Genomic DNA, 144,179 nt, shown 5'->3' with positions numbered 1-144,179 from the left:
AAATTCCAAACCTCATAAAATCAAAAAATTCAATCGGGACCTTAAAAAAATTCACCGAAATAATATACAGGGTGTCCCAAAAGTAATGGATCAAACGAAATATGGTGATAGGGGATCTTAAGGGCTCTCAGAATTTGGTAACTTGTTCATCCCAAATCCTAACGGTTTTCGACTTAATGCAATTCTTGTGAAATTTCAAAAAATCCCTACTTTGCAACTGTATTTTGCTTCCTGCGCCCATTATTGATTTTTGTTTTTTTTAAATTCTTTTACAAAAAAAATTGCCAAATAATTAGGAATAATTAATTAATCAAAATATTTTTTATTCAATAAAACCCTGTTTTGTTGAATTCAAATTGTAATATTATGCGATATAACTGCAACTTTGAAAACTTTTATACTTTTTTGAAAACTACAATAACAGGGCAACTTTTTAAAATAATAAACCATTCTCACACCGTACACATTTTTTTTGCGGTGTTGCTCTCAAATGAAAGTTAGAAATTGATTTTTTATAAAACTTGAAACTGTTAGTTTATTTGCAGCGAAATGGCGTATTGAATAAAAAATATTTTGATTAATTAATTATTCCTAATTATTGGCTGTTTTTGTAAAAGAATTTTAAAAAACAAAAATCAATAATGGGCGCAGGAAGCAAAATACAGTTGCAAAGTAGGGATTTTTTGAAATTTCACAAGAATTACATTAAGTCGAAAACCGTAAGGATTTGGGATGAACAAGTTACCAAATTCTGAGAGCCCTTAAGATCCCCTATCACCATATTTCGTTTGATCCATTACTTTTGGGACACCCTGTATATGTAGGTACTATGTTTTCGGAAAAACAACGATTTCTCAGTTAATATGCTTCTTTTTGGGGTCAAAACTTTGCGAAATTCCAAACCTCATTAAATAAAAAGATCAATCGGGACCTTAAAAAAAAATTCACACATAAAAAATAAACTCTGTTTTCATAGAAACGACGCGAGGATTACTCAGTCGTCTTTTTGGGGTCAAAATTTGAATTTTTCAAAAAAAAAAAAAAAATCAAAAAAAAAAATAAACTTTGTTTTCGGAGAAACTACGATTACAAACTTAATAAGGGTATTTTTGGAGTCAAACTTTGCAGAATTCCAAGCCCCATAATATCAAAAAAATCAATCGGGACCTTAAAAAAAATTCACTCAAATAAATAAACTGGTGTTTTTGGAGAAACGACGATTATTCAGTTAATGTACGTCTGGATCGAACTTTGCTAAACTCTTAACCCTGAAAAGTCATAATCAAAAATATCAATTGAGACCTTAAAATAATTCACCCAGTTCAACAAATGAATAATTAGTTTTAGAATCTGCCACATTGCATTGGCTCAGAAGATGTAAACTTCTTTATTTCTTGTCTTGATTCCTTTTCGTAAAAAGCTTTTACGTCACTTTTCAAAATTCTCACGAAACCATTACTAATCAATATTTTCAAATTTAACTCGCAATTTCTTTTTTTTCAATCGCATTCTGTCTGTACAAATATCTTTTAACTTTTTCATGTTTTTTTTTTTATAACCACAAATAAAGAAGCCAAAAAACAACACCTTCAAGCAAAAATCCAAACAAAAGAAGAAAATACTATACATGTTTTCATTTAAAAACTAATAACTTTTGGTTACCTTTATTCAACATTTTTTATGCTTTTTTCTTTTCATTTGCAGCATTCAGCAGCGTTACAAAGAAAAACCCAAAATGAAAACTGTTGATTTTAATTTAGCAACACACACATGTACCTACCTACCTTTTGTGTCTCACATCCAAGATCCAAACCACATCACACCCACCAACCATTACCAACCATATAGCTCGTATATAGTTCGTTTTCTGTTGTTTCTTCCAAATTGTGCAAACCCAAAGAACTCTCGAGCATTTCGTACACGTATTGTAATTTCAGAATGCACTGGTAATTGCAGTACAATTACAACCCTTTCCGACAACATGTTGTGCCCCTTGAGCCCTCTGGTGTAAAGCTATAAAACATAAATCTATATAGTAGGTATACGAACGACGACGTGCTTCAAAGCATCAGGTGTATCCGCATTGAGGTGCACCATGCCACCAAGAGAAAGTATAGTGGCAGAGGGTGTAGAGGGTATAGAAAGCAAGGTCAGCAACACCAGAGGGGCTGTGATGTGCTGTGTTATTAGACTTTTGCCGCATATATAGAAGCTGTGTGGCACCTTAACGTGCGGTGCAATAGACAATAACAATTATAATCTGCAACCACCTGCAGAAATACAAAAGTAAAGTAAGCGCATTGGTTGGAGGATGTGCGAGGATACAAGAGTTAGGTTTTTATATAGGTTCTTCCTTTGAATTGTGTCGAGAAAATTAAAAAAAAAGCAAACTAAAAGTTCGAAATAGAACTTCATTAACAAACATGTTACACGCAGAGACAGAATTCGGAATTATTTTCAAAGTGTTTATTTTTATTTTTTTGATAATTGGTTTGTGGATAATAATCTGAAATGACAGTATACAGTTTATATCCGTTTTGACACATTTAATATTTTAAGAGAGATAAATCAATTCGGATATGACAGCGTGACTCAATCGAGCGATTAATATGGTTGTCCTCGACATCGGAATTGACAAATGTAACAAATTGTATTTACAAATTGTTTCAACCCACACACAACTCTTGTGGACTGCTGCTGAGCGAGCAATGAGTGATGACTGATGAAAATCATTATCAGCATCATCGAATTCGACAAGAATATGTTTATTTTTGGTTAGTCGCGAAACAGACCTTATACGACTATTTATTAAAATTTAGTGATATATGAAAGATTAGTGAAGACAGAAGATTCAAACATGAAGTTTCTACTTTGAAGATTAAGGATTAAATATGGTAACTCTATTTAAACAAATCAATTATTACACTGGTTTACAAGGGTTTTGTTGCCGAAACAAAAATATACTTTTCTAAAGGTTTTCGATGTGCTGAGCTCGAATCCGAAGTCAGAAAAAACTTATCAGCTCCCGTTTTTGAAATATTAGAAAATGCAAAAAAACGTTTTTTTGAGTACTTCGGACCTTATTCTTTTATATAAGGAAAATTGTTATAGCATATTTAGTAAAAGAACTGTTTTTCATCTTTCAAAACCTGTTTAAATCTTCTCAATATCTTTATTATTGCCCGAGATATCTTAAAATGAAGTAAGTGGGTTTGGCTTCATATATAATAAAGGAGATAATGGCGTTATAAAATTTCTAAGGTAGATATAAAACGCCAAACAACTGAGGATCAGTGTTGCCAGGACCGGCTATTTATAGCCAAACCGGTGGCTCCTTCAAGTTTTCTCCGGCTACTTCAAATTCTGATTTCCGATTTATCAAAATTTGGCTCCTTAAGTTTTCATTTTGGCGATTTTTGGCTCTTTTAAAATTTAAAACTTTTATAATAAAAGAACTTGATTTATTTATATTTTATTATGATCGCACCTTAAAAGTCTTCGAAGTTTAACTAAACTTCTTCGAAGTAGAATCTGACATCTTGCTGAATAGCGCAATTATGAATTTACCTTCTTCCATATTATTCATATGTTTCTGATCTGGATCACGAGGAAAATTAAACACAGCTAGTATTCTAGATATTATTGATCATGATGAGACAAATGCGTTTATTCCATTAAACCTTATAGTTTTTGTTTATATTATCATAAATCTAATTTAATTTAAAGTTTGAAAAAAAAAATTGAAAACAAAATTTAAAAAATGATACAAAATACATATTATGAGTTTTTAAGAACAATTTTTGAAATTGGCAATTTTTGGCTCCAAGACTTCTTAAATTCGGCTCCTTGCCTCTAAAATTCGCTGGCAACACTGCTGAGGATATCTCGGGGAGTAAAAAAGATATCGAAAAGATTTAAACAGGTCTTGAAAGATAGAAAATAGTTCTTACAGAAACCGTAGCTAAATATGCTGAAAAAATGTTCCTTATTTAAAAAAAATAAGGTCTGAAGTTCAGCTTTTTCTAACGGTAATGTTGATTCGAGTTCAGCACACCGAAAACCTTCAGAAAAGTATATTTTTGTTTCGGCAACAGTTAAATTGTGTTAACCAGTGTTATCAATTGATGTCATGTAATCTAGAGGTATGCGACTTAACATTAATGAATCAAAGTTATTTAGCACTATTAGAAACCTCTCAAATAGAATAAGTCTTTTTCCATAAAAGTCCTGAAAAAGACTGCCCAAGCATGTCCCCACTGCTGAAAATGTTTAACATCTTTTTCGAGGAAGAAGGCTTTCCCAATAGCTGGAAGAACGGTTGGTGTTCATCAGCAAATCTTAAAGAGATCCGGATTACTCATTGGAATATAGACTTCTATGCATGCTAGACACCGTGGGGAAGCTCTTGGAAAATCTATTGAAATAATGGCTTATGGCAGCAGTACAAGCGTTGGGCGATCTATTAGAGAGGCAGTATACGGTTTCCGGAGAGACCGTTCTATGATGTATGATCGAATCAATAGAAGAAGTAGTGCGCGCCACAAAAAATGCCCAACAAAGAAACCATTACTTTAGGAGGAAGACCTACCAAATGCGATCAACTTGGCAAGGTGGAAAATATACTAAATAATTCCAAATACCAGCACGGATGGTGAAGGACTATATCGAGAGTTGCAGAAGTCACATCTGGCCCAGCGTAGGGATCAATCTTAGAACCAGACCTCTGATCCTACGACGATATCTTTCGCATGGAGATGTCTGACGATGCATTTCTGGTCGGGTACGTTGATTAAAGTTGGACAAAACGACTTCCACATAGGGCATAAAGTTATAAGAAGCAGTGCCAGTGGCGGTGAAGCACTTGGGATTTGAACTTGATACTTAGCTAATCTACTGGTAACATATACAGCCAAACAACAGCATCACAGAGCACTGAGCAGCCTGATGACAAACGTGGGGGACCAACGCCCAGTAAGCGAAGACCACCGATGGCGAAAACACATTTCTGTATACGTTAGTGAAAACTGGGCGTACGCACTTATGCAAGAGAAATACCGGTAACAGATGGCGACATCTGCTGGAGTGACCCCAATCGATTTACTAATGGCGCAAAGGAAAAAATGGAAGTGGAAGCGTCAGAAGGAACAGAAGTGGGAAGAGCGTTGAAGCTCATAAAGCAGAGGATGACGAACGGCGGAGCTGATCAGAATTGTGGCTGAGTGAAAGGACTTGAAACGGAGTGAGGTTAACTATTACGTCACTCCAGTTACTCACCGGACACGGATACTCAACGTATTTCTCTACAGGTTAGGAAAAACGATTACCCGTCTACTTTAACGGAGACTTTGAAGAAAAAGACGCGCAGCATTCCTTTTTCGCCTGCAGCAGAAGGAAAACCGGAAGAGAAGAACTGGAGACATACCTATATCGGCATTATCACTGCAGAAAACATTGTCGAAAATATGATATCCAACGAACAGAACTGGAAGAAGATTTGCAGGGGTAACCGGTATGCTATTACAAGGTTGAAATCAATTGGAGAGTTTGGCACACGGGGAAGAAGAAATACGTGCAGCGGGCCGCAGCTCCATCTTTGGCATTTTCCCTTTCAAAAATGTACAGACGGTGCAGAAAAAGAAGTCGTCGTTAATGCTTCTGATACGATTCCACTCGCTGATTTATTATTAAAGCTTATTCTATCTTAGAATCCTGATGTCATTGGTGGATTTGCATTTAGTTTGCAAATCCTTTGGAGCTGTCATCGTTTGATATTACCTCAATGTCAATCGTAGTGGTTTTAGACATTTTCTGGTGAAGCTTTTAACTTTCCTAAATGTGTCTGCTCCTTGTTTGTTCCATTTAGTTCTTGACGTTATTAAAGTCCTTTACAGACAAAATGTTATGAATTTATTCAAAATTATGCCCATTTTCCATTTTGCCTCAATAAATACAAACACTTTATGGAAATACATACTTTAATTTTAAAAAAATTGATATCATAAAATTGAATAAGTAAATAAATATTCATTAAAATATTAATTATTCCAAAGACTAAAAATACCTGAAATACCCAACCTCTATATCCTCTAACACACATCAAGAATTTCCCCCACCCCAACCAAAAACAAATTTTATAGGAAGTCATTAATTTATGTATAATATTTCCGTTGAATTGAACATTATATCGCTCGAATAATCTATACGAGGCGAGTAGATGAATGTTTGTAAAATTGTAAAACAAAAGTATAAACTTAATCGTCATTAATTGTTTAATGCAAATTGAATGACACCCAGGAGGTATTAATTGGCATTATTGTATTAGTTCATCCTGAAATTTAATTCAGCAAATTATATTGTACATTGACTGCGCAAAAATTAATCACGCCATTGCGAACTTTTGTGCACATTCACTGCACACGGTCTTACCTTTCCCCCACGCAAGTTTATTCGCCGCCGTCGCTGCTCGTATAACACAACTTTATTAGGCAAAATTTGATTACCTACCAACATTTATAAAATAAAATAAAAAATAAAAAAAAACAAATAAAATTACAAAAAATAAATGAAAAATAATAAAAAAAAAAAGAATCCTCTTAACTGATAATACCCACCTATCCACCGAGCCTTACACGAAGCTTTTTCCTATATGAATTCATTAATTGACAAATACTAAAATGAAATCGAGTGTATAACGCGAATACATTATTATTCAAACAATAGAAAACTGTTTCATTGTTGAATTTTTAATTCGTCCTGATTCCCCGGCAAGCAATGAAGCACCATGATAATGCGGCTATGTTTGCCCGTAAATACAATTTTCAGATTGGTTGAGGTTTTTTGTTTTTCCCTCAAATAAAAAAAAAAAAATTAAATAATGCCTACAAAATAAAAAAAAAATGCAAATAAAAATAAAATAAATTTCATGTTTAATACGATCTATCTCCTTCCTGGCGCCGGTTATCCATCAGAGAGAGGATGTGCTCAAATAGAGTGGGTGATATGAGGGTGCGTGATGCTCCTATTTTCAGTCAAACTAAGGGAGTACTCGTTAGGGTTTCCGTGGTTTGAGTCGCAGTTCATATTTTAAACATTTTTGCACTTCTTTTATTACACATTGTATATTTTTTACGATTATGCAAAACCCACTTGTAATGGAAGATTTTTGAAACCTGAACTTGTAAATATGGGATGTTTTAAGGTAAATTGCGTTTGAGTGCTTTATTGATTTATCGCCTATGTTTGTTCCTATTGAAAGTTTGATTTGTTTATGTTGGTCATTTCGAAGAACTGTTCTTCAGCTCAAACACAAATACTGCATAAGCTATTCAATCTTACTAAACTTTTATTTGAAAGAATAGGTATAAATTTTGATTTGCGGAAAATGTTTGAGGGATTTTTTTTTTCCAAACTAAAAATTTTGAAAATATTTCTATGTCCTAAAATATTAAAAATTATTCGCAGTCCAAAAATATAAAAAGTTATTCTAAGTCCTAATAGGTATGTGAAAAATTTTATTGAGTCGTGAAATATGAAATAGAAATTTTGTTCATATTTTTGGACTAAGAAATTTTTTTTCGGGACTTTTATTTAAATGCAAACTAAGGCTAGGCGCACACATGCGATTTCAGTCGCGCGATTATTTAGTCGCAAAAATGGATCACACGGATTTCAATGCCGGTGAACACACATGCTTCTAAAAAATAGCCGCGATTTAAAAATTGAAAATTGTCCCATTTTTTTTGGCGACTCGACTGTCGTAAATTAAAATGGAACAAATGGACCAGTATAGTTGTGCACACACTTGCGACTAAACCGAAAACGACTAAAAAGTAGCAGTCGCAAAGAGGCCAAATCATGCGCACACATGCGATTTTCAACCACTCGATTTTTCAGACGCAAGAAATGAAACACATTATTTTAAATGAGAGCGCACAGACTTGCGATTTTAAAATCGCAAAGTTTAAAAAAATGGATCCGGTTCTATTTTTTGCGATTTTTTTTTTTGCTGTACATAAGGATATATTATACTGAATATAATGCACCTGCCCGCACGTGCGACCATAGCCGTATTTAGGGGGGGGTTTTGGGTGTTTAACCCCCCCCCCGAAATTTTTTTTCAGAAAATCAAAAGATACCTATATTATAAACATATACAAGTCTAATATGTGCAGCACTAAATGATTTGTTTTTGTATTTTAGTGATTTGATTACCTATATGAAAATCTCCCTTAAAATCATTACCAATTTTGCATCGTTGCAGAAGCTGTCGATGAAGTTTGTATAAAGGAAAACAAAAATTGTTTGGTCCATTACAAAGAGTTTTTATCTCTTTGACCATTTCCTTAAGCACTATGTTAACACCTTAAAATGCTCTTTTGAAAACCCTTTAAATACCACAAGTACTTATGCAGGGTTTTTGGTGCCGAGACTAAACTATGCTTTTTCAAAGGGTTTCGGTGCTAGAACTCGAATCCAAAGACGGACTTATTCGATCACATCTCGTTTTTGAAATATTACCCTTAAATCTATTTAAATCTTTCAGACATCTTTTCTACTGTCCGAGATATCTTCAGTTGCTTATAACCCACTTTTGTTCTATGTTAACCTTAAATCCAGTATGTAAGCGAAAATAAATGTATCGATTTATTCAGAGACTGTAGTACCTACCAACGCTAAGAAATAACCTCGAAAACTGGCAAAAAGCGGGATCTTCGATTTTCTAATGGGAATATCTCAAAAACGCGATGTGATAGAATTTTTCTGAGTTCGGATTCGAGCTCAGCACATAAAAAACCTTTAGAAAAGTATATCTTGGTTTGTGTAACAAAAACCTTGTTGGCCATACTCAAAATATAAAAAAATGCGATTATACTTTTACAATGGAAGAAAAACTTGTTTTTATTTCTAAAAATTATAAGAGAAAGTAACGGGACATTTTGTTCTTCTCAATATTCTTGTTTTTTGATCCCCTTTAATAAAAAAAATAGTAGGGTGTCGCTGCAATACTCGGTTTTATATATATGGTGCGATTATACTTTTGCAAAGCACTGTATTTACAACATTTCGTTATTCTTTTGTTTCAAATTATAAAATTAAACAATTTCAGTTTATTGTTAAATTTCAAAGTGAAGTATAACACTGGTCAACAAAATTAAACTTCTTTTTTGTTACAGAAACCAGGGTATACTCTTCTATAGGTTTTTTGTGTGCTGAGCTCGAAACCCAAGTCAGAAAAATTCGATCACATCACGTTTTTGAGATATTCCCGTTAAAAAATCGAAAATGCCGCTTTTTACCAGTTTTCAGGGTTATTTTTTAGCGTTTACCTACTTATTTTTTTTAAATTGAATTTGTAACAGTTTTTAAAAGAATTAAGTTTTGTCTCTCTAAATCCGTTTAAATCTTTTAAATGTCTATTTTCTTCCTCGAGAAATCATAACTTGAAATCAAAGTGTTTGGGGCATCTCATATTTATTTGCTTTTAATAGCAAATATCGCTTTCAAATTTTGGCATAATTCTTTTAGAAACTGTTACAAATTTAATTTCAAAAAAAAAATAAGTAAACGCTAAAAAATAACTTTGAAAACTGGTAAAAATCGGCATTTTCGATTTTCTAACGGGAATATCTCCAAAACTTGATGTGATAGAATTTTTCTGACTTCGGATTCGAGCTCAGCCTATAGAAAATTATACCCTGGTTTCTGTTACAAAAACCTTGTTGACCAGTGTAATTAGCTCATGTCAAACAACTTGGATTATTTAAAATTTTGGTTTTTAAGTATTGCTAATTTCATTTAGAACTCAATAGATAGAATGTACCTGTCAATTTTCTGCTACAAAATTTCTGTGCAAGAAAAAGTCCATTTTTCAATGTTTTATATATTATTAGGATGGTTAAAATTTGTTTCTTAAAAAAAATTTTCTTGCTCGCTAACGCTTGCAATTTATATCAACCAACTTATCACTCTTTGTACCTACAAAACTAGAGATGCCGCTGAATATTCGGCCATTTTTAAATTCGTTTACCGTAAGCAGGGCTTTTTTAAACTTTTAACTACGAATTCCTCTCCTAAAAAATACTTAAAAATGATATTGGCAAATTTTTCGCTTCTACACAGTTCAAATGACTATTTGATTTAGGGGGATTTAGTATCGATTGCAGTTACATATAGTTGATACAAAGTATTGTGATTTCTAAAAAAAAAATTTTTGTTTGGTCTGAGGAATTGTCATTCGAAGAAAATGCATCCAAACTCACCGTAAAATACAAGGAAATGAACACTAAATCAACAACGTAAAACAAATAATTAAGTGTTTTCTTAGAAAAAAGTTGTTTTTTTTTTTTTTTATTAATTTCTCGGAAACGACAAGATATTTTTGCATCGGGTTTTCTTTGTTTCTTTAAAAAAAATGTCAAAATTTATCTTTCAAAACAAAATTAGCTTTTAATTACATAAAATTTTGAAAAAAAAGGAGTTTGAAATTTTTGTTTTAGTTTTTTTTTTTTCAAAATTTTGTGTTTGCAAAAAAAAATTGGAAAAAAGATTCAATAAAACGTTTTTATTTAAATGCAAAATTAGAGTAAAAGTTACTAGCTTTACAAAAAGATATGGCACGACATTGTGGTGACAACCTATGATTTTTAATAATTTATTCGATGAATTTGTCATTTTATGAATTGTTATTCGATAAATTGTTTTCGACGAATTGTAATTTGATAAATTTTCCGGTGACCATTAATACCATTTACCCTAGTCATAAGCAATAATCAGACGAATTGACCATTTCATGACCTTTGAAACAATTTAACTGAATATGTGAAGCGTTCGAAATAGTATGTTAATGTAACCAACAAAAAATCATCTTCGAGTAATTGCAAATTTCTGGAAAAGATTTCTGATATACTAAAAAAAAAGAGTGGGTGTTGGGTGTACACATGTACACGCGACTGAAGTTATACTTCTCACTCAGTATATTAAATGAATTTCATTTCATATTTTTATTTTTTATTATTTTTGTTTTATATTATTATTCGAATAGTCAAACAGCGTATTTTTTCAACGATCTCAGCTTATGGTGATCTTAGGAAATTTGTTGATACTATCTCCGTACCTTAAACCAGGACTTCCCTGAATATAGTTATGCATGAAAAAACTTTATAATTGGAAATTAAGAATCTTCATACCAATTTCCGGGGCTAATTTTTTCAAAAAAAAAAACTAAATTTTATCTACGATTGATGGCCTTTATATCAATACAGGTTTAGTTTTAGTCTATATTGCTTTCTTTTCCTTTTATTTTTGAGTACCTATTTACATTTTGGTTTTTTTTTTTGAAGCAAGCCACACACAACTTGTCACATGCAACTTGCCACATGCATTTTGCACATGCAACTTGCCACATGCAACTTGCCACATGCTACTTGCCACACGCAACTTGCCACACACAACTTGCCACATTTTGCATACTGAATGCAACATGCCTCGTGCTACTTGCCTCATGCACTTGCACCATGTTTCATGCCACATGGTATTTGCCACATGCCACATGCAACTTGCGACATGAAACATGCAACTTGCCACGTGTTGTCTGTTTTTTTTTTATTACCGTACTGCGGCGTACTGCATTTTTAAATACTAAAGTACTACCAACTCAAAAGGTGAAGCGACAGCCCTGGCTGCCCAATTATCTCGGAGAGTGCGATCGCGTCATAATCCCTTTGACATTCTTGTCAAAAAACAAATTTTCATACCCACCGTCCCATAAGAAGTATAACTTCAAAAAAAAATTTATTTTTAACTTATTTGCTCAAAAGTAAATCTCGCTCACGGCTTGTCTAATTTTATACAACAAAATTTTTTTTATTAGCAGATAGACCTTGTCTTTAAACTTACATTTGAATTTTTTAAACAAAATCGTTAGAGCCGTTTTTGAGCAATTTTAATTTTACTAAAATCGGTATGTGACAAGTACCGTTATTTTTGGTCCAAAAAAATTAATTCCAAAAACACCTATGGAGAGTCCCCAAATAATGCTACATACCAAGTTTGACATCAATCGGTCCATCCGTTTAGGCTGTAGCCTGGTTTACAGACAGACAGACCGACAGACTGACAGACGGACAGACAGACGGACTTCCGGGACCCACTTTTTTGGCATTCTCTACCATCGTTATGTTATTGAAAAATGCTATCTCAACTTTTTTTTTTTGTACGAATGCATAACTTGATATATAGTACCTATACCTATATCGCAAGTAAAAATGCACTCTCTTATGCAAAGATTTCGTTAATAAAATTTTTTGAGTCTAATTATACTACAAAAATTACGATCGAAATCATAAAAGCAATTTTCGAGAATAAAAAGCATTTGTTTTTTGTTAAAAAGGTTAATCAGAAACCCACCTCGTTGATTTTAAAAATTTTTGACGGCAACACTATGACATCCTTCACTTTTTATTAAAGAGGGCACAGTATATGGATATAGGATATGGGTAAGCATAATATTTTGTGCCAACACCGAAAGGCAGGTACACCTTAGCAGAGCAAAGTTATTGATTTTCAATAGCTTTCGATTTATCGCACCTCGGGGACTACTCGGACAAATTGAGTTAACTGTTGCAATCAGAAACATTAATTGGAGCCCTGATATTAATAAATAACCCACTCTATAGTTTGAGTGCATTCAGCGGTGGCCAACCAGTTGTTGTTGTAGTAGTGGCAGGCAGTCAGTCGCAGCAGCACGATGACGACAACAAAAAACGCGAGTTGTTGATTATGATGATGAGCATGTTGAAGCACTCTACGGCCAACCAAACTAACCAACACACACAAACATACACGAGTATATAATATACCCGGCAATCCCAATTAGGATATAGCCATGTTAAAGCTATAAAGATACTTTGCAGCATCCCCAGCATCGTTTAATTAAGAACCGATGATGCGTTTTTTATTTCATCTTCACCTCATCCCCCGCGCGCGCGCGAGTATAGGATGATGATGAGGACGATGATGATTTTATATGATCGGAAATGAATCACAGTTTATACTCTACAAGTCCTAGGAGTGAAAATATATGAGTAGGTTTGCTATATATATCATGGCGAGGGTGGTGGACATTATTATTGCGGATGAATCAATTCATCACATTTTGATTGAAATATTTATTTTTGTACGCCCGAGCGTTTTGTTTATACGAGTCGGTGGTTTTTCGTTAAGGGAATTGAAATTATCGACGAGGAAAGTAGTTTTTTTTTTTTTGGATATGGGTATTGTGCGAGAGTTAAAAGATGGATGTGAGATGGGAGCTCCAAGGATGTTTTTTTTTTTTTTAATTTTTACTTGTCATTTCGCTTCTATAAGGGAAACGTATGCAATCATAAAAATAAATATGTTCAAATTAAATTCAAGATTACTAAAAAGTTTTCTTTCCCCTGAAAGGCAAACGAAAGATCCTTTTTCGTAAAAAGTAAGCAAATTTAGCTTTTCATAGTTTCATTGTGTATCTAATAATTTTATATTATTCGAGTAAGTAAGCGCGACCTTACCGAGGACTTCATTAATATCAGATTAACGTTGAAGCTTCATAAAAGAACACACTCGAAACGAACTTAAGTATAAAGCAAATAAGGAAATATTCTCACAGAGTTACCAAAAAACATAAAAGAAAAAAAAAATACATTCTGTCCATGATACAATTTTTATTTTAAAAGACATTTCAGAATAAAAAGAAAAAAAAAAAAAATGGTAAAAAAATAAATTATTACGAAAAAGATTGTCAATGTAAAATGCGGAAACGAAAACTCAAAGAAAGGATTATACTTAACAGGATTTTCATCATGCTTGGCATGGTTTGACTTTTTATCATTTTCCCTTTTTTGAGGCACTGGCTGGACAGTTTTTGTTTAAAAATATACTTTCTTTTTTTTTAAGTATTTTTTATTCGTAGACAAATATTTCAATTAAAAAATTAAATACAGAAAAAAAATATGATTAAATTAAAAAAGGATTTTAAAAACCGTTGTAAATTATAAAATTGCTCTGCAATTTGCATGAGACATTTTTTTGGGAAATAATAATTTGGTCTTTTTATTTTATTGGAAATCAATCAATTGGTATGGTTTAAGTTCGTGTGAAGTTTTTTCTCTCCTGTATTTGTTTTTGAAGTGAAAACTTCTTTAGTATCGTAGTGATTTGAAACAAGATGAAACGAAAAAGCGACAGGAAAAATCAATTGATTATAACTTTTTTCTTTTAACAGATAGATCAATGAAATTTATACGGTAGATGGGTAGTTAAATAAAATACAATTGTCGAAAATTTTAATTAATTTCATATTCAAAATTCTGAGATAACGGTGAAAAGATGTTCTTTTTCTAGACACGTTATATCTTTAGATTTAGAGCATATTATAAAAAATGTAATATTGTAAAATTGTAATACGCATGCTGATAATATTAACTTTCATTTGATACATCACACATAACGGTACGTGCTCTACAAGTTACACAATCTTAAATTGAAAAACTTGAAAAATACCTCAAAACACCTGTTGAGATCTGTTGCCTATGACCAGCCACCAGTGTAGAAAGAACAGTAATCTCAGTTTGAAATTTCGACATGGTTGGCTTTAAAAAATTCTTATACTTTTTTTGTAGGCATGGTAGAAATATGATTGAAGTGTCATATAAAAGGTGACGCTTTCAGATGCTTTTTTTTTTGCTTTTTCGGTGAAAAGTGATTGGGTTCAAAAAATTCTAGCTCTTTTTGTAGATGTTGTATAGACATGATCGATATAAATATTTTGAGCTGAAAAAATAAGCTTTCAGATGATATTAAATTTATTATAGGTTGTTATATAAAAAATATGGATTTAAAGGTGATGGAATAAAAAAAGGTAGATTTTTTCGATTTTTTTTTTGCACGAAAAATGATTTTTTAAGGTTTCACTTCTACCACGTGTAAATTGCATGATTTTTCTTATTTATAAACATCTAAAAAAATGATTTTTTAAGGTTTCACTTCTACCACGTGTAAATTGCATGATTTTTCTTATTTATAAACATCTAACCATTTATTGGAGTGAGTTTTTCTCTTGAAAATTTGACTCTTGTTTTGAACAAGTGTTATTGCTACCAAATTTTCTTCATGGCCGCATTTCACGATCATCTATCTATCCACAATGGATGGCTGCAGGGTTGTAAAAAACATTTTTTTTAAGTTAAAGTTTTTTATTAAGAAAAAAAAAAATATTTTAGTAAATAAAAAAATTTTGCAGAAAATTTTTTATTTGCAATAAAAATATTATTTTCAATGCAAATACATAGTTCCATACATATACATATATTTTTTCAAGCGAATTTTTAGGTTGCCTAATAACACTCCTAATTATGCTATCCACCTAGAGTCAGGCTTACCTCAAATTTTCTTGAAAAACTTAAAGGCTAACGCCGATTTTATGATCAAAGTTATGAAGCGGTCAGACCAAAACTTGCAAAAAAGGCTCCTTAAAATTTGTTTTAGTTGTGGATATAGTCCGGTCAAAAACTGGTATGATCTTGCTGTAGCACATAACCTTTCAATATCATTGCCAGTGGACAATGTGGAAGCATTAAAAAATTCATTATATGAATGTATCTCTGTCATAGATGACTCGTTGTATAGGCTTTGTGTTGCACGAGGAACTACATCAACATCCAGGAATATATACAGACAACTTAATCTGAAACTTGGTGAAGGAAACTATTTTAGAGAAGAGTTTACAGTTTCTGAAATGAGCTTGATCTTCAAGATCAGAACGGAAATGGTCGATTTGAATTATAGACCACATAGAACAGACTTAAACCCTGTATGTTCCCTTTGCAACCTTGGTCAAAACGAAGATGTTTTGCATTTTTTAGCACTCTGTCCAATATTACAGGAAATCCGAAGGCTCTATTTTTGTTCTAGTTTTTCTTTCCCAAGAGGAATGTGTCGGTGTACTAAACGGAGATCGTGGCTGGAAGCCTCTTATACGCTATGTCTCACACGCAAGAAAGTATCGAAACGAGTGTTTGAATTTGTTTTGAGTTGTAACAAGATGTTAAAGTAATTGTATCATCTCCTTTTTTTTTCGTTTTAGCCAAACTAAAAGCCCTTTAAATTAGAAAAAAAAAAAAAAAAATGAGAAATATGCAGTTCTTCTTCCTATTTTTTTTTGCTTTTTTTTCTCACTTATAAATTATTATCTGTTTTAGCTAAACTAAAAGCCCACCACCAATATATTTCTTTTTTCTTAATTTTTTTGTTTTGACTAAACTAAAAGTTACACTTTAAATTGAACATGAACATACAACTACCTGTTATTGCTTTTGTATACTATATATATATCAAAATGTACTTTTATGATGGGCATTATTCCGTATGGTTCAAAGTTTCTTTTTTTTTGTTTTGACTAAACTAAAAGTCACATTATGATGAAAATAATAATTAAAAAAAAAAAATTTTTTTTTTTCTTTTCTTTAATATTTATATTTACATATTTTTAACTATGAAACTTTATTTTGTGAAATATTATCTCTTTTTACTCAAATATTGTATTTTTTTTGTTTAATTAGTTTTTTTTTTCCGGCAGACGGCTTATAAAGCCATGCTTTGTATTTCTTTTATTATGAAATATTGTACTTATAAGAAAATTTGAAAAAATAAAGAACTTATCTATCTATCTATCTATCTATCTACATATGTATTTTGCAGTTGCAATAAAGCAAAATTTTTTGTTTGCAATAAATATTTTGTTTTTAATGCAAATATTTTTTCAGTTGCAATACACTTTTTTTGTAATGCAATTTTGTTTCAGTTGCAATAATATTTTATTGTTTTTATTTGCATTTTTATCAATTAGTTAATTAGTATACGTAAGACCATAACCGCGATATGTCCGTTAAGACTAGCACTTCATATGTAAAATTTCAAATGACCACTCTATAAATGTTTCGAAGTTCGAAAATGGTCAAAAAAAAGTCAACTGGTACGATTTTTTGGTAAATAAAAAAATATTGTTATGTTTACCAAGAATATTAAAAAAAATGTTCCACATACGCCACAGTGACCGTTAACTGGTGGAACAGAATGATGTAGCTGTGGCTATGTCTTGTGGCGCTGTCAAAGTTAAAAAGTATGACATTTGTATATTAATGTCACAATACATAGCTGTGGCAAGGAAATTCGCTGTGGTACAAGTCGAGTCAACTTTTACTTCAAGCTACAAGCGCAATGACTTTTGACGTTTCTAATGTGGTTTCTCATTCAAAATTATTTTTTTTTTTCAAGGCAATGGACATTTTAGTGCGCCACATATGTATTCTGTTCATCTTTTCAACATTTTTAGCTATTTTATTAGACATCTTGTGCTACCGCGTTTTTCTTTGCTACAACCGAATTTGCATTCTGTTCAACCAGTAAAGTTTTGTGACAGAGCTTCAGTGTTCAAAAATTTTCAATTCATTTGGTCTTATCGTTAAGTATTCAGCCAATATCCTTAGAAAGCAATAACGATTCCCAGAGGCCGCCAGTTTTGCTTTTTTTCAAATTCAGAAAAATAGTTAAATGCGAGTGGTTTTCATTAATTTTAAGTTTTTTTTCCCTCAGTGTAGCACTAACTTTTACTACGGTATAAGGATTACAGCTATGTACCTAAAATTAATAGATTTAAATTTGAAGAAAAAGTTAACACTTTTCTAACCAAAACAAGTTCACTGCCAGATGTATGTAAACCTTTCATTTATATAACAACCGTACCTAAAGTAAAAAGAAAATTACATTTCTTCAAACCTAAGTTACAAGGATCTCACAACATTTCATTTTGACATATGAATTTTCCTTTGTTTTGTCTTTTGTGCACAACACATGTAGGTACCTATGATTGCTTCTTTAATGTTTCAATCTTTTTGTTCTGAAAATATTTTTTGGTAATGGTTTGTGAAAATAATAATAATTTAAATGTTATATATATTTCATGTGTAGGAAGTTAAAGTAGACGAAAACATGTGTACTTCTAAGGTATAAGTATAACTATAATGTAATGTATAACCGTTACTAAAAGTTTCAATGTCCTTTTCATTTTAAATCCATCAAAACCAAAATAAATATTTTCAACAGTGCGACTGGAAAGTAACAAAGGGCTATGTACATTTTTAAACTGAAATGATTTTCTCTGAAATTACTTTTATTGTTCGCAAAACCACAAACAGAAAATATCATACGAATGAATATTTCCTAGTAATTCGTTTATAGAAGAATATTGATAAAGACTAAATTTTGTTTTTCAATTTTAAGGCAAAAACGACCTGAAAGTATAAGTCCTGTGTCTCTTGAAGGATCTTAAGGGAATAGATAACTAAGCTTCGTTATTATTTTTGTTCAAGTGTCCTTTAAAGACAACTTATGTCTTCTTATAAAAGTTCCTATATATTTATATCCCTAAACTAGTCTTTAAACTTAAGATCCTTCAATCGCTTCTTAATACAAGGTGATTCTCAAGCCACACACACATTAGAATACATTATCATAAAAAGCTTTACCTTATAATAATTCCAACTCTATTAAATAATGTTTCACTCATTAGCCTTTTTTCTTCATAAAATGGAATATAACCAAATTAACAAACACTGTTTTCTTGCCACTTTTGAGCAATATGTATTGTCTTTGTAATTCGCTAACTAAAATCAGCTTACCACATTAACATATTCTAAAAACCATATCAGAATTCTATCCGAATCTGTTGCGACCTCATTGTGGGTATCCACACCCTACCAACTATTACGTATTTACCCTTTCCCCTTCCCAAAAAAAAATAACAACTAAATTCCAGACTCCTTTGCCTTTACTAAGCATAATAATACAAACATGTACTATAACATTCTTACTCTACCATTTACTATTATTATATACTCCGTGTACCTATACTATACATTCCGTTTTTGCCAGATTTACAAATGTTTCCATCCTGCAGACGAGACGTCTAACATTATGATAGTGTGTATGTATAATAAAGTTGTTTTGCTGCTTCTGCTGTTACCCTACCCTCAAGGATTTTATCCTCACTGAAAATTTTCCATCTTTCTTGGAAAATTGTGAAATATTCATGCACAAGGCAAAGGTTAAACACGAATAGTCGTCCTTTTTGAACACCTTTTAGTCAGCGGAAAATCACGGGTGTAATACGGTTATAAACCTACCTCAATGAAGCTAGCACCGAACCATATTACCATTATTTCCTATGCATATATAGTAGCAACCATAGTCAGTTTCAGCGAAGCTGTCAGATTTTCCGCGTTCCATGTGCATCGCCCATAAGTCCAAAATTTAGAGTTCATACCTAACCTTGTTGTTGGCGGGAGTATTGCATGATTAATTCAATTAAAATAACAGTCGCACAGTCGAAATGTGTACAAATGTACATACAACGTTGTAAAATGGGTTTCATACTTCCACACCAACCCTGTGTGCAACATCATTAGATAAAGACAAGCACAGAATCAAGAGTTTCTTGTGTTTGTTGTATTTCTTGAACATTGTTAAAGTGACCAGGGGCCTATTTTCTGTCGAGCTTTATCAACGACCCTACAAATTAATAATCAAACTCCATTGAATCTTTATCTATTGTTTGTGGTCGAAATAAATCAGTAATACTAATATTTTATACGTGAGGTTCGATGGGTCGGAAATATTGAAGTTTAAAGTCGCTCATGTAGCTGATGTACTAAGATACAATTTTAAAGCTGAGTATTAATTTTATACATATTATTAATTTTTAGATCTATTTTTTCTTAGAGTCATGAAAAAGCGTGCAACCACACGGCGAAACGTCAACGAAAAGAAAATTATCAAATTAAGACTTTAGTTTTGCTTTTGTTTACTATTGTGATTTTTGCAATTTAATTTGTACTGTATAAAGTCGTTTTTTTTTGTTTAAGATATTATGCGTTCACAAGCTAAAAAGTTCGCTATTTTCCTTACTTTTAAGCCAAATAATTACTGAGTAAAAGAAAAACTTAAAAATATTTTTTGATCGTTATTAAGGGAGCGGGTCAAAATTCTGACTTCAAAGTTCTGGTTTTCAAAATTCTGCTTTATTTACGAAAATTCTGTTTGTCAAAATTCTACTTTTTTTTCTATTCTATCTTTCAAAAATCTGCTTTTTTAAATTCTGCTTCTCAAAATTCTGGCTACATACACTCCTTTTCATCAGAATAGGTACACAACTTTTCAAATGTTCAGTATTCGTTTTTTTCTCACAGTGTAGGAAAAATAATAATTTTTTGATGTCAAGTCATTGTTTAGATGTTAGCAGAATCAGCAAAAAAAATTATTCAAAACGTGTGGTTATTTTTCTTGTTTCTCTATGGAAAAGCATTTCACTTCGAAAAATTGCTTGGGTTCGACATATATGTATATTCGAACAAAACAATCCTGCTAATTCTTTTATTTTTTCATAGCATCACTTAATAAACAAAAATACCTACACCTCATTAATGTAATCCAAGATCAGAACTTACAAAACTTTCTTGCAACTGACATCTATATTGCGTTATAAACTGATAACTGATTTAACAATAAAACCATCTTGTCAAACTTATTTTGAAAAGCAGAATTTTGAAATAAGAATTTTGACCTCGGCAGAATTTTGACCCCAATCCCGTTATTAACCATACCTAACTGTCATAGAACCGTTTTCGAAATTTCTGACTTTCTTGTTAACCATTTATTCGAAACTCAGAAAAGTTAATTTTGGATTTTTAAAAATATTAAAAATTTAGTTGAAAATTTGTATGAATATGTACATAAATGTATTTGAAAAAATATTTCTTTTCAAAATGGATTTTTTTTTAATTTTTAAAAATTAAAAAAAAAATTATTTAAAAAAAAAAACGGCTCCAACAATTTTCAAAAAAAAAAAAAAAGAACTCCAAAAATTGTTTGTTAGGTACATATGAAAACAAATGGCATCCCGTAAATCGAGGTTACTTTGCTTATTTTTGTTTGAGTTTTTTGAAGTGAAAACTTCTTTAGAATCGTAGTGATTTGTAACAAGATGAAACGAAAAAGCGAAACGAAAAATCAATTGATCATAACTTTTTTGTTTTAATAGATAGATGAATAAATTTTATACAGTAGATAAGTAATTAAATAAATTATGATTGTGCAAAATTTCAATTAATTTCATATTCAAAATTCTGAGATAACAGTGAAAAGATATTCTTTTTCTAAACACGTTATATATCTTTTGATCTAGAGCACATAACAAATTTATTTAACTTTAATACGCATGCTGATAATATTTCCTTTCATTAATATATCACACATAACGGTACGTGCTCTACAAGTTATACAGGGTGTCCCACAGTCACCGCCCCAAATGAAAACCATGGATTCCTGAGGTCATTTGAAGTCGAAAAACTTAAGAGGTAATTTTCTCGTTTTCGTCCCGTTTTCGAGTTACCACGGTTTTTATGATTTTTGCTCTCTTGTCCTTTAACTGGCCTTATCTTTGCCAAACTAAGTTTGATTTGAAAGATTTTTTTTACAACCAATCAAGAATTTATTACAGTTTAAGTTTGTCTCAAAACTTTTTTTTCTGCGGACAACCGTTTTTCCACAATTTTGCATCAAACACAATTTTCTTCGTTTTTTAAGTTGTTTTTTACACTTTCATATCATTTAAGTCAAAAAAACACGTTAATGAGTATTAATTTTTTGTCCTTTTTCTTAAAGCCCAGTTTATTTTCATAAAAAAAATAAGTTTTATTTCATAAAAAAGGCTACTGAAAGTAATTAAAAAAAAATAAACAAACTGAGTGAATTAAAAAAAAAATAATTTTTAAATACAAAATTGATTTAAATAAATTAAATTTTTTTCTGAGCTTTATCTATTTGTTCTTTTCTTAATCACAATAGCTCAGAAAAAGTTTTTAATTCATTTAAATCAATTTTTTATTTAAAAATTATTTTTTTTTTAATTCACTCAGTTTGTTTATTTTTTTTTTAATTACTTTCAGTAGCCTTTTTTATGAAATAAAACTTATTTTTTTTATGAAAATAAACTGGGCTTTAAGAAAAAGGACAAAAAATTAATACTCATTAACGTGTTTTTTTGACTTAAATGATATGAAAGTGTAAAAAACAACTTAAAAAACGAAGAAAATTGTGTTTGATGCAAAATTGTGGAAAAACGGTTGTCCGCAGAAAAAAAAGTTTTGAGACAAACTTAAACTGTAATAAATTCTTGATTGGTTGTAAAAAAAATCTTTCAAATCAAACTTAGTTTGGCAAAGATAAGGCCAGTTAAAGGACAAGAGAGCAAAAATCATAAAAACCGTGGTAACTCGAAAACGGGACGAAAACGAGAAAATTACCTCTTAAGTTTTTCGACTTCAAATGACCTCAGGAATCCATGGTTTTCATTTGGGGCGGTGACTGTGGGACACCCTGTATAATCTTTAGTTGAAAAACTTGAAAAACACCTCAAAACACCTGTGAAGATTTGTTGCCGATGACCAGCTAGCAGTAGAGGAAGTACCGTAATCTCAGTTTGAAATTTCGACATGGTTGGGTTTAAAAAATTCTTTCTTTTTTTTTTTGGAGGCATGGTAGAAATATGATTGAAGCGTCATATAAAAGGTGATATAATATTGATATAAAATTTATTATAGGTTGTCTTTTAAATAAAATGCACGACTGGGTCGCACGTACTTGCTCTTGTAGTTCACAGTATCTTTATCTTAAATGTCTATTGGAAATTTAAGATTTTATTTAGTGTCGAGAAAAAAAAATAAAAAAAAAATCGAAAGTTTAAAAATTATATTAATTTTTTTTTTTTTCAAAAATGTTTTTAAAAATATTTTTTTTACATTTTATGCTTCAAAATGATGTCTGTAAATTTTTAATAAAATTAACTTATGCTTTTATGAAATATATGAACTTAAAAACATGTCAATTTTTGAAAAACGGCAACGCCATATTTCCGTTCTCCGCATTTTTTGACAAACTAAAAACGCAGTTTTGTTAGAATCTATAAGTCTATTACGTATACCAAATTTAATCAAAATCGTTAGAGGCGTTTTCGAGAAAGTTGCAATACCTCGAAAACGTTATATGGGAGATATGCGTTATAAAAGAGATATTAAAAAAATAAAAAAAAAAAACGGTCCTTGGAAATAACCTAAAAGGCATCTGTACCAAGTTTCAAGCAAATCCATCCATCCGTTTAGGCCCTAGCTCGATGTACAGATGGACGCACAGACGCACAGACCGACGGACGGCATGACGAAAACACGAAAACCACTTTTTTTATCTTCTCCATCATCGTAATGTTGGTTTTGATTAAAACCTCAAATTTTTTTTTCTACACGAAACCAATACTTGCCCTATAGAGCAAGTAAAAATGGATTTAATGGTGTTAGAAGAGAAAAGAGATTGATTGTTTTGCTTTTTTTATGAAAACTAATTGGGTTAAAAAAATTCTAGCTCTTTTTGTAGATGTTGTATAGACATGGTCGATATAAATATTTTGAGCTGAAACAATAAGCTTTCAGATGGTATAAAATTTATTGTAGGTTGTCATATAAAAAAAGTGATGGAATAAAAAAAAGTTATATTTTTTCGATTTTTTTTAATGATTTTTAAGGTTTCACTTCAAACACGTGTGAATTGCACACATGATTTTTTTTTTAAACAACTGATTTAAATCTTAATTTATTTTTTTTTCTTAGCCTCTTAAAAACAACGTACAAGAGTACACATTCATGATGTGATTAGTATTTTATTCACAACAAAAAATGCTTTCTCATTTAATTGAAAAGTAGGGGAAACGCGGTTACGTTTTACGTGTTTTCTTAATTTTAAAACCATTTTTTAATACTTTTTACTTGCTCTATAGGGCAAGTATTGGTTTCGTGTCGAAAAAAAAATTGAGGTTTTAATCAAAATCAACATTACGATGATGGAGAATTCCGAAAAAGTGGGTCCCGCAATTCCGTCCGTCCGTCTGTGCGTCCATCTGTACACATTTCCACAGCCTAAACGGGTGGATGGATTTTCTTCAAATTTGGTACAGATGATTTTTATGGAATTCTGAAAGTTTATTTTTTTTTTTGTTTTTTTATATCTCGTTTAGAACGTATACATCCCATACGAAAAAATACGATATTACGAATTCATCGAAAACGGCTCTAACGATTTTGATTAAACTTTGTATACGTAATATTTAAAGCAGTGGCAATAAAACTGCATTTTTATTTTTTCTCAAAAAAGTCAAATAACAAAAAAATTTTTTTTTCATTTAACAAAATTTTGCCCTAAATGTCGGCTCTTCCCCAATATCAATTTTTTTTAAATTTAGATCCAGCTTTTTAAATCTACAAGTAGACTTACTTGCTTTGAACTGCAAGAGCAAGTACGTGCGACCCCAGTCTTGCATTTTAATTATATTCCTTCTAAAATTAATTATAAAATTAAATTAAAATTATTCTTTTATGACGGTTATAAGAATCTTTAACATTTTAAGCAACTTTAACCACAAGAGCAATTTCGTGCAATCCAGTCGTACATATCTACATGTAATTTTTATTGTACGTAGGTTATGAAAATACACAATAATACTTTAACACTTCTTATCGGACATGTCTCATGGGATAGCTAACTGGTTAAAGGTTACTGGTGATAGCTTACTTTGGAAACTTTACTGGCAATGTCTTACAAGGCATAATTTACTGGCGATACCTTATTTGCGATAATTAACTGGCGATACCTTGCTGGCAATAGTTTATTCACGATATTTTACAGGAGATTTATTATTTAATGGCGATAGTTTACTTCACTGCTGTTCGGAGTCGGCGGTAAATTGTTGGTCTTTTCTATTCTTGCAAATCATAGTCGTGAGATATGGCTATACTTACTTTAATTAGTTCAATTTAATTTTTTTCTAACCGTTAAACATTATTCCAGTGTCTATCGGTGTGAAAAACAAGATGCAACCACGACAAGATGAAATTTCGACCTGGTCTGAAAAAAAACAGCGGCTAAGATTGCTGAGAGTTACGTTGAGGCTATGCAAATCGCCAGGCCGATATCCAATCCTGAAGATTCGAGGATTCTTAAAATTCCCTTAAATGTGAGAAGTATAAAATTTTAACGAATTTAAAGAAAAGTACAAACAGAAAGGTCACACTATCTTATTATGTCTTAAAACTAAGTAAAAAGCTGCAAATGATAAATACAATTTTCCATTTCATTAAGTCTGCCTTGAAAATAATGATAACGCTGATGGTTATTCTTATGATTATACAACAATGATGCAGATGTTGCATATTTATTTATTTTTTTGTCTCTAAAAGTCAGCTAAAAATGCATTTTTGTCCTTTTTTTATTATAATTATTTATTTATTTTTTAGTTTTATCTTATTTTTCAAAAAAAAAAAAAAATTGTGGTTGAACTTCATCTTTATATAAAAATAAAATTCAAACAAAAATGAGAGAATATTTGTCAATGGAAAAGTTAGAAATAGAACTTATTTTTTACTCCTTCAAAAGTGACAGCCATATAGAGGGCTAGACTGGAAGACATTAAATAGAAAAGTTTTTGTGTGCGGAGGGGGGATTCTCGTTCGTCTAAAACTTGAAAGAAAATTTATATAGAAAACGACATTAAGTAGAGACGCATATAACCAACAAAAAAAAAATAGAAAAAAAGAAAAGAAAATCTGAATGAAAGTTTTTTTTCGCACAAAACGACACGAGGACGACGAAGACGATGGCACTGGGAAACACACATCCCAGTTATATTTTTTTTTCCTCCTGTCCTATCAAAATAACATTATTTGAAAACTTTTAAGCGGTAAGAAATTGTTCTATGGTTATTGAAATTGTAAGTCTGGCGGTTGGAGTTTTTTTTTTTTTTTTGTTCGTTTGGTTTGGTCTTGTTTTTTGAAACCACACAATTTCATGGGGTGGTGGGTTTTGAGGTTATTTTTTTTTTTTCTTTTATTGAAGTCCCTGGCGCGATGAGGTCCCCGTAGATATGACCTCAGGATGTAACAGGTTTTTTTTTATGTGCGAAGTTAATGCAACTAAAGAAGAAAAAAAACCACAGTGCTAACACCAAATCGGCGGAAGCGGAACTAAGAACCATACCAACCAACAACAAAGTTGTTCCTCTTAGATAGCCCAGGTGAAAGTAGGTGTTCGAGCTCCCGTGGAGCAATAAAAGGTTTTTTATGTTTTACTTGAAGGTCGTGTATCATAAGGGATGGAAGGTTTCTACAAGATATTTAGTACAAAATGAAAAAAAAAAAAAAAAATACTATGAAGGCTTTTATTTTTCAATGTGGCCCTTCTTAAACGGTATAGGTAAGCTATATGATTTGTATCTATTTTCATTTAAAAAAAAAGTTGTTTTCAAGTTTAAGAAAGTATCTTAATTGCTGAGGTTGGTTGGTTGGTGTTGTTGTTGTTGTGTTTTATTGAATATGCAAAAGGTCAAAAAAAAAAAAAAATAACAACCTCAACCTGAACCTCATTTATGTGCGGTCAAAGATAATTTAATTTGTCGACACAGCTGTTGATCATTAATTTTTAATAGAGACAAATTTTATATGAGTTTAGAAAAGTTAAGATAATTTTATGAACATTTAAAACCATTTGACATTTTGAAATAGGACAAGTTAAAGTTAGTTAAAAAAATGTATAGAGTGAAGAAGTTAATAGGGAAGTAGACAGATGAGGAAGGCAAAAAAAGTTTGTAGAAAATTTAATTAAAATAATTTTTTTTAATAAACACAAAGTTAATCTGAATTCAAGATTTATTAAGTTGTTTCAACTAAATTATGTTGGGTTACATTATTTAAACTATGTGATTTATTCTTAGATGTGAATACATGATTTTTAATGACTGTCTTTTTGGAAAGATAGTCAAGGTTAGTGTAGAATCTGATATATTCTTCGTCATTGATGGGATCGCCATGTCTTGGGCTGCTAGTTATACTTCCTTTCATTGAATTTGGATGGTTCAATGGATTCTAGAGAAGTCTTTACGAATAAGAGGAGATTACTCCGATTTGTAGAATTTTTGCTTCTTCAAAGAGCTTCTTGGTGATAAGGTACTTTCTCCGTATCCGGTCTTGATGTGGTAGAAAACAAAATTAGATTTCTTCGAAACGGCTTTGAAATGTGGGTTAAAATGGAAAAGCTGCTAAAATTTGACGTCTACATTCATTTATCACAACGGTTTAAGGTTTTAGCTTACAATCTATCGAGGATTGTGCGTCCTCTTGCTGACAGTGTTTTTTTTTCTCAGAAGTGGCCTGTTGTCGCTGAATCTAGCATTCTCCTGATAAGAAATTTGCCGAAGAGATAAGTATTCTTCATCAAAAAATCCTAGGTCTACCGGAATGGTTGGAAATGGTCTTCAAAGTAAACTTGATACGAAAGCTTTGGTCTTGTCCTCGCTGGATGTAAGATCGCTATTAGGGATAGAAATAGTTGTTGGCATAGAAAACCTTTTTTTTTTTATGAAGCTGTTCATCTTCCCGAATGTGTCTGACACTTCTTCTTAAATTGAACGTCATTTATGTCCTGTAAAAAATTGTTAAACATAGTGCTTACACATTTGAGTTTACTCAGCAGCGCCTAAATTGTGTAGGTTTATAAGATCAAACAAATATTTATTAATCAACTGGTTAAATTAATTGGTCTTTAATACATATTTTATTTCAACCACACTGTCCTGAAACAAATTTTGTGCTACCTACTGGTAGTTCTTCAATGTTTTAAATAACGAACTTATAATACCTGAAAATAAATCATCACCCATAATTTATCTGTTAACTTTTCAAAAACTTTAATAACTTTGATAAGAAAGGATATTTTTAATTTTAAAAAGACTGATTTTTTTAAAACTTAATTTTATTATTGTCACAATTTGATTGGTTTGTTTAAATAATTGTTTAAATTTTAACCAAATAGTTTCAATTTAATAATATTTTTGTTTGATTGTTTTCTTATATCTGTTCCTATCGCAATTGTAAAATCACGATACTGTTTTCTAGAGTATAGTATGATAGTTAAATAAAAAGCCTAAAAAATCAACTTTTCAACTACCTCCAACCGAAATCAACTCAAAAAAGTACTGAGAATCAGAGGAATATTTTTAATAGAAAACCAAGAGCTTAAAGTATCTTAATAAGATTCGGAATGTGCAAAGAGATATAAAAATTAATCCAAAGTATTTTTGGAAGTTTATTACTTACTTAGTGTGACCAGCGCCGTAAGGCGGCTACAATCCTCTGTGGATTTGGGACTCAACCAACAAGCTTCGTTTATTTATAGCAAAAGAAAATTTTGTCTTTATCTTTATCCAGTTTTTTTTTTTTTAAGTTAAATGACATTTAATGTTATGATCCAGAAACTACATCGTTTTAGAAACAACAATACTTTTTTCATACCTCGGATTTGAGTTCACAATGCGAAAACCTTCAGAAAAGTATATATTTGTTTCGACAACAAAACCCTTGAGTAGATAATCAATGTTTCTACCGACTCTTTGTTTCGTATTAACATTTATATTCCTCAAAAAAAATCATATAGTTGCATAATAATTAGTTTGACAAAACGTTAATTAATTCATGTAAATTTAACTTAATTTAACTTACACCTTTGTGAAATTCATAAACTAGTCCCTAATATAGTTATGTTAAAACAAAATAAATAAACAGTTTTTTTGTTTTTTCTTCTGAAAAAAATGTTACGTATACGCCATAGTTACCCAACTTTACATAAAACAAGATAGTTCACAATTCAACTTTGATCTCCAAGATATCAAATTAGGGCAATTTATCCAAACAGAATGTATTATTGAAAGCTTTCCAAGATTAATAAAAAAATTGACTCAGATAGTTTCCTTTGGTCGTCTTCCATGAATTTTTACTGGCAGTATTAATTAGAACAAAAATGTATAAAAACAATTTGAAATTAGTAAAATTGTAAAAATCATGGAAACTGGAAGCAACTTATGTCACCATTTTAGAAAGTTATGCAAAGATTTTTTTTTAATGTTCATTAATATTTAAAAAAAATATCCACTTTTAGAATAAATTTAAGCTAAAAAAGTGACTATTTCAACGATTTTCAAAAATAATTTGAAAACAACAAACTACATTCCATTGTTATCAAATTAATAACAGCACAATCACTTCAAAGCTTAAATCGCAACAAAAAATTTAATTCCAAAAACATCAATAAATCCAAACACCAATTAACACCACACCGAATCTCAAACCAAAGTTTATACGCTTCATGACATTAGCCAATTCAAAAATTTTAATCCACATAATTAATTGTTTCACATTGAATGCCAAACATATCTCCCGCTTTTATGACAGAGAGACACCATCAAAATGACACACGCACGCCCAACTACTGCTGCAATCTGAGCAGCCACTACAACTGCAGTTAGGACAGGACAAAAAAAAATAAAAACAATAAATAAATGACACAAAACAAAAAACACACTGAATTTAGAGACAAAACGAATTTAATTTACTATTTTTTCAAGCGCTCCTCGTGCGCCTGCAACTGCAACAAACCTCAGTTACAGCCGATTACGACAGGCAACACTACGGCAGCCTGCAGAACACCAGCAACAGAAAAAACATTTTTTACATATTGCGGCAGTTAAATTGATAAAGTGTCCTTTTTTGCAGATGAGCTGAACAAATTCCAAGTAGTATAGAAGAGTATAGAGTATAGTTAGTTAAAAAAAAAAAAAACAAACGACCACCCGAAATAGCCAAAACAATTCAAAAGGGTGAATTACTTTTGAGTTTTGTCACTGTGCCACCACACAACGACGAATACTTTGTGTTTGGCTTTTTGTTGATTTTGTTTAAGATAAGTTCATCAATAGAGATGGCATTCCTCTTTATATATATAAAAACCCACTCAGGATCACTCATGCGAATCCTTTTTCTCTCTCTCTCTCTCATGATATTCACAGGCATCACAACAACATTCCTGCTGGAGACTGACTTTATCCATTTTGAGAGTCTGAAAGGCAATTTGGGGACGTGCCGATGTAATACTTCTGGGAATTAATTAGATATTCATGACGTGAATTAGAGAACATCCAGCCGCAGTACTACATCTTTCCCATTTCACTGTTTCAGCAAACATAGTTGTGCATGCCTCGTTCCTATATTATTTGTCTACAAGTACACAGAATAAAATAAACTTTATTTTTGCATTTTTTTTTTCTAGAAGCCATCCCCGTCAGGATTTATGCGATGTTTGTTAAATTGCCTTCTTCATGGTGTGTGACATCAGTTTAATTGGTCAGTGATAGTTTTTCTTTATTAACTGATGTTTAGGGTTTTGTATAGAAAAAAATGGTACGCATACACCCCCATGACCCATCTTTAAATAAAAATATTTAGTTGAAAAATCTTATGAAAAGGTGTTTGTTTTTTTTTTGAAGAGACCATTAAATCTGTAATTGGTCCCAAAAAGCCAATAGCTCGTTCAAAAGTCTAAGAACTTAAAAAATTTGTCATCATGGCTTTTTGGGGCAAATTACAGATTTTACTGTCTCTTCGAAAAAAAAACATTTCACCTAAATTTTTTTTATGAAAACTCATTATTCTTGCTTTCAATCCCAAAATCAACGTTTTTACCTATTCTCATTAAGGTGGCCCAAAAAAAAAAACACTATTTCGACCATGACTTGCTGAATTTCAATAGGATACCATTATTATTACTTACTTTTTAAAATATACCCACATTTTCCTACACCTAAAAAAAACATCCTTTCACATGAAAAAAATGTACAAACTTATTTTATTCGTAATTTCAATGGGATAGACAATATTTTTAATAAATTTCGTAAGGGTGCCTTTTATACTATTGATTTTATCGGACTTGTCACGGATTTTCCTTGAATTAAAAAAAAAAAAAACACCCTTTTACATAAATATTTGTAAAGACTGCTTAGATTCTTGGTATCTGTTATAAATGAAATATTTGTACCAATTTTCATTGGTGTAACATTTTTGTCCGAGTTTTTGTGGAACGAATTCCGAATTTCATTATTTCTAAAAAAAAAAACACCCTTTCACTCAAGATAATTTTGTAAACTCTGTAGATTCTTAGTTCTTGTTACAAACAAAACTTTTTCATCAAGTTAAAAAAACTAAAAAAATTTACGTCAGCTGTTATGATACATTTGTCACAAATAACTCAAACCATAAAAAAAAAAAGAGTGTGTGTACATGTACACGCGACTGAAGTTATACTTCTCATTCAGTAAATGTAAATGAATTTCATTTCTTCTTCTTCTTCTTCTTCCTTTTTCTCGGCGCTGTTATGATCTCGATGTCGAGGGGATCATAACCTTCCCACGTTACTGCTTCACACTAGTGATCCGCCTGTGGGGTTCGCCGGGTTGACCTCAGAAATCGGTGGCAAGCCTCCCGGTTTTGTATTGTTCCGTTTCTGAGGCCAACTGAATGCTGGTGTTTTTGCATTTGCTTGTACCAGGAGTTTTTAGGCCTACCTTTCTTTTTATTTCGTGTTGGAACGTTATATGATATTGCTTTTTTGACGGGGTTCTCAGGATCTCTCCTTTGAACATGGCAATACCAACTGAGTCGGTCGTGTTCAATTTTTTGGGAGATGGTATTTTTAACATGAAGGCTTCCTCGGATCTTTGTACTTCTAATTCTATCAAGCTTTGTTACTCCTGCTGTCATGCGAAGCATCTTCATCTTCATCATCTTCATCATAAATGAATTTCATTTGACATTTTTAATTTCTATTATTAAATTAATTAATCCACACTTCGTTTTTTTACATTTTTATCAAGTGAACAATAAATTAATTCTTTCATCCTCCTTGCGTCCATGTAGTTTTCAATTTATTCTGTGAAATTTACTCATGTTGTGCGGTTCAAAACGTACGGTATACGGTGACCATCCGTCCCGGTTTATCCGGGACTGCCCCGTATTTCTACAGCTTGTCCAGGGTTTTTATTTTAGAAACCCGGGACGTTTAAGTGTCCCGTATTTTGTAATTTGTCCCGGGATTGTCCCGTATTTGCACAATCTTCGATTTTTTTAAATTCAAAATTAAAAACAAAATTATATGGAAAACAAGAACAAGAAAACAGTGGTTGGAAATTAAAAGTTTTTCTAATTTTTCGGATCAAAGCTTAGTACACTGCTGAATCAAAACGAAAATTTTAACAAGTGAAAAAACTCTGTAGGAGTAAGAAAAATTACCTGGACAGCTAAATGTGAGTGACAAACGACAGAAAACTCCAAATATTCTAGCACTGGTAAGAATTTCGTTGGTTAAGCTGCGTAGTAAAGTGCAACGAAAAGCAAAATTTTCGTTGCGCTGGTTTTATATGAAAATTTTCGTATCGCCTCTAGACTAGGCTTTAGTTTTTAAAATTTTTCTTCAATTTTTTAGTTCCAGTCTGTATTTTTCGGGTTGAAAAGCTATACCAGGAATAGTTTTTTCGAATAATGGAGAACATACATCTGTGGCAATAAGGAAAAACAACATAAGTCAGTTTTTACAACTTTTCAGGAGAGCGTTTTGAAAGTTTGGCTTCCCATAAGAAGTCAATGCTAATGTCATTTTTCTTTTACCTGTAATTCATAAGCCTCTTAAGATAAAAATATGAAAAAAATATGGTAGATAGAATCGCTTATTGTGCATCAGATTTTGTGAAAATCTCAATTTCGACATAAGTTGACTTATGTTGTTATTCCTTGTTGCCACAGACATATGGAAGAGTAAAGCTACATAAATTTCATTAAAAAACATTTTTTTTTTGAAAATTATTATTTTTAAAGCGATTCAACAAATTTTTTATCCGTCCCGGGTTTCGCTTCTAAAAATATGGTCAACGTAGGTATATGGTTAACGAAAGTAAATGAATTGCGCATAAAATGTGCGATATGGTCATTTTATGAGAATTGTGTGTGCTTCAGCACTAGTAGTAGCAAAATGGAACTTGCAGGGTTGCTACAAAGCTCAAAAGTTAGCTGAGCTCAGCTCACAGCTCAGCTCAAATTTTGAGCTATGTACCATAGCTCAGCTCATTTGAGCTGAGCTGAAAGTGAGCTGAGCTGAAGGTTGAGCTGAGCTGTTGGGTGACCTAAGGTAAAGTGAGCTGAGCTGAGCTGTGATGGGTGAGAGGATACATTGATTTTTATTTGGAAAGTATAATGAAATATGAAGATATTTTAAACTTTTATAAAACACCATAGCTTAAGATGTTTGGTTCTAGTTATTAATGGAATTATTTTAACACATGGATATTTTTATAAATAAAACAGATAATTTTTCATGATCTTTTCTCTTGGTTTTTTTAATAGTTAATATATTTCTATTTTTTTAGTAAAATGTTTAATTTTTTATCATAAAAAAAAATCCGGTACAATCCGGTTTTTGACTTTATTCAAAATTCCGAGAAAATCCCGTTTGAAAGTTGGGGCAAATTTTTTTTTTCGAAAAATCCCCGAATCTTTGAACGCTCCTGGAAGCTAAGCTGCTTGATAGCAATTTTTGGGAGTGATGCCAAATGATAGCTTGTGTCATGGGCCTACGCTTTGCACATTGTCAGATTTTTAAAAAATCGCCTTCCATGTTAAACCGCCACATCATGCCTATTTTTTCAGAATCGTGCCTATTTTTTTTTTTACTTTTAAGTTCTCCCGGTTTGAGAACGCGTGGACCTACAGGCATGAGAGTTGTACTCAAATGTAGGTTAGAGTCCCCGCTACCTTTTGGCATCAAAAAATTTTTTTCATTTTCTTCAAAATTCCGAGATATAGGCGTTGAAACGCTTTGATCTAGAGACAGGGGAGTGGTGCCATATGAAAGCTTATATTCTCAGCTACCCGATAGTGGTATAATCCGGTTTTTCGATTTTTTTCAAAATTCCGAGAAAATCGTGTTTGAAAGTTGGGGTAAAATTTTTTTTCGAAAAATCCCCGAATCTTTGAACGCTCCTGGAAGCTAAACCGCTTGAGAGCAATTTTTGGGAGTGATGCCAAATGATAGCTTGTGTCATGGGCCTACGCTTTGCACATTGTCAGATTTTTAAAAAATCGCCTTCCATGTTAAACCGCCACATCATGCCTATTTTTTCAGAATCGTGCCTATTTTTTTTTTTACTTTTAAGTTCTCCCGGTTTGAGAACGCGTTGACCTACAGGCATGAGAGTTGTACTCAAATGTAGGTTAGAGTCCCCGCTACCGTTTGGCATCAAAATTTTTTCATTTTCTTCAAAATTCCGAGATATAGGCGTTGGAAGTTGGGGCGCTCACTTTCAGCTCAGCTCAAATGAGCTAAGCTATGGTACCTAGGGAGCTGAGCTAAAATGTGAGCTTTTTGCAACCCTGGCAACTTGCCACATGGAAATTACAACATGCAACTTGCCACATGCAACTTGCCACACGCAACTTGCCACATACAACTTGCCACATGCAACTTGCCACATGCAACTTGAAACATACAACTTGCCACATTACCCATGTAACTTGCAACGTGTTGTGTGTTTTATGTTTGCCGTACTGCGGCGTACTGCATTTTTAAATACTAAAGTACTGCCTACTATAAAGGTGAAACGACAGCCCTGCTACCCAGGGTGATCGCGTCATAATCCCTTTGACATTCTTGTCAAAAAGTAAATTTTCATACCCACCCTCCCATAAGAAGTATAACTTCAAAAATACCCTTTCACCAAAAATATTTTTAAGAACTTTATGAATCCTTTGTGTGGTCCCACAATTTCATCAGTATATCTATCATGTTTTTCACATGGGTTTGATTATATTTTACCTGGAGAAGTCAAAAATGCAATTTTTTAGATAATTTTATTGTGAATAAGACCGTTTAAGGCCATTTTTAGTTAAAATAAGTAAAAATGGAGCTATTAAATAAAAACGGAACCAACCTCTTTTCCAAGATGATAGGGACATACATACACGCAAACACATCCCATGAAAAAAATTTTGTCCCGCGAAAATGCGATTTGATTTACTAATTTACCTGGCCTTATAAGAAAATCAGAACAAAAATTGAAAAATCATCTCGAAATTTTGTTTAAATGTTTTTCTGCAGGGCTGATACCTAAAATATTGTTATAGTAACGAATTTCATGAATTTTTTTGAAAAACAGTTTTTCAAAAATTTTAAATAAAAGACTTAATTAATGTAGGTAATTTAATAAATTATAAAATTCAGGATTTTCGATTCACTAGTGCATTTTAAATTTTATAACCATTGCTAAAATTGGTGAAAAAAATATTTTTTCTGGTGTACCAATAGCAAGATATAATTTCAATATCAAAGAGAAATCGAGTTAAATTTTAATTGCGTTTTTGGTTAAATTTGAAAACCGCTATATATATTTGTAAAAGCTACACGGACACGCAATAGCACGTTGAAGCTTTGCTAGTGGGATTTTGTGTAAATTTATCGATTTTCTTTTTTGTTATTGATTTTTTTTTTTTTTTGTTATGTGTTCAAATTTTTTTTAATTTTTTTATTAAAATTATATAAAAATATTACATACATAGATATAGTTGTTGCATCCACTATAAAAAACACTAATTTATTTAATGAGGATAAACAAAGCGCTATTGTTGTGTTGTTTATTTGGCTTGAATAGAACCAAAATTACTGGTCCATTTTTTTGTGGTTAGAAATCAAGCGGTTAAAGATTAGCAAAGCTAATATTTTTTTTTATTGTAATCAAATTAAATTAGGGAATTAGTTATGTAACCAATAACAATGGAATAAAGGATGTTTATAATATAAATTATGCAGTTTGATAGTGTCTTTTTTTTTTGTTCATATTTTATGAAATAAAATTGTCAAAATATTATGTACATGAATGACGTCTACATTTTGATTATAATTTGAGCAAAATCCTAAAACAAAGGAAATGTCCAAACTCGTACAACAATGAAAGACTTGCTTCAACAAACAAATAAAATTAATTTCATTAGTTTTTTTTTTTTTGTTTTTCAATCAAAACAAACTTTTTGAAAACAGTTACATTTCCATTAAGTTATTAATGGTTTTTAAACTAACTATGTATTTAAAAGTCCAACTTGAAGCACTCTTCATAATAATAAATAATAAATTTGACAACATGACATTAGACAGTGACACATATTTTTTCCCTAATGGACAAAAACTTTTACCATTCTCGATTCTCGTAGTTTGTATTTTTCTCTATAGGGAAGAGTATTAACTTTTTACCTAAATTACACAAACACACATTTACCTAAATAAATGTATGACATGTTCTTGGTAGTTATTTGTGGTATATGATAGGTATATGAGGTAAGAAAATTAAAATGGAAATTCAAGCTAAATTGTTTAATTCAGAAACTTTCATCAAAGCTGCAATTTTTTTTTTAAATCGTTGCAGTTCAATGAAATTAGGAAATTTAGAAAATTCAGGACCGAGAGGGTTAGAAAAATTTATTCATTAAACTTACTGCACTTAAGTCAGCAATTCAGGTTTGCAACTCAATTCAAATATGCTACTCAATTTCAAATTTGAACTCAAATCAACGACTCTATTCTGCGACTCAATTCAAATTTAAAACATCAAATCTGCTACGCAATTCTGCGTCTCAAATTTTCGAAACTGAAGTCTTTAACTTAAATCTGCAACTCACGTCTGCGATTCAGGTTTACTACTCTAAACTTTAACTCAATTTTTTGACTCAATTTGAATTTGCGACTCGCTTCAAATTGGGGACTCAAATCTGTGTCAAAATATTAGAAATCAAATTTTTGACTCAAGTCTGCAGCTCAGGTTTGCAACTCAGAACTATGACTCAATTTTATGATTAAATTCAAATCTGTGACTCATTTCAAATTTGAGACTCAATTCTACGAAACGAAACAATTGTGTGACTTTTATTTTCGCAACTGAAATCTGCGTCTCAATTCTTCGTTTCAGATTTGCTACTCAAATTCAATTCTGCGACTCAATTCAAATCTTCGACTCAAATTTGCTAGACAATTCTGACACTTAAATTGTTGACTCAATTCTGAATGTATAAATAAATGTGGGGAAGTTGCACTGCTTCCTTCAAAGTATATTGTGTCCAAAAGTTAACAAACTTTAATCTGCGTCTCAAGTCTGCGATTCAGGTTTGCAATTCAGATCTCCGATTCAATTTGGGACTCAAATCTGCTACTCAATTCTGGAACTCAAATTTTTCACTCAAGTCTGAAAACTTAATCTTGGACTCAAGTAAGCGACTCAAATTTCTGACTTAAGTCAGTGACTCAAACTTATGATTTAAGAAGGTAAACGACTCAAATCTTTAACTCAAATCTCTGACTCAAGTTTGCAGCACAAATCTAATTATTGAATTTTTGACTCAAACAGCCGACTTGACTCTGCGACTCAAGTCTTCGGCTCAAATCTGCGCTCCAAGTCTAAGAATAAAATCCGCAGAGTCACTTGAATTGAGTTGCAGAATTAAGTCGGTGAGTATAATAGAAAACAAAAATTGGAGAGGAGGTTTTTGAGTGAGCAATCCGCCATTAACTGTAAGCACCATTTATTTAAGTCATAGCATATTTCCTTACACAATTTATACCAGCGATATAAGACCAAAAATGCATACACTCAAACATACTTTCTCATATTAGTCTATAGGATGCTTATTTGAACTATTAGCACTTATATATTATATATTTTAAGAAGAATTAATAAATGCACAAAACTTAAGTGAAAGCTCTATAAAAAAAACTGAAATACACCAAAAGTACCTACTCATGGAGTCATTAAACTTTCAACATTCGTAAAGTTTTCCAACACTCTTCTTCATATCCGATTACAATTCTGTACCGGATAAGAGCTTAGCTTTCTTTTTTTTTTAAAGGACAGAGGATCTGAGTGAGTTTAACAAACAAAAAATTTATGATTTTTTTTTGAGTCGCAATAAAGGATAACAGCGCTCTGCAACAATAAGATATCTCATCAGCCCTTTGACACCCACCTAACTTCCCACCCGTTACAGAGTTGCGATACTTTTTAATAATAATCATAACACTGACATATTCGTTCAGGAAAAATTACCATGTATCGGCACGTATCAATACTACGTGACCTGAATGCCCAATTGCCGGGGAAACACTCCCGGAAGTGATGATATGTTAGTCGAGTTCGGAGTCAGGATGTAGCAGTGCAGAATGAATAGTGGCTGGCATGGCAATGGCAAGAGTATAATATAAAAAAAAAAACGAAGCAAACGTAACGGGGCGCGGTAGCCAATAAAAATTGAAGGAAAGGGGATAAAAATTCCTTAAATGTTTACGGGCCACAAGATACGATGGCAATGCACATATAGCACACAGGCACACACAAGGACTATACAACTACAACTACACTATATATAGCAAGCAAAAGGAATACAAAATTGGAACAGAGAGCCAACTAAAGAACACCACCCTCGAAGGCGAAAATATAGCGTGTATGCCCTTCGGTGTGCAACAGTGGATGACTATGAGGATTTGTCCTTTTTTTTTTCTTCTTCTATTTTTGTGTTATCCTTTTGCAAACGAATAGAATACCCAGAGGAAGGATGTGCAGTTCTTAGAGAATGGAGCAAAAACACACCAAAAAAAAAAAAATATTACCTACTGCCAGAACTATAAGCCATTGCATTAAAACTAATTTAGGTACTTATTCAAAGGGAATTTACTTTAATGGCTTTACATTGTGCTTTGTTTTGCAATATTTTTTCAATATAGGCAAAAGAAATGTATGAGGCAATTAGAAATAACATATTACATTAGCTTACAAAGATAGAAACAGACATTGCAAGAGAAATTTGAACTTGAACTTTAAAGAATCAAAAATGTAGGCAACAACAAGATTTGTTTTTACGTTAACAAAATTAGAGATCCCTATTTGTGAAGAGTTTAGAATTCTGGGTTACTCTTTTTAATGACAAAAAAAATCTTTATTTTGAAATGGAACCGTAACCTGAAATATTAATCGCACTATACCTAATCGGTCAAACCAATTCAATGATCAGAGTCCTTTTAATTACCACGATACTTACATATAATAACGTACTAGATGAAATGTCAATGCAGTAGCATTTTACTTATAATGGTGGCCTAACGGTAATTTATTTTGTGGCAATTCCACTGCTCAATAGAACAGAAGTAATTTAAGGATTAAACAAATTTGCTTAATATATTACTAGTAAATTACTACTAGAGCTGTTCTGCAGAACATGTAGGAGGGTAATTTCATGAAAAATTGGACACTAATTTTGAACAAATTATGCAGACTTTTTTACTTTTTCCAATAGCAATTTACTATTTACAAACAGCAACTCTTTATGCAAGTTGCAAGAATAGATTCTTTGTTATATTCCCTTATGACTAGAAATTAAATTCAAGGAGTATAAATAATCTAAAAGCAATGTGACGGAAAATAGAGCCCACAGAAAACAAGATGAATCTAATAGTGACGATATGACAGTATCCCCTTCTGATTGCTAAAATAAATAACCATTTTAGCAATATCCGATTTTAATATCACTTCAAGAAAATCCATTTATTCTTTATTCTTGCATCCATAAATCGCAGGTAACATGAGTTACAAAATTTATGTAACGTGAGTTACCTAAATATTTTCAAATTTTTCATCGAAATATTGAATAAATGTTTGGTTTTGTCACTAATTTTAAAAGCTTATATTTTGTATGCATGGAATCTTCTTAAAAAACTTCATATTGTCGGACTCTCCGACAATATGTTATCAACAGATTTTTTTTTCCCCAAACAAATGCTTGAAATAATGTAAATGCTTAATTCGTGGACAATATTTTTGTATCAATTTATATTAAAATTGACAAAAAAAAATCTATTATGTATCGGAAGTTTTTGTGAATGTAATGTGAGTTACCATGGAATTGCCCTGGAGTAGATGGTAATTGCATTGACTATATTGAAAGTGCGGTTGTTAAGTAATCTTGAAATTCCGATCCTCAAAGAAACGAGACTTATATTTTGAAAAAAAAAAGAGGTTGCCTGTAAAGCCGGATTACGGACGATGATTTTACGTGATAACGTCGTCAGAAAACAGGTTGTATGCTTTTGTTTCGAATTCATATTTAGAAGATTTTTGTATCTCTAATAGTTTATTTTTAATTTTGAATTGAAATTTTTTGCCGCACTGCCAAAGTGCGAGAGTGTAACGTTAGAAAATGGTGTCACTTTATTGTGGTGGCTGCCATGGTTCATCGATTTATAAGACGTTATCACGTCAAAATACTTGATCATATGTCTTTGTAGGTAACAGCCCATTTTTTTCTAATTCAATATCAATTTTCTTACTTTCTTACTTGGGTCCTCAGCAGTGGTGCCACTTTCAATTGAAGTAGATCTACTTTTTTTCAAAAAAAAAAATTAAAATCTACTTCCTACTTCGCACCATCACAAAAATATCGAAATCTACCTCATTTTAAAATCTCTGTTCCAATCTACTTCAAATTATCAAAACATAAGCCAAAACTACTTCTTTTTTTAGAAAACCAAATATTTGACTAAAAATTGTTATAAAATAATGTATAGAAATATAATAACGAAGAAAAAAAAATAACAAAAATAATAAAAAATTATTAAAATTATTTTTATTTTAAGTGGAGTGATGAGCCCACTGTCGTACCTGGGCGAAACGCTTTATAAATTTTTGGAGTTGAGGTCACTTGAACTTATATTGAATTATATTCAATCACTCCACTTAAAATAAAAATAATTTTAGGCCCATTTGCTGAAACGAAACTTAAATATTTATGTGAAACATAAACCCTTAAGTTCTACACAGCCGTTTGCACGAACTTCAAATTGAGTCATAAATTCCTCTAAGTTTAACATAACTTAGGGGGAAGAAATAGTAGAACATAAGTAGTTTACGTTCTACTTAAGCATATTTATTTGGTAAAAAAGGGAGAATCCAGCTCAATAAATGATGCCATGGTACAAAAGTTGAGAAAAATTAAATAAAATAATATCAGTTAACTTACTTTTATAAATAGTGACCATCTGCAAACGCAAAAATTCACTGAACAAAATTTTAAGGGAATGTTAACCCTTTTTTTGTTTTATTCTCAATTTTAGTTTTGACGCACACATACATTCACAAAACACATACACATTCACTAAAATTAAGCCATTTATTAAACTTAACACCAATTTTGTTAGACTTTCACTAATTTCACCATATTCTATTAATTTAAAGGCATTTTTCACGATATTTTTGATAAATTTTCTCAAAAAACAAATAAAACTAACTGACGTTTTTATCGATTTGACAAATTTATTTGAAGTTCTCAGCGATTTCTCGCATGAAAGTAAATCATTGCTAGGTTGAAAATAAATATTTTTTAGCAACGTAGAATAAACTAAGTAAAACATAAGAGATATGTTTGACCTAACTAAGGTTAGAATTTATGACTAGTATGAGCAAATGGACCTTAATAATTTTTTATTATTTTTGTTATTTTTTTTCTTCGTTATTATATAAGCCTGACCACGGGCATACATTTTCTAAGTGTCTGAATTTAAACAAATTCCCTTAGAATATTATAATTCACAGTATATTCATGTGTCGTTAAACATCGACCAAAATAAGGCGTCTTAGTAAGGGTACGACAGATCTAACTGATGAGCCCACTGTCGTACCTGGGCGAAACGCTTTATAAATTTTTGGAGTTGAGGTCACTTGAACTTATATTGAATTGTATAGAAATATATTTATACCGAAAATATGGAGTTTGAAAGAATTTAAATTTTTGGTTTTAGTTAATTAAATTAACTTAAATAAATTTAAGAGAATTATTTTCTTTTTAAACATTTATTTTTATAAAAAAAAATCTGAAATCTATTTCGATTTTTCTCAATCTACTTCCATTTTTTCTTCAAATCTGCTCAGACTTTTTTTTCTGCAAGTGGTAACGGTGGTCCTCAGACCTATTTCGTCCGTTGGTGATCTTTTAGGGGGCAACCGCTTTTGGGAGCAATCGTGTACAGTTTCCGCATATATCTTTGAGGTACCTAACTCTTCTTCGACTATTCAACGCCATGAACTTCTTGGTCTTCCGACTCTTGTGCCTTCTTGAGTGAGGTTAGGTTATGTTAGGCTTGGTTTGGTTACATTAGGTTACGTTACCTTACGTTACGTAACATTAGTTTAGGTTACTTTACGTTACTTTAGGTAAAGTTTCAACCGATTTAACTAATGTTTAGAGTCAAAAGGATAATAGATTTATAGGTCTTATGTAGATCCTTAGGAGTATTTTTATTTGGTCGAATTTTCATTATTATAAAACTATATAACTTAAGCCAAAAATCACAAAGTGCAACATTTATCTAGAACTACCTTTAAACGAAGTCGTTATCCTATCACTATCTTTAAACTTTAGAATTTAACCCTAAACCTATACCTACATATTAATTGAACAAAATAAAAATCCAACAAACTATCTACACTTCGTTAAGCACTAACAACTCTTCAACTAAAATTGTGCTATGCAGTATTTGTCTGACTTAACTAAAATAACAGAAATATTTCTTCTTTTTTTCTAAAAATAAAAAAAAACTAAAAAAAAATACTTCAAGAATAAATACTGCTATGCAGATTTATAGCGGCAACAACCTTGTAACAAATTTCAATTGCGAAAACAAATACTAAAAAAAAAAAAAAAATCCATCGACTTGAAGTTCCCAGAAGAAGAAACAAATCAAAACAGCTTTCATGAATAGAGAGGGTGAACTGCAAAAGGATATCCTTTCCTAACAAAAAAATGAAAAATAAAAAAAAAAAAAAACAGGAACCGTTTGAAATCGAATTGAACCTCTTACATGCTATAAATTGAAAAATTCAACGCCAACATACAAAAAAAAAAATCTGAAAAATAAAAAAAAACTCAAACCACTCGATTTGGAAACTAGATGCATCTTTTCATCTTCACATTTATCCATGGCTGGGCACTTCACTTGGGCGCCACCCACCTCAACTGAGAATAAATTGAAGTTTGAAGTGTTTTTTTTTTTTTATATTTTTGTTGCTTGTGTTGTTTGAAAGGAAACCAAAAACAATGACATCCATCCATACACACATTGCAAAAGGATAACAATAAGGATCCGATAAGGACCACGATTATGGAGACACGACAAGACAACCTCACCAAACCAACCAACGACACCGCCGCCGACATCGAAGGATAAGATTCCACAAAAAAAAAAAAAATGAGGAAAATATTGTAATTTTCATTTTATTAGCCGGAACCGGAAGGAGCGAACGCCCCCTAAGAAGCATGATATTATATTGAATTTTATGACTTTTTTTCTATGTATATGGTGGTCGTGGTTTTCTTATTGCAATTTGCAGGCTTTTCTTTTTTTTCTTTTGTTGTTGTTGTTGTTGTTGGTTATTTGAAAGTAGAGCGGATGGCCACTTGCAGCAAATTGCTGCGCGTATCGTTATCGTTATCAAAATGATGATGAGTATCCGGAGAACAAACAATATTATGATCGAAGACTGCTCAATTGAATTGCAGCCAGAGCCCTTGAATAGAGAGAAAGAGAGAAGGGCAGTAGACTGTATATGTATGTAGAGGTACAATTTTATGGCTAATACAGCAGATGCTTGCGACCATAAGTTGAATGTAAATAGAATTTTTTTCTTCTTGTATTATAATCTTGTGAAATGAGAAAAGAATATTGAAGATAATAAAATTTATGTTGTGCGTTTTTTATGCTTTTGGCTGTAAAGAAGGTTCTTTTTTGTTGGTTGGCTCGTTCAAGATTGTCTGCATTGTTCGTCATCGTGGAGAAGTGATTTTTTTTTTTTTCGAAGTGTATTTTTGAATTTTTGAGTCGATATTGTGACTGACCCATGAAAAGTTTTGACCAATAACATTGTCCTTTGTCAAATTAAATCTTTGTGTATAGTTCCTTCCTTCAAGCCTTTCCATGTTAGAAGTTCTTATATTTTTTGAAATGCTAGTAAATTTAAAAAAATCTCTGGCCATAGATAGAATTACTTATGTGAAGACTATGGAGCTAGTTATGTCGTTTTCGATTGGAAACACTCAAGGATTCACTCATTCTGAAATCCAATAAAACAGTTTGAATCGCTTCCACTCAATTTTTTTTTTTTTGTTTATGTTTGTTTTTATTTGAAATTCAAAATGTCAAATATGGCATAGGATTTGAAAAATAATTTATATTAATAGCTGCGTTCCTTTGGAAATATTTATCTACTTTTTAGTACTTAAAGCTGCTTTGAACTACTTTTTCAGTATAGCAAAGTAGATCAAAGTAGTTTTAAGTACTAAAAAGTAGATAAATATTTCCAAAGGAACGCAGCTAATGTCGTTTTCGATTGGTTTCACTCAAGAATTGACGCATTCTAAAATCGAATAGAACAGGTCAAATCGCTTCCACTCAATTCTATTTTTATTTTATTTCTGTGAAATTTCAAATGTCAAATATTTTTAATTTTATTATAGGTCGTTTCAAATCAAAAGTCCCGTGGAAAACTGAGCAAAAATAAAAAAAAACTCATACGCTTACTGGAAGGAAGCATTTATGAGGCAGCTCAACTTTTTCTAAAATTACTATAAAATAATGAAGAACAGTTCTTGATATCCCTATTTAAATTAATTGATCCGTATGTGAGATTCACTGGATTAGCCTCAGAATGCGGAGGCAAGTCTCCCGGGCTTGCATCACTCCATATTCGCGGGCATTTCTTTCATTCAAACAAGCATGATTTGTTGTTATTTTTGAGTCGATTTGTCGCAATGAGCCAATAAAATTGAGTTTTTTGTTTATTTGTTCTCAATTTTATGGGAAGGGAGAAAATAAACTCAGAGTCAGGACTTTTGATTTGAAACGACCTATATTTTTTTTTTCTTGCAAATGAAAATCATGGCGTTAGAGTTTGAAAATTATAAACTAATGTTCGAAAAAAGTGGTCATTTATCCCTTATTGTATGAATTTTTGATTTATAATTAATTTAAATTTCAGAAAACAATAAATTGTTGAATCAAAAACAAAAAACATTGATTGAGTGTTTTTTTTTTTACATGTGAGTGAATTCCGATTTGAATTCTGATTTGAAATCGAGAAGAGAATTTCTCTTCTCAGAAGCGTTCTAGCTGTCAAATTCGAGCGAATAAAACACTATCAGAAGGCTTCTGAATGATTCCGGACGCTTCCGGAGAGCCAATCGAAAACGACATAAAAGAAAATTGTGCCTAATGTTCAACAAATTAATGTGGAATTCGTTTTTTAAACGTTTTTAAAATATTTTAAAAGCTTAATTGAATTGTTTGAAAGTAAATTAACAAATTAATTTCAAAAAATAAAAAAAAAGTGAATGAAAAACAATAAAAAACATGATTGAGTGTTTATTTGACATGTGAGTATATATGTATTAGTGCTTTTTGATTGGATTCTGTTTTGAAATCGAGAAGAGAATTTCTCTTCTCAGAAGCGTTCTGTCTGTCAGTTTTGTGCGAATAAAACACTTTCAGAAGGCTTCTGAATGATTCCGGACGCTTCCGGAGAGCCAATCGAAAACGCCATTATTGTCTATCTGACTCTGCTTTTGAAAATTACAATGCGGAGTTTTTATTAAAATACAACATCAGCATCAACACTGATGTCATGATTGGACAATATTACAAACAATGATATCCTTATAAATGTATGTGTATTCGTTCTGCATCTGAGAACCAAGTACTGCCCCCCCCTATTACAATTGTATCGTTTTTTCTACAATTATTTTCTAAAAAAAAAACTCACTACGTACAATAAGAAAATATTCACTAAACACTACAATTTTAGAATGGCTATAAAATACATTTTATTTCATAAATACGAAAAGATTTCTTTCAAAATCATAATTTTTGAGCCATAAAAATATAGTTTTGAGCTAAAATTTTTTCATTTTTATGAATAAAATAGATTTTATATCATTCAAAAATGTTTATCGCAAGTGAAAAATTTATAAAAAGTTTAAAAAAAATTGGTTAGGTTCCAAAATCCGTATTTTACTATAATTCAACAACATTGGCGAGGACGCTCGTAAACCCTATACTGACTAAGTACTCAGCCAATAGTTTACCGATTTATTTATTTTGAAGGCAATCGAGTAGCAAAACAAACTTTTTAAAGGAAATTTCCAAACAAAAAATTGTTCAAAAGATACATATTTCACTCGAATAGAAAAGAAGAAGTTTTCTTCTTTATTGACAAAAAGTCGCACAAATCCCATTTAACTACAATCCTGATAGAATTTCTGCTTTGGATTTGCTTTTTCAAAGACAACAAACTAATTTGTACATAGTTTAAATCCAAGGAGACTTAAATCAAAATCATTTGGCAACTCTTAATTTTTAGTAAAGTGATCAAATTGTGTGTTTATCATAAAAAAAGAGAATTGAAAATATTTTCCAAAAAAAACAAAACCGATAGGGTGCTGTTTTTAATGTGTAAATAGACTTTATATTGTATTTATTAATATTTTGAAAAACATGTCTAAACGTTCAAGTGAAAATAATTCAAACGATTTTCTGGGTCACTATGGCGTATGCGTAATATTCTGTTTAGACTTGAAAAATTTAATATATACAAATTTCTGTCAGCGACCAAATAATCTACCCATTCAGTTCTTATGTTCATTTAATAATTCTATAAATAATGTCCATAACTGTTCGTTCAAAAATTTACAGGCAAGGTGTAAAACCATAGAACCAGACTGTTTATAAAATTAAAGCATTCATTCAATTTTGTTTTGTTACTTTTTGATTGATAAAAAAAAAACAATCAAATGGTTTGGACTAAAAAGAAGTTTAATATTAAACACTCTTAGGCCCAATTTATTCACACTCCATTAAATTTAAAGTCTCCATTAAAAACGGGAAATTTTAAAATTTGTATGTGATTTGACAGATTTTTTATTTTTAATGGGGCCTTTAAATATAATGGAGAGTGAATAAATTGGACCTTAGTAGACAATTTTTTAAAACTAATAGAAAAGTGGGGTCAAATGAGGTAAATTTGTAATATTAAAGTGCTCTAAAAAGCAATCATTTGAGAGCAAAAATTTTTAAAGTTCATCTTAATAAATCATATTCGATATTCTTTCTTAATTTCTTCTTTCTGAACGCTCGAGCGTTTCATTTTCTAAATATGGGCTTGAGTGTTTCTTAAAGGAGAACGTCAGTAGCACTTTAGAATTCTTAACTCCTTCTTGAATATGTTATACACAATTTTCAGAACGTTATTCATTTTTCTTACAATGCGTGTCTAAAATTTTCCGTTGGCATTTGAAACTAAACGAGGAAAAATTTTTTTTAAGTACAGCACAAATAATTAAATTTATGAATTGGCTAACTACTTCATGCGAGGCAAAGCACGTAATGTATTCAAACAAATTTTGTTTTATTTATTTGTAAATCAACATCTTTAAGGCGTGACCAAAGAACTTAAAATATTCCAACTTGAGTTAGTAAAAATGCTGAACTTATTTTTAAGAATTATAATTACCCAACTAACAATTTTGCTTCTATAAAGCTTTATAGAAGCAGAAGAAGCATGTATAAAGCTTTACAGAAGCAAAATTGTTAGTCGGGTATGTATCATTTTTAAAGCATTATTTGAGATAGAGTGACTGAAAAAATACCAAAAAACCTAACCACTATTCTACCGACAATAAAACTGGGCATCAAACAAAATTACTCACCTGCCCTTCTCACAAATTCTAATCACAAAAATTACTTTTTGGCGAAAATATTATTAATTTCTAACTTAGGTACTTATACATATCTTTATACACCTACACTCCCACACATACTAAAATATTAAATAATGGTATGAAAGATTGTCAGTACCTACCGTCCAAACTTTTTTACTTTGAAGCCCCTACAAAAAAAAAAAATTCAAAAAATAACAGGCAGGTGACTCCAGTTAATAAAACGTTAAAAAAAATTACTTAAATAAATTGTATTGTTTGAAATCTGAAATCAAAACGGAATCTATTATATAGCCCCCATTAAAGAGACCAAGCTTATAAAACACATATAGGTTATAGGTATACCTACCTACTTTTGATCTATAAAATACCTTTCTGTCATTCTGTCAGACTTTTCTTCTAAATCTATGAAGGTTAAATAAACATTATTATTTGCGAAATAAAAAAAAAAAAAAAAAAAAAAACACCTCATAAATGTCACCCCCTATGTACCTAACCTATACCCACAATTCATTCCAAAGAACTGTCACATTTCTCATTTTTAATAATAGATGGCACACACCATTTTTTTTTTCTTCTTCATCATTTTAACTTCCTTTTCAGCCCCTAAAATTCGCTTCGCATCGTATACAATAAATTAAAAAGGATTTTCTCCCAAAAAAAAAGCCCATCAACAACAACACCGTTGTTCACTAAAATGTCACGCAAAGCCTACTTGGCTTCGTAAAAAAAGCAATTCATCCATTAAAGTCCGTTTGCCCATTTTGTTCTCTATGGCTGCTCCTTTTTTTTATGCTTAACGATAAAATCTTGTTAACTCTTCCCGGCTTCAAGTTAAAATAAAAGAAAAAAAAAATAATAGGAATGTAGGTATATAAGGAAAACTACAAAGGGTCATTAAGAACTCAATTGTCGACTTGCTCTCGCAATGTCAACAAAAAATAAGAACAACAACAACTGAAACTTACAACAACAATAACAACACAATAGCAATTGATTTAACGACCCAAAAATACTTCACATTTACATCCTAGATCGTAGCATCATTTCGCTCGCCCTCCAACAAAAAAGGCAAATATACAAGAAGAGAGTAGAACTTTTGTGTCATCCTTTTCGTCCTTAAAAACGAAACACCACGCTCTAGATTTATATTCTCACATCCTTTTGATAGAGATGGACTGTTTCTTTTTTTTTTTTTTTTTCTTGTCTTCTGTTTCTGTTTTTTGGGGAATATACTAGGTAACCAATATACAAAAAAAAAAGACATAAAGTCATCGTCCTTTTATACATTTTCATAAACTGCTTAATAGAAGAATTTCATTTCGTCCTTGAGCTTTGGCAAGGCTGTAGTCAAAGTTTTTCTTCAAATTTCCCCTATTTCAAATGTCACTCATTCCAGGATCCAATTCACTCAAAAGCTCTTTTTTTTGTGGTGAGGTGAATTTCTGTGAGGTAAAGGTGAATTTCAAATACAAAGAAATCTGGGGAAGTTATTCGAGGTGTAAATGCTGAAAGCGGATCAAATTCAAGGATTTAAATTTTTCATGACGATAGGTCAGTTATATAGACTACACAAATAAAGGATATATATACTTAAAAAGTTTATTTCCTTTATTCCCGAATTCCCGACATGCCAATGCCCTCTATTTCTTCTGGTTTTTGTCGTAATTTCTTATATCCAAAAATTCCTCCAACAGTTGCTATTATTGCAACCAATGCAACTCCCAGGACGATTCCAAGTATAACCAACCACGACATCTGAGCTTGAACTTTAACATAAAAAAATAGAAACACATTAATTTAATTGATTTTTGAACATGCATCGTCTCCATACCAGTCTTCTCGTTAACGATGATAGTGAAATTTGATAAGGTCGCTCCATTGTTCACATTCTGAAACTGGCAGCTCCATTCTCCGAAATCATTTGCGCTAACTGCATTGATACGCACTCCACAAAATCCTTTATCAATCCCTTCACCAAAGTACTGGACATGTCTGTGTTCGTAAAAGAAACAAAACATACACACGACAAAAAAAAAAATGAAAAAAGCCATGGTAGAATATGGTCGAATAGACATCATGAATATACCCTGTCATCTTTGTGCCTCCAGTTGTGCTAGCCACCAAGTGTACACGACTATTCGGGCTAACATATACGCATCTAGAAATTGGTTCTTCAAACGGGGACTTACACATTAGTTCCAGAGGCTCATGCTGTGCAATCCTAATACTGCCCGTAACTACCCGACCTAGTTTCGATTCAATGGAAACCTATACAAATGTGGGTGGGAATATAAGCAAGAAGGTCTCTTCTCTGCTGGATGGCTTTTAATTAATAAAACAAGAACAAAAAACATATGGACAGGACATACACACACGGTTGACTATGACTATGAAGGAGGAATGTAACTTGTCCTCTATAACAATGACTATGACGATGACGACGCATACGTATATAGACCCGATAGTTAGGGTTCTATATATAGCTTACCTCAATATCCTGGACAACATCACCCTTGTAATCGGATCCTCGCAGACCACACGACCATATACCGGGCATGCTTTGCACATTGATGAATGTACAAATGCCAAGGGCACGGGACCGTTGAAATCTTCCACTATCCGGAAAATAGAGAGTGTTCTTGGAATCTCTGAGATAGCAATCGTCCACAACAAACGGTACCGTGCACGTTATTTCGGAAATTGTACTTTCGGTCGAGTACAATTCAATCCTTCGTCGACGAAGTAGAGTGGTTGAGTCGTCGTCTTTGTCGTCATCGTCCTTTTCTAGTTTCAGATTCTGATTCAGATTCTGGTAGTGGTAACTGATGCTACTGATTCTACTGCTGCTTCTATTATCCTCATCTTGTTGGCGTTTGAGTTCCTCTTTGATGATGGTTTCCTTACTTGAAGTACCGACATAAAAGAGACAACCAGTACCAAGTTGTAGTAACCCAGTCGAATCGGAATGTTGAATTATTTTCCAAAGGCCATTCTCAGATTGTTCGAGGGGTTTTGGTATCTCTAATGCGCATTTAGATTGAGATAACCTTCAAGAGAGAAAGAGGCGGAAGTTTAAAATGTGAAATATACCAGAAGAGAAAGAGAATGCTTTTGCCTTTGAATCCTTTGAAAAAGGGGGTGGCAGAGAGGGGGTTGTGTATTTCTTAATTAAACAAGTCTGACTCTGCTGGTTGAACTGTTAAATTTGAAGAATGCGTTCAAAAGGCTTCAGGTGGATTCGATGCCAGTTCAAAAAACTTCTTTTTTTTTTGTGTGTTTGACTTACAGAGGTAGATAGGTCAGTTGTAAGGATAAACTGAGAGTAAGTACTTGTATATAGTAGAAGCTTAAGGAGGAACACAAACAACTTTTAATTTAGAATAAAACGTTTTGGAGTACAATAATTATATTTAAGACAAAGTAGTACAATAGACACTAACTAACACAAAAGGTAATTTAGTTATAGATGTTCAGAATTTTATTTGATGAAGTGAATAGCTGAAATACCAAGGCAATGATATTTATAAAAAGGAGTTAATAAACAGTAGGAGGATGCTTGTAGTTTTGTGTGAATAGACTTCTACTAATATTTTGTGGGAATGGATATTTAATTTGTTTTTGTGCTATTTTAAAATGTTTAAGCTAGTGAGTTTGTGTTCTTTACTTATTCGTTATAATCGTAAATATAAATATAAGCGTTTTTAGTAATCTCTTTTATTGTATTTATGGGTTTTAGGTTAGGATAACAATTTCTTCCTTGATGAGTATCAGCCAAGGAACCGACAACCTCAAAGCTGTTGTTGGAATAATTATTTGAAATAATTATAAGAAGAACTGTCTAATTATAAATGCAACCAGGAATTTTGATATTTTATGGAAAAAAAATCAATTACGAAAAAAAAAACTAGCAAGGATTAAAAGAGGATTATAGAATTTAAATTTGAATTTCAATAAGTTACATAAAACTTAATCTAAAACGAGCATTAAAGTCGTGGTTTGATGCATTTTTCTTAGGTGACCGTCAGTTTAAGTTATTAATCAATGAATAATTCGTCCCATTATGTTTTTGGTTTGAAAAAAATGTGTGTGAGAATAGGTTTAGAATTCGAACTAACGTTAAACAGCGATAAAACTCTCTCCGAAGCTGAAAAAGCATCACTGAGTCGTACATACTTGTATTGTTCTACTGATAAAAGTAACTTAAAATCCCGAGTCGAACTTTATGTACGAATTTAGTACTCAAAGTAATTAATATAATCTATTTAAGTACTTTTCGTTTTAAAACAGACCTAAATATGAACTTTGTACACTTAGTAAACTCAGTAACTCCTAAAAAACCTTCACGGCGGATAATTAGCGACTTTTAAAACTGAAAACACTTGTTTAGTCCTAAATAATCTATTTGTGTCCAGAATTTTTAGACCTTACTATGCACTTGTAAATCTCTTTAAGCTTGGTAGACACTATTAACACTATTTAAGCTAGGTTGAGACCATAAACAAAAAATACCAAGACTGGAAACTCGGCGGTCAACTGACGTTTGCCTACAAGCTGCGAGGTGTGGTGAATGTCGTGAACCTATCGTTGTGTTCGTGTTGGATGTGTGGTGAATGTCGTGAATCTATAAATGTGTGCGTGTTAACGTCATTTACCAACGTGGTGGCTTTCACATATATTCACAGACAACACTGAACACAAAAGGGTTTTGGGGGGGAAGACGTAGGAAATTTTCCAGTCTTGGTATTTTTTGTTTATAGTTGAGACTCTTAAAACTCAAACATTTTGTAAGTGCTAAATGTTCTTCAGGTGTCTAGAATATTAACCCCTAAATATGTACTCTTTTACCTAGGTTGAGACTATCAAAACTCCAATTTCTAGTTAGGTCCTAAAAGTACAAGTTCAGACAGGAAACCACCTTGGTCATTGTCTCGTGCACTTGTCACTTTAAAAAGGGCATTCGAAGTGGGTCATTTGGCAAGTGCGGGTCGGTGCCGCGTGTTGACCAATTTCAATCTCGGTCTTAGTTGCAAGTTTTATTTACAAGAAAAAATTGTTCGTGCGTTATTTTTTTTTTTTTTTATATATAAAAGAAAGAGATAAAGTGTTGATGATTGCGGCACTCGGTCAAAATGGCGAGTTGGTGCTTACAATAGTATCATTTCGGCAATATTAAAATCACTTGTTAGGTATTCTTTATTTTTCAAAAAGTAAATTTAGTGTTCAAAATTATTCGTGTCGCGTGTTCTTTTTAATTTCTCTGTACAGGACAATTATTAGTTTCGTACGAAACACGCGTTAAAAAAATTCGAGATTTTAAACAAAACTAAAAATACGATGATGGAGAAATCCAAAAAAGTGCTTTTTGTCATGACATCCGTCTGTGCGTGTCGGTGCGTTCCTCTGTCGGTGAGTCGGTCGTTGGTGCATCTGTACATGCTGCCTAAACGGGATTTTCTTAAAATTTAGTATGGATGATTTTTTCGTAATTTTGTAATTTTGTAATTGTGTTTTTTTTTTATTTTGTAATAGGTATGTGTATCTCTTATAAAAAGTATACCTACCAAAAAATTACATTATTGAGTGAATTTAATTCAACGGATAAGCCAATTTTATTCAGATGTTTCTTATCATTTTGTATTCTAAAATATGATAAAATTTTCAGAAAAATATTTAGTTTTTGTAAAAAGGATTAATTTTTGACCTAAACATTTTTTTTTTATTTTTCTTCGGAAAACTTAACCAAATCTTCAAATTCCGATAGTTATTTAGATACTTAGAACTACAACAGCAAGTAAGTGTGACCCAGTACTAGATTTTATTTTTTATATTAATAATATGTAGCTATGTGTAGCAACAAACAATAATTACACTGTGATAGTTCAAAAAACCGACAGAGGGCTCTTATGTCTACTAAAGATAATTCGAGTATGCTGAACACGATGACGTTCTTAGTTTTTCTGGATTAGGTCAAATAAGAAAGATTTTTGCGTTTGAAATTGTGTTTGCACATGCCAAAACTGAGGGTATAAAACACCATATATTTTCCAATTTTTGATTTTTTATCAATGAAAAATGATGGAAAATCTATTTTTTTGGAAGTATTATTCGTAAAAGAAGTTATTTGAAAAAAAATCTGTCGAATAACTATTTAAATCATTATTTTATGGCAAAAAACGACGACTTTTCTTTCACTTTTTCTTGCATTTTTTAACTATAAAGGTACAAATGTATGCGAAAAATCAACATTTTTTTGTACACACCTTTTATGTGTTAGTACTCTGGAATATTATACATATTTAGATGTAGATATTTAATTAAAAAATCAGGCATAGTATCAATATTTTTATTTAATTTTTTTAAGTTCAAAAAATCATTTTTCTTTCAATTTGTTTTAAATCAAACCTTTAAAATTCATTCTTTCACAAGAAAATACTCTTGAATATCCAACTTTCATTATTAAAAATAAGTTAAAAACTTTAACTATCTCACGGTTAAAAGTGAAACTTACTTTTAACATAAACGGTAACGATTTGTTGAAAAATCACAAAAGTTTCGGCGTTTCAATCAAACATGCTCATACTTTCAGACATGGTCGATCATACCAAAAGCCACTTTTTCATATTGCAAGTTTTGCCAGTTTTATTATTTTTTTTTTTCATACAACATAGTAAGAAAACGATTTTGAGCCCACTTCCCCTACATATGTATTGCATTTAAACTTTTTGTAATTTTTTTTATTATATAAACTAAAAAATTAAAAAAAAAAACAGTGTTTTACTGCTACTTTTTCACTCTTAAGCTTAACCAATATTGTAGATAGATAGGTACTGCCTATTCGTATTTGTGAACAAATCCATATTCTATCCTGAAATACAAGATCAAATCGTTGCCACCGAGTGCTGCATTTTAATTTAAGTAATACGAAAAATATTAGAAAAACTGAAGAAAAATCGACGTTTTTTTGCCATAAAATAATGATTTAAAATGTCATTCGACAAATTTTTTTCAAATAACTTCTTTTACGAATAATACTTCCAAAAAAATAGATTTTCCATCATTTTTCATTGATAAAAAATCAAAAATTGGAAAATATATGGTGTTTTATACCCTCAGTTTTGGCATGTGCAAACAAAATTTCAAACGCAAAAATCTTTCTTATTTGACCTAATCCAGAAAAACTAAGAATGTCATCGTGTTCAGCATACTCAAATTATCTTTAGTAGATATGAGAGCCCTCTGTCGGAAAAAAAAGTTCCATTTTCGAACACAGTGTTATTTTTATTCTATAGCTTAACAACATTAAAATCACATATCATTACGAATTAAATCTAAATTTGCACTTCAACGTTCCACGTTTAGTAAAATTTCAGCATAATTCATAATAATGCATTGTAAATTACTCATTTTATTTAACCTGAAAATATATTATGAATGAATTAGAATTTGTAGAACCATGTTAGAATATTTAGACCCTGATGAGATCAAAAAGACCTATAGAAGTCTTAAAATGTAGAACTAATAGGACTTAATGAGTTTATGTAGAATATTTAGGTTCTATAAAGTGTTTAATAATAATATTTTAGCTCCTAAATAACTACCCAATATGGGATTTTTTCCGATAACCGACTATTTGAGGTCTTAAGTAGAGGTTATTTTCTTTAGAAATTAAGTGATATTTATGGTCTATTTAATCTTAATAGAGAATGTTTCGGATTAAAATATGTTTTAAATAGTACCAAATGTTCGACTCGGGATGTTTATAGTACAGGTAAAATAGTACATAAAATCAAGAAATAAAAAAACAATTGTTACACTCATGAAACTTGGCTAAAAGTTTGCTTTTGGGGTAAGAACCAAGGACAAAAGAGTATATAAACAAAAGTTGTGCGGAAGGGTGTTTTTTAGCGGACAAGATGAAGGGGGTGAAGGTCAAAAATATACTGGAAAAAAATGTTTGTCAAATATGACACATGTTTTCAAGGTATTTTTTGATGCTGAATCTAATGACATAAAATTTAAAGTCAATACGATTGCTCTAAGAAAAGTTATTGCCGATTAAAAACAAGGGTGCTTGTTTTTTGACTTCAACAGGTAAAATATAACCGAAACCCATATGAAAAACATGCTACATTGACAAAATTCGGGATGAAGGTTTTAGATAAAGCAGGGACAAAGAATTCATAAAGTTTTTAAAAATATTTTTGGCGAAAGGGTGTTTTTTTGGTGGGTTGAGTTGTGTGTGAGAAAGGTATCATAACAGCTGACTTATATTTTATTAATTTTTAAAATTTGGTGAAAAAGTTTTGTTTGGTATAAGAATTAAGAATCTGGGACCAATTAGAGATTTTACTGACTCTTCGAAAAAAAAACACCCTTTTACCTAATTTTTTTTTATGAAAACTCTTTATTCTTGCTTTCTATCCCAAATTCAATGTTTTCACCAAATTTCATTAGGGTGACCCATTATTTTTGTTTTCACTCAAAAAAACACCATTTTAACCATGATATTTTTATAGACACTTTAGATTCTTGTTTCTAATCTTAAAAGTAACAAAATTGCTGAATTTCAATATTGTACTACTAATATTACTCTAGTATTACACACTTTTTCAAATATACCCATATTTTCTCTAAACCTAAAAAAAACACCCTTTCAGATGAAAAAAATGTATAGTTTTATTCGTAATTCCCATGGAAAAGACAAGACAAAAACATTCTTTGCAACCTTTCATGGTTCTTAAGGGTGCCTGCCATAGAACCTTTCTATTGATTTCTGAATTTCTCGTAAACGACTGACTTTTTCATAAAAAAAAAATTCATTTTTTTTTTTAAACCTTTCTATCTTGAAGATATTTTGAAACCACTCTAGAACTATTATTAGTTCATTCAATAAGGAATGAATGAATTTGCAGAGACTCTTCTTATTGGAAATATAATTATTATCTCTATTCTTCTCATACATCATTTTCTATAAAAGCCCCATTTTCAGTTATTACCACAATAAAATCATAAAAGAACACCATTTCTAACTTTGAAAATATTACTCCCATAAGAAAATGATGAACTAGAGAAAGAAGTTTCAAGTTTCAATAAGTTTTTCTGCTATTCGGAGCCGAAAATCCAACATATCAAAAATTCTTCGAAAATTGGTCAAGTACGTGGACCAATTTTCGAAGAAATAACTCAATATAAATATGATAATGATAACTGATGATTTCGATACAAATATCAAAGTCTCATGACAGTTGCAAACCAAATCTGTTAAAAAAAACCAATTAGGAGACCGTGGATCTTCGAGTAAGGGTAAAATTCTATAAAGATAAAAAATCTACCATCTTTTTTGGACTTGTAGTTGATTTCAAGTTTACAAAACTTATAAAAATTTGCAAAGTATTTTTATAATCTCACAAGAAATTCCTTTAAAACCATTGAAACCAACCATTATCATTACAAACTAATACCTTTGATGGCATTGCCCTTTTAGCAATTTTGCTTCTATAATACTTTACAGAAGCAACAGTAGCATCTGTAAAGCATTATAGAATCAAAATTGTTTCTCGGGTGGTAAGGAGGGCGTATGCGTAAACTTTTTATCCAAAATATAGAATGTTAAGAATTTTAAGCGTTTCCTTTTCCATTAATATCGTAAGAAAAAGATTACCTACATGTGAAACGAATGAATATATTCTCTAAGAAAATGATTGTGAAATTTTCAGCCCAATTCTGCTATTCGATTCACTTTGATCTATCTCTCGATGAGAAAGCTTTTCAAAATTTAATTTTTACCGCCTAACAGAAGGGCAACATTTTTTTATATTTATTGTGAATAAATTTTTAACTGCCAATTTTGAGAAAATAGATCAATAGCATTGATTCGAATTAAATAAGAGCCCAGCATTGATTCAAATCAAACACATTCATGTTGTGTTTAAGGACATTGATCTTAAATAACAAATATCAATATTTTTTTAAAAACCATCCCTGGAAGTAGGTAGATACCCTTTGTTTAAAAATTCAGAATTTTCAAAAATGTTCTCCAAATCCATCGAATGAGAGATCAAAAGAAAGGGCTCTTCATATTTTTTGAAAACCAAGAGTTTGTAGGAGTTCGGGTTGTTGAATTATTTTGCAATCGAAATCGAGGTTGTAGGTATTTTTTTCATTCGGAAGCAGATATTTTCGGATCAAAGACCCGAAACAAGTTTTGGTTAACAGATATGAGATCACGGTGAGCAAGAAAATTACAATTTTTTTTTAGGATTTTCGAAAATTATTAAAAAAAAACTACTTTCACTGATACTGATTCTAATAAAAATTATAACAAAACCACTCAAATTTTTTCTTAAATCTTACAGTGTATCGTATGAAGAGTATTTTCCATTGTATAATCCATCAGCAATATACAGCTGTGTTGTCCTGTCTGGCATTTCAGCTCTGCAACTTTGCACCGAAACCGATTTCATTAAACACCGCAAGACAATGTGATCGTCTCTTTCCTCGATACTTGCTTCGGAGTATTGAGTGATTGGCGCAATTCGAACGCTTATCTTTTCTACACTTTCATCCATACTGCCCCAAGATAGAGTACGACATTCAAAATTGTTTTCATTGTTAATCTTTTTAAACAATTCACACTGATCCCAAGACTTTTTAGTCGATGTTTCAATTAATCTACATGCTCTGGTGTAATCTTGTTTAGTGCAAGAGACCGTGTTAAGTCCTAATGGTTTCTCTAATATAGTGTCTAGAATCATTTTTGGAGCTGTTAAAATTCTTATCCTAACTGAATCGTTGGTGTAAGATTCAGAAAAATTCATTGCTTGCAAATTCCATGTACCAATTGAAGCATTATTTATATTTTCAACACGAATTCCACATTCTGTTTTCGAAAATTTTTGTACTTTCTCTCCACGAACGGTTTCAATGACATCATTTGAAGTAAGATCAATTTCGATCTGATTTTCATCTGAAGTTCGAAAAATGTTTATGATTTCACTACAAACTATTGTAACTGTGGTTACCTTGAAATTTGAACCAACATTTACTTATTTCCCCAAAACTTTCTTCTACTTCCAAGTATGTAATAAATCCTTGTCCGTCGATAATACTCAAGTCGGATTTCGGTCGAATTTTCGCACATACAGAGAACAAATAAAGCTTTAAAATCACTAAAATAAGCAAACTAGACTGCATCTCGTAAATCAACTTGACAATAATGAACTTTTAATTAGATAAAATAGGTTTTGTTTTAAGATTTAATGTTTCGCTGATAAAAGTCGCTTAATCGAATTTCCTAATCATAGCCAAGATAATGTTATCAAAGTCGACAGTTTATTGTTAGTACAATTAATAATCGCAAGCAATAAATAAAACAAACTTTCTTATTGCGGGTGGTGACAAGAGGTACCTACAAAAAAAATATAAATAATGAAAACTCATCAAAAAGATACGATCAAGCATTGTAACAACAGTCTTTTGAACATAATTTAAGTTTATTATGATCTCCTAAGAGGGCTCTAGGTCTTTCTTAGCAAGGAGATCATAATAACACTGTGGTACAAAATTAAAATCATGTTAATTTTTTTGGAAGTGACCTAGCAGAAGTTGTAGGTATTACTTAGTACATCATATTTCGGCACTTTAAATTTCAAGTTATCGTCAAAAACCCATTTTTCAATGTTTTCATATTTCTACGATTTTTTACTCAGTCATTTTTCGGTCAACTTCAGTTCAGTTTGTTCTATTTACATATGCTGAATCAAATTAGTTTTTAGTCATCAAAATCAGTAAGAAATAGTGGAAGTTATGATTTTTTTAATTGAGAAAAAAATTTCAACTTATTGCACAAAACCAATGATTTTTTGCAATTTCCTCAAAATTTTTAGGGTGCTTGGGTAAAACTGACTTGAGATTCGGGTTCAGCAAGACAAAATAAATAAAGATAGGCAGGTCCGATCAAAAGTAATGGCACTTTTTTTGAGCTTGTGTTATCATGGGCAAGAAAAAATGAACAGTATTTAAAATTTATATCTGAGCAACCAAAAACGATAGGAAATTTTTTTAAACGTAGTTACAAAGAATAACATTTCTTCTAAAAATTAAGACTATAACAAATTTTCTACCATTAGTATGAACCGAGAAATTAGTTTTTCATTTGTTCGAGTGTTCCAAATTGAAATTTCTTTCTAGAGAGTAAAAAATCATAACTTCCACAATTTGTTACTGATTTTGATGACTAAAAACTTATTTGATTCAGCATAAATAGAACAACTAAACTGTTTATAAAAAAAAATAAAAAACCAAAATGTAGCTTAAAAAGGTCATAAATATCACTAGATTTATAAAGGAAATAACCTCTACTTAAGACCGCAAATAGTCGGTTATCGGAAAAAATCCCATTTTGGGTAGTTATTTAGGACCAAAAAAAATATGATTAAATCTTTTTTAAAACCTAATTATTCTACAAAAACTCATTGAGGCCCAATTTATTCACACTCCATTAAATTTAAAGTCTCCATTAAAAACGGGAAATTTTAAAATTTGTATGTGATTTGACAGATTTTTTGTTTTTAATGGGGCCTTTAAATATAATGGAGAGTGAATAAATTGGACCTGAGTCCTATTTATTCTACTTATTTCTAAGAATTCTCTAGCCCCTTTTTATTCTCATTAGGGTCTAGATATCCTTACTGGGTCCTTCAATTTCTAATTGAACTATAAATTAATAGCCCTGTTCCATTGGAGGTGGTAATTTACTCTTCAGTAGAAATCTAGTACAACAACTACACATTCCTATATCCTCGAGTAGAAGATCATGTGTTGTATTGTAGTACTAGATCTACTCATAAGTAAACTATCACCTCCAATGGAACTGTGCAAATATTCAGGTTAAATATAATGAATATGCATTTATTATGAATAATGCTTAAACTTTACTAAACGTGGAGTTTTTAATAATATAAATGTTAAAGTTAAAATTTAAGCATAGTGAGAATGTTTGCACATCGGATATAATATGTGCTTAATATAACTTAAAGCAATCTGAAGTTTTCTTATACCTAATCATATTTCACTTCCAATTTGAAATTTTCTTTAGCTTCATGAGTACCAGCGTTTCTGCATGTGACCACCCGCACGCCGCACCATAAGTGTTTTCCATTTTTTTTTTATAAATAAATATTTTTTAAAAGTATTTTTAATTAAATCTCATCTTGAAAAAGGTACCTACTCCACTTTTGAAATCACGGCCTTAATTTTGAATTTTAAAATTATTGAAAACTTTTTTTTCAAAAACCGTTATTTTAATGTAAATTTTTTTTCTTGAAAAATTAATTTATGAAAACGGGATATTTAATTTTTTTTTTCATAACTTTTTTCAAAAAATAATAATTAAAAATAAAAAAATAATAAAACTGCGCTAACGATTTAAAAATTTTTCTTTATGGTCAAATAGTCGAAATTGTAAGAAATTCGACTATGCAGTGCATTGAATTTTTTTTTTTTTTTCAATGCAGAAAATTTTTGATTTGCAATAAAAATTTGTTTTCAATGCAAAATATTTTTATTTGCAATAAAACATTTGTGCCCTTGAATGTGAATGTCACTTTTTGCATTGGTTAAAGAAAAACTTAAATAACTTATAACTTTTTAATTGTATTTCTTTTATGAAATCACTGAAGGAGCAATACAGAAATTAATTTTTTGCAATTTCGTTTTCAAATAAACTTTACCCTTTAAATAATAATTATTTTTAGGCTAGATTTGATGGCATTTTAAGGAGTGACTTAGTCCACTTTCATATAAGGGCACATTTATTTTTAATGCAAATATTTTTCGGTTGCAATAACATTTTCTTTTTATCTAAAATAATTTTAGTGTTTATAAATATTTTTTTAATGCAAATTTTCTTCAGTTGCAATTTTTTTTTTATTTCCAATAAATATTTTTTTTTTTAATTTCAAGTTCATTTTTTTAATTGATATTACAGCCCTTTCCGGGAACCGTAACTAACGATACCCGTAACATAAAACCGTTTTCTTCATTTCTGACCAATCAAAATCAACCGAAAATATTATTATACAAGCGTTTTATTAACCTTAAAATCAATAATAAAATCTTCGATTTTTTTTTTTTTTTTTTTTTTTTTGAGAGTGTTTGACAATTTTACATAATATCTAAAAAAATGACAAACATTTTCAAAAAAAAATTAATAGGTATGTAGGTTTTTGTCATTCACATAAAATAATTCATTAAATTAACAAAAACAAAGCTTCAAAAAAATGTATCTATCCTTTTCAAAAGTATTTATTTACGAAGTATGTCATAAAATTTACATACTAGTAATTTTTTTTATAATATAAATTTTTTTTTTTTTTTAATAATCAAACAAATTTTTACTTTAAAAATTGTTTGTTGCATCGTAGGTTTATAATTTTTGATTAATATTATATTTTTCCAAATTTTTAAAATTTGAAATAAATATGCAGACATTTTGTAGGAACTTCCACTACCTCAAAATCTCTTCTTTTTCATGTCCCATCCATGGACCCATGACAGACTGAGAAGTCCCTGTTTATGGCAAAATAACAGAATAGGAGATTAAATTAACTCGCCGAAAGAGATTATTTCTTTTCAAAAAGTAAATTCTCATATCAACTTCAAATATTGAATTTCAGACTAAAATCTGAAGTATCAAATGGAAAACCAACCATGAACATATTCAGCATATATATGCAAACATACCCTATATCTTTTATTTTCTTATAGTTGGTACAACTGTTTAACTTGACAGATCTCCATATTTGTTTTTTGCTGTTTTTTTTTTTTGTTTAACTATTTGTATTTGCGCTCTAAACTCAAATTTTGTATTTGACTATTTTGTTTATTTATTCCGCTAACATCGGCTTTTTTCTTACAACTTTGAATAAATATTTTGCTGATGCAAAAATAAAAACTAAAACCATATAAAACATGGCACAAGATAGCGAAATTCAAGATATAAATTGGAGTGAACCTTTCGATGCAACAATTGATTTGCATATAAAAACTGAAGAATCTGAAAATATACCCGATGACTGCATTAAATTGCTACTAGATTCCTTTGGTCATTCAAAATTCCGTAAAATGCAATGGAAAATAATATCTTCAATTTTGTATGAGAAACGCGATAACTGCGTCATAATGGCAACCGGCTATGGCAAATCTCTTTGTTTCCAATTCCCTTCGGTTTATCGCAATACAATTACTTTGGTTGTGTCGCCTTTGATATCTTTAATGCAGGATCAAGTTACTGCAATGTGTTTTTACAATTTGAAAGCTTGTTTCCTTGGATCAGCCCAAACTAATCGGGACACTGTTTATGAAGTAATTGATCGACAATATAATATTGTTTATGTTACTCCGGAATATATAACTTCTGAGAGTGGTTCTTTTCTTATTGGAAGAATTAAAGATGATCTCAGTTTAATTGCAATTGATGAGGCACATTGTATTAGTAAGTGGGGACATGACTTTCGTAGTGCCTATAGGAATCTCAATGTTTTGAGGGAATGGTGTCCAGCGGTGCCTATTCTTGCAATGACTGCAACAGCTACTACCAAAGTTCGAGATGATATTATAAAAAGTTTGGATTTAAGGAATCCACAGGTAAGTCAATAGACTATAATAGTATATTTGTTTTATTAAATTTTCTCTTCTAAAAAACGTTTTTTAGGAATATTTGTATTGAAATAGCTTCCCAAGGATAGATACAAAAATTTAAAGTTCATTTCGCTTCCGAAGTATGCTAGTTATAAATTTTTCTCCTTCTTTTGTATAAAGTATATTTAAAAGAGTCAAATTCCTTTAATCAAATTATCACATTCCACAATTCCAAATTCCTATTTTTTTCCCAATTATCATAAAATGTATAAGTTTTCTGATAAACTTGTAGTTCACTTTTTTTTATAACATATTGTTTTTTTTTTCATAAAAATATAGCTATAAATAAAGCACTTATGTTTTTCACACATTTTCGAAGAAAATTGGATTCAAAGTCAAAAAGAATTAATATCGACCAACCAAAAAAGATATCAACATTTTGTAAACGCAGTTATAAAGATTAACATTTCTTCTAAAAATAAAGGCCTCTATCAAGTTTCTACTGTTAGTATTAACAGAGATAAGATAAGATAAGAAAATGTATACCAAAATAAAAGTACGAAAAGGCACTCTTTTACTGACCGAAAACTCAAAATCTGGTCATAAAATTTTGTGGTGACCTATGAGATTTTAGTTCGAGATGTCAAAAGCAAGCATTGTGCCAAAAATTGGAGCATTTGACTGAAACCACTTTATCATACAAATAGTGCGGGGTCCTTTGCGAGTTTTCAGTTTTTTTTTTCTTTAATCGGCTTTATCACGATTTCTATTCATACTGGCAATTTGCTAAGAATTCCAAAAAACATCGCAGAATCCGTTCGCAATGGAAAATTTCATGCCAAGTATCATAACGAATGGAATTTGTGATTGTTTTTGCGAGATTTCCGGAAACTTTTCGATACGAATTGTAATCGTAATTTTGGCGAGATTTTCAATAAGATTGGTTTTGTTTCTGAATACTTATTTGCTGTCTATTCCTTATTCCGAATTTTTTGTTTTTCTTTATTTATTGAGTTGTATGTTTTTTAATATCCCAGAACTTTCCCTGAGTACGTCTTGTTGTCAATTTTTCTTTAACTTTTTCCTGCAATTGATGTTATATTCATGCTTAGAAATATACAAATTCAGAAATTGTCCATTTTTTCATTTTAAGATTTCAAACAGTTTTAGTTTTGCTCTCAAAACTACCTTACCCTGGTAAATAGATCTTCAATTTGTCTGTATATTTTCTTTATATCTGCGCCCATGTTCGTACGTGCATGGAAAATCTTATGTTTCGCAAAAACTGCTTTAACGATTTTGAAAAAAAAAAAAATTGTGTTTGCTTTCTTTAATATGAGGTCTGTTTTTATGAAAATAAACTAGAACAGAAAAACACAAGGACCTAACTTCAACCTTTCTGAAAATCTTGAAACAATTGTTAGGACAGTAATAAAACTACAAAATTAGTCATGAGCTTTGGAATTGTATTAAGATGAAATACGACCGAATTTTGAAATTATTTCTCCATAATTTGATATGTAGATCGAATTTCGAGGCATTTTTAAAAGTGGTAAAAATTTAAAATTAAAATAAAGAAAACAAATGGTGGCATATTCAAAAATTTTAAAAAATTGAAACGATTTCATTGATGTAAACAAAATTTAATTTAAAGAACTTTTTCAAAAAAGGCAAAGCATTTGACCACTTTGTGTCATCACTATATGTATTAGCCTTGTTCAATTGGAGGTGGTAGTCTACTAATAGTAGATGTTTTGGTAAATCTAGTACTATCATCTACTCATGCTCTTCTTCCCGAGTAAATACGATTTGTATTAAATTCGTTGAAAGTGCGTTCCATTGAAAATCGCTAGTTAACTACTAGTAGTACTTTGCCACCTCCCAAAGGAACAGGGCTATTATAGAACGGGTTGAAAACATATTTTTAAGATTTAGTTTTTACTACTTAGGGGCATGAAAGTCTTTGGAATTGATACAAAAGTTCTTTAGATTCGGAAGTAGGTACCTGCATGAGCAAAAAGTTTTGTCTAACAAACGGTACAAATGCAACCACATATTCCTCCAGATTGTTGCTGATGTAGAATATAGTATCTAGATTTGGCCGATCCTTCCACGATGTACATATGATGGCTATTCCTTGGAATTCTTGCAGATTTTTGAAATTTAATCTATAAAAATACCTCACCGCGCTTCACTTTTATTTCTCACTGTCAATTTTTCAAGTCCATTTGTTTTAATTCCTATAGATTTTATGGACATGACTATAGATGATAATGAACTGACTTCTGAAAATTTTGTTGGTCTCTATCTTTATTGTTGATCACATAAAGATGTCGAACCTGAGACCTGGACCTGTTTCTCAGCAAATTAAATTAGTTACATCAGCTACCAGTAAAAAGTTTGGCCTATTGGACGAAGCTCTTTTTAGAACATTTCCGTTATTTCGGCCATAAAAAACATTGCCTGGAGTTAAATCGGACTCAATTCCTGATTTTAAACCCTGATTTTTCAATTGTCAGTTAGACTATCAGAAGAATAAATGTCAATATAAAAAAAAAAAACTTTTATTACTAGGAATAAGTTCTAACTGAGGTTTATCTGACTATTGAAAAATTGGCCCTAAGTCGTTAATGTAGCTAGCATAAATGATGTAGTACGCTCCGCAACACCCCCCTAAAATGTTTAAAATTGTAAATTAAATATTTTTGACTTTTGTAAAGTATGTATGAAAAATGTACTTCCAAATATACATCAATCGGTGTCCCATACGCCTTTTCTTTAATTTCTCTAAAAACCTCTGTGCAAGTGGCCGATTAAATCGATGTCATCCGCTTACCCAATCAGTTTAACTGATTTGTACAGTATTAACACCCGTTCTATTCACTACCTTTTCCAGAACAAGATTGAAGAAATCACATGATAAGTACATCACTATCGTCAATTCAGCCATAGCCATAAATAACTGTTAGCAAAAACATAATTTGCGACTCCAAAGCACATGAAAATTTTATGTGTCTCCCCTTCAAATTCGTTAACTTTTCCAAGAGTGAAGATTTGCCTGTCGAACGCCCTGTCTATAGTAGAACAATTAACTATTACACAGTACATTGGATAGAATCTTTTATTCTAAATTTAGAAGAAATATGTTTTGGTAGTTTAAGCGGTAGTTTTAGCAAGCACAGGATCGCCTTTTTTGAAGATGGGACAAATGGGACTGTTGACCCAGTCATCGGGCATATTTAATTTTGCTATTCTGTTTTATATTCTCATTAAAGAAAGCTTTTATAAAATCTAGCACAATAAAATTATCTATACTTTTTTCTTTAAGATTATTTCCACCGGCTTCGATCGTCCCAATCTAGAATTCATAGTTAAACCAAAAACTGAATGTTGGTCAGACATTGGAGAACATATAAAAAATGTAAAAATCGGCTCCATCATTGTCTACTGCATTACGCGACGAATAACTGAAGAAGTTGCTAGTGTTATATCTTCACATGGTTTTCCCTGTGGTGTCTATCATGCTGGCTTACCCCTAAAACATCGCAATAAAATCCACGATGAATTCATCCATGATCGCATTCGTGTTGTAGTTGCGACAATAGCATTTGGTATGGGTATTAATAAACCCGATGTCCGACTTGTCATTCACTATGGTGTATCCAAAGACATTGAAGGTTATTACCAAGAAGTTGGCAGAGCTGGTCGTGATGGATTGCCAGCTAAATGTTTGCTCTTCCATCGACCCAAAGACTGGGCACTTCATCGAATGATTCGTCAAAGAAGTAAACCAGAAACATCAATTGAACAAATGGAAAAACTCATGAGAGCAATTCGAGAATATATCGAAATAAAAGATTGTCGCAGACGTTTTATTCTAAATTATTTCCAAGATGATTGCAAGAATTTAATTAAACGTCCAGATTGTTGTGATAATTGTAAGCGTGCCATTTCTAGTCCTAAAGAATCAATAAATCTTTATGGCAAATATCAAGGCTTAGATGTGGATGGGCGTTTAGATATAACAGAAGATAGTAAATTACTACTTAGACTTTTGCAGGATATGAATTCTCGTTTTGGTCTTAGAAAAGCGATTCTTGTGCTACGCGGGTCAAAGAGTAAAGACGTACCAGCAGCTTATAACCACCATTTTACATATGGAAAACTAAAACATCGCTCTGATAAGTGGATTCAAGCTGTCGTCAATAGTTTAGTCGAATTAAATATATTGACAATGGAAGAAGTACACGACGCAAAATTCTCATACACTAAATGTGTGATAACCAGCAAGGGAAAAGTCTGGTTAAGTGGTATATTGGGTCAGGTTCCCATTAAATTTATGCCAAATGATGAATTTATAAAACTACTAAATCCAAGAGTTGTAAGTGCTCCAAAAATTACATTCCCACTTCTCGAAAAGAAAGAACAAAATCAACCATCCACATCAGCTAAGCCTTCTGTTACACCAGCTCCATCAATCATTTTAGCCAAGAACACGACATTATCATCGCCATCAATAAATTCTGATATATATCGACCATTACTGAAAGTTCGATCGAAGTTAGCCAGTTTATTTGATGTTATGCCTTATTTGGTTGCATCAACAAAAGCTCTAGAGCAATTGGCTAAAATTCAACCAACAACAATGGAGGAGTTCAGAAATATTCGATTGGATGGTTATTCGGAAGAGAAAACGCAACGTTTTGGACCTGTCTTTTTGAAAGTGATCAGAGATCATCAGGCGAAGTTCAAGAAGACAACTGATCCGGAAAAAGATACTGAGAAACTGCAAGAAACACTTGAAAATACAGATCCGGGGCAGACTGTTATAAAGCAGGAACCAGATGTTGAAGGTGAGTTTTTTTAGTTTTGATTTTTTAGTTATAGGGCAAGTTTAGGTGTCGTAAAAAAATAGAACTCGAGATAACAATCGGAGAATGCCAAAAAAAAGTGGGACCGGCAATTCTGTCTTTCTGTATATACCTGGAGCTACAGCCTAAAATAGTAAAACGATTTTCTTCAATCTTGGTAGTTAACAGTTTTTGTTAATTTCCTAGAGGAAAAATTGAAAATTGACTTAGATTAATTTTTCTCAAAAATGGCTCTAACGATTTGGATTAAAATTTTGTGTGTAATGTTTCAACGTTGTTATTTCAACAATGTTAATGTTGTTATAAAAAAACATTTAAATAACTGTAATATGTACTAAAATTGTAGAAAATTAAGAAAACATATTTTTGGATATTTGAAAAATATTTCAATTTTTTTTTTTTTTTTGAAAAATATGTTGACTTCTCTTATTGAATTAAAACCAATTCCAGATAATAACAATAAATATAATTAAGTTTATTTAATATAAATAAACAATCCAACTCAATTCGCAGTTTAACAAGAAGTGAAAATTTAAATAGAAAATTATTGACTAAGGGTCAATTTTTCAATAGTCAGATAAACCTCAGATAGAGCTTATTCCTAGGAATAAAAGTTTTTTTTATATTGACATTTATTCTTCTGATAGTCTAACTGACGATTGAAAAATCAGAGCTAAAAAAACAAAATAATAAATTGCTAACTTAGATTCAAAAACACACAGTAGATTTATATTAAGTGTTGTATTTCAACAAAATTAATTTTTTGAAAACGGGTTAGTGAAATATTTTGAATCTTCGTTTCTAATTGTAAGTTAATTACTACATTTTTATAAAAAAATCACAATTCTTATAGCCGTTTCTTAAAAAAAAATAATTTTTTACAAATAATTTTTTGAAACCGAAAAATTTAAAATAAACGTGTTAGTCTTTATTGTAGCAATTATAATAAGTAATATCTAAAAAATTTCAAAAAATTCCATCTCAAATTTTCAAAAAAAAAAAATTTTTTTTTTAAATTCAAAAATTAACGAACGGGTACAATGGCACCCCCGATTTTTTTTTTTACTAATGACACTGGTCGGCAAAAACAAACAAAAAGTCGTGAGCAAGATAAGGTGATTTTAATTGACTTTAGTGTGCTGAATTAAAAAGTATTTACAGTTTCGTTCTATCACGTCCAGTTTTTGAGCTGTACTCATCACTATTTTCACTAAAAAGTCTCAAAAACTAATTTTCAATGAAGTTCTTATTAATGTTTAATCAAAAAAAAAAACATTTTTCCTTAATATGTTACTTGATTTTAAGACATAATTAATTTTTTTTTTTCCAATATCTTTGAGAAAAAAAATAATTTTGAAAAAAAAGGTAAAAAAGGTATATTTAAGACGATAAAATATTGCGGTTTGTGATGCATAAGATTCGCAAAAAGAAATATTTTACAGTGGTGTAATTCGAAGTCAAATGTACTGAAAAAACGAGTATTTGACCTTTTAATATTCAAGTATTTCAAAAACCTGCAAGTGAAATTTTGACTTCGGACTCAGCACACAAAAATCCCTTAGAAAAGTTTAGTTTGGTTCTAGCTCCATTTTCGTTGTCGACCAGTGTTAATTTTTATACATTCATTCATTCTCAGTTTCTCTTAATGACTGAAAAATTTAACCCGTTTTATGTTCGTGAAAAAAGTGAAAAAAATAATGTGTTCCCGCTAAGGACACTGAATTTTTTGGATTTTACGCTTCTGAAGTGAAACGAAAATTTTTTGAAGTCTCCAAAGTCAACAGCGAACATGTTAACGAAAAAACACTATCGGGTTTTATAGCAAAGTAAAAATAATTAAAATACAAATTTCAAGAAAAAAACATCAAAAAATAAGTTTTAAGCAAAAACAAAACATATTTAATTTCGTTCAAGATTTCGCTATCGAATTTTTGTATGGAACAAGACTCAAACCGATTGATAGATTCTCTTGGGCCGCACTTTTGAAATAAGAAAAAAAAATTTTGGACCGATATTAACGGTATTTGCCATTGAACCGATTTCTTAGAGGGTGATTTTCTCATAAATGACAAAACCGATTTCAACGAAAATTTTTATTTAAAATATTTTATACCTACTATTTTTAAAATTAAATAAACTTTTTAAAAAAATTATTTTTGGAATTTAAAAAAGCTGTATTTTCTTTTTTTTTTAAATCAATTTTTTTTAAATGCATAATGAATTTTATTGAAACTTTGTTTTTATTTAATCAATAAATATGGCATACCAAATTTTTGTTTTGAAAATTTTTATATAAAGAAAACAATATTTAAAAAAAACGGCTTTAACGATTTTCAAATTTTTTTTCTTAAAATTCTTTGTTATAAAACAAATTAATTGACATACTTCGATTGATGGTCAAAACCTTTTAAATGGATGTTTTTGTAACATTGAACCAATTGTATAAGAGCGACCCCGTCGTGTATTTTATTTTATAAACTTTGAACTGCATATTTTTTAAATACAAATCATTCTAAAATTCTGACCCAATTCAAAATCTATCTCTGCCCCGCCTCTCCTCTAAACTAGAACTTATACTTTTTCTACAAAATCCATCTTTATCTTATTTTTAGCTTCTAATGATAACCCACCATCTCAGGCTGAAAACGAAGATCAATCTTTGGTGTCTACCCAAGAATCAGTGAAAATTATCGATCCTGAGCCGCAACAAATAATAGAAATCGAATCTGACATTGAAAATGCTATCTTCGCTGATTGGGATTCAGATGATTCCGAGTTGACTCAGGTTGGAAAAAAAGTTGAACAACAACTCAACGCCAGCGTTAGTAAACCATCATCAAATGAAAACATCGATTTGGATCTACTAATTGATGCTCTCCAAGAAGATGAATTAAAAGAAAAGAAAACAACAGAAAATCTCAAACAACCACGAACTATTGATAAAAAATCATCCAATACATTAGACTATGAATCTGATGATGATCTATTCAACGAGGATTGGGATTTAGAAATCGATGAATCTGATTTAACTATGATCTCACAACAAGCTGAGGATCAATTCAAAAATGATTGCGGACAAGTAACTGCCAGTACATCGAATGCATCTTCTATTGATTCGATGGAACAAAAGCTCAATGATGTTACTGTTAAATTAGAAGTTTCATGCAGTGATATTTATCAAAATAATTTGGTTAAAAAAGAAAGAAAGCCACGTATTATAGAGAAGAAGGTAACAAATGCTTTTGAGTATGAAGATGATTCTGATTCTGACACTGAGTCAAAACCGATCACTTCGCCGAAAAAGAGAGCTCTCCCAAGTTGGATGCAAGTTTCACAAAAAAAGAAGAGGTGATTTTTTGTTGCAGTTTTTTTGACAATTTGGCACAATGAATAATTTTTGTTTTATCGTTTTGTATTATTTAATCAATTTCAATAAAATGTATATATATTTCTTTTTATGTGTGGATTTTAATTTTTTAAACTTAATTTAGAGCGAACTCATAAAAAATAAGGTTTTCCAACATAGGAGAAAAATAGATAAGAGTGGCATTTGAAAAATAACATAATTTTTTTTATTTGAATTATGGTCACGTGAGTCAGAAAAAATACGGTTTTTAATAAAATTGGAATAAAATCAGGAATTCCATATTGATTCTATTTTTTATTTTGGCTTGAAGACCATTACATTTAATAAAAATTAAGAATTGGGATGATGAAAGTCAGATTTGCACTATAATAAAGTCCATAATTTCCGTTAAGGGAGTATCGATGGTGGTTTGGCACCACCCCTTTGAAGAAAATCTTCCAATTCGGACAGAGAAATCAATTCTTGACACGTCTCTGGTGAACATTATTTTAAAGGGTTCAACATTTTCCACAAATATAGCGGAAAAGGGTTCCTTTAAGTTCTATGTTGTCTCAACAAGATAAATCAAATCACTCACTTAACCATGCTTAATATAACAGAGTTGCAAAGGAAATTTTACAATGGCCGTGTTTTATTGGTACTCAGTATTTAACTGAGTAAACATTTTATGCTGTAAACAACAACAATTGTTTACTTTTATTTATTTATTAATAATCCTTATTGTTGAAGGGTAAAAAATAAGTATAAGTTTAGAAAAAAATTGTCTCTATAAACCAACAAATAAAAAACTTTTGTTAATCCTTAACAATCCTTTGTTGTTGTTTCCGGTGTAAAATTTTACTGATATAAGTACTGAGTTACCAATAAAACACGGCTAATAAAATATTTAAAAAAATAAATGTCTCGTTAGCCCGGGTTCCTACACTACATTATATTAAATTTTCGCGCCATTATTCCAAATCTGAATGTACAGGTGATCTCAGACCTACGAACAGTATGGACGCACTAGACCCACAGTTTTGAACATCTTCATTATTGTCATTTGATTTCGATCAAAACCTTAATTTTTTGACACGACCCTATATATGTATAGCCAGTAAAAACCATAAAACTTCGATTTTTTTACATGAACCCATTAACACATTTTAAAAAAATTACTAGAAGTGTCTGTAATTCATTCTTTCGTCCTTATAACGGAGTATTGGGTTTCACTTTACAAAAAATGTTTTTTTCTATTTTTGTTTTAATTAAGTATTAATTAAGAAAACGTTTTTGAACAAGCCTGCCTTTTTTTCTAAAAACCATAGAGCATATCCCAAAACATTTGAACGTGAAGATTAGAGCAAAAAAGTAAATCTCAAACACTAGCTGCGTTCCTTTGGGAACATTTATCTACTGCTTAGTACTTAAAGCTTCTTTGAACTACTTTTTCAATAGAGAAGTAGTAATTGAAAGCAACTTTAAGTACTAAGTACAAAAGATAAATGCCCCCAAAGGATCGCAGCTACTATGAAGAAGTCCAAAAGTTCGCAAAATCAATGAGTCCATTATTGCATGTGGGTTACATTCGGCCTTATCACGAAATCTATTAATTTGGTATAAAAAAATACAGAAAAAAAATAACAGAATCCGTTGGTAATAGAAAGTTCCATACAAATTGTCACTACGGACGGACTCGATGAATGTTTTTTTTTTCAGTACGGAAGCAAATAATTTTAGATACGAATAGTATTCGTTATGGATTTTCCTAATGTACAATAATTATCCAAGCTTTAAGATTCCAATTCATTTCTTTGGTATACAAAAAAAAGCACACAAAGCCTTAGGTAAGTATAATTGACAATTTATAATTTATATTTTATTTCCTTTCGAAATTCACTGGTAAAACAGCAGACGATACACATTCTAAGCATACAAAGAAATTAAATTACTATTTTTGTATACTACAATATAAATACTATTTACAACAATCTCAGATTTTTAAATAAAAAAAATAAAAACAAGAACAAAAACATATATGTATAAGGCAGCTCGACGTTAGAGTTTAAACATATCGTTGAGTAATTTCATCATTTCTTATTCTTTGTTATAAACCTTCTCGACAACGCGGCACATAAAATGTAGCACACGTACACTCCCAAGTAGGTTTGGATCCTTCCCATTCTGTTTGTGTTGACCATTCTTTGGTTAAAAGATCATAAGTTTGAACATTTGACGAACAATTTATTGTTTCATCCGAAAGCAGCCCTCCAACAAAGTAGATTTTATTTTTCACCGCTGTTATACCAGCATGAAATGTAGGAACTGGATTCCTTGTCTCCAAATACCAACTATCTGTGGCAACATCATAAACATCGATGTCACTAATTAGGACCCGTGTTCCAGTATGAGGGTCTTCAAACCATCCGCCACAAGCGTAAATCTTGTCATCAATTGCAAGGAGTACGTGATCCGCTCTTGGTTTTGGCATAGGACTCTTTTGATGCCATTTGTCGCCAAATGTATCGTATCGCCAAAACGAAGGCAGAACTAAGTGTCTATCAATTCCACCTGCAAGTAAGACACAAGATTTAGAATTCTATAAAAGAAAGGCCTTTAACTTCTAAAGCTTACCTGATATGTACAAAAAGTGACCCTGAGCTGCTCCAGCATGCTGACTTCGATTCTCTTTCAACGGTTTTATATATTCCCATGTATCAGCAGCTACATTATATTTCTCACAATTCGACTCTCGTCGGCCTTCCTCCCAGATTTCTTCACTTCCTTCGATTTGGTCACAAACACCTCCCACAGCATATAAAAAATTGCCAACTGCGTTCAACGAAAATCGACATCTTTCCGATTGTATTGGTGATATCGTTGACCATTTGTCTTTACCTGCACTGTATCGAAAACCAAACCCGTGAATGTATTCTTTCAGACAAACATCGTAAGAGCCACCCACCACGAAAAGGTCATTGCCTAACACGGCTGTTCCATAGTTGCATTGTTCGATGTGTGGAATGCAAGTTAACGGGTGCCATCTCTTTTCATCGGGCAAAGCAAAACTCAGACCATTGTGTACTCCATTTATATAGAAACCTCCAATTTTGACTAGCGCCAACTCCATGCCTCGAGTATTTGTCAGAATATTGCTCCTGAGTAGATCAGAGTTAATATACTTTTTCTTGCAGGATTTCTTTTGTTGAAAACCCGCCGTTCGCATAACATTGTAATACGGCGAATGAATAGACTCATCAATATAATCAAACCTTGGCCAAACGTGTAGATCAATTGTTTTGATTTGATCGAAACGAATGTTTGTAAAAAGTTTTATAGCATTTTCCAATGTAACTTTATTCTTTACACAATACTCAGCTACAATTTGTAGAACTGTGACTTCCGAACAATCCACAGGATAGTCACAGCTTAGGATATATTCAAGCTGTTCACAACTTAGATTATCCCTTTCTGGAGTTTTTGAGAACTCCTCCAAATGAGCACATATAAATCGATAGGTTTTGTGCTTGAGATTACTTAATGAATAGAGATCAGATAGTGTAGCTATGTCGACACAATTTTCCATGTCTATTTGAGATTCTAAGTAGGCCGAACAGGAGAGAACGACGGCATTCATTTGAACATGAGTGGCAGCTGATAGAATGTCTTGGACATTATTACGATCTATATCTAATTTCGATGTGTAAGCATATTCGAGTAAACTTTCCATACCACGAGCTGGTATGCCTATTAGTTGGATTTCAGATTGTTGGGCTTCTTTCATGGGATCTGTAAACATTGCGGCAAAATAATCACTGCATGCGGCAAGAACTACACGATGAGCCTGTAATTGAATTCAATAAAAAATTGTTTGATAAAAAGTCAAATACTATGGAAGTTAGTGTGGTCCACGTTATAAGGCAAAAAAATAAACTATATAATTCATTAGTTCCCCACCCATTATTTTGCTACAGACATCAATACCAACATATGCTGAAAGTTTTAGCCTTCAAAACTAAAAGGAAGAGGGCGCTCATCAGCTTTGGAATATTAGAGTTTGTTACCCTTACCTTACCCTTAATATCTGATTATATCGTATTAGGACTTGGCTTGAGGTTGCAATTTGGATTAAACATGATAAACACGCATGTTCCCGACAACCAAGTAAATGATTTTCACGTTTCTTTGATTTTGAGTCATTAGCTCGTATTTCATTGATTAATTCTGTTTTGATAACTTTAAGCAAAAAATACTTACAGACGAATTTAAATGAACAAAAATTATTATCTGTGAAAATATCACTTAACTATTGGTTTTTTATGAAAAACTTTACCACATCATAACTTAATTCACTTGATAAATCAAAACAGGAGTTAATTACTAGGCATGAGGACCCAGCTATACCAGCATCTGAGCAAAAACTTTGAGCCTGTTGAGCGCCCACTTACACTTCACCTAAAAAGCTGAAATTTCACGTGTGTAATACAAAACACATATGCAACCAATTTTTGAGTGGGGAACAACGGAAATGTAAAAACCAAAAAAGTGGACCACCCTAATGGAAGTAGTAAGAAAAGTTCTTCTTGAATCTAAGCTAATGCATGAAAAAAATGCAAGGAACTAAAAGTAATTTCTTTATGACATTTCTTTCTTCTTGCGACATGAATTACTATACTGCACATAATTTCGTAAAGAGGAAAAAACAAAATCAAATACCGAAATTTCAAAAATATTTGGAATTTTCTGACTTATTTAAAGACCTAGGTTAAAAATCTAAATGAGAATAAATCGGAGACAATGCCTTAACTCCAAATATGCAAAACAAATCAAAATCAAAAATTTTGTAGTTAGGGCCTTTACGAGATTATCTTAGAGGATATAATATATGGAGTGCTTGTCCCTATACTTAATACATTGTAACGCCATATGTATGGATAGGGGTCGCTGCCTTCGTTTTTCAATGAGAGTCCGGTTCCACAGCTGTAAATAAACACGCTTGTTGATGACAGCCATCAAATGAAAATAAAATGGAGGCATGCACTCATCGAAAAACTTAAAGAAACTAGAGCCCTCTATAAAAGCTTCATGGAACTAACAGCACAAGCACTCCATATATTATATCCTCTAAGGAGATTATGGACAGTATAACTTAAAGCTTTACAAAAGCGGAACGGTTTATAAATAAAATGCACGACTAATTCGCTCGTACAAGTACATGCTCTTGTAGTAGCTACATATATACCTTAGTTATCCCTTCAAAATGAAAAGTTTAAATATTATTAAAATATTATAAGAACTGTCTGTACAGGGTGTCCCAAAAGCAATGGATCTAACGAAATGCTGCAAATTAATTAACAGTTCAAAGTTTCATAAAAACTCAATTTCTTACTTTTATTTCAGAGCAAAACGGGTTTGCGGTGTTTTAAGGTCGTCATTTTCCGGTCAAAAGACCGAAAGGATAGGTTTTTCCACTATTTTCAATCAAAAACCTATGCTAAAATGAGCCTAATAACTATTACCTTTCGAGTATTCATTAAGCTTCTTTTATTTTTCAAAAAATCAGCATTTTACTACTGCAAAAAAAAAACAAATTCAGTTCTAAGAAGGTGCAAAAATTAAATACTATGGAAAAATTACCTAATTAAAAAAAGTCGGATTTTTTAATAAAACTATTTTTGTTTCCGTTATTTTTGGAATATTTTCAACAATTTTATCCCTTCAAAACTGATGCAGCTGAGTTCAATTTTTAGAATGCATTTTTTTTTAAGGTTCCGTAGCAAAAGAAAAATTGAGAAAACTTATTATTTGTAGTCACGGAACATAAAAGACCGTCACAGGGTGACCATTTTTTTAAATTTTTTTTTCGAAAGCCCATAAATAACAAAATATATGGCTACTATTTTTTTTTATTATTTTTCTGATTATTGTCACTACCTACCCCATCTACCGTTTTCGTGTCGACGTTGATTTTTGAGACACTCTGCATAAAATTAAGTGGAAATGTATGAAGAATGTTGGCCGATTTTCCAAAATTTTTGACTCACCTAAAGGAATAAATCTCAAAAATTTTAATAGAAATCCTTACAGCAGTAACCGAACGAAAAAAACAATACATGAGATAAAAGGGCTTGGGAGGATTTATCTAAAACTACGGCTAAAATTTTTTACTCGCCTTAACGACAAAATCCCTGAAATTTTCATCAAAATCGTTAGAGTTGTTTCCGGAAACCCTGTTTTATGTATATAAACAAGTTTAGCTCGTTTAAAGTTATTCTTACTAAATAGATTCAAACCCCAAATGCCTTTTATATTTGAAAAAAAAAAAAAAAATAGGATAAATAAATTGGTGTGAAGTAATTGCAAACAAAAAGTATACGACTGAAAAATGTTAAGCAAACTTTTGAAAGACATCTCGACATTTTGACTTAACTCGTGTCTTTGGGAAACGCTTAAGATATCCTAATGCGTTATTACCGTTGTAACATACATTTGTAATTAATGCAATACAACATCAGGCTCATAATTTTTCAAGAGGAAAAAAAAACAGAAGCCAAAACTCCATCGACTTGGAAAAAATTAGTTTTGTATTTTTTTTTCGTTGCTATCCGTATTTGCATTTGAAGTTACATGGACTACAAAAACAATACGCAGCTGCCGATAAGAATAGAAGCTAATTCCAGCTGCGGATTAAATTATTACAAAAAATATTGGTTTCTTTTTTTCCTTGATTTTTGTTCAATATTAATATTTGAGAAAAACACACTAAGGGCCATTTTTTTCACTCGGAGTTGAACATAACTTGAGAATTTTTATACTAAAAATTCTCAAGTTTTGTTCAACTCCGAGTGAAAAAAATGGCCCTAAATGTAGCCAAAAACCAAAATGCTATTGAAGCATAAGTTTAAACGAAGAATTATCAATTACTCTACTGAACGTTTTCAAAATTACAGAGAGAAAGATTTTTGGAAAGATTTATGGTTTCAATGTGTATTGCTACGAACTCTTTAACCCATTCTCTCCCATTGTACTTTTTAAAGTACAGCAAAATGCATTGACAATTTGTGCATGCAAAAACAGTTATTAGACCAAATGTTTTGCTTATTTCTGCAATAATCAATTGGAAATAAACCCAACATTAAGAAAATAATAAATGTTATCATATTTTTATGCATAAATACGGAGATAAGCAAAGCTAAAGTTAAATGTACTTTAAAAAGTACAGTGGGATCATACATACATTTTTCTTTCAAGTACTTTGAATGGATTTTATAACTATCCCCAGTATAAATTTGTATGAAAAACTTTTCCAAAATTTTGGTGCTGCCCTAGAACAAGTTGATAACAATGCGGAAGTAGTCAACACTTATATAGTTGGCTCAGGAAAATAAGGCTCAAGGACATTACGCCCACTTTTATGGGGCTTATGACCCATTCAAGTGGGACATTAGTTACAAATAAAAAAAATCGATTTTGTACTTATGCCCCACCTTATTGGGACATCAGTCCATACCAGAATTTTATGGAGTTATACCCCACCTAGCATATTTGTTTTCAAAAGGTATCCAACAAAAGGATTCCTTAATGCAAGGGAACTTTGCATACAACCAACTTCGCACCTAACCCATATCCAATAGTGTGTCCTCCTTCCCCTCCTAAACATATTTCACTAATACTGAGTGCAAGCACTTTATAATATGTAAGCAATAATGGTGTGTAAACAATGGTGGACACACTATTGGATTTGTGGTACGTGCGAGGTTATGTCCCTGGGCCTTATATGTCTGATTTCTTGACCATTGGACAGTATGACAGATAAAGAAGACATCGATGATGACAACATAAAAATAATAGAGCTACCGTAAAGTTCAACTTAAAATTACAAAAGCACTAACACTCCAATATCTCAAAAATCGCATTATAGAGAGCGCAGTTTCTTAAAAAAAAACTGCCTAATCAACTTAAGTGTCGCAAATGTCATTTATGGTTAAAATGTTGCTGTTGAATAATGTGTAATGTTACACTATGCATTGCAAAAGAGTGTTTTAAAAATTCTAATATTTATGAAAATTAATATGATATGCATGATCCCATTGTACTAAAAAAAGTACACCCCCATAACTCCTTACCAACAATTTTTAAAAATAATTTTTCTTTCTATATATCTTAACTTTTATGACACAAGAAAACCTCATTTTTAGTGTTCCCCTTCAAGAAGAAAAAAAACCAAAAAGTGAACTATCCTGATGGCAGCTAGCCAACTAAGAAGTGGACTGAATGGGCAGTCTTGCTAGTTGACTCTTGACTGTAATCTAACATAGATTTTAAGCGCCGTCATAATTAGTTGTGGTCATGACGCAAAAATATAATTGAGATAAAATGATTACAACATCCGTCATAAAATAAGGAAAAGCTTCAAAGACAAAAGAAAGATAATTGCTGCTATAATCATGTAATCGGCGGTAGACTTTTATCACAATAAATTATTTTTATGTCAGCTATACAGCAGCTATGTTACCGTTTTTAAATGACCTATTTCCAACCATATTTTTTGTTTGTTGAGAGATTTATTGAAAAAAAATCTAACTCAGGAACTCACCTTCATAGACGATCCTTCAACCAACAAAGTAATATCCAGTAGCTTGTTGGCCTTCCGCAGTTCATTTAATCCCAACATAAGAGCCTTTGAATGAATCACTGTGTTAACTTCGGCGTTCAAGTCCGCCATGGTTTCTCTTTCAACAAAGACGTCTTATGTTTCTTTATTATAAAAAAAAAAAGTTTTAAATAGAAGCCAAAAGTAATCAAATAAAACAAGTTACCTACAAAATTTCAATCTACTTGGAGGAACAATTTTTTGATACAAAAACTAATGATAGGTAGTTCAGAGGCCGAGGGCGATAGTAAAAATATGATTTAATATTCTTTAAAAGCTCATAATCATTGGAAACATTCCAAAGCAACTCCAAATCGAATGGCCGTCTCTCTTTCACCTGCACTTAATAAAACTTAGTTAGCCCTAGATTCTAGAATTAATAAGAACACCAGACATCAGAAAACAAATAATAAAAATAAAAATATATCAATAAAACCTGTTTAATAATTACGAACCGAGTTGTCTTTTTGTTTTCCTCCACTCTCCGAACTCTTTCGTCTATCTTCTATTAGTTGCCTTTTTATTATTTTGCAATCTTTCTTTTGGCTCAGAGTTATCAGTGAAGTAAACTATACTTTTACTGATTGGATTGGTTGAAGGTCAGGGAATCCGTTTTTATCAATTTTGTTTTATTTGTTGTTAGTTGATTCAACGTAATTTTAGCGTAAAATTGATAAGCAAATTGATTTTAATGTGGTGCAAAGTACAAAAAATAAAGTTGACTTCTTTGCACTCTTTGGATTGGGATGTGCCCAATCATGACCAGCAGCTGTTCAATGATCATTCATTTTTTCTTTTTGTTTTTTCTTTTATGATCCAGAGTATTTGGTGTAGACACCTGAAATCTGGTGAAGGGGATATAATACGCTTCCGTATCTCTTAGATAGACACTAGATTCAACAAAACAAATAAATACTTGGACTCATTCGCATATTTATTGGAATTTTATGCCGAATTTCTCTGATTGCTGCTAAAAAAATCGATCTTTTTGAATTAAAAATGGATTGAATTTGTTTTTGTTTTGTTGTACAGATTTGAACTGTTTCACAACAATTTTTACACGAATGTCAATTGATAAATGGTGTGTTCATTTTCTTGCAAAGTAGAAGTACTGGTTGCATTCAGCGAATTTTTTTAAAAGAAATTAGCCCTGTTCCATTGGAGGTGGTGGTTTACTACTAGTAGATGTTTTGGTTAATCTAGTATTATCATCTACTCATGCTCTTCTTCCCGAGTAGATACGATTTGTATTGAATTCGTTGAAAGTGCATTCCATTGAAAATCGCGAGTAAATTACTAATAGTACCTTGCCACTTCGCTTATGAGCTTTGGAAGTATTATTTTTGTCATTACTTTAATGGCAGGGAAATTCACAATTTTGTTCGTGCTAGAAATAGATAGTTGTTGATAACCTCTGCCTATCATTTTTCAGTAGAAGGGAAGTACTAGATATGTACGTACACATTTCAGCGTTTATTTATAGCCTGGGGTCAAATTACGGCATACGTTCGTTAACGTATGGTTGCTTTGGGCCTTAAGCCTGGTACGCTGCTCGCGCTAAAATTTAGCTGAGAAAAAATTCCCATACAAGTTATCGATAACTTGTATGGGATCCATTTTATCTCGGCTAAAAACTTTCGATAATTTGTATGGGAGCTAAAATTTAGCGTGAGCAGCGTACCAGGCTTTACCAATAATGAATCGCTAAACACACGTTTAAGTATCGTCGGGTTAAATTTTACCGTCGCGTTAAATTGAGTGTATACTAATAATCAAAATAAACACACGTTTAACTAATTGTGCTTCTATTACCAGATCTATTACATTTGTTGTCAAAATGACATCATTGAAGTGACATTTTATGCATGTAATGTAATAATGAACACAAACATAACTACAAAATACCTACATATCTTCATATATTTTTATTTTGGTTGTAAAAGTTAAAAAATGGAGCCCAAGCAAGGAAGCCAAAAGTGCTTAAAAAAAGTTCTTCTATCGTGTCGTGAAGTACGACGATGAAAATTTGCAGTTCTATTTCTTTTTAACTTGCTGAATACAATGGTGTAGCTGTGGCTTGTAGTACTGCCAAAATTTTACTGAGGGAAACAACAATGGCGTCAGCTGAGCAAAAAGTTGAGAATTCTTGAACTTGCGCTACAAGCTACAGCCACAGCTACACCATTGTATTCAGGGGGTTAGTTTTCTTTTTCAGCCTTTTCTGAAAGTAATGAATATTTATTAATAAAAATATAAATATTTATAAACAATACATTTTTCCATTTTCTTAAGCCTGGTACGCTGCTCGCGCTAAAATTTAGCTGAGATAAAATTCCCATACAAGTTATCGATAATTTGTATGGGATCCATTTTAGCTGAGATAAAATTTTTCGATAATTTGTATGGGAGCTAAAATTTAGCGCGAGCAGCGTACCAGGCTTTATTTAATAAATTGCCGCCAATGTTATTAATTTTTCTCAACAACTCGTGACTTGACAATTTTTTTTTTTTGCTGTCAAATGACAGTGCAAACCGTGCGTTTACATTTAACCGTGCGTTTATATTTCAGTTTCCCAACTATAAAATTAACGTGGCGTTAACCCTTAACCTGACTATTAAATTGGTTATTGGTATGGATAAATATTTAAAGCTCAGTTAAATATTTAACTGAGCTTTAAATTTGATTATTGGTAAGGCCCTTTGTGTCCCTATCTTTTTCTACTAAATAAATAGAGACACAAATAGTAAAAACGTTAACGAATGATCGTAATCGTATGCTGTAATTCGACCCCTGTTTTCACTAAATCCCAAATGAGATAATTTCACAAATTAAGCCTAGTACGCTGCTGATGCGAAACGAAAAATTTTCAAGTCCTCAAAGTCGACAACGAAAATGCTAACGAAAAAATATCATCGAGTATTCTGTCAAAGTCAAAATAAAAAAATTCCAAACTAATTTAAAATCAAGAAAAACAACAGAAAATAATTTTTAAAACAAGATTTAAATGAATTAAAAGTGGAAAAACCGTTAACACTGCTCTTGGAGTCAAGAAAAATGCACAGGACAGTAAAGTAAAAAGTAAGTGATAAATGAGTGAAAACTCTCCAATTTTTCGCTAGAGCTGCGTATTGAAAACCGAAAAGCAAAACGAAATTTTTCGTTCAGGTTTTCGTTAACGAAATTTTGTGTGGAAAATTTCTTTTCGCTTCAGCAGCGTACTAGGCTTAAACTCGTAGATCGCACTCTGACCATGTTCTGATCAAATAAACAAAAGCTGAGCACTCAGATATATGCCTAAGCTTAATAAGAAATACGGGTTATTTTTTGACAGCTCAGTACCCTGCTCAGACCTTAAAGGCTTAACTACATATACACCACTTTTTGAAAAAGTACAAAAGTGAAAATATTTTTTTTCTGGCTAGCCCAATTGTTTTGTAAAAAAGAGCATACAAATTGTTTTTTAGGCCAAGAAATAAGCTTTCTGCATTTGTTTCTGATTTGTTTTAATTTTCCAGCTCGAAAAACTATACAAAAATTTGTTTGAAAATTTTCACTTTTGTACTTTTTCACTTTTTGAGCCTAGTACGCAGCTGAAGCGAAACGAAATTTTTCATACAAAATTTCGTTAACGAAATCTTGAACGAAATTAAATTTGTTTTGTTTTTGGGTTAAAACTTATTTTCTGATGTTTTTTCTTCAGCTTCAGCTAGCTTACGCTGTGTACTAGGCTTTAAAAAGAAAAATGCCTCAAGCCTGGTACGCAGATCGCGCTAAATTTTAGCTCCCATACAAATTATCGAAAAAAAATAATCCGATCTAAAACTTATCCTATACAAATTATCGATAACTTGTAAAAACTTTATCTCGGCTAAAATTTAGCTCGATCTGAGTACCAGGCTTCATGCGGAAGCGACGCGACGGAGCGTTTCATATCGAAAATCTATAGCTAGCGTTTTGTATCGTTCTGTCGCGTTCGTGTGAAGGCGCCCTTATAGCTGTCACAAAAAAAGTTTTTCTCTGAACGCTAACAACTGTCACGAATTTAAAATCAAAACAGAAAAAGAAAAGCGCGTTTCTTATTTGACAGTTTTCAATTCTCCGGTTATTCTTTTTTCAAACTTTGTAGATTTCAGCCGTTTGTTAAACTTTTTACTAAATTTTTGCAAAACAACAAAAAATAATCTCACAAATAATAAGCACAATCTTAGGTTTGCAAGAAAATAAATATTATTTTCTTAAAGCATGGTGTCGCTTCAAGACCTCTCCACTATGGCCTCACCAGGCAATGTTTCTGTTTGCGAAAGAAGTGGCCGTCTTTGTACGGTGCCACAAGTCGAAGTCAAAGGGAATTCATATGTGGTAAGTCATTCCTTCTTCATTGTCCTTGTTATTCATTATAAAGACCAACCCATTTAGTTGGAATATTATCCAGAAATAAATATCAATTGCGAAATCTTCAGTGCTGCTGCAGCAAAACCAGTTGATTCATATCGAACTGTAATGGTTCCTGTGAATGAACGAGTTATAAAACGTATCACAAGAACTTTCTTTGAAAGTGGGTTCTTGGAGGCCTTGAATGAGGCAAAAGATCCAGCTACAGCTGCATCTAGTCCGATTATATCATCTGCTGCTGAATACACATCTAGGGCTTTGGAATTTATAGGAAAAATCAAACTTATGGTATTTCCTTATCTCAAAGAGCATGGTATTGCCAGTATTGCAAAATACTCAGAGACTAGGTAAGTCAAGTTCCCAAGAAACTATTTCATGAGTATTAATTTAGAGAAGCACTTTTCGCAAATCGAATTGGGAGTAGTTTATTATTTTGTTGCTCCGTTAGTTTCAGTTTTATTGATATTTTTCGCTCAGTTCGAGTGAACTCAGAAATCAGGGAACCCCCCCTCCCCCTCAACCCCCCTAAATATAATCGAAACTAGGTGCATATTTTGTTGCTAATTAGTTGTGGCAATCCTGTAGTTTTTGTGTTATGGATATTTCGCTCAGTTTATATGAACTTACCGATTCCAATATAAGTTTATATTTTGTTGCTGGATAAATGAATTAAAATAATGATACACTTATTATTGACATTTTTTTATTTGTATTTATTAGAGAAATTAAAAAAAAAGTGCATATAGTCAATTGAAATGTTACATTAACCTTGCATTTTGGGTAGGAGATTTTTTTGTTTTGATCTGTAGGGGAGGTTAATGTGAGTATACAATCCAGTTTTCGGGGTTGAAAGCCCCCCCATTTGGCCGCCATCTTAGAAAAAGGGGTGTAAACTATTTTTTATCGATATCTTGCGAACCGTTAGTCCCACAAAAAAATGTCTAAAGCGATTTTGTAGATGATTTATTTCTCTACAATTTTGATTGGAAAAAAAAAGCTACGGCCGTTCAAAGAATTTTTTCTTGAAAATGTACATCTATTTTCAAGTATAACTTTCTTATTTGCAATTTTACAGAAAAAAGTACCTTAATGCAAGGTTCGGTCAAATTTTTGTAACATTTCAATGGACTAATAAGACTTAATTAAAAATCATGTCGGTTTCACAGAAGTTGGTTAATTAAGCCAACGCTACTAAAAAAATTGTTCCCTAGGAACACTGCCTTGTGGAGTGGGTAGAAATTGTTAGGAAAGTCTTCTTTATGAAGAGTGTTTTCCTCCACATTGACTCCTTTTTTTTTGTCCGGAAAGAAAGACCTTTTATATAAGAATGTTTTCATCCCAAATTTGATAATTTGAAAATTTCCTATACGATTTGAAATTCGAAATAAGATAATTTGCAAAATTTTCTCTAAAACAGGCTATAAATTTAAGACTTTTTGCATTTTTTCTGTGTTTTGCCTAGAAGAATCAGTCATAGACCATTACTCGGTGTGACTTCCATTAGTACGCGCCATTAGCCGGATGCGGATGTCCTAATTCATGCGGCAGTTCCGCATTTGCGGTTGCGGATGCGAATATTCGCAACATCCCTACTGAGTAGTAACGTCAATTTTGATTTTGTTGCTCCGATAGTTCACTTAAATGGAAAGATTTTCTTCCTTTATCACGTCAAAATGGCTTTAAAAAACTTCTTACTTTCGAAAGCAAAGAGTTGTTGCCGCCAGTTTTAGACATTCTAAAGAAAAAAAATTTCTTGAGTTTAATTTTAATCGTTTTTTATTTTAGACTTTCACGTGAATCGAATAGCAGAATAGGGCTTTAAGTTTACATCAATTTAGCGCATTCAAATTAGGTTTGTATTTTGTTAAAATTTTATTGCTAGTTAATTGATTTACTTTAGTTTTGTTGCTTTATTATTTTTGCAATTTGAGTCGTTTCGCTAACTTGATATGAACTTAGCGAAGCACTAAAAAAACAAAAATTATAGCAGAAACAAAATCAAAATTTACTATCCAGCAACAAAATATGTACTTATTTTAGATTCGCTATGTTCATATAAACTGAGCAAAATACCTAAAACGCAAAAATTACAGTAGCAAAAAAATCAAAATTGCCTTATGGTTGCCTGTCGTCAAAAAAAAATTTCCTACCAAAATTCCCCAAACATCCTACCAAGCTAAGCAAAAACATACCAAAGCGCACATTGAAGTTTTAATTGATAAATATGTAAATACTAGCTTACCCGTGCGAGACTTCTCGCATGCTTAAATAAAAAGAAAGTATAGGTAGGTAGGTACAAATGTAAATGCAGAGTGTGTTTTTTAAAAAGTCGAGAATTACTAAAAAACTCGTGTTTATCCCATTTAAAATACATTGGATTAGCCCCAGTTTAAGTTAAACAGCTATGAATATGGCACATTAAATTTAGCAATTCTAGCCGTGTTTTATTGGTACTCAGTATTTTACTGAGTAAACATTTTATGCTCTAAATAACAAAAAACGATTACTTTTAGTTATTTTTTATAATCCTTTATTGTTGAAGGGTAAAAAATGTATATGTTAAGAAAAAAATTTTCTCTGTAAACCAACAAATAAAAAACTTTTTTTTATCCTTAGCAATCATTTGTTGTTGTTTACCGTCTTAAATTTTACTGAGCTAAGTACTGAGTTACCAATAAAACACGGCTTCTAGGTTCCCTAAGTTGTACATACATTTTATAATTAACTCTATTTCAAACAGGTTGCCGCAACTAATATCTCAAACTTGGTCAATTTGAAGAACTTGAACCGATGTTGAATCACGCATTCACCACCTTAAATCGTCAATAAAAAAATTGTTGAACGTAAGGTTTCTGTCTGATTCTTACATCCGACAATTTTTCCTTTGACGATTTTTCTTTGCTGTTGTATTGGGCTTTTCCAAAAATTATCTTAGACCCATTTAATTCACACTCCATTAAATTTTATATCGCTATTCAAAAGTGGAAATTTTAAAATTCGTATCTACCTACGTGATTTAATTGTTTTTCATTTTTAATAGCCACTTATCATATTTTAGCCTAGGAAGTACCTTAACGGACCTAACACCCCTATTACGATTGTCAACTATCAATTGATAGTTGATAAATACTGAAATTTGATGTTTTAAAATCGAAATGGGGGAAAACTGGTCATTTTTTTAATGGATCTTTTCAGTTACATTTCACGGTTAGCATCATTCTTCGTTTTCAAATTTTTTTCAAAGCAAATAAGAGATCGAATTTTTTTTTAACAACTATAAATTCTTTGCTTCCGGCTACAAAGAGGTTAAGTCACAAAATTGCACTTTCGGGTTTTGATGAAAAGAGAATCAAAAACATAAATTTAGAGTAACTCTTTCTTATAAAAATAAGAGGATCAATGCTCAAAAATTCATCGATTTTCAACTTCAATCGGATTTTCTGGTAAACTATCATTTATGTAAGTCCTTTTTACCCAGGGGCAAAGAATTGATAGTTGACAATCGTAATAGGGGTGCAACACTTACGCCCCTATAGCACGCAAAGAGCAAATGAAGGGTCCAGGGGAAAAACGGCACATGTCCACTTTTTGTCAAAAATAAACGAATGATGAGGTCTTTGTAGTATTTACTGACCACTATCTGATGGCATCCTTACTTTTATAAAACAAATTTAAGCCTTGCTGAAAAAATAAATAAATTGTGTGCTTTAAGTACTAAGTTGTATGGAGAACAAAATTTAAAAATGCATTTTTCTCGAAATGAGTTGGAACGGACTTGTGCTGTTTTTCCCCTGGAGCCTTCAAATATTACGGCCTTTTTCTTATGTACATTATGTATATACTATATATGTACATACAAAGGTACACTTCCTAGACTTTTCCTGGCAAATGGAAGATGAAATGTTCCTACGGAATATGTTCATACATATATGTACCTACTTACAAAAAATCTTGAAACAAAACCATAGGTGTGTTTTTTTGTTTATCTATGTTGATTTTTGAAATCCATGCAAATATTTGGCACGACTGTACATAAACTTTGGCAGCTGTCTGTCAGAAAAGTTGCTTTTGTTTTTTTAATATTAACTCCGCAGTGGAAGGCCATTACATCCATGATGGATGCAAACAAATTTTTTCACAAAAAAAAAAACAAAAACCATAGCATGGCATTCATTTTGGATTCAAAAAATTTCACAAAAAACCAAAAATCAAAACTGACAGTTCTGATTCTGAAAAAAACAGAATTTCTCTTCTGGTTTTAAAAACAGAATCAGAAGCAGAATCACTCACACATTCATAGATTTAAATGTTAGCAGTACAAAATGTTTGCAGCACAAAAACAAATGAAGTTTGGTGCGATTACACATATATGTGGCACATGTTAAACTTCAGATTCTTCGGAATAAAAAAAAACTGTTCAATTGGGATTCTGAAATCTGAATCGAAGAACAATTCCGGATTGCCAATTAAAAACGCCATTAAACGTTTGTTATTGTTTTGTTTCTGGCGGTGTTTTTTTTTCATAAAGGGAAATTCCAAAAACTATCTTTGTCTTTTCCTTTTCTAATTTGACATATCTCGGCAGGGAAAATGTAAACAAAAAACATATTGTCACACACACTTACAACAAACACTGTGTGTTCGAAATCATTTAACCACAAAAACTTTTATATTTCGCGATTGTTTTCAAATTTAAAGTTTTTATTTCCGATTAATTAAAAAAAATTAATTAATTTTACATATTTATTTTGGAAAACACGAACTAAATTCACAAAACTCTATCACAATTCGCGCCTCCTTTTGTTTGTTTATGTCTTCACCATCCCAGCTATAGCTGTACATTTTTTTTTCTTTTTTTTCTGTTTTCTTTTGACTATTTTCTTATACTGACAATCGTTGGAAGTTCCCCACTGAACTTATTCCAAAGATCCTGTCAAAAGCGATGAACACTTCCACTTTCCAATCATTTTGGAAACATCTTATGTAGAAGTGTTCAATGATCTGAAAGAATAATTAAAATAAAGGTAGGACCGCACTTGATGTTGAAGGAACTACGCTAAGTACACCAAAGTAAAAAATAAGCAAAATATTTTGTATCTTTCATTGGTTATCGGAACTACACTATGTGGAATATAATTATTCCTATCAAAATATCGTATTATGTGATAAATGAATAAAATAAATCAATTATTTGTATTTGACGAATTCGACGGAAGAAATAGCCCAACTTTCTACTTTTTCATCTGTCGTATCCTTTGACATTGGTTGTCAACAATAGATCAGTTCGATTTTCTGTTTCGGAGTGCACACCGGGGAATTTCAGAACTAAGAACTGTGTTCTTTTCTTTTCTGATTTTATGAATTGTGAACTTTAGTTGTTTATTTGTGAAGAAAATGTAATAAAAGTAACATTTAATGATATATCTAATAAATTATATCAATTAAATACTAAAATTCTGTTGTAGAGTTCAATTTTACTATGCCAAAGTCATATCTACAAATGATAATCTGTTATTAAAAATTGTTTTTAACTGAAGAGCAAGTACATACATAAAGTCTAGTAGCGTATTTTATTAAAAAAAAAGAACAACGATAATAGTTAACAATTTCTTGCATCAGAACTTCCTTAGTGCACATTCATCGAGAAAATATCGAACACACCTTGGAATTTAAAGTGAGCTGTCAAAAAGCAATCCGTCATGCAACGTTTTCTTTGGGTCACCCCTTTCTGTCCCATCCTTCAATTTCAACGGATTAATTGACACAACGGGTGGAACGGATTCTATGGGTTGGGGCCTTTAATTTCAAATTAATCTTTCGATCCATTTTACCTCGATGAGGATTAGCAATTTACCATTAACCATTTGACATTCAAAATGAAATAGTTTACGAAAATATCTTATTTGGATTTTAGTGAAAACATGATATAAGGCACTTAGGGCCAATTTTTCAATAGTCAGATAAACCTCAGTTAGAGCTTATTTCTAGGAATAAAAGTTTTTTTTATATTGACATTTGGCAGTTTTTATTCTTCTGATAGTCTAACTGACGATTGAAAAATCAGGGCTTAAATACAAAATAAAACTTTTGAGTGATATTTTTTTTACGGATTTGACTACCCAGAACCTCAAAAGTTGGCATTTTCAATTTGTGTGCCAAAAATGAAAGAAAAATGTATAACTAATGTTACATGTAACAGGGCTGTTTAGGTACTGCCTAAAACAGAAATAATTCTCCTTTTTTCAACTTTTTTAACCCAATTCCTGTTTGATTAGACTGAAACTGTGTAGTTTTTTTTTTACAAAAAAGAGAGCCCCTCTTGCAAATTTCTGCCCAAAAATTTCTTCGGACAAAAGTCTGAAATCTTTCAAAAGCTAGTGCCTTCTTTTTTTCTTTTAATAAATGATAATTTTGTCCTAAAAGAGTTTGCGTACTTTTGCACAATTTTTTCTTTCTCTGAGAGGATTTCATCCCCACTTCTAAAATTTGACAGGTTTCATATTTTTGTCCAAACTTATCTGCAATTTGTTTGTATAATAATGCTTAAAATGTTAACCATCAGAATTTTTAAGCAAATCGGAGAATTTACTCGCCTAATGAACGCCCCTGATGATACGAACTAATGATATACGAACACCCCTAATGTGAACAGGAACACGCCATGTCAAACATTTCCAAATTCATTGGAAAGTGGTAAAAAGTCATTTTAAAATTCATTTTGGCTGGAATATTATTTTTTAAACAAATTAAGATTTCTTAAAAATTATAAACATTTAAATATTTATATTTTGCCAGATTCTGGCGGCAGAAATTCGCCTTTTTTTAAGATATAATTTATTAAAATCTGTTCGGTGTAAGTCCCGGTAAAGGGTGTTCGACAACCGTAATAATATATATGATTTCTTAAAATTAATTTAAAACATCTGTTTCTTTTATTTTGCAACAGGTTTTTGTGCTATCTATTGAATTTTCGAAAGATATATCTACATTTATTTGAGCTATTTTTGCAACAATTCGTAGAGTGTAAATTTTCAAAATGATGTAGATTTTGGCTTAAGAAAACAATTTTTGTACTACTTTTCGCAAACAAACAAGACAAGTAGTTTTTTTTTCTATTTTCCATTGAAGTTATACCTTAAAACACGAGCTATTTGATATTTTTCAGAGTAGCAGATTATGCAGATTGAGCTAAATTTTAGCTCCCATACAAAATTCACACCAAATTTAGCAAAGCTAAGTTTTATTAGAGAATTAATTTTAGTTTCCAACTACAATATATTTGTCATTATTTAGCGCAGGAATAAAAATGAAAAAAAAAAACGAAGAAAAAAGCTAACACCTAGAGTAATGGCGATCTACTTAAATAGTTAAATTCCGATTTCTTCAAACCAGAAAGACTTTTTTTAAGAGTTTCTTGAGCATTTACCTTCTAAAGTTACATTTATTTTTTCTCTTGCTTATTCTTTCAAACAGAAACATTTTGAAACAGATTGCAATCCATAAAATAAATAAATAAAATTCAAATGAACTAGAATAACGCGTTTAATATAGTCGTTCAAAAAATTGTAAAATAATTGATGAAATCGGTCACGAATTCCATTCGTATCGAGAATTTGCTACGATTCGCGAAAAAATAATTATGGAATCCGTTCGTAATGGGAAATTTCATACAAATCGTCACTACGATCGGATTTTGTAATTGTTTTTTTCGGGAATCGTAAAAAATTTCCGATACAAATAGAATTCGTGATAAGGTTGAATAATTTCAGTTAAAGAAAATTGTTTCCTTAAGCTAATCTAAAAACCTACCAAATCGAGTTTAAACCTACAACAGTCAAAAAAACCTACCAAGTTTGGTAGCATGTAGAATTCTACCAAAACGAATAGCAAAAAAATAACAAACTACTCCCAACTCGATTTACGAAAAGTGCTTCGCTTCATACATATACCTATTTCAATCAATTTATGGAATCATTCTTTTTTTCGTTTGTAGGGATTGGATCAGAAGTTGCATTCGATATATAGTCTGGCATCCGAATTGTTTTAAAATCGCAGTTGCCGGGTCGGACGATGTAATTCGTATCTACACTGACGAGCCAGCTGCAGTGCCTGTTCTTAAAGTAAGCTCCTTTTGAAAAGTCCTATTTCACATAGTCTTGTATTCTAATTATTTTTTGTTTTAGAATCCTCTTCAAAAAGGCATCACTTCCATGGCTTGGAGGCCATATAGTGCAGCTGAACTAGCAGTTGGTTGTCAGAAAGGCCTTTGTCTGTGGACAATGGACAGTAATATGCACATAACTCGATCTTCATCACAAGCAGTTTTCCTTAATCAGTAAGATCTATTAAACTGAACATTTATTAATTATTATTAAAATATATCTTTTCTTCTAATAGTCCCAATCACAGTCCAATAACTTCGGTTCAATGGAATTTGGATGGCACACTTCTTGCCACATCCAGCATTGGAGACACTGATGTCGTTATTTGGAATGTTGATAAATCTAATAGCAGTACACTCAAACGTGTTGGCCCACCATGTTCTATTCTCAAATGGTCTCCAGACGGTTCGTGTTTGTTCTCGGCAACAGTTGGGAACGTTTTTCGTGTTTGGTCGGCTGAAAAACATTGGGAGCCAGAACGTTGGACAGTTGCGAATGGATATATCCAATCTGCATGCTGGTCACCGTGTAGTTCATTTTTGCTTTTTGTCACTTCGGATGAGTCGACTCTTTATCGATTGCAGTTCTTTGAGGAACAATTATTTGCAAGTAAGTTTTTTTTTTTAATGAGAACATTTATTTACACAGGATTTCCGGCTATAATTTGCCAGAAGCACGACAAATGTATAGTGCTTCTCTTGGTAAATAAAAAGCCTAGACAAAAAAAGCAAGCTACAGGTGAGAGGTTCCACAAGCTCAGGAATGTCTTGTATAATGCTGCCAACATTTAAATATTTTTTAAGGGTAAAACAAATGTTTTTCACATCAAAACTGATGACAATGCAATATTTGTTCAATCTAAAAATTAAATCAAAATGAGAAAAGTAAAAAGCTTGTACTTACTAAAAAGTCGAGAAACCTTTAACCTCTGAAAGCTATAACTGTCGCTCATGTAAAGCAAAAATCATATCGTTCTTCCCATTACAACGAAATCGATTCGCCCAAACATTAAATTTCGGTCCTAGGGTGCGAAAATTTTATTTCCGATATATACCTTTATTGGCATAAAAAAAATATATAAGAAAAATTCCCATGGCTGATATTTGCTAAAAGCATGAAATAATGTGCTTATTTTAGTAAATAAAAAGCCTAGACAAAAAAGGCAAGCCACAGGTGAGAGGTTCCACAAGCTCAGGAATATTTTGTATAATCCTGCCGACATTAATTTTTTTTTTCAAGAACGAAAAAATCCTGCAATAAGTTTTATTGCCGATACTAATAAATACGGGGGAACATTTTCATGATCATTTTTGTTCCCAAGTTTTAAACAAGGGAAACGTTCCCAGTGGCCTAATTATAAAATACGAAGTCGATCGTTTAAGATTCTATGTATCCATTTCGACTCGTCTTGTAAAGCTCAATAATAGGATTCGAAGCGAATATTTCCAATATTCCAGCTAAATGACATCTGGATTTATTAAGTTTATTTTTTAATGTGTGGAAAAACGTATACTTCTTTTCTTCAGTACCGAAATCAAATCTTATGTATAAAATAAAGAGTGTGTTGCTTGTTTAGAAACAGGGTTTCCAGTTTCCTTTGACCCATTTCTTAAATTAAGGTTTCATGCAATATTTATAAATTGACTGTGGCATCTCGTCGAGATGCTTAAAAACTTCATTTTATCATTATTAATTGTTTGAAATACGTACATACATATGTTCCTTATGATGTTCTTCTACGACCGCCAAGTTACTTGAACGAACACTTTCTTTTCTTTCTCGTTTTAAGGGCATTGTTCATAAATTCAAACATCTTTTAAACTAAACAAAATTGTGCTTCATCAGGATAGATTGGACTTAAAGTTATGCATTTATTTAACACTTTTAGCTTCTAAGCTTTTCAATTTTCCGGTTCCATTTTCCCACAATCTATAAGCAATCAGTCTAAGAAACTACATATCAATTTTTGTTTTCTTTTTTTATTTATTTTAGCATCCAACCTACCAAAGCAAGCTCTTCCCATTGCTGATTTGACAAAATTCACAATTGGACATCGTGAAGTTGGTGGTCAACCACAATCTCTAGCCTGGGACCCCAATGGTCACTTCCTGGCTATAACTTTCAAAGACAGTCCCTGCATTGCGATATTCTCCACCTGCATCAGCAAGCATAATCTAAGTATTTCACCTTCATGCTTTTTAACAGGAATCGGCACCGAATATCCATCGTTTATTTGTTTCCAAAGCAAAAATCGAAAGAATTCGGATAGTGTTTTAACCATAGGCTGGTCCAGCGGACGAATTCAATATTTCCCATTTGTGAACATGTAAAACTATTAAATGTTGCTTAAATAATTTTTCATTTTATTTTTATCACTTTGTGTATACATAAATATTTTTGTTTTTATATAGATTTTTGTTCTTTTACTTTTTAATATAATTTTTTTTTTTATAAATAAAATAATTTCAAAAGAAAAAAAAAAAGTGCATAATATGCAAAATAATTATAAAGCAGCTCTACTTTTCTTTTTTTTTTTGGTCAACAAACATAATAGATTATAGGCATGTTTATATAAATTTGCTTTTATCGCTTTATACCATTATCAATTTCGAGGCTAAATTATAAATATTTTAATGGGTGTAAATACTTAACATCACATCTAGGGTTATTATAGTTTGTCTTAAGTTTTTTATAAACAAAAAAAAAAAATGTATTAAATTTCTCCATAAAAATATCCCAAGGCTGTTGCTGCTTTATAACGCACTGTGTGATTTTCATCCTTCAGTAGGACGGCAATTTTATTGCCTACAGATTCAGTTTGTTGATTCTTTTCAGTTAAATAGTTGTGAAGAATTCCTTAAGTTAAAAATAGATTAATGTTAGTTCTCTTGAGTTAAAAATATACTACCGGTTATTTACTTACCAATTATAATTGCTGCATTGCCTCGTACTTCAGGCCATTGACTACGCAATTTTGGTATGCAGGATTCAATAAAATCTTGAATAGAATCGGGCAGGTCTGCAGCCTATAAAATAATAATAATGTATTAGATTTATTCTATAGAAGTTGTTTGATTTAATTATTCTTACTATAACTTTGACAAAGTCCAAAATAAAGACATTGTAGTTCAGCTGACCGTGATCTATTAAATGCTTTTGCGCCATCTCGTTGACCTTAGGAGCATTTAAAAGAGCGCCAACTTTCCGTAAAGTTACTTTGCAGGCCTGAAATGAAATCAAAATTATTAAGTACAAGGAATTTAAGGTAAATGATTTGCAAATAACACTTGAAAGGCAGCACTATTCCAAATAAAAACTCCAGTGAAAATGTTTAATTTCGTTCCTTTTTTGGTTTACAACGACAAAAAAAAAGCGAAAAAGAAACAAATGTTCAAGCAGTGTGAGATAAGAGGCTGTGCGAATCGGTAGCAGCCGCAGTCGGGCTCTTCCAAATGAACTTGGAGAATATTTTTTTTTTATTGCTACTATTTAATTTACAAGTGTAAATGTTAAAAAAAATGGTCATAAAATTTCATTGTACTGCGGAGAATTTTTTTCGACTTCTACAGTCAAGGAAAAAATGTTGCTAAAATAGCTATACAGTAATGGGCGTATTAACAGACACTGTTTAAGTTGCTTTTAAGGAAAACTCGAGTTGAATTGCATTGGATATACTCCAGTTAAAGTTAAATAAGAACTATAAATAAGGCCTTACATTTTTCGCGAATGTGGTGTGGGCTTTTTAAGTCATCTCGAATGATTATGGCTAAAGTATAGGAAACATTTTTGTTGAACAAATGAAAATTCGTGGTCAACTGACAAAATATAAACTATCTTCGTTATACATTCAGGAATCGATAGAAACGCATGTACTTTTAGTAGTTCTATAATCAAAAAAACAAGCTTTTGAGTTATTTCCACTAAGACAATCCCACCTTCTGCTTGAACGTCAAAAGCCATCCTGTATCACTTGAATCGACACATAAGGAATAATAATGGGTCAAGTTCATTTGAAAATGCATTAGCATTGTTTTGAACTTTGAGACGCTTTTTCTCAGAAACTAAAAAAACTTTTGAAATAAATGTTACACACATCAATAGCTCTATACCTTTAGAATTTCATTCTTTCATATTTTTTGATATAAAGGGTGTTTTCATAAACGTCGGAAATCTGCGTCTGTCCAATCGTCTTTCTGCTTTTCTGCATTAATGAACACACCAATTCTGCAGAATGTTTGCAGGCCTGCGTTGGTACAATTTTCAGCAGTCACTGAGTAGTCCAATAAATGAAGCTAAAAAAATGGGGGTTACCCTACAAAAGGTCCGGTAGTTCTAAATTTTTGATATGTTGTTAGGTATGGTTAGTAGATAGAAAAACCAAATTTCCACAACCACGCCCCCTCCGCCCCCTTCAGCATCACCGAAAAACCATAGAAATCTGGCACTTTTTTCACTTTTATGCCCATAACTTTCTTCTGGTGCATTTTATTGAAAAAAAGTTGTTGGTAGACTATCAAAAATACTTTTTTACTATTTTAGCCCTAACTCGGTTATTTGATTCACAAAATCAAAGTGGGTTACATTTTATTTTAGGTAATTAAATTGTCTATAAGATTGATTATGAAGACTTTTGCGTAAAAGTCAATTGTTAAAGAGTTATAGCACTATTAAGTGACAAGAAACTGAAAATTTTGCAAAATCCGAAATTTTACATGTTTTTGGAAGCTTCATAACTTCGTTGTTTTTGGATGTATAAAAATACTACCAAGGTCATTTTCGTAGGAAATTATGTTTTCTACAAGTCTACCAACAACTTTTTTTCAATAAAATGCACCAGAAGAAAGTTATGGGCATAAAAGTGAAAAAAGTGCTAGATTTCTATGGTTTTTCGGTGATGCTGAAGGGGGCGGAGGGGGCGTGGTTGTGGAAATTTGGTTTTTCTATCTACTAACCATACCTAACAACATATCAAAAATTTAGAACTACCGGACCTTTTGTAGGGTAAAACTCCTTTATTTACTGGACTAGAGTGTTCATAAACGTCAGAAAAAAAATTTTTTTTAAATTACCACAGAATGAGTTTTGTTTAAGCAAAAAAATATTTCTTTTTCAGTCCCCGAAAATATTGTTTTTAATAACACGAAAAATTTGTAAACCGTGTTACATTAGGGTGGCTAAAAAAAATATTTTCTTCAAAAAAAAAAAATAATAAAAACACCGAGGAGTTCACATTTAAAACAAATTATCTATGGACAAAATATTTTTAATTAGGGTGTTCAAGAAAGTTTTTTTATGCGTTTGAAAAAAAAAAAATGATTTTTAGTGCACAGAAAGTTTGTTAAGTGCGTTTTTGCTATAGAAATATTAAATTCATGCCGAATTAATTAAATTGAATTTGGTTGAATTCCAAGCGTAAATGTTAAATATACCATTTTTCTGAGCCCCCTTATTTTCTGAGCTACCCCAATTTTACATTATATTTCATAAACCATGTTTTACAAAATTTCTCTGCAGTGAAAAATAATTTTTTTTGTAATTAATTAAAAAAAAAAAATTTGAACCACCCTAATGGAAATTTTTTTTTCTTCGATAATTTGGTCAAAACAATATCCACATTGATTTTTTTGGAATTCTTCAAGCAACTGTGGAAGATAACATTTTTTAGAGCCACCCTAATACGAAAAAAATTAATATAAACTCATTATCTCAAAAAACACGATTTAGAAATTTTCTGTGTCATTAAAATTTAAATTTTTCGAAAAATGCAAAAAGAAACATTTTTTGCACCACCCTAATTAATATGTTTGCTTTTCATTTTTTTCAACAATATTTACATTTATTAACAAAAAAAAATCGAATCGAGAGTCAAATAAATTTCTTCTTGAGTTTTGCAGCAATAAAATTTTGGCTGCGCAATCTGCCCGATGTTGACGACATACTGACGTTTATGAACAGCAGAACTGCAGTTGGACTAAGTTAGTCCGATCGCAGATCTGACTTTATGAACACGACTAACGCAGGCCTAAGTTAGGCAGACGTTTATGAAAACACCCAAAATGCAACCCTAAATTTTTAAGACCTTAAAACATCCAACCTATAGAGATATGGACTTGACCCATTATTATTCTGAAAGCCTCACATATTAGCGAGGTAGTAAAAAATTAGAGAGCTACTCTGCTACTTCGATCAAATAAAACGCTTGCTCAACAAAAAACTTAATATGCCAGCCATAAGTTATTATTGGGGAATACTCTATCCAGTTCCTCACTGTATAGAGTATTATTGGAAGAATTGAACTCTGAACTTGAGATTTAACTCTATTAGCTTCACTTTTTCCTTTACATCAATATGGCTGATCAGAACGAGAACGCCTTCCAAAAACAGTTTGGTAGCAACCTAAACTGTAAGAACAAGCCTGGCTTGGCCAAGAAGAAGTCTCTTCGTCGCTGCCGAGAAATTGGCTTTGGCTTCAAGACCTCACGTGAGGCTATCGAACCTACACTGACAAGTAATGCCCCTTCACCGGCAATGTGAGGATTCGTGAACGTATTTTAGCCGGAGTTGTCCGTAAATGCAAAAGACCATCGTTATCTGTAGGGATTATCTGCACTTTCTTCGCAAATACAGTCGTTTTGAGAAGCGTCACAGGAACATGAGTGTCCATTGTTTACCAGCCTTCAGGGATGTTGAAGCAGGAGACATTGTTATCACTGCTGAATGCCGGCCATTGCCAAAGACTGTGCGTTTCAACGTGCTTAAATTCTCAAAGGGACAGGGTGCCAAGGAGAGCTTTAAGAAATTTTAAAAAACACAACATTTTGATTTAAAATAAAGAAAACGATATGGCTAAAACCAACCAGAAATCTTATACACGTCGACTTGTCATTGCCTTGGGCACATTCTGTGAATAAGTTAGAACGATTAATCCAAAATCTCAAAATTCCAAATGAGGCTCAACAATCTAAAACGATTGTGAACGATAATAATAAACTACAATGGTTCATGAGACATGTTACAAAGTGACAAATTTTTACTCTCGCAAATGTGAGAAATCATTCTTTTTAATTTTGGAACAAAATCAGACTAAAATTGACCAAATACTAACTTGCAAATTCGGCAATTCAGGACTAGGTTAACTCATATGCACAAAAAATTACTACAATTCACGACCTAAACTACCTGCAACACATTTGCATCAAATCAAAATGTTATAATTCTTACCCTTATAATTGTTGGTTCACTCTCACTCAAATGCAAAATAAGTGGGAAAAAGTTTGCAAAAAGTTGTTCCTTCAAGGCTTCCGATGAATAATTTGGTGTCATGCTTCCATCGTTATTGCCCATCTTTGATTCACACAAATCTCCAAAAAGAATTATAGCCGCTTCACGAATTTCAATTGAATTACTCCCAAAGAATGGTCGAATGCGTATGGCCAATGAGACATGGAAAGATTCCACTCGATCACTTGGCAGCATTTGAAGAATTTTTGAAAGTCCACGTTTACTCTCCAAAGGTATATTAATAAGGCAGTCACTATGAATAAAAATAACAATTTAAATGAATAGCTGTTATAAAACAGTTATCAATATTTTACCTATTTGTATCATCGATTCCTTTCAAAAGAGCTGTAATTGCCGTCTCCGTATACTTATCTATGTCGTGTTCAGTCAAATATCCAACATAACCTAATCCCTGTATACTCAAACCCCTTACAACTGGATTTGGATCACTCAGTGCCGAACTCAAATGAAGCATTATTACCGACGAAATTTCACCACATGGTCTCAATGGCACCAATTTCGAATACAAACCAATCGAAGCTATTCGCTGACCATCATAAGGACTCGAAACATATTTGCTCAGTGCTGTTATAATTTGTTTCATTGAACTCGAACCAATTGAAAATTGATTTGAAACTCCAATGGCCATTGGTGTTAGAAGTTCAATGAAATTTTTCAAATCTGTGCTGGTGGACAAGTTATTGCAAACAGTCAAAACGGTGGATATTTGTTCCATTTCTAAATTTTTCAGGAATGCTTGGAAGGTTTCCAATACTATTTGACATGGATTTAGTTTTATTGATTCCTTGTTGGGAATGAATCCAAATTTATTTTTTCCCGATGGTGGTGGTGGAGCTTTGCCTGATGTTGGGGATGCTTTTGCCATTAGCATTGGCGGGGCTAAGTTGGTATATGTTGCCAGAGAAGTCAAAAGCATGGTGAATATTTCAGGGAATTTTTGTTTTAATTGCTGAAAATGAAAATTTTGAAAAATATTAGTTCCAAAATTTGAAAAATCATTCTTCTTTACTTACCTCATGAATTTCCTTACACGGAAACATTTCACGCATTGCACAGAATATAGCAAATGGTGGTACACTTGCAATCTTCTGTCTATCTCCTGAGCCTTCATTAGGTTCATAGAGACAAGACGATGATAGGATTCCCAAGAAATTATCCAAAATCAATCCGGTTAGGTCTGGATCGAGACATATCGTGTGCCAGTATTCAACAACATTTCTGTTAAGGAAAAAATAAAATACATCTTTAAATTTGAACACGTCAATTGAAAGCAATAAATAACAACGAGGATCAAAATGAAGAAAGCTACGCGATCTTGAATGCTTTTAATTCTGACTATATGGAAATGGTGATATGGTGACTTGAAAAAGGGAACGAGTCACAAAAGGGTTAGAAAATTCTTTGGAATATCGTTTAACCGAGAGCTGAGATGGCTTTGTGCATTATGTTATCGATGTGCATTAGAAAATTGAGTTCTCGACTACGTAATGAGACCAAGGTTTCGAATCGTTTCATCGATGGGTTGTAGAGTAAGTTGTAACGGAGAGGAGATATTATGCGCTTACGAGAAGGGGTCATTGATTGGCTTTTGGTTTTGGTAACGATCAATTCTAGACAATTTTAAGGACAGCAAACTGAAAAGTTGTCAAGGTCTGATTGAATAAGTTTGTTTTTAAAATATCAGTCGGTCTTATCACGAATTCCATTCGCATTGGAAATTTTCTACGATTCCTGAAAAAGCAATCACAAAATCCGATCGGTGTAATGATTTGTATGAAATTTTCCAATGCGAACACATTTCGTGATTGTTTTTTCGGGAATCGTAGCAACTTTTCGATACGAAAGGAGTTCACGATAATGCCGAGTATCGTCAGCATTTAATGAGATATAAGAGTGCCTTATGATCATTTCGATGTCAATATGTGCCGTAAGTTTGAAGACTATCAGACTATGGGAAGTTATGTCAAAGGCCTAAATGCTGAAATGGTAAAGGATACAAATTCAAAGAGGTTAGTAGTAGTGGACTTATACATGAGAAACCCATGTTGTCTAGGGGATTTACAGCGGGAGCTTATGAAATCGTTTAGGATACATTCAAAAATTTGGGGTAAGAGTTTGACAATTGGCGGTTGTTCTTAAAGTCATTTTTTGCACATTTTTTTGTGAATTAGAGTTATAAAAGAAGTCTTCCATTACTGGGGGAATTCTACCTCGGATAAAGATAACTTAAATATTTGTGAAGGCTGAAAAGAGAGTATTTGAAAATATTTTTTAAGAAGAATGGCAAAGAGGTTACTTGGCCCAGGAGAGACAAGTTGACTCAATTTATTTTCGATGAGGAAGAAAAGGGTTGAATGAAAAATTTGACAAGTAATTAAAACAAATGCTTCATCTAATTAAAAAAAACTCATCGCTGAAAGCTAATTTACGTAGACAAATTATTATATGTATGTCCAATATTTTGCGGAACAAATTATAGTGTAAATAGTCTATTAAATCAACTGAACTTTCTTCATTTAATGTTAATTTTAAAAGTAAGAAATTCAAACAAAGTTTCTTTAATTCACAATTTTAATGTACTAAATATGTAATATTGTATTTAATGTTTTTAGTATATAAATTTAATGTTAGGATATAACGTAATATAAATAAAAGAAAGACTGTATGAAAAATTGGAGATGTGTTGAAGATCGCTTGCAATTTCGTTGTTAAGGGAAAGATATGTTGATTACCCATTAGACTTTTTCTTGTAGTTGACGAACTGATAAAATGTCTTAGGAGTTATGCTTGAGTTTTAACTAGAAACCGCACGTGTTAAGTTCAGTACATTCAAGATAAGTTCTGAGGTAATTAGAATAATCCATAGTTTATCGAGAACGAAGAAAAGTTTCTCACAACTTATTTTTCTTATGTCGTGTAGAGTGAAATAGCATTATAAACTTCTTTATAAAATTTAGCAATGGGCTGTATGAAAAATTGGAGATGTGTTGAAGATCGCTTGCAATTTCGTTGTTAAGGGAAAGATATGTTGATTACCCATTAGACTTTTTCTTGTAGTTGACGAACTGATAAAATGTCTTAGGAGGTATGCTTGAGTTTTAACTAGAAACCGCACGTGTTAAGTTCAGTACATTCAAGATAAGTTCTGAGGTAATTAGAATAATCCATAGTTTATCGAGAACGAAGAAAAGTTTCTCACAACTTATTTTTCTTATGTCGGGTAGAGTGAAATAGCTTTATAAACTTCTTTATAAAATTTAGCAATGGGCTGTATGAAAAATTGGAGATGTGTTGAAGATCGCTTGCAATTTCGTTGTTAAGGGAAAGATATGTTGATTACCCATTAGACTTTTTCTTGTAGTTGACGAACTGATAAAATGTCTTAGGAGGTATGCTTGAGTTTTAACTAGAAACCGCTCGTGTTAAGTTCAGTACATTCAAGATAAGTTCTGAGGTAATTAGAATAATCCATAGTTGATCGAGAACGAAGAAAAGTTTCTCACAACTTATTTTTCTTATGTCGGGTAGAGTGAAATAGCATTATAAACTTCTTTATAAAATTTAGCAATGGCTTCTTTATAGATTGGTTTGCAAAATTAAAAGGGTCTCTACTAAAATATTCATTAATTTCTCTAAATTTTCCTGTTTGAAAGTTGAAAATTGAAATTTTTAAGTTCTGGTTAGGACAATCCTGAAAAATTGAGAGATAGAGAGGTGGATGGTAATTGCTAATGATTGATAGGGGAAGGGTTAAAGGTGATACACTAGAATACACTAAAAGCTCCACCTTAAAGCTGTCGTCAACAAATAGCAAAGTATGTATTAGGGACAAAGGAATACTCACTCTTCAAAAGGCAGTTGCTGAGATAGTATTTCAGAGCACACTAATTTTGGATGATGTTTGGTTAATGCAGCAATAGCCTTTATTGCACCAGACTTAGCTCTGGAGATATCACAATCACTGATAGCCTGTAATTTTAAATACAAATTTAAGAAAAAAAGACGAAGAATAAAAAATGAAAATTAATTTACCGTTAAGCAATCTTTGACAAGATCTGGAATTGCATGAAACAACTCGGAACCTTTTTGCTGTATGAAAAACTTCAAAACCACAGACGCACCTATAGCTGAGCTCTGCTCTGGATCCTTCAAACAGTTGAGAAGAGTTTTGCTGAAAACAAACTCAAATTAAAACTGTGCTCTAACTCAAAACCTTAAAAGAAGGTAACTCACCAAAATTGTAAGTACTGAAAATTGGACATTCTTAAGGCGATAATTTTAGCAATATTACCAGCCAAATGATAGATCTTCTTCGGGTCATCTGTTATAATATTCTCTTTGACCATTTCAATCTCCTTTACCCAATCAACACTACTATCAGCTATTGTCAATGTCTCATAAATACACGATATCTCCAGGGTCTTTTGTAAAATCTCCACCGAAACCTGCCGAACAGTCGCATTCGAATCAATACATCTAGGTACAATCTTTCCCAACATTGACCCAGTTTGATTGAACTTGGATGGAGCCTCGCAGCCTAGTCTCATCGATTTTATATAAACTTCTAGTGAATTATTCAAAACATGACTGGCACAAATTCGAACTTCACTATTTGGATCTCTTGTCCAACATTCTAGAATTGATATTATCAAATCTAGAGTAGCTGGCGATGGATCATTTTCAATAATAACCTTAACAAGAGAATTCAATTCAGGTAGAGATTCATTTAAATGCTTTGCTAAGAAGCTATTTTTATTATCTTCTTCAGTGGATTCGAATTTAGTTCGTAAAAACCGTGCACAGGTGAAGAAATTCTTACAGGCGATTTCAAAAATTATACCCCCATCAAATTCACCACCATTGTCAGTGTCAATACGAACAAAACTTGTTCCAAGTTTAAGAATTGTAGGTAACAATGGTAGCTCATCAAAAGGAGCCTCAATTTGTATACTAAATACAGCGTCCATCATAGGCTTACGAAATTTCAACGGATTTGTATAGACTTCTTTGAATCTTAGAATCTGATTGCAAATTGACAGCAGAGTTCTCAGTGTTACCTTCATCATGGTGTGATCTTTGGTTTCGGTTATCTGTTGAATTAGGAACGATAAGATAGTATCATCAATTTGTGTCTTTCCTTCTTCATCATCTTCCATCATATGACCATAAGATTTAACTAGGAGTAGGTTCGTTTTGTACATATCAATCTCCTTATGAGTGTCCTTCATGAAATGTAAATTGCTAAAGAAACCTGTTGAATGCTTACGAGCACCCAAATTTGCTAATTCTGATAGTTTTTTAATGACCAATGTTGAATGTACTTTGGAAACATAACCCAAAGCTCGTGCAGCACTTGATATTTTCTTTTCATAATCAGCATGTGTGACATGTTTGTCAAGCTTCTCTTGTTTTCCACATCCAATTATCATATCAATCTTGGCCAAAACTGTTTGTTGCTCTGTAATGTGACATAGAGTCAAACCGATTGCTTTTAATACCATTCCACGTTCCTCACTCAACGAGGGTATAAAAAAGTCATGAACTGGAACTTGGATAGGATAATTAAGCATCTGATCCGACATTTTGTTTACCAAGCGTTCGGCGAAATTCTCATCATTTCGCTGTAGAAACTCTACAGTGTCATTAATAAATCCTGTCAAAAAAATGTAGAAAGTTTTCTCAACTCCAATGTACAAAAGGAGTTCAGGAATTTTCTTATCCCAAAGACTTGCCAATTCCGGATTAAGATGTGGATAATAAAACTTAAGGAACGAGAGAACATTTGAAATACGCTTGATATTGGCGTAATTTCCCAGCAGTGCAATACTTCTTGCAAATACAGTCTCTGGACTGGGAACTGTAATTTTTGATTTTGTATTTCCACCCGCTTCGTCATCCGGTTCATCGTTAACTTCGAATTCAATGTTTGGATTTTTAGCAAATAAACTAGCCATACACTTTGTGATGTTTGAACAAATATCCGAGAAGTCCAAGAGGACATAGTAGTTTAGGAGCTCTCGCTTTAGAAGCTCATCCATTGTGCCTACAGTCGAGGACAACATGAATAGAGAATTCTCACATGATTGTACGAAATCCTGATGTTCCTCTGCGCTTCCATGTTCAGTGTTTATTTTGGTATATCTGCAAGAATGCCGAACAATATACCAAACGAATTCCTTTTCTTTAATCATAGACTTCTGGGCAAGAGCAACAATCGCTTTAAGAAGAGTCATCTTCATTTTGATTGCCTTTTCTGACAAAATCATATGTTTCAAGACTTCCATGAAGCCAGGAATTTTACTTTCAACATTTTCCGGTGAAGCATTTGTCAAGTGTGTGAGAATGAGAAGAGATTTGATTCGTTCACGTTCACTATTGTTTCTTAAATGAGCCAATAGCATATCCATTATTTTGGCTGCATAGACATTTGACAAAAGATGGAGGCAACGAAGTACTTCATAATGACCCTTGACTGTTTGTGGTTTTTCATAATCAGGATATACACAAACCAAGTCAAAAAGACTCGTTACCAAAGAATCCGCAATAGGGTCGAGGATATTCGGTTGGATTTTAATCGTGGTGCGTAGAACAGATGAGAGAAATTGTGTTACAGAGTTTCTTTCAATAGATCTGCGATAGAGATTAAGAATACTGGGAATTAAGCGTTGTGATTGATCTTGGATTTTCTCGTTTGGTAAGAGTGGATACATGCTGGATAGAGCTTGAAGTATTTCAACACAAACTTTTGGCTCTCGAGATTGTAGCCATTGATTGAAGAGAACATCGTAGGCTACAGAGATTTCAGTTGAGCAGAGAATATCAGGTGATTCGACTTCTGATTCAGAATCGGTTTTATCATCAGAAGATTGCTCGAGAAGAGCTTCACTAAATCGACCAATTGCTGAAAAAAACATTAAATAATATTCAAATTGTTTTCAAAAAAGTGTAAACCTTCATGATTTACCAAAAGCATGTGCTTGCTTGACATGATCCTGTTTAATGCCACCCATATTTGGTAAAATGGATGATAGAATTTGTTTGATAAATGGTAGGGTGCCAGAGACATTTGCTGTAGCTAAAGTGCCCATGCATTGCATAACCATAAAATGCAAAACAGTACCTTCTTTTGCGTGACCTATTAAGGCTGTCATGACCTAAAAATATTGATAAAAGTTAGAATAACTTTTTAAGTGTACTGATTTATAAACTTACCATTTTGCAGTCTTGTCTACCAATAGCGACAAGAATCGCCAAGGCATGTGTTTGTATTGTTGGTACATTTTCATTTGATTTAGTTAATTCATCAATGGCGAATGAAACTATCTTTTGATATGTTTCGGCTTTTATAGATACATTTGAACTTACAACGGATTCAAGAACTCTGGAATTTTATTTAAATTATTTAAATTAAAAGAAATTAATAGTTTATTATTTTTTAAGCTGTAGTTACCGCAGTAGAATTGTTATAGATTGATCACTTAATTTTGGATGTGCAGATCTATAGTCTGCCAAGATCACAGTACATTTGTCTGGATTCTTTTCATATACTTTAACCAAAGAATTTTGTACAGCTAAGCGAACGGTTTCATCTTTATCGGATAGACAATCGAACAAATTTGTTAAAATGCCTGGAAGTAAATACAACAGGTAAATGTTTATTCAATTACTTAAAAATTGGAAACGAAGAGTTTAAGAGATTATGATACCTAAGTAAGCTATCTTTCGTCAAGTTTATTTTTTTTCAAGCAGAAGGAATTGAATAATTACAAATGTAAGTCACATCCTCTTAAGCAAATCGTCATGCTTATAACTATGGCCGAATGGCAATTTACATCCAAAATAGACCTTCATCTATTTGCCAATAGCTCTTTTATGGGACATGTCGTTTGATTTTAGATTACTGTGTGCCTGTATTAAAAACTATAGAATAAATGCGTGGGTCGATTTCCTTTAAAGTTGGTATCACGTATCAAGCTGTTTTTGGAAACTCTTCAGATGTAATTTTGGATTTTTTATGACGCAAAATATTCAGTAATCATGTAATTTTGGATTTTTTATGACGCAAAATATTCAGTAATCATGTAATTTTGGATTTTTTATGACGCAAAATATTCAGTAATCACCTCCTACCTACGAAAATATTATCTTACTTTTACTTAATGCAGAATTCTTGCGTTTGCAAAAGCAGACCCCAATAAAAACCAAAAAGTGTTTACTTTGTAAGATAATGATAAAAAAATAAAGACATTAAAAAATTAAAGGCAACGTATTAACTTTATCTTTTTGAATACACTTTTTGTGACATGGTGCAGTATAGCTTCTTTTACCCGATTTTTATTTTTGAAAAAAAAAAAAATAAAGTTTCATTTAATTCGTTGATTATTAGAATTAAAAACATTCAAAGAATTAAAGAATCAAGAAAGAATAAAAAAAATGTTCTTTAAAATTGCGTAAGAAACATCTTCAACCAAATTCATCTATCCTTTTAGATTGGACCATAGCTCGATGAAAAGATGAAAGAATAGACAATGGATGATGGTAGGAAAAAAATGTTCAAGTAAGTCTTTTTTTTCAGAAGACGGAAATAGACGGAACGAAGGGCGGAAATAGACGTCCGATTAGCAGATTAGCTTCGCGACACACTAATCTGTTATTATAATTTTTAAGTAACACAAACATACTTTGAAATCGTTTGAAATACATGTTAATTGAGTTCTTGTATGACCTTTGTCAATCGAATTTAATCAGGAGCAGTAGTTGTTATCACCTTAATTTTAACAAAATTCAAATCTGACTGCAGAATGATTCACTTTCAATTTTTCAATTCATAGTTGTTTGTTTTGTGTTTTTTTTTATTTGAGTTTTCTATTAGAAAAAAAAAAAAAACAAAACACAACTTGTTGAAATGCCTTATCAAATATAGCAAGATAATTCAACATTTTATATATACCAATGAGTTAGATGTTGACTCATACTGCAAAATGTAGGTGATTTCAAAACTAATACTTTATAATTATTGTTATTATTTTTTGTTGTTTGTTCTATATCAGATCGGTTTCTAGTTGATGTAAGGAATTTATTTGTTTTTTTTTTTTTTGTTTGTAAAGTGTAATAATTTAAACTTTATGCTTTAATTTCAATGAGCTACAAGACAGTACAGACAGCTTATTTTGTACACTCTGAAATATCTTTTTGAACAACACAGATGTCTTGTATCTAGATATCTTGACAAAGTAGCAACAAAATGTAAATATTGAAAAAGAGAGAATATTATTTTTTTTTTGAGTAAATTACATTTTTTGTTTACAGTTGCATACTATTTGAAAAATCGATTAGACTTTCTTTCTTTGCAATTCATTTTATTTTCAAATTTCTAATCGATGTAAAGAATTAATTTTTTTTTTTTGTAAAGTGGAGTATTAATTTACACTTTGTGCTTAAATTTCTAGTCATCAGCAAATGGATATTGAAAAAACACTTAGTAGACAACGTTTTTGCATCATAACTTTTTCGAAATAATAATATCCAGATTTACAAAAAAAAAAAAAAAAATGAAATTTCAATCTGACTTATGTGATAATAATCATCTTAATTTTTAATTCACTGTACCAACTAAAATTCTGAGGTTATAAACAGTGTGAGGATAAGAACACACATGCGATTTTGGTCGCGCGATTATTCAATCACAAATTACCAATATACCAATGACTGTTGGGAAAATTTTCAAATTTTTAATCGCGGCTATTTTTTGGAAGCATATGTGTTTACAGTTATTGAAATTCTTGCGATCCATTTTTGCGACAGAATTATGTCGCGACCAAAATCGCATGTGAAGTGTGTCCCTAGATTGCGACTTTTTAAACCCATTTCAAAACTATTTATGTTTTTCTTACTTATAGCGTTTTCGTTTGGTCGTCCGGGACTGTCCGGAATTCTCCCGAACGATTCTAAAACTGATCGTTTGGCACTCAATGACAGTTCTAATTCTGGAAAGAAGAGAAAATCGATTCCGAATTTTGAGGCAGAATCAAAACCAGAATCACGCACACATGTTAACACTTAAGACGTCAAAGTAATGAAATGTCATTCTTTGTTGTTCATTTTTAAATTTCAAGATTTTTAACTATGCACAAACTTTAAACTATATTAAAATAATGTGAAGAAAACAAAACAAAAATAGATAACTTAATGATAATAAAAAAAAATAAACAAAACAAAACTTTCATCAGACGTTCGCATTTGATGTTTCACAAATACAATGAAACCCAAACTTCAGAATAAAAAAAAGTATCCAACTCTGATCGTTTGGCATTCCGGATCGGACATTCCCGGACGCTTCTAAGAATTCCCAAACGAAAACGCTATTACTTAAGGTGGCGCTTACTTTCCAGGGTATATAGGATAATAACATAATGTTCTATACACCAAAAAAAAAAAAAAAAAAAAATAGCCTTGCAATTCTAATGTGAATTTTAATTTGCCATCAGAGATCAATTTTTCAAATGGAAATCGACGAAATATTGTTATGTTAAAATCGTTTTTTTTTTTAATACATATTAGAATGAGAAATCTTTTCCAGACTGCTAATGCAATATAAAAACGTTTTGCAGATATAAATGGAATTCATAGCATTCTTTGGCTACAAACTGATATCTTAAGTTTTACTACAATTTTAAAAGTTGTTGTTCAGAAGACTTTCGCCCAACAATCTTAATTCGGAATTCATAAATGTGTAAAACCGATATGGAATTCCTATTTATTCAATGTACATATTTCAAGCACAGTGATTGTCATTAAGAGTGTTGAAAACTACTTTAATAAAATTTAGGTCAGAAACAAAATTTCGCCATCGCAATATTGATCTTAGGATCACCCTAGTCCAAATTTCAGTTCTTCGGAATATGTTTCGTGTTGTATTGCACAGGAGCAGGCTTTTAATTGGAATGTTTCTTGAGAACAAGTGGTTAGACGAATTTTCTTTTCATTGATTAGGATCGATCTAACAAGTGTACAAAACCTACTTGGATAGATTAGTTCGGACAAACAAATCGAAAATAGTGATTGAACTTGGGTATGCTTTCTGGAAAACCCTTACCTAGTTTTCAACTTCCTTATTACGATGGAATCTTAAATTCATTTTTAACAACACGTTCCACACTCGTTAACACGTCTATAAAAATGAACGCTGTACGATCAATAAATTGTATGCATCGAAGCTAACATTATCTAAAACTGAAGCATTTATTCATAGTTTTAATAGCTACAAAAAATTACTTGAACCCGTCTTGAAACTTATAAGAATACAATTCTTATAAGAATCACCTAGGTACTTTTTTTCTAAAATAAGTTCTTTCCTTTCTTTGTTGATGTGGTAAAAATTACGTTTTAATAAATTCAATGCATACTCTAAAATTAATATGATACTGTTCATCATACATACATATGTAAGTAAGTAGGTACCTAATCGTTCCACTTATATAAAATGTTTCCAATTCAGTGAATTTCTTATCTCAAGTTGACAATCAGTAAAAAAAAAAACATGAAATTTAAGTAACTTCTTTTTTTTTATATGCAAATGAACTTTGGTGACGTTGTCACACGAAAAAAAAGAAGAAAATTTATTCTCCTTTTCTCTATCAAAAAAAAGTCGGTGTCGAGGAATAACAAACCCAATCATTAAAACATTAATCAACAAGTCGGTGTTTTTATATTCTTCAACCCAACACGCATTCGCGATAACTTTGTATTTAATTTGCTAGACATAGACATTTTATTAAAGCTTTAAGACTGAAGCGTGTACAAGAATGAAAATGCAGATCGCTAAACAATCAGGTCAACTTTAAAAAAACAGTCAACCAACCAACCGCAACCAATGCCGATGATAAATAACCACCCCTTAATTAATTAAATTACGTTATGGTACACGTAGCAAAAGTGCATATATTTATCTTTAAATTTGCACTCTTTGCGTCGTCCTTCACAAAGGTGGATTATTAACAATGTTTTGACTTTGTTCTATTTATAATTTTTGGAAAAAGATAAACCTTCTCTGAAAGATAAAAACCAGCTTACCTTCTAAAATTGTCTTATCGCCGCCCGAAGCTGAACTTTGTGAATCCATCATGATTAAATTATTTTCTTTCTATGCAAATTGTTTTTCTTTCTTTGAATGAATTCTTTCTATGCACTTTTGTTGATAAAAATAAAAATTATATTGGTTTTAATTTTTTTCTACTTTCCATTTACTTCGAATTACAAAACGCAATTCTTCGAAGATTGGAAAATTACTTTTTTTTAAAGTCTTTTTATTAGGTTTTTGGATTCAAGTTTAATTAATTCAAACTCTTTTATTACATTTTTTACAATTTTAAGATAAGAAATTAAGATTTATTTCTTTTATTTAACACTTTTTTACTGTGATTAATTATTTATTTTTTTTAACAAAAATTTTACGTACGTCGCACACACAAAGGCTGCAAAGAAATATACGAAAACAAATACAAAAAAATTGGTTTGTCAAAAATATTTTGTTGGCAAGTGACAGTTTGGTGTTGTCAAATTTGAAGTAACTGGTGGTGACATCTAGTTGCTAGAAATAAAAGTGCAAAATAGACTAGTTCCGATTTAATGAGCGACAGCATGAAAAACGCTGTCGCAACGACAAAAACGTGTTGGTTTGGGAGGGCATGCAATATGATGAAGAAGAAAGTGCTCCGAATAATTAAGGACGACCGACAGCGGAAAAACCTCCCATAAGACGCTTTTAACTCAAATTTGGCACTTGATTGCCATGTTGTAGCGAATACAGAAAATCGTTGGTTTAAGATAAGTTCTAAAGGCTATCCCAAACGAAACAAAACTGGCGACACGCGACAAAGAACGAGGATTTTTTTATTAATTTTATAGTCAACGTTCAAATCAGTATGTCTCTATCTTTTTCTACTGATTAAATAGGGTCAGCAATAGTCAAAATGTTGACATATGATCGTAGTACAACGTAATTCAATAGGTATATGTTTAGGTATGGGATCACAACAATTTTTAAAAAAGTCCCCTCCCCACGCCAACAATGCTTTGGTCCACAGTACACATAAAAAGGTAATATATTCCGAACCGACATTGGTCGCCAGATTGTCAAAACATGACACTTTGGCGACCAATGTCAGCTACCGAATTCTTACTTAATTGTTTAAAATACTGTGGCTTTGGTCGGCGTTTTTCATGAAAAAACGATGTTGTCATCGATTTTTTGAATGATTCAGATTCCAAATTTGTACCCTATTTTATTTACCTAAAGTAAATGTTAATTATTAATTATTTAATTAAATAACAAATTCAACTCCGTCTATACAAATTGTTTAATTAGGTTTAGAATTTGAAAGTTAAACTTCAAATTAACTGAAGAAGTGTCCCACCCGTCACAATTTTTTTTTTATTTTTGATGCTCGAAACTCATTTTTTTTTTTCGGTTTTAGCGATTTAATGGGTTTAAAACATAATTTTCAAAACAAGAAACTTATTCAACATGTTTGTCTCAACAATTTAAATAAAATGCACGACTGGGTCGCACGTACTTGCTCTTGCAGTTCAAATCACTTTTATGTTAATTTACTTGTAGATTTTAAAGAGCTGCGACTCTATATAAATTTTTAAGAAATTTTGTTGATGTTGAGGAAGAGCCGACATTCAGGGAAAGATTTTGTTTTTATTACGCAAAGTTTAATCAAAATCGATAGAGCCGTTTTCGAGGAACTTGCTATAACTTGAAAAATTTGTAAGGGAGGTACACAAAACAAAACAAAAATCATCTGCACCAAATTTGATGAAAATCCTTCCACCCGTTTAGGCTGTGGAAATGTGTACAAACAAACGGACGGACGGAATTGCGAGACCCACTTTTTTTCGGACTTCTCCATCATTGTAATAAATGTGATTATTTCATAAGATTTTAGAAAGCTCGAAAACTTTTGTTGGGCTTAAATTTGAACACATAGGTACTACTCGGCTATGACCAAATAGTTGTTCTCATAGATCGTACTTAAGTTTATATGAAACCTTATAGCATATCAAACGTTTTATTCGGCCGATACTGAATCGCTGGGAGAGTGCCCTTTTCATAAATTTTCAATCAAGAACCTAGCAGACTGGCTTTTAACTTAGTTAATAACTAAAACGGCTAAAGCATATTACTAAATCGTTTAAAATTTTGCGCCATGATTTTACTAGACTTGATGTAAAATTTGGGCATATTCTTTACCACTTTTCTTATAAGATTGCTTCTTAGCGTTTTGCGCCAAATAGTCTCATAGGTGCGCAATAGCATTAAAATCAAGCGACTGAGGAATATTTGGATCTAGTTTTAAAAGCGACTGAGCAATAATTCAGAGAATAATATCGAGTTGTGTTTAGGGTTCGTTACTTATATGGAAGATAAACTAATTGTAAGACTAATTTTTCGACACTCTGGAGTAGGTTATTCTTTAGAATCGGTCTTATCACGAATTCCATTCGTATCGGAAATTTTCTACGATTCCCGAAAAAACAATCACAGAATACATTCGTAATGGAAGATTTCATACAAATCGTCACTACGAACGGATTTTGTGATAAGGCCGAATGTCTAAATATACATTTAATACAGTAAAATAAGGAGAAAAAAAGGGGTAAATCTCGGAATGAATGTTAGTAGAAATTTTTTTTGCTCAATATCTTCCTTTTGCCATTCTATAACATATCTCAAAAGTCTAGAAAAATCTCATGTCCGCTTGTCGCGATTTCAAAATCAAATCGCGAAATGGAGATTTCCAAAATTAGCAAAAATAGGCTATGGTATTATATACACATATGATACATGATTTCAAGGTATTTTTTAATGCTGATTCCAAAAAATCTAAAATCAAGACAATCTGACGTCTCTGGAAAAAAAATAAAATCTGCACCTTATTTTCAAACCAAGAAAATTAGGACTTGCGGACATGAGATATTTTTAGATTTTTGAGGGTAGTTAAAGAATATCCAAACAAAGATTAAAATGAAAAAATTAGCTTATTTGCACTTATTCCTAAGATGAACAAGAATCTTCTTTAGTGCATATCCTAAAATTTGCCCCTCCATCAAAAAATACCATTATATCGTAGGTATATATATTTTTTGTAAGGGATTGTTTTGATTTTTAATAATGATGGATTCTAAAATCTTCATGCAAAATTTGGTTCATCTCCCATAACTTTTAAGGGTTTTTCGGCAGTAAGTTTGCAACTGTTATAATAATATGAGTTGATAGATGAAAAACAGGTATAACTTTTTCCAGAGACGTCAGATTGTCTTGATTTTAGATTTTTTGGAATCAGCATTAAAAAATACCTTGAAATCATGTATCATATGTGTATATACTACCATAGCCTATTTTTGCTAATTTTGAAAATCTCCATTTCGCGATATGACCTTGAAATCGCGACAAGCGGACATGAGATTTTTCTAGACTTTTGAGAAATGTTATAGAATGGCAAAAGGAAGATATTGAGCAAAAAAAATTTCTACTAACATTCATTCCGAGGTTAAACCCTTATTTAACTGGATTAATTCCCATCCATTATTTTCTCAATGAAGATTGAGTTACCAAAAAGTTAAAAGAAAACATATTTATTTGTTTACACAGTTATTTAATTAATTAAGAAATTGTACTTATTAGCATTTATCATTAAATCCACAAAAAAAAAAAGAAATCTCCTGAAAAACTTATTTAATATATTTTTCCATGAATTTCTTATGGAATTCCGAACGAAGTGAATCATTGATAAAATGTGATTTCTTTTCTGGTTCAGTTCGGGCACAATTCTTAAATACAACATCATCATCCCATCGTCGTTTGACCTAAGTAACAAAAGAATATTCCGTTATTCATAAGTTTCTTTTGGAAAAAAAAAAACAACAACAACTTATTTACCTTTAAATCACCAGCAGCTTTATTACCACCAGCTGCATAATTAATTAGTGGATTTCCTGATAAAATATTTTCCATTCGAATACGTTCGTCTTCTTGTTTCTTTTCTTGTTCTTTGCGGGCATTTTCTTGCAAACGTTCTTCTTTGATTTTATTCAATTCAGCCAAAAGAGTTGCAGTATCATCTTCAGAATCAGAATCTTCATCGGAACTGTCATTGTCAACTGGATCATCGGCATCGAGATTTGCCGGGGCAGCATTGTCTAATTTAGCACGTTTATTGCTGCTGGCGTTGTTGGCTTCGATAGCCTTGCGGACAATTGGTGGAAGATTTTTTGAAGGACGGGCTTCGCGTTCTCTTTCTTCGAGTTCCTTGCGGAAGTCACGGTTGCGGAGTTCATCGGATGTTCCTTGTCCAGGTTCTCTGTAAATAAAATAAACGATTAAATTGAATATATGAATTCCAAAGCACGCAGTTTACCTGTATTTGAGTTTAGTATGTCCAGGCAAATCACGACTGGAGTATTGCTTGCTGAGAGCACTTAAATCTTTTTCACCTCGGCCAGTGCCACCACGAGCTGGATCAAAGGTTGGACGAGCAGCTGTTGTCATTGTGAAAGATTAAATATATTTATTAAACTCAAAAACAAAATTTATTTTATTAATTTTTAACAAAGAAAGAAGAGAAAACGTTTTCTAGTTTGATGTTGACAAATTTATTTTTCTTTATGCAAAAATGACGTTTCAGAAGTCAAAAAATAGGAAGTGTTTGGAAAATGGAGGTGTGTCAGTTAATGAAAGCATTCAGTACTAGTAACTTATTGGAAATAAATGATTTCGCGTTTTATTCGCTTTTTATTCTTTGGGAGAAGATTGAAATTTATGGGTAGCAAAGAAGAGCATGATAATCGTTTAGGAGGATTATGGAGAAGACGAACATGTTCGTCTTCATCAATGCCTTAGTGATGGGTACCTCATACATGAGGCAATACAAATGTCCCATACAACACTCAGAAATGTCCCATCACCTCAAAGCAAAAAAATGTATTACCTCACACCTCATAGTAAAAACAACAAAAAATTATCTCTTTACTCTTAAGACGCACTAGATGCACTTAAGAGTAAAGGAGAAATCGATCTTTCCCTCTCCCTTGTTCTCATGTGCATCTTGTGCGACTACGTCTTCGTGTAGAACCAGGCGTACCATTGCTTTAAATTGAAAAATAAATGAATGTGTGAGGTTTTGTGTTATGTGACATTTGAGGTATGTACGTTATTTTGAGGAGAGAAAATTAGAAGTAATGAGGACGTAATGTGGCATTTGAAGTAGGTATATTATGTTATTTTTTGAAGTTATACTTCTTATGGGAGGGTGGGTATGAAAATTTACTTTTTGACAAGAATGTCAAAGGGATTATGACGCGATCACCCTGGGTAGCAGGGCTGTCGTTTCACCTTTAGAGTACGCAGTACTTTAGTATTTAAAAATGCAGTACGCCACAGTACGGAAAACATAAAACACACAACACGTTGCAAGTTACATATTTCATGTGGCAAGTTGCATGTGGCAAGTTGTATGTGGCAAGTTGCATGTGGCAAGTTGCATGTGGCAAGTTGTATGTGGCAAGTTGCGTGTGGAAAGTTGCATGTGGCAAATTGCGTGTGGCAAGTTGCATGTGGCAAGTTACATGTGGCAAGTTGCCAGGGTTGCAAAAAGCTAACATTTCAGCTCAGCTCACAGCTCAGCTCAAATTTGAGCTAGGTACCATAGCTTAGCTCATTTGAGCTGAGCTGAAAGTGAGCTGATCTGAAAGTGAGCGCCCCAACTTCCAACGCCTATATCTCGGAATTTTGAAAAAAATGAAAAAAATTTTTTTGATGCCAAAAGGTAGCGGGGACTCTAACCTACATTTGGGTACAACTTCCATCCCTGTAGGTACACGCGTTCTCAAACCAGGAGAACTTAAAGGTAAAAAAAAAGTTAAGCCCGATTCTGAAAAAATAGGCATGATGTGGCGGTTTAACATGCAAAGCGATTTTTTAAAAATCTGACAATGTGCAAAGCGTAGGCCCATGACACAAGCTATCATTTGGCATCACTCCCAAAAATTGCTCTCAAGCGGCTTAGCTTCCAGGAGCGTTCAAAGATTCGGGGATTTTTCGAAAAAAAAATTTACCCCAACTTTCAAACACGATTTTCTCGGAATTTTGAAAAAAATCGAAAAACCGGATTATACCACTTTCGGGTAGGTGAGAATATAAGCTTTCATATGGCACCACTCCCCTGTCTCTAGATCAAAGCCTTCCAACGCCTATATCTCGGAATTTTGAAAAAAATGAAAAAAAATTTTTTGATGCCAAAAGGTAGCGGGGACTCTAACCTACATTTGGGTACAACTTCCATCGCTGTAGGTACACGCGTTCTCAAACCAGGAGAACTTAAAGGTAAAAAAAAAGTTAAGTCCGATTCTGAAAAAAAAGGCATGATGTGGCGGTTTAACATGGAAGGCGATTTTTTAAAAATCTGATAATGTGCAAAGCGTAGGCCCATGACACAAGCTATCATTTGGCACCACTCCCAAAAATTGCTCTCAAGCGGTTTAGCTTCCAGGAGCGTTCAAAGATTCGGGGATTTTTCGAAAAAAAAATTTACCCCAACTTTCAAACGCGATTTTCTCGGAATTTTGAAAAAAGTCGTAAAACCGGATTGTACCTGATTTTTTTATGATTAAAAAAGAAATATTTATAGAAATATATTTACTATTAACCCTAGAAAGATAATCTACGTCTGTAAGACGTATGGCGTGTAAAGAACTGTTTTATCTAATTCAATTCAAATTTCTGGGTTTTTGTTAAATTGATTTGATTTATTATATCACTTCTTTAAAATAATCTAAGTAATGAGTTAAATAAATATGACAAAAAGTGTTAACATAAGACCAAAAATCTTTTTTAGAATCATACGTCTCTGAGACGTATATTATGATTATCTTTCTAGGGTTAAAAAAACCAAGAGAAAGATCACGAAAAATTATCTGTTTTATTTATAAAAATATCCATGTGTTAAAATAATTCCATTAATAACTAGAACCAAACATCTTGAGCTATGGTGTTTTATAAAAGTTTAAAATATCTTCATATTTCATTATACTTTCCAAATAAAAATCAATGTATCCTCTCACCCATCACAGCTCAGCTCAGCTCACTTTACTTTAGCTCACCCAACAGCTCAGCTCAACCATCAGCTCAGCTGACTTTCAGCTCAGCTCAAATGAGCTGAGCTATGGTACATAGCTCAAAAGTCAGCTAGCTCAAAATTTGAGCTGAGCTGTGAGCTGAGCTCAGCTCACTTTTGAGCTTTGTAGCAACTCTGCAAGTTCCATATTGCTACTACTAGTGCTGAAGCACACACAATTCTCATAAAATAACCATATCGCACATTTTATGCTCAATTCATTTAGTTTCGTTAAGCGTATACCGTACGTTCTGAACCGCACAACATGTGTAAATTTCACAGAATAAATTGAAAACTACATGGACGCAAGGAGGATGAAAGAATTAATTTATTGTTCACTTGATAAAAATGTAAAAAAACGATGTGTGGATTAATTAATTTAATAATAATAGAAATTAAAAATATCAAATGAAATTCATTTACATATACTGAATGAGAAGTATAACTTCAGTCGCGTGTACATGTGTACACACACTCTTTTTTTTTTTTTGAGGAAAGAAAATGAGGGGGACATACGAATATGTACTAAAATGTAACAAATAATAAAAATATGTACCTATGCGGAATTGCAGATAATCATCCAACGAAAGAGTTGAAAATTGGATGAGGTTTGTTATTGTTATAGTTTTTTTTTTTTTTTTTTTTTTGAAGGAGAAGGATTTTTGTTGTTGTTTGAAGGAGTTTTTATCTATATATCAATTCACTCTCATATTTTATTGATTATAATATTATTTCTTTTTTAATTGGCTTTTTATTAAAATGTCATGCTTAGCAGAATAGAAAAATTGATTTAAAAAATTTTTTTTTGTCCTATGGGACATTTGAGGTAGGACAAAGTACCACCTCGACCTCATTTCGAAAAATGAGTACCTCATACAAACTCATTTTAAATTCGTGTCCTACCCATCACTACGAATGCCTCTCCTTCATACATCGCTATGGACGCGTTTCAAACGCATTTTGGACGCGTTTTAGCCGCGTTTTGGCCGCGTTTTGGCCGCGTTTTGGACGCGTTTTGGACGCCTTTTGGCCGCGTTTTAGACACGTTTTGGACGCGTTTTAAACGCGTTTTATACGCTTTTTGGACGCGTTTTGGACGCCTTTTGGCCCCGTTTCAGACACGTTTTGGACGCGTTTTAAACGCGTTTTAGACGCTTTTTGGACGCGTTTTGGACGCGTTTCAGACGCTTTTTGGACGAGTTTTGGACGCGATTTGGACGCGTTTTGGACGCGTTTCAGACGCGTTTTGGACGCGTGTATTTATATTTAAACTAGGTGCACAAAAAAGATGTAGGGGAAGGTGGCCTTAAATGGCCCCCCTAAGGAAAATGTCCTTTATCTCGAAAAACAGTAGCTTTCAAACTTATATGCTATATACTTTTCAAAGTTTAATATATTACTCTCACATTTTTTTCATTAGCGAGTTAAAAAAGTTCCAAAAAGTATTTAATTTTTTTAATTTTCAAGACGTCTACAAATTTCACTGATCAAATTTACCCGGGTAAAATGGCACACTGTTGAAACGTACGTTATTTTAAATGCGAAATTGAGTCAAAGGGCTCCTTTCCCATTTTCTTGGAACAAGTGGTGCTTAATCCCCCCAGATCTATCACCGAGTCATTTAAAACCCAGTTCATGTTGGTTGCTCGTCTCGTTTTTGTAGTTTTTGCAACTTTGAATGTTTTGGATGCTTTTTTCCAGGTTTTTTGACGGAATCAAGGGCTTTCCTCAGTCCGGGACTTCCTCTCTGTACATCGTTCATAAATAGCAACTATTTTCACTTTAAAAAATGAAAATGTGAACAAAAAATTTAAAATGGCATGTGAAATAGGTATGCCATTTTACCCGAGCACTAAGTAGGCCATTTTGCCCATTTTAAGTTTTTTCAATTTAATTTTTGCACCAAAAAATTTAAAATCGTTTTAAACCAACTTATTTCAGTAAATTAATAAGAAATACTTCATGCGTACATACATTAACTTCTTTTTCGAAAATACAATGTTTTTTATACTTTTTTTTTGCAAAAAAAATTTCACAAAATTATAACGAGTGTACTTTTTGAGGTGGATAGAGACAGTTTGACCTGTCAAATTTCAAATAATGACTTGAAGTTGCTGAAATTTCGTATATGTTGGTTTTGCCAGATAAACTAAAGAATCGCGTTCATAAATTTTTCTAATTATTTTCGATTCTACGATTTCTAGCCAGGGGGCCATTTTACCTTGGGGTGCCATTTTAGGCCACTTTCCCCTACCATAAGCATAACGCACCGGATATGCACAATTGCCCTTGTCAGCCATGATTGGTCTGATTGCTGACGATTGGAATTCCAAAAAAACCGTTTTTTCTTTAAGTGAAGAAAGAGGAAGTTGGAAAGCCAAAGTTGTTGGAATTTTAATTTGGCTAACAACAAACTAAGCATGTTTTTATTAGAACTTCTTTAAAATTAGTTTACAATATGGAATCAACACTTCTAACCTCTATCACCTTTCTAACACATTTTTAGTGTTTAATGCCCATGTATTTAAGGTTTCTTTTTCTTGCCTGACTATAATTTAAAAGTTGATCATCAACCTGATCTCATAAGCAACCAGCAACAGGAGCAGATTCGCATGATTATTTGGTTAAAAGTGTTAAACCACAAGAAAATCTCGGTAGCCATGTTTTTTTTTTTCTTTAGGTGCTTGGCCTCTCTCGCAGATTTATCACGGATTTGATCCAGAAATTTATTTTTCAATGAACTTCGGCTTCCAGTTCTTCTTCACAGATCAGACCATGAAACTTCTGGTAATACCTTTCAATTTTGCATGTTGTGCATGCGCTCTAAAGAGCTTATCGCCGGGGATAGCTGGCGCAGTGAAGTGTGGGTATATTTTTTGTTGGTTTATTTTTTGTTTTTTTTGCAAGTTGATTCGAAGGAAACGCGTATAAGACGCAATCATCATTATAGCTACGTGCCCTACGTGTGCTGCGAACTTCGACATGATAATGGACGGCAGGTTAATATGAAGCCATGGCAGATCCTTTGTCAGAAGTCAATTATGATGAGAAAATTGAAAACAAGAGCAAAGGTGCATGATGCATTGTTTTATACTTTTGTTTTTTATTATTTTTGTTTGACGATGCACTTCTGAATTGCTTCTTGGTCTTAAATTTTTGTAATGAAAGTATGTACAATTTACACACGCAAACATGGTTTAGATATGTTAAATTGTTGCTACTAAAGCGAATATGAGCATTTTTATTTTACATTTATAGACGACTCGGGAGTCATTTAATATTTTTACTTGCGATATGAGGTACCTACAAGTTAAGGCGAGTTTAATCATCAAATCGAACATAACAATTTTACATGACATTGCGATGATAGAGAATGCCAAAAAAACGAGTCCGGGAATTCTGTCTGTCTGTCTGCCTAAACTAGTAAAGCGATTTCTTCAAATAGTGGCAGTTAAAAGTTTTAGGTGATTCTCTAGAGCAATGTTGAAATTTTTTGTTTAGGATCAAAATTAACGTTTCAAAATATCTCTTACAAGACTAACTCGATTTCAACATAAATTTTTGTATGTACATATAAAAAAATAATTTTTCAAAAAAACGGCTCTAAAATCGTTAGTGGTGTTTTTTTTTTTTTTCATAAAAACTGTTAAGATAAGGGCTACTTTTACCATAAGAGCAACCCAACAAACATTATCCCTTCTATAAAGCTTTACAGGTGCAACATTAACACCTGTAAGGCTTTATAGGAGCAAATTTGTTAGTCGGGAAGTACGTGCGACCCCAGTAGTGCATTTTATTTTATGACGGACACATGAAAAATTTTAATCATTAGGTGCATTGTTTTTTTGAACCACAAACAAAAGATCTTTTAAAAGAAATTATATAAGAACAACAACTTAGTGTTCAGTTAAAGTCTTTAGTAACTGTGACCTTTTTCAGGAACCAACGCAGAAAATGTTCCTCTCCTTTTAGAGCATTCTATGATTTAGCTTTTTCGACGGGGTTCTCAGGGTATTTGTTTTGAGCATGGTATTTCCGAATTACATCAATTTGTTTTTTCGCTAGCCCACCCATAATTTTTGAAAGGTTTAAAAAGAACTACTCGTGTACCTACTGAAAAAGAAATCACCTCACACATCACTTTATATTTGTTGATTCTTTTGAAAAAAGTTTGTATAGATTGTATTAAGCATGTAGCTTTTCTAGTTGCTCAAATAAATAACCAAAAAAACAATGGTTTTTATACTTGAAAAAATATTTGTATTTTGTGGGTTTTAAGGTGAAATAAAACAAATCAACTTGAGCTTCTTAACAGGAATGTTATATGGAGGTCTAACAGCTAAAACGGACCATGTCAAAAAAGAAGAAAAAAAAAAAAAATACAAAAATCAGCGTAAAGCTAGACTATTCTAAGGTTTCTCATTCGTTTGTTCCAAAAATGTTTCGATTTAAATTGTCATTTGTTGGAAAAAAATATTCACCATAAGACCCAATGGTAGCGTATTTACTTTAACACGTTAGGTATATCTCCGAATTCACTTTTTGTGATTTGATTTACTTCAGCTTTGAGCCCTCGATATGGACTACATTTAATCAAGTAAGAATTCTTAGTCAAATAAATAACATTTAAGGCGCAGTAACGACACCAGTGGATTTACTTTTTACAAATTATAAATTTAAAAAGGTCACTCTGGTGTATACGTACTACTTTTGTTTTGTTCTTTTATCTTCTCTAAAAAATTAATGAAACTAGTTTAGTTAAATTAACAAACATAAATCATAATTTTTTGGCTTCTGACAGAAAAAAAAGTTTTTTGTTGTATCTTTTGACAAAGTGAAGGAATAAAGAAAAAAAAAATTGGGCTATTCTGGGCTTACGTTGGACAAGCGAACCAGAGTGCAAAACCAACAATTTTTACACTGAATAAAAAAAATTATTTTTGTGATTTTTGAGGAGAAAACAAAATAATTCCGTTATAATTTTAAAACTAAGGGTGGGTTAAGGAAAAAAATCTTGGGCTATACTAGGCTAATCGAACCAGGCAGTTGGGGGTGCCAACTTAATATAGAAGTTGAACGGTCAATGAGGTCAAAACCAAGGACGCTCAACATCAACGTATTGGACAAAACGTCAACATTGACAGCCATAAATTCAAGGTACTAAATGACTCCGTCGATCTAGGTTCCACTTTATAGATAAACTCTATTTACTATTTTCAAAAAATAAATTTAAAAAAAAAGTCAAGGACGCATGACTGGATTTGAACTCAGAACCTCTAGCTTGACACTAGATTGTGCTAACCATTAGGCAACGGTATTCTTCAATTGGGTATAAATGATACTTTTTTAAGAGCAGTAAAGGGGTAAGAAATAAAAAAAAAAACAGAAGAAATACCGAATAAAGAAGTAATAAAGTATGCCTTAAGTAGGTATATGATTTTGAAATATGTATATATTTTAAGAAAAAATTATGATAAATACTAAGGATCCATAAATTGTAAACTAATTTAAGACTGAAAAAAATATGAATTTAAAAGTGTCATAATGTTATTATTTATTATTTATTATTTGCGTGAGCCGGTTTGGCTCTATTTTTTAGGAAATAGTGTTTGTAACGAACAATCAAATTTTCTTACTCTTCCCGCTATGTGGAACCATCTTCATCTCAGAGGTGCCATTAACTTACTTTATAACAATAGCTGTACCTGTATTACCATTTTTTCAGAGAGAAACTTCCATACTAGTAATGCTCAAATTAAAAAAAAAACCTTGCGAAAGTTGTTTTGTTGTTTTTTAAGGTCTAAATACTCCACTAAATGTTAACCTGTACAGCAAAAGCATTATTGAATATTTAGTAGGTACCTATTATCCAGACGAAACTTAGCACAGTAACTTCAACACTTCATGACCGTAATAACAAAATAAATGACAAAATACTTACCAACAGGAAAATGTTTACGATCTTACTAAAATCAAATTTCATCGTGTGCTCGTAAATCCATCAGAAGGTGAACCGCATTTTGTAATTCCAAAGCAAACCTTCATATCCAGCATCCTCCATTCATACCTACCAACACCTTATGGAAGTTGTTTCAAGATTTCATTCAGCTTTTAACAATACGCATTTTTATTTTCCACAACAACCTACGACGTACAGGACTAAATTTGGACTGCCCACAAAAACCGCACACCTACTTTTTGTGCCTAACTTCCTACCTTACACAAGAGAAGTAAGCCGCACTAATTAAAATTAGTTCCGAACTTCCATTTTGGATCGAAGCAGAGCGTAAAGAAAAGTTATGTTTGACAGATTTAATGAGTCGTCGTCATAAGAAGGCGCGAGCTTCCTTTACAAAGTGTTAAATGACCCATTTATTGGTGTTGGCTTTGATTTATGGCCCAAAGGTGATTCGCAACTGGAATCTGCATCAATGTTGGAAGCGAAATTTCTTTTTTTTTTTTTCAATTCTGAGGTGTGAAATTGGCAAAACATAATTTACCACACAGTTATGATCATGATCCATGCTAAATTACGTCAGAGAGAGCAGCTCAATTCACAATTCAATCAAATTGATGATCCGATCTGGAGATCGTGTGTTCGCATTCATTATGAACGAAAGATGCAGCAGAAGTAGCAGCATCAGAATCAAAATCATCATCAAAATCAGAAGCAAATGAGAAACTCACCTTCAAGGGGCAATTGAGTGCTTCCGCGCGCGTATTCAATTTGAACTTGAAATTAAATAAATAAAGGTTCAGGTGCATTTGCATTTTTGTTGTTTTTTTTTGTTTTTTTTTGCTTGAAACAAGAAGTAAAGAAAGCAGGAGAATGGTAATGGCGGTGGGAAGATCGGGAATGTATTTTGCCTTTGTGAAATGATGGTTAAAAATTGGATATTATATTTGCAGAAGTCGGTCCTTCGTAGCCCTGTGGTAGCATTTTAACGCTCTGCCTAGTATTGGAGAGTAACTATTCACTTTTGCTTCAGATTTGAATGAAATTAAATTCAATTGAAGACAAACAGGTTTGAAATCTGATGTTATAACAATTTAAAACTGCTTTATTTAAATGTGATTTTTACTTGCTCTATATGGCAAGTATTGGTTTCGTGTAGAAAAAAAATTTGAGGTTTTAACCAAAACCAACTAGGTGACTAGATTGCACTCACATACGAAAAAATACATATTTTTGGTTTATTTTGCTTGATTTTTGAGGTTTTTATCGAAGTAGCTTAAATTTTTTTAGTTTTATTAACTTATCTTATTACGTAAATACGAATTAACCAAAAAAAAAATAAAAATGTACACATTGGGATAAAAAATATTATGCAAAAGGGGGAACTACGTTTTTTGGAAATGTTGTATGTTTCCCTTTTTTGTACAATAAGTGCCTTCATTATTAAGAATACACTTTTTAAACATGGGTCAATATTAGCAAAAATAAAATGCACGTTGTGCCCCTACGATGGCTTTACCGAAATAAAATGCACGTTTGGGTGGCAAGTTGTTGGAAAAGTTGCTTAAAATTATTGAAGTTTTTTTTTATAGAAACAGATTATTTTAAATTAGTTAAAAAAAAAATTGAAAAACATCTTTTAAAATACATAGTTTTGACATCCAAGAGAAGTACGCCTTTTAGTTTTTAGAATGAATTTTTTTTTTAATCTTAAGAAGCATTTTTTTTAAATTTTTGTACGTAAACAAATTTTCAAGCATTTAAAAATTAAAATATTCAAACATTTTTAAAAATCCTTGAAACACATATCTACTATTTTTTTTTTCGTATTTCAATTCTTAATATTTCAGCTATTTCTATGAAAGATATGACATTTTTTGCTTAACTATACAGTTTGTTTTAATCAAAATCGTTAGAGTCGTGTTTAAGAAAAACAAGCTTAAAATGCTGTAATTTTTCAGTTAGAGCATTTTTAAAAAACCGAATTAGTTATCATAGAAATTTTACTCCGTCTTCGTATCTGACGACATAACGTGTTTTAATCTTCTTTTTCTGGTAGTTTCTTTTATTACACTACTTCAAAGCACAAATTAAATTTTTTTTGAATACCTATGTTTTTGTTCCCAAAAATCTTCAATTAAATTTAAAAAAATCAATACTCTAATAGCTTCAATTTTTAACCTATAGAGGTTAAAGTATTTTTAATTACTGATGATTAAAAGAAAAGATCATCAATATCGGAGCTGTTCGGCCGGGTTCCCTTATATTACAATTTTTTTAGATCTAGTTACTCCACTCATGTATAGAGTTTTGTAATACAGTATCATTCTACAGAATTTTGATCACACAGAATTTTAAAATACAATCATACAACCCGCTCCTTAAAATTTCATTTCCTCCTTTACATTAAAGGAATTTATTGAGTTAAGTACTGGAGTTGCCAATAAAACAAAACTTTCATTCAACTTATCTTATTTTGATCCAAATAAAAAATCCCAATAAAATAGTGTTAAAAACACTGTCGGATAAGGAAAAGGCCCAAAAAAAAAAAACTACTTCATACATTACCCCCAAAAGACTAGAGCTATTATACTAAATGTAAGTGACTCACTTTTCCAATGCAAACATTTTTGTATAGATGACCTATACAAAATTTTAAACCACGAGATTGTTCATACATATTTCTGATCTTTCCCCCAGATAAAAATTTCTTTATTTTTGAAGAAAAATCACTGCCATGCACTTCCAGCCAGTTAATTTTAGAAAAGTAGGAAATGTTTTGAAGATATACTCAACTTGTCAACTGGCTGTGCAACGTCCGGTACTCAATGGTCATACATTAGACAAGGGGCTAAAAATGGCTGCCATTCACATCCACTGGGTACACGCAATTATTTAACCTGTAGGTATACTTGCTATACGCAATACGCACCACCACCCATCAGTGACAGTAGGTATAGTGACATTGCAACTGCAACCAGCGTAGCTATATACAATATGGAACGAGTCAACTGGTCATTTCCTTAAAATTTCAATGTCCTGACAATTAGATTAGAGGACGTAAAATATAACTGCCTAGCATTGTCGGATATAGAGGATATACACTGTTCTACTATACGACACAACGACTTCATGTTCTCTTGTCGCAGACGTAAAGTCACAAAAGTCATCACCGAAAAATTTCCTGTCCGTAGATAGATACGGTGTTTCATTCTCACTCGGTGCTGTTCGTATGCATTTCTTTGGTTAAAAGACGACCTTGTTATGGTTTCACGAAATATTCCCCAACCTCTTTTCTATATATCCTTTTGCATATATCACCAAAGTAAAATTCTATGCGAAGACAATTTTTGTCCACATACGGCACCGTATTCCAAACAGTACCTATTCTATCTAGCATCGCGATTAATATGCCCTAATCATTAACAGATGTTGTTCTGTTGTAAAACAAACGTGCAGAATGGACAATTTGTTAGTCTTTGGATGTGCACTCGTTTATATGTATAGGAATGTGTAACATGCAAGTTTTACAACACTGTTAGATGGTAGGAACATATATGTTTGTTGTGCAGGACATGCTGATGTCCAGCTTGGGTATGAATACGATAAAGTAGGTACGCATGCAGTTTTCAAATATTCAAAAACAGGAAATGCATTTTCTGACTACGAAGGAAATGACTTTTAGTTTTTCCTTCCATATCCGTTGATGATGCTGTTGCGTTTGTTGGGTTTTGCAGTTGAAGGAGGAAATATTTACAAATGGGTATGAAAAAGAAGTTCCATACCATTACATTTGCATGTATTTACATATATATAGTTTTATCTAAGCACATAATTTGTATGCTAGAAGGATGTCCTTGATATTCAATTGAACCGTTTTATATATACAGGTGCAGTTTTGCAATTTCAGATCAAAATGGTTTGAGTTACTTAAATTGGAAGATTGTTGATTTTAACGTAGGAAAGGTGTGAAACTTAGTACACATATTCTGGGATAAGCTCAATTAATGTAAACTAATCTCATTAAGGTGCCTGGAATTGGAAAAAGACTCAATTTAGGTACTTGTTGCAGTTTTCAAACCTCCTCAGACCCAGGGTATGAAACAATTAAACGGTAAGACAGGGCATAGAGAATTCTTTGGGCAAAGTTATGGTTATTCAAACTTAGGTAAATTTTCATAGTCGGTCAGCCGTATCAAAAATTCTCCGCAAGAAAAAAATCAAAAATTTAAAATTGAATTATGAAAAAGGCTTCCTTCTGTCTTTGAAAGACAAGTTCTCTTGATTTTCTTCGATTTTTTTTCCATAAACATAGAATTAATGCCGAATCATATGGAAATGAAGTATATGGAGGCAAGCGATTTCTAGTGTGACTCCGAAGTAATTCGTTGAAGTTGGTATGTCCGATCCCCGATTTTTGTACACAGTAAAACTGCCATATAAAATCGTTTGCGAATTTCAAAGTAGGCACCTGTCGATGCGTGCAGTTATTTCAGACAATAAGAGGAAAGTGTTACCTAACGAGATCCAGCCTAATTAACCTTGGTCTGAGAAAAAAATGGTAAATGGAAAACATTAATGTTATCATTCTTCATGATTTTATTTTTATAAACTTTAGTTTTACTTTTTTGTTCGACTCATACAAAATTTGATCTCGCTGTTTTGGTCCCTCGTAACCATTGAGTTTGACATGCCTGATGTACCATCTACAAAACTAATCATATAAGTGGTATGGAAAAACACCTGAGTCTTTTATGATCTATGTCCCATACAAATGCTTTTTAAAAAGTGTAACTGAAATATTTAAACGTCAATATTTTGTGATGCTTTTTTATCAAAGGCTGAGGTAAGCTCGCCGGTTCCAGGGTTTTGCCGAAGAAAGCACAGTAAAACTCGGTTATAGAAGAAACCAAAAACTCAAATTCTTTATTTCACTATAGAATCGTTCTTTATTGTTCTCTTTTTTCTTTAAATAACAATTTTAAATAAAACTTATATACTACTTAAAAATAATGCCCAATACTCCAAGAGAGTAGTGGATCTCGGACGGAGATAAAAGAAATAAATCCTACGGTGACCAAAATATGCTATTATGACCAAACTCAGAGTGAGATGGTGGTTTCGGGAATTATAACCAAACTCCAAATGAGATGGTGGCTTCGGATAGAAATGGGAATTATGACCAAACTCCAAATGAGATGGTGGATTTGGGAATTATGACCAAACTCCAAATGAGATGGTGGCTTCGGGAATTATGACCAAACTCCAAATGAGATGGTGGTTTCGGATAGAGACGGGGATTATGACCAAACTCCAACTATTATGGCTAGAGATGGGTAGTTCCAGAGCCAAATAGTTCCTGGAACTAGTTCCTCACTCGGAACTAGTTCCACTCGTTCCACAAAATTAATTTAAACAGTTCCATCGTTCCGACACAGCCACACACAAAAGAAAGAAAGAAAGAAAGAAAGAAAGAAAGAAAGAAAGAAAGAAAGAAAGAAAGAAAGAAAGAAAGAAAGAAGAAGAGGAACAAGAAACAAAACGAAAGCGAACATGTCTCTGTTTGGAATACACAATACACACAGGCATGTCATAGAATTCTCATCCAAAGCCAATACACATGGATGCGTACGAGCTAAGTGCCAAACATTCACAAACCAAAACCACAATCCACAACTACACTCTTATGAATCATGCTCACGGACATGGAACTACATTAATAGTTCCAGTTCCATGTCTTCCATCAGGAAAAAATATTCAATATTATACTATTTCTTTTTTTGATGCATTTTCCTTTAAAAAAACTCAAATTCTTGATAGTTCCGCGGAACTAGTTCCAGGAACTAGTTCCGACCGAAAAAACAACCGTTCCATGTTCGTTCCGGCTTTGGAACTGTTTTGCGCATCTCTAATTACTATTCGCCTTACCCTCTATTATCAGAATGTAAGAGGTCTTCGAACCAAAACTCCTAATGTCTATCTCAACTCCCAAAATCTCCCTTATGATATATTTGCTCTTACAGAAACAAATCTATGCCCTGATTTTCTCGATAGCGAATTATTTACATCAGACTTTTCTGTTTTTCGTGCGGATGGTCTCACTAATGACACTGCACCCAATGGGCGTGGTGTTTTGTTTGCCGTTCATAATCGTCTTAACCCATCACTTATCGATACTTCCAGGTCACCTCTATTTGAATTTGTATGTATAAAATTATGTGCCTCTAAACATTGTTTCTATCTCCTTTGTTGTTATATTCGTCCCTCTCAACCCAGCACTGTCTATCAACAATTTATTGATTCTCTTAGTTCCTTAGTCGAGGGTGCAGATTCCAATATTGATTTTATTATAATAGGCGACTTTAATCTACCTGATCTGAAATGGATTTCATCAGAAGATGAATCGTGTTTTGTGCCCTCTAATCCCTCTTCAGAAAAAGAATTTCTTTTTACAGACAATTTACTTCAATTGGGGCTTTTCCAAATAAGCGGTGTCTGTAACAATTTAGGTAGACAACTTGATCTCGCCTTTTGCACTGATCCATTTAACTCCACTGTCACTGAAAGCCCCCATCTTCTTTCTACTCTAGATCACTACCACCCTCCTCTTTCTTTTATTTTCGGTTTTGATGACAGTAATCCTACCTTTGAGTCTGAGAACTCTTCCAGTTTTAACTTTCGAAAGGCTGACTTCAATAAACTTAATAACCTGCTTCTCAACACTAATTTCAACCTTTTCTTAAACCCCTCTACTCCCATCGATATAGCGCTTTCTTTCTTTTATAACGCTATCTTTGCTTGTATCTTTCAATGTGTCCCTCATACAGTTAAAAAATCTTGCATATCTTCCCCTCCCTGGTACACAAAAGAGTTGCGACATATCCGTAATACTAGAAACAAGTTATGGAAAACTTACCTTAAATTCCAAACACCTTTAAACTATTTTTACTACCAACAAGCTTCCTCTAACTTTTCCGTTCTTTGCCAATCTCTCTACCAAACCTATCTCAACAAAATGCAAACCTGTCTCATCACTGAACCAAAACGCTTCTACCAATTTATAAACATAAAAAGAAAATCTGATGGTCTTCCTTCAACATTTAATTTCCTTGACACATCTTCCTCTGATCCCAAAATAATTGTTAATCTCTTCGCTAACTTCTTTAGTCAATCCTATACCACAAATCCTAAAGAACCCGACCTCGAATACCACAAATTTCTTTCAGATAGTCCTCACACGTCTCTGTCTTCCGTTAACATTTGTCCCCTGACCGTCCTTGAAAAGTTAAACTCACTGAATGATGAATTTTCTCCTGGCCCCGATGGCATTCCATCAATATTACTTAAAAAATGCGCTACTGCACTCTGCGAACCCCTCACTAATCTTTTTCAACTCTCGCTTTCTCAGTCTGTCTTTCCTTGTCTTTGGAAAGAATCCTTTATTTTTCCAATTTTCAAAAAGGGCTGTAAGAAACAAATCTCAAATTATAGACCGATTGCTAAACTCTCCGCTATCCCCAAGCTTTTTGAATGTATAGTGTATGACTCCCTTTATTTCCACTCCAAATCAATTGTTTCTCCACTTCAACACGGCTTTTTAAAGGGAAGATCCACCACGACTAATCTTACTCAGTTCGTCTCCTCAACACTCATGGCAATGGAAAAAGGTTACGATGTTGATGTTATAACTACTGATTTCAGTAAAGCCTTCGACAAGATCAGTCACAAAATCATCTACACAAAGTTACAAGCCTACGGTTTTCCACCATCGTTCATCAAGTGGATCAAATCTTACCTCGAGAGCCGTATTTACAAGGTTGCTTTCAGAAACGAAGAGTCTGATCCGATCCTCGCCTCCTCTGGTGTTCCCCAGGGTAGCCATCTCGGTCCTCTTCTTTTTGTACTAGCCATTAATGACGTCAGTAGAATCTTTTCGTTCTCAGATCTTTCCATCTACGCAGACGACATTAAAATAATAAAAGTAATTACATCATCTCATGATTCTTTGCTGCTTCAACTAGACCTAAATTCTTTTCTTACCTGGTGTAGCAAAAACTTTCTTGAACTAAATGTTAATAAATGCCAATCCATGACCTTTTCGCGTAAACGCTCACCTTCTACTCCTCGAATCTATCACTTCCGTAATATACCTGTCCCTACCGTTTTCTCAATTTGTGATCTTGGGGTAACATGTGATAGAGAGTTAAATTTTCGCTGTCATATTGACAATATTATCGCGAAAGCAAATTCCACCCTCGGATTTATCAAACGATGGTCTAAAGAATTTTCTAACCCCCATGTTACCAAATCGCTTTATATCACGTACGTCAGACCTATCCTCGAATACGCTAGCCAGGTTTGGTCTCCCTTCCAAATCACTCAATCCCTTAGAATTGAAGCTGTGCAGAGGAGATTCCTCAGGTTCGCTTTGCGTAATTTACCTTGGTCCGACCCCTTTTCTTTACCCCCTTATGAAGACCGTTTGCAACTTATTAGCTTATACCCCCTTTCTGAACGTCGTCGTATCGCTGACATTATCTTCGTATATCAGCTTATCATTGGAGCGATAGATTCTCCGGCGTTACTTGAATTTATTAATATTAATACCAACCCACGAAACCTTAGAGCTGTCCCATTTTTCCGCCTCCCTATTCACCGCACTAACTACGGCCATTTTAATCCAATGAGCAGAATGCTTCGGCTTGCCAATGCAGTACAAGATATTTTCGATTTTTCCCTTAGCTCCCCTTCCCTCAGGAGAAGACTATACAATTTACCTCCCATTCATCAATCTATATAATTAATTAATTTTTCAACTAGCGAGTATATTTTTTGTATACACTTATTTCAAAAATGTACATATTTCTTATACATTTATCTTTTTTTTTTTTTTTCTTTTCTGCTTTTGTTTAATAATTATTAATTTGTAAATAATTACTTTGTAAATAGAATCTAAGTTATCCGCTTGCAATAAGCTAAATAAATAAATAATTATGGCTTAAATAGGTGTATTGAGGGAGAAATCGTCTACTCGAAGTAGATTCAAAAGATCTTTGTTTTATTCGGAATTTTTAGCTTCTACTTAGTAATATTTTTACACAAAGCAAGTGTGAACTATATAAAATTAAACGGTAAAATTAATGTTAAATTAATAATAACAATAGTTTTGAGTATAAAACAAAATGTATGTTGTCGTGTTTGTGTTGTTGCTATTGATGGCATAATCCGGGACGTTCAGTTGTTTCGGTATCGGTTTTATAGTCCGGGAAGGGCGGTTGCCAAATAGTTTTAATTAATTTGATTTCTTTTTGTTGCTGTTGATGGCATAGTCCGGGACGTTTTATTAATTTGGTTTCGGGTTTATAGTCCGGGATGGTTGGTTTCCATACAGCTTTAATTAAATTGGTTTGCGGTGGAAAGGAAAGTGTGACGCTTCGTTACAATTTCACGGAGCTAAAATTGCACAACACTTAACTCATTTGTTTTTGATACATAAACCTAAAATTCTAATAGTACAGGAAAAATAGATTTTATAGCGGAACGAAATACGGAAAGGCTGTTCCTCCATATAATAATATTACTAGCTGCTTTTAAATCACTGACCAGCGATACTGAAAAGCAATCGCAACAGTTCTCTGCTTAATGGAAGAGCAGAGTGATTGAATGCAGCTGTTATAATAGCAGCCAAAGCTCTATCTCTGTAGCTATTATTTTAACCGAAAAAAATTTAGATCAAAGTTGTAGGAAATATAATTTAACCTTTTTGTACATAATTTTTTTTGGGAAAAATATTTTGGAATCTATGTAGGTATGTCATTTTATTTATTTAGTTTTTGGTAAGTTTCTCAGTCCCTGGGAAAGTTAAATAATTTGTTGTTTATGATCAAACATCATACTTTCTGTATTTCGTCCCACGAAAAAGTTTATTTTTCTTTTGTAATAAATGCTTAAAATATCTACAAAAAAAAAAGAGGTTATCTGTAAAGCCGGTTTACGGACGATGATTTTACGTGATAACGTCGCAAGAAAGCAGGTTGTGTGCTTTTAAATAGAGTCAATGAATCTCCAAGCTAGAATTTTTTGAACTCGATCAATTTTCATCAAAAAAGCAAAAAAAACATATAATTTTATGTTCTCACGCTATTGAATCAATTTTTTTCAATGACAACCTATACAAATTTTTTTGTCATGTGATATATTTCACCTTTCATTTCATATAGCCATATCTACTTAAATTTGTATAATGCCCAAAAAGTATAAAAATAATTTATTGAAATCATTTTCATCAAAAAAAGCAAACAAAACATGAATTTTTATCTTCTCACGTTAATTCCATTTTTTTCCCTAACAACTTATATGCCATCTGAAAGCTAATTGTCTTAGCTCAAAAAATATATCGATCAGGTCTATGAGACATCTACAAAAAGAGCCAACATTTTTTGAACTCCATCAAATTTCATTAAAAAAAAGCAAAAAAAAAAAAAAATAGGTTTGACAACCTATAAAAAATATATACCATGTGAAAGCTTATTTTTTCACCTTTCATATGACGTATCAATCTCATTTCAAAGATGCCTACAAGAGAAGTAAGAATTTTTTAAAGTCAACCATGTCGAATTTCCAGACTGAGATTACGGTACTTCCCACACTGGTGGCTGTTCGGGGGGCAACAGATCTCCACTGGTGTTTTGAGGTTTCTCGCATGTTTCTTGATTTAACATAGTGTAGCTTGTAGTTAGTCTACCGTTATGTGTTATATACCAAATGAAAGGTAATTGTATCAGGATGCTCATAAAAGTTTAATACAATTTCTATCTGCTCTTGGTCAAAAGTTATAACCTGTTGAATTCTAAAATTTTATTTTACCGTTATCTCAAAATTGTGTTTACGAAAATGATTGAAACTTCGCACACATTTAGTTGTGGTCATGGTCTATCATTACTCCATATACTTTATTCCTGTATCTGTTAAAGAAAAAAAATATAAATAAAAAATAATATTAGTTTGAGATTTTTAAAACGCTCCAAAAAAAAGCTAAAAATTACCCAAAAATACCCCTAAAAAACAAGGTGTATTTCAAATATTCATATTTCGAAACGCAGAGTGTTTGATAAAAATCCGTATTAGACGCCTAATTTTTTTCCCTAATCTTTCACCTGGCATCTTTAGAATTATCAAAAAAAAATTTCCTTTACAAAAAATCATCATTTTGTCAGAGCCCCAACACGTGTACAACGTTCAAACAAAACTATATAGCTTAGTTTTAAAATCTTTTAGAATTCTTTCTTAAATGCAGTTATTCTTAAATTAATCTCATCTATCTATAGCAAAAAAATTTACGACTTCGCGTTTAGATTTTAGCCCAAATTTCATCTTTCCGTTTTACCACTGTTTACCCTATTAAATGACGGAATTTTTAAAAATCCTTCATTTGGATTAAGCTTTAGGTAATTATCTTTCAAATAAGCTATAGAAGATTTTTGTATCTCTAATAGTTTATTTTTAATTTTGAATTGAAATTTTTTGCCGCAGTGCGAGAGTGTAACGTTAGAAAATAGCGTCACTTTTTTGTGGTGGCTGCCATGGTTCATCGATTTATAAGACGTTATCACGTCAAAAATGTTACACATACACCACGGTGACCTGTAAAACGTTTTATTCGATCGGATTATGCTAATATCGCAACGTTCGTTGGTCGAAGCGCCCATTTAAATTCATTCTTGCGATTTGCCAGATAAGATTTAAGATGGCAAGCTAACACCAACTTTTAGGCCCAATTGACACTTCATTAAATTTAAAATCTCCATTAAAAACGGGAAAGGAGATGGCACATTTTTCTATGGAGCTTGGGCCCAGTGTGTTCACTAACGAAATTGGTATCAAATGAAAGGTGACGGTAAGCACATTACGTGGGTAAAATATTTTTAAATTCGTTAGTGGGGTTTTGGAAATATTTGAGTTTGAAGTTTCGGATTTCACAATCAAGATTTCAGCTAATTTTTCGAACAATTAATCGTAGAATGCGTAATAATGGGTGTACAGAAATAATATTGGTATCAAATGAAAGGTATTTCTCTTGTCTATAAATCTGTATCAAAAGTTTTTTTCTTTATTAAAAAAAAATAATACATATTAGGTATTTACTTCTCAAAAGGTGATTTTTTTAAGCGAGGCATTTGGCACATCGAAATATCAAAATATTCAGTGGTGACATGCACTTTTTTTTGCAATTTTTCGATAGCTTTATGTGTTACCTTTAATTCTGTATATAAAATAGTTCTTTAAAACATACAAAAACCTTATAATAAGCAAAATACACAAAAACGCGCTGAAATATGCCTATTAAATAATAAGAATAGAAACTATAGTTCAGTCAATGGTGAAAAATCTGGAAAAAGCTATGACGTCAGCTAAGTTTGAATGCAGTATTGAAGAGGGGTTTATCCCAAGTACAAATCTCAGATTGCGTATTGTTTGGTCTTGTGGGGCGACCGCCATTTTGAAAAACGCATATGTCTCAATATCTCGAGAACGACTGGTCGGACAGAAAACTAGAAACGACTTTTTAGATTGGAAATTAGTTAATCTTTCTTTTTCTAGTACATCATTTTTCTCTAGGAGTTATAATTTCAGAGTTACACTACCGAAAATTGTGTGTTTTTTGATATTTTAAATATTTTAAACAACCCTTAGAGTTAAGTGCGGAATTACTGAGAATGAGATACTTTGCGGTTCTGTTACTCTTAAAGTATAACTCCTAGAGAAAAATGATGTACTAGAAAAAGAAAGATTAACTAATTTCCAATCTAAAAAGTCCTTTCTACGCATTCTACGATTAATTGTTCGAAAAAATAGCTGAAATCTTGATTTTGAAATCCGAAACTTCAAACTCAAATATCTCCAAAATCCCACTAACGAATTTGAAAATATTTTACCCACGTAATGTGCTTACCGTCACCTTTCATTTGATACCCATTTCGTTAGTGAACACACTGGGCCCAAAAATGTGCCATCTCCTTTTAAAATTTGAATGTGATTTGACAATTTAAATAATATAATAATGGAGAGTGAATAAATTGGGCCATAACGAATTATGAAAAAATTAATGTAGAAAACAATTACCAAAATCGGAGCTGTTTCTGAAAACTTTAAAGGAAAAACCTTCATTGACTCGACTAGCGGTTTAAATTGAAGACTTTCTTGAAGGCCAAGTAACTTTATTACTTCAGAGAAAATGCAATTTTTATCTTTATTCATCCCGGTTCAGGGATAAGAACGATTCTATAAAAGAGGTTTTGTTGTATCAATTGTTACAAAATGTTATAAAAAATATTTCTGATGCCTTTGTCCATCTTTCATAAACGCCTTATGCTGCGTAAAATAAATCCCAAGAATGAATCAATTTTGTAGACCTAAACAGCGATTACTTCCAGATGCTGACTTGTATAATGTAGTTAGTCTTTGCTTCTGGTTTTCCTTGCGAAGTCGTTTTACTTACACTCCTCATACTGAGCATCTATGTCTACTCCGACTCCTATAGGTCCTAGTGTGTAAAACAAAACAAACCAAAAAAAAAAAAAAACTAAACATATTTTCTTTACAAATGCAAAACTATACATAAAGTGTGTCGTAAATGTCAAAAGTCTCGAAAATTATTACGCCTTTCAATGACTTTCATTGCCTTTGGTGTGTTTATGGTAAATTGCCCACTAGTTGCTTGCTTGCTTGCTTCTAGATGGTTCAGCTTTCGCATTTAACCACTTGCATGCAAGGCAAGCAATAGTAAGTAAGAAGGGAAATGAAAAATTGACTTTCTGTGTTGACTTGATTTGAGTATAATCCTATTGTAAGTGTCTAAGTACCCATGTCCAAGGCATGTATTTATTTTGTCACCTAACCATCCTCAATGACGGATTGTAATGTAGTAGACTAATCTGGTATTTACATACCATAAACTTAATTGAGCCTTTTTAAAGACTTAAAGTGGTTTATGTGCAAGCTATAAGGGTGGTTATGGTTAGGTTAGGTTACACGCTTGAAAGTTCCGCGCCCTTGAAGCCAATATATACCTACTAAATATGTCAATGGGTGTGGAGTGTGTAAATATGCCAGAACCATGCGACGTCCCATTGCCATATTTAATAAAATTGTCACCATCTAGCGCGCGACCCGTCGCGTCCGTCGTTCGTTGTTGGAGTTGTTATATTTTTAGCCATATCGGTATGGGTCTATTATCCTGTCGTTAAAAATGACTCCTGCAACAAAATTGCGAATCACTGCCACTGGTGTGTTGTTGCAGGACAGCTTCCGATGACTACGTTTTACGAAAGCACATGTTGGAGGTATAAATGATGATGGGAGTTTTGTTGGCTTGGTCCGACACACAATGGTCGAGCCGCCTGGTGGTAGCTGGTAGGACCAGAACTCTATTCGCTTGAGTTGTCTGGCATGCTGGCTATAATATTGCAGCAGTTCACCATCATCCAGTAGCTACATTATGAGCAAATAAAATTAAAATATATTTTGTTATAATGCCTCCTCTCAGCTCTGGATGGTAGAGGTAGGTATAAGGCCAATGGACATGTTTTTGTTTTTTGCTTGTCGGTCATGGTGGTGGCGTGGCGGGTGTGCGTGTCGGAAAGCCCATTACATATGTTTCGTGGGCATTATTTGGTGGTCAGCCGATGCTACATGATAGTTATTTGTCACCTTGCAAACTCTCGGATAGTTGAATATAAAATAAATAAAAATGGCTCCTGAGTATGGTGGGTCCAATAAAAGTATTAACAGTGAAATTAATTTGAATAAATATTTTGATCGCTTTAAAGTGTTGAAAAAACACGCGGAACACTCGAGAGCTTATCTAATGACACAAAACGAACATTGAGCAGAAGACTTTTTCCCTACTTCTTGTGCTGTTTCAAGTCTCTAATGAGATAATATTTACTTATTTACTAACGATATGGTATTACAGCACTATGTGTGTGTCAAGGCTGCATTCATCGAAGACTAATAGGCTTTTCTGAATTTCGTGTTCCCTCTGGCTTGGTTTTGAAAATTTTACAGACTGACACGTGGATGTTGTTTAAAGCGTAGCTTTTCAAGATACTTATGCCTCTATATTAAAAGCAGAGTTGTGAATCGGTAGACGGTACTAAGGTTTCAATCAAGCTTACTCTTTTGTTTGCCATATTTTACAAATTTGGTGTATATTTTTGTTGGAATTAGAACAGCTGACTGAAATGGTCTCTGTATTGATTCCGCCGATGTTTTCCTTTTCTACTCTCTAAACTTAATAAGACTGCTTAATAGTCCAGACAAAATAAACAGAAAAAAGGCAAACCCAGAAATAATTCGCATAGAACTGAAAATTGGTACAGAGCACTAAAATGTCGATTAAAGTTAAATGTCAAAAATTCCCAAAATTCCCATGTGTGGGTTTTATTCAAGTTTTAATGTCAAAAATGTAAGTTTTTCATATATAACTTTGAAACGGGTAACGGGAGAAGCTATCAAAAAAAGTATATGGCTGACTTGTAGGTTTTGTAATTTCCTACAAAAAATGTTACGACACTTTTTTTTCTACGAGATATCGTTTAGAAGATATGGTGGTTTTAAAATGTGTCAAATGTCGAAAATATCGGTTTTTTGCCTATTACTCTTAAAGGATGAGTCCTATCGAAAAGTTGTCTTTCAAAAACTAGTAGATAATATGCTTCTCTATATCCATGTTTTTTGTTTTTTGGTAAAGTAGTCTTTCAAAAAAAAAAAAAAAAAATTTTTTGATTTGGTCAAAATTCAAAAATTTTGTTCCTAACTTCTAAAATATGAGTTTTTTGACAGATATTTTTAACTCATATCATAGACTATAACGTTTTCCACAAAATAGCTTAAGATATGCTTTAGTAACACTTATCGTTTTAAAGGTAGTGCACTCAAAAGAGTGGTATATATAGAAAATATCTTTTTTTTTCTATTTTCGTCAAATGGTCAATGTTATCTAAACAAATTTGCATAGAATGGGTGTATTATGTGTGTTTTTCACATATTTCAATTCAGTTTTTATTTCTCAGAGCTGTTATTAAAAAACAAAATTTTATTTTTAATTTGGACAAAAATCAAAAATATGTAATAGTTTTTTATACTAAACTCCAGTTTTTGAAAAATATTTTAAATTTATTTTATAGCTCATGATGTTTTTCATAAAAAATATTAATATGTGCTTTTTCATATAGCCGCCATTGTTTAGATTAAGATATTAGCTTTCAAAAACTTTTCATAATAGAGCTTTATTTAAAACCAAAATAAAAAATGAAGTTTTCGGCTCTATAAAAGGTTATAGATTGTTATTGTAGGTGTTACCATTGATTTTTACTAATTTTTTTCCAAATTAAGAAAACACACCACTCCCTCCCATACAATTTTTTTCTTGTCTTGATTCAACCTACACACCATAGCTTTTTGGAACATTCTTCCTAAATCACACTGTATAATGAATATAAATAATATGTATGTTTTCTCATATTTTTGTCACACTTTTGGGTCGTATATAAAATATAACCATGTTGGTCACACCAAAATGCTGCTAGACAAAATTATTCCTGTCTGACTTCCAAAAAATTTTCTATTGATATACCCATTACCCAACAACATTCTTTAGATGACTTTACCTAAACAATTGAAAACTAAAACAGATTTTAAAATTTCGAATTTTCGACATTTAAAGATGTGTGCCAGGTATTTGTCACAGAAATTTGGTCTGACTTTTTGAGAGTTTGAGAGTATGGCGTCAAAAAATAAATTATGGAAATTACTTTCTTTTTTTGATTTTTTTCAGACTTTGGGTCAAATTCAACCAATGTTGGTCACACCAAAATCCAGCCAGAAAAAAATGATTCTTGCATAGGTAACTCCCAAAAGGCTTTCTATTGATATGCCTAACAACATTCTTTTGATAACTTTATTCATTATATCTCTGGCTCCTAAACTTAAAGTAAGACAGTTAGGCTTCTCTAAATTTTAAATTTTATTTACAATTGTTATTTATATTCATCCAATAGTGGAGTAACTAAAGCTCAAAAATTGGCAATATTAGGGAACCCGGCCAAACAGCTTGGATTTTGATGATATTTTTTTTCAAACGTCGGTAATTAAAAATACTTTAAAGTCTATAGATTAAAAATTGCCGGTGTTGCCGTTTTGATTTTTTAAATTCAATTGAAGATTTTTGTGAACAAAAACAAATTTTTTTCAAAAATTGTTCTTAAATTTCATAAATTAATTGATGCCAAAAGATTGTCTGTTAAATTCAAGGAAAAAAAATACATGGGAGTAAGGGACAATCTTCCATAGTTCAAGCGATAGATGCAATTTTCTTATTAATTGACTTCAAACACAAAAAAAAATATTTGAACACAACGGCAACACCTACAATATTCAAATATACATTTCTTAAAAGCTAGAAGCTTAGTCATATATGTAAAATTAAAATTAAGTTAATTGAATGAACGGCTTTTGAAAGAATGGTAATTGAACTCAGATTTTTGAAAAAAAAAATTATTGAAAAAATTTTAACATGTGGTTTTTTAAATTTGGTCGTAATATAAAATGCATTTATTTTCAAATTTTTTTGGCCGCATATATTATGATTTCAAATTATAAAAGGAAATGTCAATATGTATTACGGTTTATGAATAAAATTAAAAAGTATTTCATTTTCGAAGAACTTTTTTTAATAAAAGTTTTGAAAAAAAATGTAACTTATTTTTTTTTTAAAGTCCAACATCTAAACATAAAATTATTTTTTATTCATTTAATAACCCTTACTGTTAAGAGTTAAATAGCAAAAATTTAAAGTTCCTATTTACCACAGTCTTTAAGAAAATTAATTATTTCAATGCAAAAATTCAGTTTTAATAAAAAAAAAACCATTGAAATTGAAGTAATTTTTCATTTTTTTTTCAAAAGTGTGATATATTTTACCTTTTTTGCTTCGAAATTCAACTGATAATATTTATGGCCAAAAATTTTTTTTAAATAAATTCATATTTTATTAGAAAAAGTTTGGAAAAAAGTAATTTTAAATTTTTCTAATAACATTTTTTTTTTAATTCTGAGTTTAAGGACCATTTTTTCAAAAAGTCTTGATTAAATTTAGTGAATTTAAATTTAAGAGATAAGAATGAGCTTCTGGCTTTTTAAAAATGTATTTTAAAATATTGTAGGTGTTGCCGTTGTTTTCAAAATATTTTTTTTTGTGTTTGAGGTCAGAATGTTAGAAAATTGCATTTATCGCTTAAACGATGGAAGATTGTCCCTTACTGCCTTTTTATATTTTCCTTAATTTTTTTAATACACGATGTCTATCCTCAATGTAACTTAAATCTAGTACAATATTTTCTTGCAACAATAATTACTAAGCGATTGCTTTCGTATAGGACTAAATCTGCGTTTCTAGGTACCTAAAAGTAATTTACAATCACCGAATCGATTTCCTCTAACAATTATGAGCATTCCAACTACATTAACTAAATTCAACATGCCATCACCGATGTTATCTCTGTTTCCATCTCTATTAATTCGACATAGTAATCGGACGGAACTTATTTTGATTTCCGTTTGAATTAACACCCAAATATACTCACTTCATAAATTCCACTATATTCGCCAAGTTAATAATTATTATTTTGTCTCCCGCAATGATTTGGCTCATTAATGTTGCATGCAAACCACGTCCGTGATGCATTTGGTGCGCGAACACATTGATATATAAAATCGTTTTGTATAAATAACAACTATTTCTGGTTATTGTGCGGGAATTA

The 144,179-nt window shown here is 31.9% G+C and overlaps 6 protein-coding genes and 1 pseudogene across 10 annotated transcripts; 3 read left to right on the top strand and 4 right to left on the bottom strand.

The window, feature by feature from the left end:
- Window positions 1–49,443: 49,443 nt before the first annotated feature.
- On the bottom strand, window positions 49,444–59,099 carry LOC129912263 (uncharacterized). Its single transcript, XM_055990439.1, has 6 exons — window positions 58,880–59,099; window positions 58,212–58,824; window positions 50,347–50,905; window positions 49,945–50,126; window positions 49,690–49,850; window positions 49,444–49,624 (listed from the first exon to the last, which is right to left on the bottom strand). Exons 1-6 carry the CDS (start codon window positions 59,049–59,051, stop codon window positions 49,467–49,469), a joined length of 1,845 nt encoding a protein of 614 aa, XP_055846414.1. The 5' UTR covers window positions 59,052–59,099; the 3' UTR covers window positions 49,444–49,466.
- A 3,578-nt stretch (window positions 59,100–62,677) lies between these two features.
- Window positions 62,678–71,826, top strand: LOC129910495 (bifunctional 3'-5' exonuclease/ATP-dependent helicase WRN-like). Its single transcript, XM_055987898.1, has 3 exons — window positions 62,678–63,503; window positions 66,826–68,350; window positions 70,981–71,826. The coding sequence occupies exons 1-3, from the start codon at window positions 62,829–62,831 to the stop codon at window positions 71,718–71,720; spliced, it is 2,940 nt and encodes a 979-aa protein (XP_055843873.1). The 5' UTR covers window positions 62,678–62,828; the 3' UTR covers window positions 71,721–71,826.
- Window positions 71,827–73,557: 1,731 nt separating this feature from the next.
- On the bottom strand, window positions 73,558–81,350 carry LOC129910684 (kelch-like protein 26). Of its 4 annotated transcripts, none has more exons than XM_055988152.1 (5): window positions 80,804–81,350; window positions 80,534–80,737; window positions 80,311–80,471; window positions 74,349–75,558; window positions 73,558–74,285 (listed from the first exon to the last, which is right to left on the bottom strand). In XM_055988152.1, the coding sequence occupies exons 3-5, from the start codon at window positions 80,437–80,439 to the stop codon at window positions 73,822–73,824; spliced, it is 1,803 nt and encodes a 600-aa protein (XP_055844127.1). In that variant the 5' UTR covers window positions 80,440–80,471; window positions 80,534–80,737; window positions 80,804–81,350; the 3' UTR covers window positions 73,558–73,821. The 4 variants fall into 4 exon arrangements, with proteins under 4 accessions (XP_055844127.1, XP_055844126.1, XP_055844128.1 ...); XM_055988151.1 differs by having other exon boundaries at window positions 80,823–81,350; XM_055988153.1 differs by having other exon boundaries at window positions 80,538–80,737; window positions 80,823–81,350.
- Window positions 81,351–84,465: 3,115 nt separating this feature from the next.
- Window positions 84,466–95,350, top strand: LOC129908454 (aladin). Its single transcript, XM_055984924.1, has 6 exons — window positions 84,466–84,727; window positions 84,785–85,107; window positions 92,754–92,880; window positions 92,944–93,095; window positions 93,158–93,531; window positions 94,915–95,350. The coding sequence occupies exons 1-6, from the start codon at window positions 84,611–84,613 to the stop codon at window positions 95,250–95,252; spliced, it is 1,431 nt and encodes a 476-aa protein (XP_055840899.1). The 5' UTR covers window positions 84,466–84,610; the 3' UTR covers window positions 95,253–95,350.
- A 92-nt stretch (window positions 95,351–95,442) lies between these two features.
- LOC129908453 (maestro heat-like repeat-containing protein family member 1) lies at window positions 95,443–112,681 on the bottom strand. 2 transcript variants are annotated; one of them, XM_055984922.1, is made up of 13 exons: window positions 112,297–112,681; window positions 107,675–107,852; window positions 107,437–107,605; window positions 107,189–107,378; window positions 104,458–107,125; window positions 104,257–104,395; window positions 104,069–104,193; window positions 101,238–101,442; window positions 100,518–101,173; window positions 100,144–100,456; window positions 96,013–96,147; window positions 95,846–95,948; window positions 95,443–95,778 (listed from the first exon to the last, which is right to left on the bottom strand). In XM_055984922.1, the coding sequence occupies exons 1-13, from the start codon at window positions 112,346–112,348 to the stop codon at window positions 95,636–95,638; spliced, it is 5,076 nt and encodes a 1,691-aa protein (XP_055840897.1). In that variant the 5' UTR covers window positions 112,349–112,681; the 3' UTR covers window positions 95,443–95,635. The 2 variants fall into 2 exon arrangements, with proteins under 2 accessions (XP_055840897.1, XP_055840898.1); XM_055984923.1 differs by lacking the exon at window positions 112,297–112,681 and adding an exon at window positions 108,906–108,942.
- Window positions 98,987–100,229, top strand: LOC129908455 (40S ribosomal protein S11-like; annotated as a pseudogene).
- A 3,184-nt stretch (window positions 112,682–115,865) lies between the features above and the next one.
- Window positions 115,866–116,903, bottom strand: LOC129909862 (protein CWC15 homolog). Its single transcript, XM_055986979.1, has 3 exons — window positions 116,649–116,903; window positions 116,171–116,591; window positions 115,866–116,097 (listed from the first exon to the last, which is right to left on the bottom strand). The coding sequence occupies exons 1-3, from the start codon at window positions 116,777–116,779 to the stop codon at window positions 115,963–115,965; spliced, it is 687 nt and encodes a 228-aa protein (XP_055842954.1). The 5' UTR covers window positions 116,780–116,903; the 3' UTR covers window positions 115,866–115,962.
- Window positions 116,904–144,179: the final 27,276 nt, after the last annotated feature.

This window comes from Episyrphus balteatus, chromosome 2 (assembly GCF_945859705.1).
Source record: "Episyrphus balteatus chromosome 2, idEpiBalt1.1, whole genome shotgun sequence".
Taxonomy (NCBI): domain Eukaryota; kingdom Metazoa; phylum Arthropoda; class Insecta; order Diptera; family Syrphidae; genus Episyrphus; species Episyrphus balteatus.
Note: the sequence above shows the minus strand (reverse complement) of the source record. Positions and strands in the feature narration are given on the sequence as shown.

Coding starts and splice junctions, on each gene's coding strand:
- LOC129912263 (XM_055990439.1), bottom strand. CDS start 59,051: ATGCAGTCTAGTTTGCTTATTTTAGTGATTTTAAAGCTTTATTTGTTC. Junction 50,906..58,211: donor TACTCTTCATACGATACACT/GTAAGATTTAAG, acceptor TCTCTCTTGAAG/GTTATCTCAATCTAAATGCG. Junction 50,127..50,346: donor ATGTTGTCCAGGATATTGAG/GTAAGCTATATA, acceptor ACATTTGTATAG/GTTTCCATTGAATCGAAACT.
- LOC129909862 (XM_055986979.1), bottom strand. CDS start 116,779: ATGACAACAGCTGCTCGTCCAACCTTTGATCCAGCTCGTGGTGGCACT. Junction 116,592..116,648: donor CATACTAAACTCAAATACAG/GTAAACTGCGTG, acceptor TTTTATTTACAG/AGAACCTGGACAAGGAACAT. Junction 116,098..116,170: donor AAGCTGCTGGTGATTTAAAG/GTAAATAAGTTG, acceptor TTTGTTACTTAG/GTCAAACGACGATGGGATGA.
- LOC129910684 (XM_055988152.1), bottom strand. CDS start 80,439: ATGGCGGACTTGAACGCCGAAGTTAACACAGTGATTCATTCAAAGGCT. Junction 75,559..80,310: donor TTGAAGGATCGTCTATGAAG/GTGAGTTCCTGA, acceptor ATTCAATTACAG/GCTCATCGTGTAGTTCTTGC. Junction 74,286..74,348: donor TCACTTTTTGTACATATCAG/GTAAGCTTTAGA, acceptor TCTTACTTGCAG/GTGGAATTGATAGACACTTA.
- LOC129910495 (XM_055987898.1), top strand. CDS start 62,829: ATGGCACAAGATAGCGAAATTCAAGATATAAATTGGAGTGAACCTTTC. Junction 63,504..66,825: donor TGGATTTAAGGAATCCACAG/GTAAGTCAATAG, acceptor TTTTTCTTTAAG/ATTATTTCCACCGGCTTCGA. Junction 68,351..70,980: donor GCAGGAACCAGATGTTGAAG/GTGAGTTTTTTT, acceptor TCTTATTTTTAG/CTTCTAATGATAACCCACCA.
- LOC129908454 (XM_055984924.1), top strand. CDS start 84,611: ATGGTGTCGCTTCAAGACCTCTCCACTATGGCCTCACCAGGCAATGTT. Junction 85,108..92,753: donor GCAAAATACTCAGAGACTAG/GTAAGTCAAGTT, acceptor TTTCGTTTGTAG/GGATTGGATCAGAAGTTGCA. Junction 93,532..94,914: donor TGAGGAACAATTATTTGCAA/GTAAGTTTTTTT, acceptor TATTTATTTTAG/CATCCAACCTACCAAAGCAA.
- LOC129908453 (XM_055984922.1), bottom strand. CDS start 112,348: ATGATGGATTCACAAAGTTCAGCTTCGGGCGGCGATAAGACAATTTTA. Junction 100,457..100,517: donor GGAATCGATGATACAAATAG/GTAAAATATTGA, acceptor TTTTATTCATAG/TGACTGCCTTATTAATATAC. Junction 96,148..100,143: donor GTGAACCAACAATTATAAGG/GTAAGAATTATA, acceptor ATTTCATTTCAG/GCCTGCAAAGTAACTTTACG.